Source organism: Notothenia rossii (assembly GCF_949606895.1).
Source record: "Notothenia rossii genome assembly, chromosome: 8".
Classification (NCBI taxonomy): domain Eukaryota; kingdom Metazoa; phylum Chordata; class Actinopteri; order Perciformes; family Nototheniidae; genus Notothenia; species Notothenia rossii.
The window spans coordinates 66,356,689-66,467,248 of NC_136906.1; the positions used below are offsets into that span (position 1 = coordinate 66,356,689).

General features: G+C 40.0%; 8 protein-coding genes across 12 annotated transcripts in view; 4 read left to right on the forward strand and 4 right to left on the reverse strand.

Moving 5' to 3' along the window:
- The window catches only part of LOC307016916 (steroid hormone receptor ERR2-like), an 83,219-nt gene extending 68,470 nt beyond the window's left edge, over positions 1-14,749 (forward strand). For all 3 annotated transcript variants that reach the window (XM_079646297.1, XM_079646296.1, XM_079646298.1), the window contains 4 exons: positions 834-944; positions 1,303-1,464; positions 7,641-7,910; positions 10,443-14,749. In XM_079646297.1, coding sequence (XP_079502423.1) covers positions 834-944; positions 1,303-1,464; positions 7,641-7,910; positions 10,443-10,684 — 785 coding nt within the window. In that variant the 3' untranslated portion in view covers positions 10,685-14,749. The remainder of the gene's footprint in view (positions 1-833; positions 945-1,302; positions 1,465-7,640; positions 7,911-10,442) is intronic.
- Positions 14,750-26,793: 12,044 nt separating this feature from the next.
- On the forward strand, positions 26,794-51,485 carry ylpm1 (YLP motif containing 1). Its single transcript, XM_079647036.1, has 21 exons — positions 26,794-27,724; positions 29,968-30,192; positions 32,873-33,061; positions 33,290-33,801; positions 34,022-36,826; positions 37,115-37,238; positions 37,431-37,572; positions 37,668-37,757; positions 37,842-38,022; positions 40,060-40,295; positions 40,388-40,542; positions 40,638-40,700; positions 40,830-40,949; positions 41,058-41,234; positions 41,321-41,404; positions 41,511-41,594; positions 41,683-41,766; positions 49,120-49,171; positions 49,756-49,877; positions 50,074-50,250; positions 51,179-51,485. Exons 1-20 carry the CDS (start codon positions 27,107-27,109, stop codon positions 50,218-50,220), a joined length of 6,210 nt encoding a protein of 2,069 aa, XP_079503162.1. The 5' UTR covers positions 26,794-27,106; the 3' UTR covers positions 50,221-50,250; positions 51,179-51,485.
- A 147-nt stretch (positions 51,486-51,632) lies between these two features.
- LOC307017438 (prospero homeobox protein 1-like) lies at positions 51,633-59,734 on the reverse strand. Its single transcript, XM_079647037.1, has 6 exons — positions 59,669-59,734; positions 59,304-59,330; positions 58,051-59,213; positions 57,587-57,688; positions 56,806-57,000; positions 51,633-53,924 (listed from the first exon to the last, which is right to left on the reverse strand). Exons 2-6 carry the CDS (start codon positions 59,326-59,328, stop codon positions 53,757-53,759), a joined length of 1,653 nt encoding a protein of 550 aa, XP_079503163.1. The 5' UTR covers positions 59,329-59,330; positions 59,669-59,734; the 3' UTR covers positions 51,633-53,756.
- Positions 59,735-60,356: 622 nt separating this feature from the next.
- LOC307017439 (dihydrolipoyllysine-residue succinyltransferase component of 2-oxoglutarate dehydrogenase complex, mitochondrial-like) lies at positions 60,357-68,095 on the forward strand. Its single transcript, XM_079647038.1, has 15 exons — positions 60,357-60,518; positions 63,055-63,088; positions 63,339-63,381; positions 63,660-63,724; positions 63,809-63,883; positions 63,978-64,033; positions 64,147-64,255; positions 64,822-64,947; positions 65,072-65,145; positions 65,229-65,326; positions 65,456-65,586; positions 65,677-65,750; positions 65,847-65,930; positions 66,052-66,219; positions 66,911-68,095. The coding sequence occupies exons 1-15, from the start codon at positions 60,456-60,458 to the stop codon at positions 67,043-67,045; spliced, it is 1,335 nt and encodes a 444-aa protein (XP_079503164.1). The 5' UTR covers positions 60,357-60,455; the 3' UTR covers positions 67,046-68,095.
- Positions 68,096-70,821: 2,726 nt separating this feature from the next.
- LOC307014694 (uncharacterized protein) lies at positions 70,822-75,106 on the reverse strand. The gene is made up of 13 exons (XM_079642785.1): positions 74,908-75,106; positions 74,635-74,810; positions 74,083-74,190; positions 73,837-73,930; positions 73,663-73,712; positions 73,462-73,543; positions 72,606-72,691; positions 72,325-72,519; positions 72,138-72,233; positions 71,910-72,038; positions 71,636-71,740; positions 71,434-71,519; positions 70,822-71,015 (listed from the first exon to the last, which is right to left on the reverse strand). The coding sequence occupies exons 1-13, from the start codon at positions 75,062-75,064 to the stop codon at positions 70,994-70,996; spliced, it is 1,386 nt and encodes a 461-aa protein (XP_079498911.1). The 5' UTR covers positions 75,065-75,106; the 3' UTR covers positions 70,822-70,993.
- Positions 75,107-76,579: 1,473 nt separating this feature from the next.
- LOC307014696 (jun dimerization protein 2-like) lies at positions 76,580-87,197 on the reverse strand. Of its 3 annotated transcripts, XM_079642788.1 has the most exons (6): positions 87,039-87,197; positions 85,919-85,971; positions 82,841-82,975; positions 79,154-79,371; positions 78,005-78,109; positions 76,580-77,483 (listed from the first exon to the last, which is right to left on the reverse strand). In XM_079642788.1, exons 4-6 carry the CDS (start codon positions 79,346-79,348, stop codon positions 77,292-77,294), a joined length of 492 nt encoding a protein of 163 aa, XP_079498914.1. In that variant the 5' UTR covers positions 79,349-79,371; positions 82,841-82,975; positions 85,919-85,971; positions 87,039-87,197; the 3' UTR covers positions 76,580-77,291. The 3 variants fall into 3 exon arrangements, with proteins under 3 accessions (XP_079498914.1, XP_079498913.1, XP_079498915.1); XM_079642787.1 differs by lacking the exon at positions 82,841-82,975 and having other exon boundaries at positions 87,039-87,196; XM_079642789.1 differs by lacking the exons at positions 82,841-82,975; positions 85,919-85,971 and having other exon boundaries at positions 87,039-87,186.
- A 10,183-nt stretch (positions 87,198-97,380) lies between these two features.
- LOC307014695 (protein c-Fos) lies at positions 97,381-101,526 on the reverse strand. Its single transcript, XM_079642786.1, has 4 exons — positions 100,321-101,526; positions 99,566-99,781; positions 98,897-99,004; positions 97,381-98,730 (listed from the first exon to the last, which is right to left on the reverse strand). The coding sequence occupies exons 1-4, from the start codon at positions 100,447-100,449 to the stop codon at positions 98,020-98,022; spliced, it is 1,164 nt and encodes a 387-aa protein (XP_079498912.1). The 5' UTR covers positions 100,450-101,526; the 3' UTR covers positions 97,381-98,019.
- Positions 101,527-104,611: 3,085 nt separating this feature from the next.
- Positions 104,612-107,051, forward strand: fosab (v-fos FBJ murine osteosarcoma viral oncogene homolog Ab). The gene is made up of 4 exons (XM_079646820.1): positions 104,612-104,906; positions 105,291-105,512; positions 105,623-105,730; positions 105,853-107,051. Exons 1-4 carry the CDS (start codon positions 104,772-104,774, stop codon positions 106,525-106,527), a joined length of 1,140 nt encoding a protein of 379 aa, XP_079502946.1. The 5' UTR covers positions 104,612-104,771; the 3' UTR covers positions 106,528-107,051.
- The last annotated feature ends 3,509 nt before the right edge of the window (positions 107,052-110,560 follow it).

The window sequence follows — 110,560 nt, forward strand, 5'->3', positions numbered from 1 at the left end:
AATCAAAGGAATTTATACGAGTCACTGGGAAATCTCACACGACTCAATTCCACTTGACCATGTAGAATCTGTTTGCTCTCCCTCAATGCTCAAACAACTTGTAATACAAGCGTGTAAATCCAGCACATAAATTGCATCCAATGTCCTCTGAGATGGCTTTCAAGATAATCCCTGATATGTCAGCTTGTATACTAACTAGATTCTTACACTGCTCCACCTGCAACACGGAGGTATTTGACTCTTTCAGTGAAAGGTCAAAAATTAAAGAAAGAAACTCAGCATCTATGGAATATGCATAAATAACTACTTATACAGGAATAACTTTCCAAAAAAAAGTCTTAAAGTTATTTTTATTATAGTACTGAATATGTATATATGACACTGAAGACATTCTAAGTCTCTCTCCAATTCTCTACGGCTGTAATGTCAATTAAAGACATGTTGTATTATTAGATCTCTGGGAGAAGAACAGGTTGTGTGAATTATCAAAATTCGTGACATTTTTTGTGTATCTTTTGAATTTCTGTTCAAAGTCTAGAAAGTTTTTGGTGTATTAACTATGACCAAAAGGATGAGTTATTTAAGTTGACTGTATCTGTCTAAATAAATGTGCCCTGTAAGCGTGTTTGTGCTGGGCATATTGTGTATGCATGACACAATAATGATCGATCAATCAATAATGAATATAAAAATAATAAAAACAAGGGAATCTGAGATTGAGATCTATGATTCTTTTATCACGCAAAGTAGTTATATATGTAGCTGTTATTGAATTCATTTAAACTCTTTTTTTTGGAAGCCATTTCTACATGTGTGATCTTTTTTTTTTAAAGGTGTACGTCTGGACCGGGTGAGAGGGGGGAGACAGAAGTACAAGCGGAGGTTGGACGCAGAGAACAGCGCCTACCTCGGCCTCAGCATGGCCCCTCCTGCCAAAAAGCCACGTGAGTCACACAGTTGTTGATGTTTCTATCTGACTCAGCTCAATTGTTTGGCACCTCAGTGTTACAGAGAGGCTTCATTTAGCTTTTAAATCAAATAAGCAATATCACAACTCGGGGTATTTATAGAATTTGTTTATAGAATTAATTTTTTTAATTGAGACTGCCACTTATTTTTAAACTTGTTATCATTCCTATGCTCCACTATAATCCAACATCCATGTATTTTTTCTTTATTGTCTTAATTTTGTTTTACTTTTTTTCTCTCAAACAAATACTGTTTTGTCACCTAAAATTGTCTCACCACGCCTCTCTCTTCTCTCTCTATTCATCTCTGCATCTGTCCTCCTCTCTCTCTCAGTGACGAAGATTGTTTCCCATCTGTTGGTGGTGGAGCCGGAGAAGATCTATGCCATGCCCGACCCCACCATGCCCGACGGAGACATCAAGGCCCTGACCACGCTGTGCGACCTGGCCGACCGCGAACTGGTGGTCATCATCGGCTGGGCCAAACATATCCCAGGTAGAGAGACATGGCTTCTAATGGATGACTGTGTCGTCTGGCATACTTCTAAAAAAACATATTAATTTCCATATTTAACACTTTCAAGTTAGATACTTATTTCTTTCTTTGGCAAACATTCTATGAACAAAACCAATTTAAGAAGGTCCAATTGAAAGACAAATTACATACATTATACAACTAGGATTATGTCAGCAGTTGTTTTGGTTCATCGAATTAAAAAAATCAATATCTAATTTGTAGGGTTTGATTACAGGATTCGTGACGACACTCGTATGATATACTTTAAAATGAAGCAAGCAAGAAAACCCACATTTGTACTTTTAATTTTTTGGAACGATACAGTATGCGATTACTGAAGTAGTTCACTGACGATTACTGAAGTAGTTCACTGACTGTTGCACACAAACACACACACACACACACACACACACACACACACACACACACACACACACACACACACACACACACACACACACACACACACACACACACAACACACACTGACAGACACAGGATAATTAACATCTGCTACTCATCTGCACCTAAGGGAGAAGCTAGTCCCATATTCTAAAATCTAATCAATAAAGAGCAGCTGAAACCTTTGATTTGACTGGGTGAAGTGGGAGAGTCTGTGTGGGGGGGGGGGGAGATACGCCCCTATGTCAATGTATTCCATTTCAATCCCAGACTTAAAGAAAGCAATCCTCTTACTTACTTAAGGAGACTACACAGTCAAATTGATTTATTTAGGGAAATACTGATGGATTTCCCCGGCCCTTGTTGACAAATTCTTAAATAAGACTTGTTATGCAAATAACCTGAGATCCTTTTTATCTCTATCAGTTGAAACAGACACTTTGTGTTTGGAGGGAGCACAGATTGGACTCAAAGTAGATCTCATTGATCCCATCGAGTATGTACAAATTGCACATGTAGCAAATTGAATATTTTAATAAAAAAATAAAATGTTCTTTATTTATCAATGAAATAAGAATCACAATTTCTCAGAGCAAAATATATCATCTTTAAAATATATATATATATCCCGCCAGCAATACAAAACACGAAGATATTTAATTTATATAAAACAAAGAAGCTCCTTACATTCGAGAATCTGGATCTAAAGAATGCTCCAAAGAAGAAAGTAATACATTTAGATTTAAAATGACATCATGTACTGTATATTTATCAGAGAGTAGTCACAAATTCTTAAAAGTATTCATTTAGCTCCAGGTGTTCAGAAATAATATAATATTTGTGATGTCTATCCCTGTTACATTTTCTATGTATAACTATTGATCTTGCATGCTATGTAGATCTAAATGCAGACCTGACAGAGTTATTAAAGGGGCACGCAACACTCTGGGGACACTTTACCCGGGGCCAGCGGGTCGGAGTGTCACCAAGTAACGATTAAGACAAAAGGGGTCCCTACAGTTTAACAGTCCACTCCCACCATTACACTCATAGCCCACTGCGCAAATGGCCTTAACGATGAGGTAATAAGAGTCATTACTGCGGATCGCTCCATTAATGCAAAAGTCCTTCAACATCCAGATGTAGAGACCTGGGAGAAAACATGCATGGGAAGGTTTTATGTAACATGTTGACATTTTGTTTAAATATGTGTGGTAAATGGCCGCCAAGCCCACTGCAACTTCCTTTACTTTAGTTTAGTTAATTATACAAAACCAACTATTCCTAAGCTTCAAAACAAACATATTTTTGCCTTCGAGAACAAAACTGTTCGGAGAAATGGTTTTCATAGTGTTTTAAATAAAGTTACTAAACGTGTGTGAAAGGAATGCTATAACTCATCATGAGGCATCCACTGATTGGATGTTACACACACTGTCATGAAAATGGAAGCAAAATCGCAGCTTGGTAGTCAGGGGGTCATGGGTGGCCACTAATTTGTGCAGCTGTTAACACACAGACACCATCTCCGACATGTAAGTGTGCACAACATGTGAAGATTTATATTCAGGCAACTGCATCCAGCGCCCTCTGGTATTTCTCTCGGTTCAGCATGGCTTTCTTCTTTCCCCTCTTTCTCTCCTTAACTCTCTAACACACCATCGTATCATTCACACACTCTCTCTGGCTTCCTTGTTCTCTCGTTCCCATGGCTCTCCCCCTCCTACTCCTACGGCTCATATAGGGCCCTCTAGTCTCATTATTACCTCTGTCTTTTTATTAGGCCCATTAGGGCTCTTAGGAGGCCTGTAATGATACTAAATGAATAGAGAGTGAACTGCTGTCTGTTTTAGACCCAGCTCTCAATGACAGCTTCAAGCTTCACTGCCAACCACTCACTCTCTTCAGTGTACTGAATAGGGATTCAATTACTTATCTGTTTTGTTCCTGTACTGTACTGTTGCATAGCCAGAGCACTCTGCTTTTCAGCAAACAATTATCCTAAACAATGCTCTTCAAACCCGAGGGTACAGTGGTTCAGTGTGACCTGTAGCACCATTGGGTGTGGAAGATATTCAGTCTACTAAACAGATTTTGAGTTGAGATTTGTTCCACCATTATTTATTCCAGTGTTACAAAGACTAAATGGACTTTGAAACCGGCAGAATTAGCATCTTGAATTCCTCAAGTGATTGGGTTTAGGCAACATAAACACTTTGGTTCGGGGGCGATGGTGATTTTGATCAAATGTTGAAAGAGTTGTCGCACCTCATGCTTCAATATTAATTTTGACTTCATCAATATTTAAACAAGACCATGATCTTTCCCTTACTCCCCATAGAGCCTAATCACTGTAATAGTTATAAGATGATTTGCCATACAAGTTCTGACTTATTTTAACACTGGGAGATAATGTACATTAACAACATTTATTCATTCAGATTGAATTCATGCTTTTATTCCAAATTGTAAGATGTCTCTTGCTTCATAATCTACGGGCGTTCATCTAGACAGCTAAAGCAACATACCGTTAGCCATAGCTAGACTAAATGCTAGTTTGTCACAGAGTTACAGCTATTAATAAAATGTACTTGCCCCGTCTTTTCTTTAACTATACATAATTGTATTTCAGTTTGTTATCCAAAATAAATAAACAAGGCGGTAGCTACATCTAACCCACTAGCATAATCTTAAAGTAATTTAATTTAATTTAAATCACAAAATAAATATACTGTATATTTAGTTTTAATAGGTTGAAATATCTGAATTTTGAGTACTCTCTATTTAAAACTGGTTTAATAGGGTATAATAATTAGCTTTAAAAGATATAAAATGAACACATTACAACCCTTTATATGCAGTGTGCCTGCTAAGCTGTAATCCTCCTGGCTGGTCTACCTGCATGTGCCATCCGACCTCTGCAGCTCATCCAGAATGCAGCGGCTCGTCTGGTCTTCAACCTTCCCAAATTCTCCCACACCACACCGCTCCTCCGCTCCCTTCACTGGCTTCCAGTAACTGCTAGAATCCACTTCAAGACACTGGTACTTGCGTACCATGCTGCGAATGGATCTGGCCCTTCCTACATCCAGGACATGGTTAAACCGTACACCCCAGCACGTGCACTCCGCTCTGCATCAGCCAAACAGCTCGCTGCACCCGCACTGCGAGGGGGACCCAAGTTCCCGTCAGCAAAAACACGTGGGTTTGCTATCCTGGCTCCAAAATGGTGGAATGAGCTCCCCATTGAAATCAGGACAGCAGATAGCTTACACATCTTCCGACGCAAACTGAAAACTCATCTCTTTAGACTCCACTTCGAGTGATTGAATTACTAACAAAGCACTTATATACTAATAAAGGGCTGGCTTTCTAAATGCCAGTTGAGTAGCACTTGAAATGTTTGGCTCTATGAAACCTGATGTACTTATATGATTCTGTTTTCTTAAAGGTTGTATCTTCCTGGTCGAATGCACTTATTGTAAGTCGCTTTGGATAAAAGCGTCAGCTAAATGCAATGTAATGTAATGTAATCCGTTAACACTTCCTTAATTCCTCCCTAACTGCACTCTTCCTTTGTAGTGCATATTCATATACAGTATAATAATAGATTTTTCTCTTAAAACGATGGAAACCTGTGGTGTCTCTTGTCTCAGTTCATGATTTTTGTCATCACAAGAGGATAAAACTGCAGAGAGGGAGGCATTCCCCAGCTGGCTCGATACTGTGTCATGTTTGGTCAAACGGCAGTAAATCCGTAGGGCAAAATATTGATATTTCATGGCGGGGAATCACCCTCCACAGCGACACTTAACTCAGCCACCTCCAGGCGGCACACCTGAAGCTCGAGGGCGACCTCCAGGGAGCCAGGAAGTCACTCCACCGCTTCAGTAAATTGAGTGGAAAGGGAATAAAAGCATAGACTGGGGGGGAAAAGATGGAGACAGCTGAAGATGGTGACTCTACTTTCTAGAAAAGGTTGAAAAAAATGTAGAGACAAAGCTTGAATATAACCAGTTTGGAGGTTTGATGTATTAAACACTCATAATAAGCATTTCAACATCAGTTTGAGTTTTTATGGACTCGCTTTGTGCACACGTTAGTCATTGATCCTCCATTATTATTCCAAATACACCTGATGGGATTGAAGCCATTCATTTGCTTGTGTTTTGGAGATGGAAAGTAAATTCATGAATTCCTGATGCAGCCTACAGTATCTCCAGTCAGGGATCCCGTTGTCCCCCCCCCCCCCCCCCCCACTAAACGTGTACCGGATGTCCTCCATCAACTGTCTGTTTGTCAGATCTGAGGCTTGGATCGATTCCCCTTTCGCATTTGGTGGACTGATTACAATCTACTAATCAATGACACCCCCAGCACTCTTTTCTCTCTCCCTCATTCTCTCTCCCCCTCGTCGTTTCTCTATTTGCTTGATAAGAACCATCGGGAGGAATTCCTTTTAAGTCAACCTGCCCCATTCCCATCCATACAACCGCAGATTTAAGTAAGCAGAGTGCTGGGTTCAAGGCCCTGGTCAATACCCCCCAATCACCTTCCTATTCACTATAGAGAAGTGAAAGGTATTGTGGCGCTTGAGGTCCTTTCAGATGTCTGTCTGTTTGATGTGGTGTGAATGTCGCAAAGAGAGTTGATGGGTCGACCTCGAGATCTTGGAGGGATTGTTACCTCGAGTGCAGAAGGTTGAACACGAGAGACAAAAGGATCAAGATGGTGTCTATCAGGGAATACATTTTGGTTTTGTTTCAGCAATTCATTTGAAAACCATTCCCATCAAAATACCATTATGTCACCAAGTGTTAATAACAATTCAAGTATATGGGAATTTCATTAGGTATGTTTTTGACTGATATGACTATCAGAGCTGACTTGATGCAGATCAGTGTGGATTTAAGACCAAAAACTCTTCTGAAATAATCTTCTGTACTTCCGCCATCTTGCCTTCATCAGAGTGGTAACTGAGGTTTATTTGTCTCCCATCAATTGTCGATGTTGTTGTAACTCTCCCTAGCTATTTGATTTTTTAGTACAGATATTATCGACTAAACTCTACAGAAAACAAACTTCCCTTTTGGTTCCTTGTTTAATCCTTTTGGGCTTAAGGAGCTTTGGCATTAATCCAAAACTCTTTGACAATGACATGACTAATTGATTCACATCATATAATTAAACAAATCTGATAAAGGCATAGTAGACACAAAATATCTGAGAAATTAAACCCGCTATATTGGTAGATATTTCTGCAACTTATTTGATGGATTGAGTTCATGTTATGACAGATGGTGACACCAACAAGAAACAATGATCAAGTCACTGAGAACACATTTATATTAGACCATTAATTCAATCGATTTTGAAATCAAGAGTGAGAGGTGACTAGATTTAAGGGTGGATTTGTCCTCACTAAGCGGTGTGTATGAGGTGGAGAGGGCTGACTGTGGACGGTTGATGGTGGAAGCAGCGCTAGCTCATGTTTCAAAGGCCTCCATACTTGACTGATTTATATTCTTCCTTTATGCCAACACATACGGCCATCGGCCTCTGTTTCATGTTGGACTTCTCCGGGGATTATACAGGGTTATATACACAGCCCATAAAACACATTGAGGACTTGAGTGGGCCGTTTACAGTGCAGTGAGGTTAATGGGTTGAACTCACGCTTGGTCATGTGAGTGCAGCAATACACGGAAAGGAAATCTCCCAAAAATAACAGTAGTTTATTTTTGTTGCTGCAGGTTTTTCCACTCTCTCGCTGGCAGACCAGATGAGTCTACTGCAGAGCGCCTGGATGGAGATCCTGGTGCTGAGCATCGTGTTTCGCTCGCTGCCCTGCGAGGACGAGATAGTGTACGCAGAGGACTACGTGGTGGACGAGGAGCAGGCGAGGGTCTCAGGCCTGCTGGACCTGCACGTCGCCATCCTGCCGTTGGTCCGACGCTACAAGAAGCTGCGCATGGAGAAGGAAGAGTTCGTCACGCTCAAAGCCATCGCACTCGCCAACTCAGGTACAGTTTACCTCCTCAATACCACTGTCTGTGACTATTAAGATTCAAGGCTTTTATTGTCATGTGTACATAGCTGCAGTAGTTATGTCAGTGAAAATATTAGGTCACAGGCTCCTCCAACAGTGCAACACAATAAAACAGATAAAATATTACAAGTAAATACAAATAAAATAGAATGAACTGATGCAGTGCAGCAAAAGCTTTATTCAGACCCACATCATTTTATTTGATATTCTAGTGGAGACACCAATCTTTCCAAAAATACCAATTAATGCTTTTGAGGAGTATTTTTGGGAGAATGCGGGAAGACACCAAGAATACCTTGTTGTTGTGGCAACACAAACTAAATATATATTTCAGGGCTTTTACTTTTTTTACTTTTGGTTTAAGCACTTGACTTACCACATTTACAAACAAGAATACGTCACAAGCTTGACAGGAAGGTACACCTCTATGTGAAATCTTAAATAAATCTAGATAGTCGGCATTCAATTAAAAAAAACAACGAAATAAAACAAAAAAAATGTCAGGTGATTGGTTATATCTGGTGAGCCAATCACTTCCCCGCTGAAGGGTACCTGATAAGAGGGGACAAAAAGGTCAGCAGCGTTCTTGCTTAATGCAACGCTCAATGTGCGTGAATGTGTGTGTGCATCTCTTTTTTAATTTGTGTGCACATATGCGGTTGTGTGCGTGAGAGACTGTCACATTGCGCTCTCATTCTCTCCATCTCCATAACAGTGGCTGCCAGCGCGCCACAGCCCAGGGAGATATATTTAGCATTTCATTAGGAAAACAGGGGCTGTCAATAAAATGTGTTAAGTGGAGTGGAATGAGCGGTGGGGAGCGACGGGCCTCGTTTGTTCCAATGTGAAGATGCTGCGCCCGTATCGACAGTTTGCTTTTCATGAGGCCGGGCCTGTCCCCCACTAATCAATGCCTGTTAGGAGTCTTTTCTCCTGCCTGACTGAAAAATGAAAAATGCTGAGCCCAGAGCTTTAGTCTTCTGATGACAAACTCTCCATGGGAGGGGAGGATAAATGGGTGGGGGTTTATGGAAAGACAGGGATGTAAAGGTAAGGGAGAAGTGTGAGAGAGGAAGGCAGGGGTTGAGAGGGAGGCTCAGGGAGGGCGAGAGGGCAGCTTCGGCTCGTTTGAACACAGTTCTCGCAGAGCTTCGGTGGCAGGGGTCCTGTGGGTGTGACAGCTGTTGAAATTCATGGCCATTGATTTTGTAATTAGCGGAGTATCGACGGGATTGACGCCAGGCTGCTGACGGATTACATGGAAATTGTTTCTTCAAAGTTAGTTTTGCATTGCGCCCGTAAACTCCTTCAATACATGTGAAACGCTGAGGATGTACACACACACGCTGACACACATTTGAAAAGCATATTCCCTCTTCCCCTCCTCTCTCTCACTGAGTCACACACACACATATGCTCGCAAAGCCAAACGAGGATCAGATCAGTATTAACATGAAGGTTTCAAATGAAGAGAGCTGGAACACATGTGCGGTCCACATAGCCTAGTTAATTTCCCAAGATAGAAACGCAATTTACACGGAAGGCGACTGGTAAAAGAGACTTAATCAGTCAGTTAGGAACATAATTAGCCTTGTACTTTCCTCTTGTATGCCTCATTTACATGTTTATACGCGGTCTTACTTCATTCCACAACTTTCACGACACATAGCTGAGGCGATCTAATTCACTCACACACTTCAATAAGGAGCCACGTTCGCTTTAAATTCAGGGATACAGTGTGTTTAGGAGGAGACGAGACACTCTTATTCTGTTAGATATACCAAGATGAGATGTTTTTCGAATGTTATAATACTGAATTAAATTCCCATTTTGTTGTGCACAATGGTGTCAGTTAATAAAATGTGGATATGATACATACACAGATTAGACCCGATATAAGTCTGTGCATTGGAATTGGCTGAAAGCAATCTGCTGCCTGTCCATTAAAACGCTCTCTGTCCGTTTGTCCTTTGGAGGACAAGCCTGTTTTTTTCCTTCCCCTGACTTGTAGACTTATACATGGAGAGCAGTTTTTAATAAGTCTCAACTGGTTTTATTTTAGAGCCTATACATAAGGGGGCCAACTGCTCTTTCTTATGGAAATGAAGGCCATCTGCCGCCATCATTCAGCTGAACGATATCCCAGTAATGCAGCCATCTGAATTCATTAGCAGGGGGGATGTATGTGGTCCATGATACCAAAAGAAATGAATCTTTTTCCTGTCCCCGCCGTATATTTATACGGACCTACAGTACCTCTCTCCCTAGAGTCCCGGCCACGCGTAGGCATTTATTTAAGGAGCGTCATTAACTACTACCAAGAGAAAACCTCTCTCCAAAATTACATGTTTGCAAAGACAAGCTGCAGAATGTAAAGCTGGGGGATGCTGCTGCAAAAGTTGTTTTCGTCATACTGCAGGTCGATAGAAAATGTTCATTTGTCTGTCATTTAATACAAAGCTTTGGAATAGGTTGATTAAATGTTCTCTCTTGTGTCCTTCTCCAGACTCCATGCACATAGAGAACATCGAAGCTGTTCAGAGGCTCCAAGACTCCCTCCACGAGGCTCTGCAGGACTTTGAGGGCCAGCATCCGGAGGACCCCAGGCGGGCGGGCAAGCTGCTGATGACCCTTCCTCTGCTCCGGCAGACCGCCACCAAGGCCGTGCAGCACTTCTATAGCATCAAAATGCAGGGCAAAGTCCCCATGCACAAACTATTCCTCGAGATGTTGGAGGCCAAGGCTTGACACCCGGGCCAGATGTTTGACAGACAGCTGCATCACCCAACGGGAGGCGAGGGACAGCCCATAAAAAATAATAAGGTGGTGTGCCAATTGACAAAGAGAGGATGAAGCGTGGACTACTGAGTCATTTTAACACTTTTAATGGTAATAAACATAACAGGAAAAGGGACTAGAACTGGTTTAAAAAAGGGTGAATATCAACTTGATTGACATGGGATCATGAGGATGTATATAAAGACGTTCTGTACAGAAATCAGGCAACTGAGGTCTTGTTATAACCAGAGGCCCTTTGCTCTATATCACCTGAAGCTTCTGTGAATTTGTTTCTTATCTTATTTTCATCTCAAAACAAAGCGTGTTAATATAAATGTCCTAAAGAACTGTACGACCATGTAGCCACATTAAGTGTTTTTGTTTCTCTCATATTTTCGAATCTCAGCTGTTAAAGCAATAGTCTCTAACTGGTCTACATATAATATGTGTACTGTATATTGTGTGAAATTGCACTGGGCAGCGGCGAGAAATGTTAGACATATTCTTATATTCGTCAGCAAAGAAAGCGGTACTGTGGGATTCTCGATTTCCTCGTAATATATTTACCTCGTAGTAGCTTCATCGACTCAGTTTTAGTCAACTTGGTGCTTTCAGAGGGACAATGGTTGGCCGGTGATCACAGTTCACAAAGAGTTTGCACTAAGCATCGGTGAATAAATGGCAATAATGGGTATTGGACTAGCCAGCTCCGAGCCTCAGTCAGTGTTTTTTTCTTATTAACACTAAACCCCCTCCTCAATTCTCTGTTCAGTGTTATACATTAATATTGGAAACTAAGCATACTGTGAAAAAAACACAAGATAAGCTATATTTGTGCGGAGAGCTTTTAAACCATGGCTTTTTAAAGAAAAGTTTATTTTATTTAAATCAACTACAGAAACATCTATGCAATTTAATGCAATCTAAAACGCTCTGTAATGAATCCTGATAGCCCTGCAATAAATACTACCTTTGTGAATTTATTTAATGTTCACTCTGTTTCACATAGGTGCTGATTCAACTCTAAATTTAGAGGCCGTAGTTTGTGACGGTGCGGTATTAGATTGCATTATGTTGTGTAGGTTTTGCTTAGGTTGTATGCTCAAACAACAAATGTCACTTTGTTGATGGTATTATTTTCACAGTTTATCTTTTGTTCATTTTAAGTCCTGTGTGATACCAAAGTCTACGTGTTAGCTTCATCTAAACTTAAAAACATATTCTGATCCTTTATTTTGTTCTCGGTGTGAACTACAGGTGAAATATCGTGGCCCCTGAGGGTGAACACTTTTAAATATGACTCAAATATTTTTCATTGTCATTTATAAATAACAAAACCGTAACTTCTTCATGAAGGCTGGGTAAATATTTGGCATAATCCTTCTCAAACGTACCCATACATAAGCTTCCATTAGAGATGTTTTGGTTTGCAACTACACACAATAGTCATAGCTTAAGCTTTACAGATCATTTATATCATCTCATAATTGTGAGCTATCTTTAGGGTGGCAAGATCAAAAGAAATAATGCAATTTTCTTTTTTTCACTTGAGAGTTTTGGGTCTCTTTGTCTCCGTGTTTGTTCAAATGTAATCTGGCAGCCTGTTAAACAATATAATGACACTTTCTGAGAATAACTTGAATTACTGTTACATTTGTATTTTATAAGCTCTCAAATTACAGCTTTCTGTCAGTCTGTATCTTCAAAAAATGATTTTGCTCATCATTCAAAAGGGCACTCTGTCCATTTCTACAAACACTGACACAGGTTAAACTGTATACATTGTAAACCAGTTGCCAAATTATTAAAATAAATCTATCAGAATTAAGTGATTGCAATAAACGTATTATCATAAGATCAAAATATAACAATAATCAGCTGCTGTAGGACTTAAGTGAGACAGATATTGTCCCTTACGAACACTTTGAAGCAGCCGTTAATCGAAAGTGTTTTAAAGTGCCATTAGCTTCTGCCCAAACAAGAAGAAAACATAAAGCCAAGTAAATAAGACGTTCGCCACTTTCTTCACTTGAAATGATCCCCACAGGAACAGACGCTATTGATTCACTGTAATGTGATGCATAGATAAATATAACCCAATACAGTAGAGGATACAATTCCCATGATGCACTTCCCTAATGAGTAACCAGCTAATTCATCCCCAAATAAATTGAGGGATGAGTCTCCGCTGTGCAGAAGCAAACCAAAGCATTAATATCTTAAAGTGACAACATTTATAAAACTGCATTTTGAGCCAGCCAGACCATTGTGGTTGTTAACAGTATAATAATGTTTTATACATTAAACCTTTTAAAACCTTTAAACCTTTTATTCTGCTTATCATCCAGCTGTGCGTCTGTTATTTCTTTGTACCATCCTTTAATCCTACGATGGTGGGGATGACCGCTAAACAAGCTGAAGACCTTTTTTCTTTTTCTGTTTAGTCTATATATGTTGATTAAACATCTGTCACTTTGTCGATATAAGACACCGTGTGAAGTAAGAGATGAAACTACCGATGTTTTTCATGTTACCATGGTTAAAGGAGACTGTTTCTGGCCAAAAGCTTGACCACAACATGCAAACTGACCTTCTCTCCTCTTCTTCACGTACCTCCTCTGTGCACTTTGAAGAAGGATAATTGTTTCCTAACTTTCTCTTCTTCTCAAATGAACATGAGAAAATAAAAGAAAAATGCCTAATTTATTTTCAGAGTTCTAAAACGGTTGTACTACATCCAATTAATTCTAATTGTCTCCTAAGCTGAAATTCTCAATAGAAATGGAGCAATTAAATGTCTGCTTTGGCTCTACCTTGGGGACGAGAGACATTTTATTTCGGTTGACGGCGGGGAGGGTTTGTCTAAACCTTTACAAAGGCGATTTCATGGGTGTCTGTAATAGTTTCATAACAGAGCGATCACTGGGCTATGCAAGGCAAATATGGCCACCTAAGTTCCCTTGTGTTGTGGAGCATCAGACGGACATTTAGCTGTGCTTTGTTTACAACGTGGGCATACTGTACAGAGCTGTACGCCGCAAATGTATTGTGCATATTTCACCATACTATACTGTAGCTGCTGTGCATTGATATTACGATGATTGTTTGTTTCATTTGCCCGTTAATGAATTTTTCATAATGTATCAGCAACTTCAACACACATTTAGAGCCCACCTGAATAGCTGTGTAATATAAATCACTGTATTGAGTCTGTTATATTTGGTCTAAGGTGGGATGTTTTTTTTCTTTACTGTGTCTTTGTGTCTCTCAAAGCTGAAACAAACACTCTGTGTTTCCGTCCGTTTTGTTTATGAGCACAGCAGGACGTATAGCGAGTGAAGTAGTAGTCTAGACCCTATACCTCAATTCATATTTTGAAAATTACACTGGGCTTGGAAGCGGGCCATGGGTTTCTCCTGGGAATCAGTGGCACAGAAATAAAGTGACATCACTGACTGGGTATTAAAAAAATGTAGATGAACCTGCTGCAATTGGGGAACACATTCCTCGGAGGAGAAAGCTGCTTATTCGCTGTTCCATTTGCGGACTTATCTTATCTCCATGCACTCTGAGATGACGAGATTTACATAAAACATGGAGGAACCTCCCTGGCCGTTCTGCTCCGCGGTGTATAAAAGGACCCTGCTTAGGTGTGTGTACCGTAGACATATGATTACCCAAGAGGTTTACTCCCCTCAAAAGCAATATGTTAGAAATTGTGATATATGAATCAAGTTAAAAGGGAGCTTTGGTTCATTGTAATTATAAACATACCCTATGTTTGGAAAAAGACAGGGTAACTATGCACACACGGTCCTGGAGAGACAAAAATAATGTGAAAATGTTGGGATGAAGAAGCAAAAAGCCAACCACAGCTGGGTTTCACTGGACAGTATTGTGTGGCATTCTCTTGTGTTTTGTTTGTTGTGTTCATGCCTAATGTACCCATGTGTAAATATATGCTTTTTTTGGAGTGAGTCAGATCTAACAATGCACTGAATGTACAGTGACAATAAAATCACATGGTTTATGTAATCACTGCAATTTATTTCTTACTGGGTAATGAACATGGGAAGAAAATAATCTTCTAAAAAATGTCTTTGTAACATATGTAAGGACAAGTTTCACATATTTTATGGAACAATAATGCTGGTTTAAGTTTTCAACAAATATATTCAATTGCAAGATACAATATTTTCCTCCTGCAATGATGATATTACCCACATTATACAATGTAACAAAAATGTTTGGGGGGGTATTTTACACAAAATATTCAAAATTTGCCAAGACACAACTTTTCATTTGCACTAATACACACATTTACACCTCAAGAAAAAAGAAAACTTCTAAAATAATAAAATATCTTCATACTGTCAAGGTTTTATAAACATACATGCCTTCGGAAATAAGCAAATTACTTCAAAGCAATACAGGCTGTAATATAAAGTAACTTTTACATGTTTGCTGTAATGTGTTGTTGCTTTTAGCTACTCCGGATCATCCAATTTTCCTGGTAAACATTTTTTATTTAATAGATATCAACAAAATAATAGTGAATACTGATACAATGCTTTTATCAGACATATTTGTATCGAGTGCTAGAGTGCAGAATTGCCCTGATATCGGCGTATGTAATGTACAGTCAAACGGTGCCCAGCCTGACCCATCATGTATATGCGCATCTGTCTGTGTACTTGTACATTTAGCGAGACGGTGCCTTGGGGTGTAACAGCATCCTCCTGCCCCGACTGTCAGTTGGTTAGCTGTCTACACACTGTCCCGTTTGACCTTGCGTTGGCTACAACACTGGCTGAATGCACATCTGACACACTCCCTTCCTTTGTGGTGCAATCCTGTGGAAGTCATTTCATTTACTGGGCTTTCAACTTCAGCCAATATGGGGGGTGGGGGAGTAAATCTGTGTTTAATCAGCCTGCCACAAACCATTCCCTTAAACAAAATCAGCTACGATGTCCAGCGAAAAGATCTCTCAACAGAAGATTGAATCAAACAAATAAATGGGCTTGTCACTTTTTCATATTTTAATTTTTTCTCTTGGCCCGGCTACGCCCGCCACTCCATGTTATTGCTGAAAATAACAACTGTGTATGAACTTGTGGTTTGTTCTGCAGCAACACCAGTATGCTAGTGTAGTGAGGTGTCACCCATTGACACTTAGGGACTGCTGAACAATAACTGAAATATAGAAAACACTTAAAGAAAACACTGGTCACTGAACTTCTCATATTCTCAGCCCTCTCTTTTGTGAGTATTTTTTCTCTGCTTTCAGTCTTGTTGGAGGGAATTAGGGCATGGCCCACTGTCCTCAGAGGGATTTTCCATCTTGCAAACCATGTTTTATTCTCCTTAAATCGTCACCAGTCGTAAGGCCTGCCTGTGCTTAAGAAAGGGCATTGACACTGTCACCCTGCGGTCTGTTAATCAGCCAACCTTGTTGCCTTCCTCTTTCAGAAAATCTATGATCACACTGTTAGTGCAACCTTGTACTGTCCCCGTCACCGTACACTCACACTCCTTCCTTTTGCCTCATGTGAGGATTATTCAGCAGCGGAGGTGAGAGTCCACTGAGAATAGCCTGTAAAGTGTCAGTCATGGTTACCCGGAGTGGTGTTGTCTTGGACAATGTAACTAGGTGAAAGTGAGTGAAGGAGATAGGAAACCATCAATATGCTCCCTGTGTAAATTGAAGAAGGTCATGATTTATGGCTGCCGGCTACAGCGTCCATACATGCTGAATCTACTCTTTTTTTTTCTCTCCCTCTGTCGCCTGGCTCAAGGACAGGTAAGGGTGCCTTTCTCCGCAGCTCATCCCCACCAGCGTGCAGTCTGTGGCACTTTGTGATGGACATCCCTGAGAAAAGGCTGTTGTTTTCAAAATGAGTTGAGCGCCATCTATAGGCAGCCCCAGTGACTGAGTGACAGTACCTCTGCTGTTCAGAGGGTGCAGGAGAGAAATATGCTTTCAAATGGTGCACTTTACTACCTGGGATACTCAAAATCCACCTGCCTCTTTGGGTTTTTCATCACCTCATCAGTCACGTATGTATTTTAGTCTCCTTTCACTTTGGGGACTCAGACAGAGAGGGGACAGCTGTGGGTTTTTCTAAGGCCTCACAACAGCTGCAAACCCCACATGGCATTGCATCTGTTCAAGTCTTGCAGCATTATGGCCTGTATCTCAACTAAAGCAAGTTACATTACAGTTCAGAGTGGGGTTCTCTCTGGTCTTACCCTATTAACCAGTGAGCAGATGGAAATTATATGGTAGGGTGTTGGGCCTTAAAATGGACTTGCAAGCATCTTGCTGTCTTGCATGTGGCCTAAAATGGGACAATTTAAATATGGCCACACGAGAAAAATCAGCACTTGGTTGTAAATTAATTCGAGGTGGCACTATGAATACCATGAAGTCTTCTATGAATCTTAAGGTTTATTATTTATTGGGATGATTTATTATGTCTGGGCGCCTCTGACGTTGTTACTTTGCCTTTGCAGGGAGCCAGACGTAACAAATGGAGCGCTCATTAGCATTTGACCTCCACATTATGCTTTGTTTACCTGCCTCTCCTCACCTCTATATCTCCTCAGACAAAATCAGGGCTTTCACAGAACACTGAGAGTGTGACACAGTTTTGTTACTGGGCGGTAAAGGTAAGTGCCACATTTGCATTGCAAGATTTCTCAAACAACTTGAGCATGCAGAAACAAGGGAGGCGGGGAAAAAGATGCTCTGCTCCTCGGGGACGTAGCCACTCCCAGACGCTGTCGTCTAGGCTCTGGAGTCCTGACAGCTGCTGAAATCCCCAGAGATGATCGAAAGAAGTATGAACAAAAGTTACAGTGAAGAGTCACCGGCAAATCCTGTTGTGTTTGGATAGGGCATTTCTTTCCATCAAATTGCTTATGGGAAGAAATGTCTTTAAATCACTATACAACATGGATTTTAAGTGTGGGATAGTACATTGCTTTTCTTTAAGTATGGCAGTTATCGCACATTTTGGTTAAAAAAAAAAACCACTTTCAGCAGTTACAGGTTTAGAAATGTGGTTCAAAAATAAGAGATACAAATTGTGTTATGGGCATATAGTCCATGTAAATGTTTGTCATGTCTTACTCTCCTTCATACATTTGTACAACCAGACCAGAAAAAGAGAAAACACTTGATATAAAATACATGCAATATGAAATCAAATCAAGAGAACTCTATAAACTTCTCTTTAAAAGATAAAGAAAAACATCATTACAATTGCAATTATATGCTCTGAGCAATATTAACATTTCAACGTTTCATGGGCAAGCAGGTCATGCGTACAGTGTGTGTAAAGAGAATCATAAGCAACAAGTAATGGCAAAACATCCTGAAAAATACACACACACACAAACACATTATATTAGCAGACCGTGGGGTGTGGCAGATAGCTGTGTGTGTGCTGTAGTTAATTGCGCACCGAGAAACTGTTCTCTAATTTATTTCTTGCCTGTCCATACAAGAGTGATCATGAAAACCCATTCATTTCACAGAACACAATTTTCATATTTAATGAGCATGACTCCAATACAATTACAGTAATTAGTCAAATCTCACTCACGGCCAATGGAGCTCGCCACCATTATTAGTGAATCTTATTAATGATGTTGCACATGTGGTGCTCATAGGGTAATTGGGGGCATGTGTGGGTATGGGAACAGGGGTACTGGGGATTGGAAAGCAGTGCTGGTGTCAGTCTGTTTTCTGTCCATACCGGGCCTTGTGTTAAATGGAGGTCTGCTTGATATTAACTCTGAGATGTTAAAACATGGTGGCAGGCAGTGTAATGTGAACATGGAAGAGAATATAGCTTTAGACTTAAGTAGGACAAGTTGAATTCTACATAAATTAAATGTATCACTGACACATCAATGTGTTGCTTCATCAGTCGACCTCAAACTTTGTATTTTACATGCTGCTTTAAATAATTGCATATCACTTCCCCGCCGTGCTCCGGACCCAGGAGGATCACGAAGAAAAAGACAAAAGGGAGATGCTGGAAAAAGGAGCCCATTTACTCTGTGAGTGATGATACTGCAGTGTCTGACATTTTGGAGTTTTGTAGAACTTCTCTTTCCAGACTGACCCTTATTAAACCTATAGAGCTGCGTTGTATCTGCAACCAGAGGATGCAGCAGCAAGTGACACATCTTCCCCTGATTTAGAAGAAGTCCTTGTGTGCACATTTCTTTGTGTTGTTATGTGCAGATGTGAAGAGATAATGTTCTTATGTAGGCTTAAAACTGTGATTTTACATTTAAAAATGTGATACATTTGCATTTTGTTTTAAGAAAGGAAGAAGCAACACAAAAGGTAACATATATATCATTTGTATACAGGCCGTGGTGAAAGCTATGTCTCGTGTTGTTACATGTGCTTTGAAGCAGTTAGTGTCAGGGTTGATGTTTATAAGGAAGCTATAATTTGTATCAAAGCAAATTGACTTAATGGCCTCTTATCCAATTAAGGGCAGCGAAGTTAATGAGTGTGACGCAGTAACAAAAAAACCTCTATTAACACAACATAATTAGCGGAACATGGTGGAATTAGACAGCAGCAATGACAGTGCTTTGGTCTTTTCATAATTAAACACAGGGAAAAAACAACAATTAACCAGATCTTAAAACCCTAGCCTAATTTAAGCCGGAGAGGACATGCATTGTTTTTGCTTAAGCTCTTGAGACGCTGTTGTGTGAAGTTTGAAATACAGTTCAAAGACAAGAGCTGAAAGTGAGGGAGGTCATGACAACAATGTGGCAGATTCAAGGAGGCTGCACAACTCAGACACAGCTGCTGGGTGTCATGTTTGCTATAGAGAACTGAATGACATATATTCTACATTTAACACCAGCAATGTTAGCATGCTAACAAATAAAGCTGATTTTGAAAATTGGTAAACAGAGTAAACCCCACGGCTCCTGCTCTCCTCAAAACTACAGACAAACAAAGAGCAGTTAGCTTGTGAAAACGTTCTCTTTATAGATCCCTGGGTGAAGATATAGGAGCATTTAGCAGGTAAAGAGACAGACATATCCCTCAGCGGTTGTTAGCAAACAAAAACAGTGCTTAAAGAGAGTTGAATGTTGTCATGTGATCAGAGTCAGACCCACAAGTGCAAATCATAGAATGTAAAAACGAAATCTATAACGATCTATATGTTACCCATTAATTTGTGGACAACTGTTTTGAAGCTCCTGGTTTGGCATTTTGGCCTTCAACATCTTTGGAGCCAAAGGTGAACATTTAGGGTGAAACCCTAGCCTAGAGCTAGCTTGTTCAGCAAAGTGCATCTGTAATTCTTGTTAATTGTGATATTCATTAGGAAGCTAATTTTGGCTATAGCAAACATCAGGCTTTAAATATGTCATTAGTTTAGTATGGTACATTTTTCATAGACTTCTATACAATCAAACTACTTTTTTCAACCGTTGGAGCCACCCCAGCTTTATGAAGTGAATATATGAAAGTGCTTTTTGCACAGCCCCAAAGAGGCCAAAAAAAGACTTCTTAGATCTTACATCTACTGTTGACATTGTTTCAATTGCGGGATCAGTTTACCTTAAAGTGTTTAATTTGTCCCTGGAATTACTTCTTCTATCATGGCCTTGCTCATGACTCCGTACCAGTGCTAACAATGACAGGTTTTTGGGATGCATCTCGTTCTGAACCAACCGATTATTCTCTCCACAGCATACTGTAGGGCAGGCCTTATTAGTGATGTGCTAATGTGACATTAATTGCTTTTACTTTTTCACTCCATTAAGAGGCTGCTATCTGTTTCAGGAGCCTGGCCAGATGGTTTATCGGCTCTCTCTGGCAGCGGTGTTGCTAATGGAGTGGAGCGCGGCGGAACAGTAAAATAACGACAGCAACAGGCGACCACGACAAATGCCCATAACTGAACGGTAAGTGTACAGAGCACCTGCCACATTGTAAAAAGCAGGATATCTTGTATCTGTCTCAAATATTTACCTGAAAACAATCCAGAATAGGAATTTGGAGGGAAAGGAAAGGAAACCTTTGACCTCAGATACATCAAGTCTATTTGTATAGAGTATTTTTAAGCTTTTGTAGAAGAGCACTGACAAGTCTTCATTCTAAATATTGGCAGCCATTGACTATATGCTGAAAATAAGGCCGCCGCATCGAGCAGTAAAGCCAAGAGCAGGGTCAAATGCTAAATAAGAAAAAACTGGCACAGGAGACACCCAGGGGAAACCTCTATCTCTGTGTCCTTATTTTCCTCCTGCTCCGTCCTTACTCTCCCATCCACCACCCCTCCACCTCTCCACTACCTTGATGCCAGACCTCCATGACCTAGGCCAAGATCAATAGCACAGTTTAAAGAGGATGGACTGTGTAAACAGAGACGATAGATCCTGCCGATGAGGATGCCTTGACCATTGATGGCCTCTGACTGGTGCGGTAGCATTTGATCAAGTCTAACATTGATGGCTGTCAATACATCTGGCAACAGAGAGGTTTGGACCCTGTCAGCGGGACGTCAGGATTGTGAAATGTATAGGGCTTGGGTCCAAAGATGAGTGGTCACTCGAGGGTGAATTGGGGCCATTAGGGATCTGGAGTTGCAGGCAGGTATTGGCAAATGGGCATCCAATAACAGCATCCTGATCCCGTGGGTGTCCAGAGTGCTGATTCACCTTGCCCTGTTCAAAGAGGCTGAAGCACACATGCATCCGGTTAATATATATTCATATGAGGGTACTGTTAATCACAACTGTTACAACAATTTATTTGATTAATGGATATTTGGATTAATGGATAACTTATTTTTCATTTATCTGATGCCCGATTACATTTTGTAAACAGATTGAATTTGTAAAATTAATTCAGTTCCCCTTTATTTCCCTGGTAAGAAAAAAAGACACTGAATGTAGTATAAGTAAGTTGTGAGAAATAAAAATACGGACCCCATACATTCATTGAAAGGGAGAAGCATGGTGTAATTCATTCCTGCAGCATATGAACAAGATTAATATGTTTTTGAATGTGGGAACCAACCTATTTTACACTTTTGTATACACCACATGAGCAGATAGCATCTCCCCATCTGAGTGAATATTTCTTCAGCGAAAAACAAAAACATTACTCATCTGCATTTACACAGCATGCATATCCAACCTTATACTTTGTAAATGCACCATGATGTTAGTCATATTTCTGCTTATCTCACGTGTGAGACAGCTCACATTTTAGTATATAAACCAGCACATTACTGCCTCTGTAAGTTAAATGCAACAACACTGTTGAACCTGGAGCCAGCCAGCTGCTCGTATTAATCAAACAGCCCACTTCCATTTATGACACAAAGCAAATAGTCATAAATGCTTTTATCTGCCTTTCTAATAGTTTGGACGTTACAATCAGATTCATGGTGGCACAAACTATTACATTTCACCTTTATCATATCCAACAATCACTTCTCTCTCATGAACGTCGTTTATAACCGCCGGACAGCTTGTTGCGTAATGAAATTCAAAGCAGTCTATCGGCTCTAGGGATCTCACGCTCTGTTTACTTATATTTACATATATTTATGTGGATTTTGTTGTTCCACAATAGGCAAACAGGCATGATGGATGTATGGCTGCGGTCCCACTGGGACACGTGGCTCCCTGCAGAACTGATCTGTGGTCAGCCAACATGCATCTTCACTGTGTCTGAAGAGCCTCAGTCTGTTTTTATTACAGTGAAGCCTCTTCTTCATGTCAGCATATTATACTGACAAATAAAAACACAATATTTCCTCCACAGTAATGTAAATTAGACAGTATTGCACAAATGGTTTTGTAGAAATATAGTATTATGTTGGAAAATGTATATCACAATATACTTAAATATATTAATTTGATTTTAATGTTCACATTGAACATTTTTCACAAATATTTCAGTCCACAAGCAAAAGTAGGATTTATGGGAAGATGTCAGTTAACAGTTCATTGTTTATTAATCAGGTATGTTTGCATCCTGGGAAAACGCTGCAGCATTCTTCACAATCAAATGTGAGAGAAATGTTCAGACCTCTGCTTTGTATACTCCCCCTTTAATTTGAAGCACTTTGATTAATCAATTAATATTCGTTTCTCAAGGTCTTTTTATGAACCTCGTCATTAATAAAAGCAGACATTCAATTAGCAGCCAAATCTTGATTGCCAATTTTGTCATAACAGTCTCCCTTTCTATGCTTTTTTGTGGTTCGTTATAGTTGAGAGTATGCTGTGGGTAGGAAGAATTAACTCATTTCATTAATCTAATTGTCATCGCTTTCAACCATCCCACTAATAAGTACAAATTAATATGATTAATCAATTTGACGACATAAACTCATTCAATTACAGGTTTTCAAAGGCGAGTGGGTGTGTTGGGTGATAGGGAGGTGGGCAGCCGAGCAGCTTGCTCTGTGAGGAGCCCAGCCCACAACATTGAAGTCAAGTCAGGCAATTAGTCATTGTGAATGATAAATAAATAGTGATGAATTGTGGCGGGCAGATACATAACTTGGTTTCTATTTGATTCAGTGAAATAGGGTCCTTTTTATTCAGGAAAAATTCAAACTATAGTATAGACTTCTTAGTTTTTTATACCAAAGTATGCCAATTTTCTTTCATGCATTTAATATTAAGACCATGGTGGTACAGTATGTTTTTTATAGATTTAATGCAGAAGCGTCTAACTCTATTTAAAATTACAGATAACAACTGAGAAACTAATACTAGATTATGGTTTTCATTTTCTTTCCTTATTTGCTGAATTTACACCATTTAAGTTAGGTGTCAACTTCTCACATAGACCCATGGGTGGCACAAAATACAGTAAAATGCAAGAATAAATATATGTAAACAATATTTTGTTGGTGTAATTGACACACTATTTTTCTTTCCTCTTATATAGGACTGGAGAATGCTGCTATTATGTGCTGCATGCAGTGTATTATAATGCATTGTTATTATAATACACTGCAGTAATAATAGTCCATCCAAGTGTTTTGATATTTTATTGATGAAACACAATGTGTATTACTTTGAATTAGAAGTGGGTGATATGGATAATATATTCTATCACAAAATGTAATTGTATAGGTGGGAAATTGATTTAAAAACATAAAACAACTAGACTATTATGTCTGTTTCTTTCTAATCCACTATTCAATAATTAAGAAATACATCTATTATATATTTATAGTCTTCAGATAATGGAAAATGTGAAAAAATCTCAGTTGTATAATTTTGTATTCTCTCACAAGTTAAAGATATTGTCGTTAAGCACAATCCTACTAATGCTTGTCGAAAAGATGATGTTTAAAACAATAACAATGGCTCTGTTCGATTAAAGTGTCCCAGTAAGCCATGACAGTCTGACAGTTAGCCAGCATCTACCAGGACCCTGATCCTGAAGCAGCTAAATTAAATTCAGCTTTGTAAATGTTATTATTTATACCTTTGCATTTTTATCTTTTTATGGGGCTCCAGTATTCAGAGGACTTTGATTATATTCTTGGCAACAATGTTACATAGAAAAATCTAACAACACATTTTAATACCAAGCCTGATAACTACATGTTAGACATAACCAGCATTACAAGGTCATTGATTTGATTTTTTCTCTTTGTGTTCCTCACTGTAATTGTCCTTATTTATATTAGACTCATAACTATTCAAATATAAGGAACCCCTGGAACTAGTTTAGATTTACTTGGAGCAGCTGCTTGAATTAGATTTGTATATTTCAGATCTACTGTGCAGAGAGGAAGATGTGCTGGCGCAGCGTTTTAGGGTGATGCCCTTTAATGCACTCTATCTTATCATCCCAGAATCACCCTCTATTCAAATCAGTGTCTGATTGAGCCATGTGATTTTGTTTGGGTCTTACATTGGTAATAGTTTATAGAGGCACCGTCTCTAATTTGTGAAGTGAGGTATTATAGAGGAGACAATTAGACCGAGATTCGATTGGCGTATGGAGGCTTGGATGCTGACAGTCAAGAGAAGGCTTTCAAATGTCATACCAATTAATCTATCCAGCCATCAAACAATATTCTGGAAACAAAGTCAGGGGGGGCGATCAATCCGCATCACTTTTCTCCTCACCGGGTTATGGGAAAATTGATTTGTCAAACAAAGCATTTTGGAAGCAGTGCATGGACTTGTTCGGGATCCATTAGCCTCCATTGAGCATTTTGTTTAACATAGGATTTTCATCACAGAGAAAATGCAGTGTCCTCAATACTGTGAGCTACAACTTTACGATTTCTGATTTCTTTGTTCTTGCTTAGAAAGCTTCAGAAAGTGCTGATGAGGATTTAAAAGGGCTGGCTTCAAAGGCATTCGAGAAATACTTCAAATTGTTACACTACACAAATGAACAGTATAACAATCAGCCCTCTTCTCTTCAATAAGCACCACACATTAGTCCCCAGTATCAGTGTTATTGTACATTGTGGGGCTATCCTGCCATCCTATACAGCGTGGCTGCCATAAGCTGTATCATGAATTCCCTGTGCAGTGTATTGTTCTAAGACAGAACTGTATCACATTGTGCCCGTCATGCTGTTTTAGAGGGGAGAGAGCTTCCTCTATGGGATTTCTCCCAGCCTCATCCCCTGATAATGTATCTCTCCCTAAAGGCTAGGCCTCCGTGACCTTGTCTTATTCATCGAGGGCATCTTAAACGAAAGAACTGAATCCTGAATGGGCCATTTCCCCTCTTTTAACACCCCTTTAATGTCATCAGTGAAATATGAAGTCATTAGGCGATATTAAAACACTGCTGACAAACTAATTAACGGGAGACATTAAACAGGACGGGCTTGATTAATCCGCTTTAACGATTCTTTTTAAGTGGTTCTGGTCAAAATTAATACAGATTTACTGGTGATCTTAAGAAAAAAATACTCTTATGTGTATCAGACCTCAAGGGCAACCTAAAGTCACTGGTCTTTTACCTCCCACTGCTCGCCCTCCCACCCTACTGTACCCTCCCTGTTGCTAAACACAGTCTGAACTCACACAGTTGGTCTCTGACAACAAACTACTGGAGATTGTAATATCGTATACATATGAATGCGGTAGGCCTACAATAATTGTAATGCTGTTTTCATTATTTTCTCATAATGAATGTATTCTCTTCAGAGTAGTTACATATTTTGTTGTTGTAAATTAAAATCACGTTATTTACTTTCATTATCAGTCTGACAATTATTTTCAACCGTAGTTAATCCCAATGAAAAATGTAAGTTATAATTATTCATAATATTATTTATTTTTAATTAGTTTAACATGAAGCATAGACCCTTACTGTTTTTGGTTTGTTTAACAGCCGAATGTTCCTTGCTGAGAAGAAATGTCTTTGAAAATGTCTCCCTCATGTGGTATAAGGACAAAAGGCTTGGGCAGCCGTGAACACCATAACTCTATGGTGTATAAGTGTATAAGGTGTATATAATAAAAAAATCAGTGATTAGAAAACACCTCGTAACCTGAACCCGTACACGAAAAAAAATATAACAAAAATAATAAAATGTAATGCATTCCATTCTGTATTAAGTCCTTAGTTTTGTGTGTGTGTGTGTGTGTGTGTGTGTGTGTGTGTGTGTGTGTGTGTGTGTGTGTGTGTGTGTGTGTGTGTGTGTGTGTGTGTGTGTGTGTGTGTGTGTGTGTGTGTGTGTGTGTGTGTGTGTGTGCTTAGAATACTACGTTTGTAAGTATAATGATAATAACTTCAGATTGTATTTTTATGCTGCTGCAAAGCAAACATTTCCCAAATTGGGATCAATAAAGTACTTCTTATATTATCTTATTATGAAAAAAGTTGTACGAAATGTATATTTAAACATAATTCATAATTGTTTTCTATTTGTTGATATAAAACAAATTAAGTCCCATTATGTTATTTTACTTAATAAACATGGTGATTAACGATATCAAAACGAAATTTGTTCATTTTACATTTTACATAATGGGATCCATTGAACATAACATTCGGCAACATATCCTACCGGAAGTGGTTGTCTTATGTGACGTGTTTCCTTCATCAGTGAGTGCGCTCTAGCATCATGTTTAGCATCGTCCGTGGCTCAACGGTTTTGTAAATTAAAACACAAATACGTGCGTATTACGATATAATATGATAGTGTTCCTTGCTACAGAGCTGGCGTGTGTGCATTGTGTGTAATGCAACCAAGGACCGTCGGGACAATAAAGTGAAACGTTAGCTATAGTTATTTTTACCAGGTAGGTTAACATTAGCTGTTAGCTTTTTTTCAGGCACTCCGGACCGGCTGTATGTGAGCACAAAGGCCGAGTCCATCGCCACGCCTCATAACCATGTATCCCTCCTGGGGAAATTATGGGGCACCCCAGTCGCAAAACTTTGGAGGGCAAGGGCCCCGTAAGCAGCCCGGTGGCGGAAATATCGGCCCTGTGGCACCGGGGTTCGGTGGCTTCGAGGCCCCATCAGCCGGATCCATGTTCTCCAGCCTCCAGGAGCAACACTTGCAGCAGATGCAGCAGCTGCAGATGCTACACCAGAAACAGCTCCAGTCAGTGCTTCACCACGGCAGTAATGCTAATGCTAATGCTAATGCCAATGCGTACAGTGGTGGTGGAGGTGGAGGTGGTGGTGGTGGTGGTGGTGGACACAACGTTGGTTATCCCGGGTCATCGTGGCATCCAGAAGGTGCAGGACATGCAGACGGCAATGGTGGAGCTCAATCGTACTATCAACAGGACGAGGCGACAAGAGGTCCCCCTGCACCTCAGACGGGTCAGCCACAGCCTCCTCCACTGCCACCGCAACCGCATCCCAACGACAGCAAACCGGTCCCACCCCCTCCAGAGCCCCAGTCATCTAAGCCACCGGAGAACATCGCTGCTCCCAAAGAAAAAGAGTCCAATAACAAAGACCCACCCACACCAGAGGACGACAACTCCCTACCATTGCAGGTAATGTCTTGTATTGTTTATTTGTTTTTGTTGCTTAATCTCACCACTTTGCTGCCAGATATCACGACCGAAAGACATCATACTGTTTCTGTTGATTTTTACTAAAAATGTTATTTAGCAGTTAGTCACATTTGTTGACACTGAAAATATCTCTCGTTCCTGTGACAGGATGTGTATTTTTGGTTGAAACCAATATACAGATATTGCATCCAAGCATCATCCTATATATGTCAAAGGTGGTAGATAAGTGAATAAACACATACATGGAAAATCAGACCACTTAGCATTAATTGTTTGTATTCCAGGGGTTCCCAAAGTGGGGGTGGCGACCCCCCAGGGGGTCGCGAGATGATTACAAAATAAAAATGGATTTTTTTATAAAAACATTTTTTTAAATTATTAATAATAACGTTTGCATAGACATTTTTTTCTTTGACAATCCACTAGCGCAGTGTTTCTCAAACTTTTTCCTTCCTAAACTAACAGCAGATAATTTCAATGTTAAATCTCAAAATATAATAACTGAAAGTACTGTTGTAGTGGCTGGATGAAAAGAATATGGATATTATTCGACTCAAAAACATTTTGTTTTCTGATATTTAAAATAACATAATAAATAAAAAACGAGCTGCTGTAAGGATTCAAAATCTTATCAGGCATATACAATTGATTCAGCAGTATAGCCAGGTATTTTATGTATTTAATGTGGTCAATATGAAGAGATTTACAATGTGCAGTATTTGAGCATACATATTGCCCCAACTGGTTTACTATAATTTGTGTTTTAATATAAGGGAACTATGGGCAATTAAAGAGTATTTAATTATTTGAATGTTTTATAGTAAATCCCAATGACTCAAAGCTTAACTAAAAATGAATCTGAAGGCACTGTTTGTTTCAGGGTTTGATCATAAAATATGAAAGTGTAATCCTATGTCACATTGAGGGACGAATAGACACCTACAATGAAATTATGATTCCACAAATATTTGCTGTGTTAAGGCGAGACACCCAGGTGAAAAGGGTACTTTTTTTTAACTTAAAGATATCAGCTAGACATTTACCCAGTTAATTACTTAAAATAAGGCAATTGTTTTTTGTATTACAAGTTTTCTGAAATAGCATGTTTAAATATACAAATGAGCCATTATCTCATTAAATATGCGCACATTTTAACACATTTCAGGAACTGAAATCTGAACTTTGGATAAAGCCAGGTTCAAAATTCTTGTTTCATTTTGTAGTCAAATTAGTATCTAAGGCTTTTACATAAGGGATTTTGGATATCTCTTTTTATCACTCCATAAATCAGAAAATACTGTCAACAGCCCTAAAATATCAGTTTTTGCCATGTTTTTAGGTATGCAATGTTGTATAATTCAGGCTATGAATGATATATGAACAAACCCTTCTGTAAAAGCCTTCATAATATTGATAGGAATATAACTGGAAGGCTTGGTGTATCTACGTGCTACTGAAGTGGACATTTCAAACTCAGAGTAGGAGAAAAACTCATTTTGAGAAAACGACCTTTAAAGATTGCTGTGAGGCGCTACCTAAACTCTCCTGTTATTTGGATGATAGCTTGCGCCTCGACGCACTCCGTGAAGGTATTTCATGATCGGGGTCGTTTGTTTTTTTTATAACCTTGCTTCGTGCAAGTGACAATTGTTTTCGTCTCATCTGTGAACGTTTTTTTCGCCGTTCTTTTGCCATTTTGAGATTAAAATTTCTAGCGGAAAGCTAACCAGGAAGTGTTTTAGCACACCACGTGACGCATCTGAACAAATCCCGTTGTCAGAAATTAACACCAGCCAATGAGATTTTGTTTCTTGGTTTAACACCCCTTTGTACTTTCACGATTTGTTGCCGATACAAAGGAAATTACCATATTTGGATCCGATTGTGCTGGAGAAACGGAGCTTTCCAACGATACCTCTGATGACATGGTGCAAACAGCGGTCTTGGTACTTTGTTGCGTTAGAATGCTAACTTTTGGTGAATTTAGGAGATATCTACAGACGCAAATAGACAAACTATAGTAAAATAAACACTTAAATGTGTATTTTGTACGTTTTCCTTCCAAAAGCCTGAAAGAAAACATGTTATATAATCAAAATAGCACAACATCTCAAAATTGACCAGTGCATGAAAAACGATGTTTTTGCCTGCCGTGTCTCGCCTTAAATTGACAACAATGATACTTGTGTGCTTTGTGTGACGAATGATTTTGTTTCTTACAGGAGCAACAGCAACGTTGGTACAAACAGCATCTTCAGAATTTACAAAAGTTAAAGCAAGAGAAGGCAAAACAGAATCAGAAAGAGGGTGGTGGTCATGGGCCACCACCCCCCTCTGGCCATGCAGTTCCTCCTCCTCCTCCATCAGAACCACCAAAAGGCGCACCTCCTCCACCCCCTCCAAAAGAGGAGCCTCCAGCACCCCCTCCACCACCTGATGAGGGAAAGGTAAGCATCTTTTTAATTTTACAGAGGTGTGATTGTAACAATTCAAACCTTTCTTGAGTAAAGGACACTCTACCTATTCTACTCAGGTTTGGACTACAACTGCAAATGCAAAATAAGTTGTCCCCTTTGCTCTTTCCTAACGAATGCAGAAAAGTAAATCTTTCAAATTGCAGTAGTATTGCACTCAAATAACTAAATGTAATGCAGCAAAGAAGATATAAAGATGGGGAAAATATAATTTTAAGATAAAGCTGAAAGGTTCTTCTGATGTGTGTGGTTAGCATGTCATACCCGGATTTCCTGCCAAACTTTTGGTGGATGAGTTGCCATAGCCGCTTTCACACCAAGTGGCGCGTTCACACCGGAGTACTTTTCCCACAATAGTTCATCAGAACTCAGATATATTTGCGTTCACACCAAAAAGCCCCCTGAACTAAATTAGTTTATCAGACCAATTTTTACCCCCTTTTCAGTCCCTGCTAGAGAGCAGGGACTTTCGTGGGAGAAATAGGTTCGTATTTCTGATTGGCTGGGCGGATTGCAAACCACGCCCCGTAAATCTCTGAAAAGGTTTTGGAAGCCGCCATTGTATTTGCTCGCATTAAAATCTCAGCGCAGCGCACCAACGAAGAGATTACTTTTGTGAAAGCAGTTATGGCAACACCAAATAAATCAGCGGAGTGATGATGATGTGTCGCCGCTTCTGGAGATTTACTCGGACGACGCGATCCAGAGACTTCTACTGAAGGCAGTTTCCAACGCGAAAATGTACAACTGTATTTCGGTAAAGTTAGCGGCTATGGGAATCGTCCACAGCGCTAAGTCATGCCGGGACAAAATAATCCCTACATCTGGGACAGTCAATTTTGTATTATTATTAAATATATATGCCACTGTTATTAATACTGACACATAACTTAGCACTAAGGTGGGTCTACTGCTGAGCCTTGCTATTATTGTTATTTTATATATATATATTGCCACTGTTATTATATTGTTTTGATACTACTGACACTTATTGATCTGCTGTTGATAAATAAAAGAGAACCTACATGGCGATTACACAGATCCTGTATCTTGCTTTTTTCTCCTCTGACACTTTATCTTTACAGTGACCTGTGTAGCATCCTATACATCACATGTAAGTGATGATTCTGATAACATCATGTTTCATCGGTTATAAACTGGCGAAGCTCTATTTATTGTGTCCCACCCCAAATATGTGGCTTTGAAAAAGATAATTTCATTGTATTTCAAAATGGCGTCCATCAACACAAGCACTATTTATAGAAAGAGAAATTGTTAAGTTTGTAATTACCAGTGTTGTGAGTTCAATATTTTTTATTAATTATATTAAGGGAACATCTTAAGAGTTAGTGCAGTGAGTTTCAGAGCAGTGTAATAATTATTTGACCTAAAACTAAATGTTTTTATGAATGTCCTCTGAGGAGTACATGGGGATTTGCTAACTTTTTATTTCCTCCATTTTACACAACACAAAATGGAGTCCACTATGGGCCAAAACTAACATGTAGGTTTTTGTAGGGTTCATTGCAGACGGATGCAGTTTCTCTCAGGAGGATATATGTGTTAACTGCTGAGCCTATTTACTGTGCATACGACACACCTGGCACAGTTAGTTATTATATTGCCACACTGTTGCCCTAAGGTGTGTCTGCACTATTGTAATTGTGTCTGACTGTGGTAAATAAAAGAAAAACAAAAGCACAGTACAAAAGATCAGTTTTATTGTCAATTTACATGCTGTTCAGATGCCTCATAAGGGCTGTGCGCGTGTCAACTCCATCATGTCTGAGGTCGGAAGGTAAACAGACACATCATATACAGCGGAAGCGGACGTTTTTCTTCTTCTTCTCTCGGTTTTTTGACGGATTGCAACTTTAAGGTGCATACCGCCACCTACTGTACTCGCCGTGAAGTTGTTTGCGGGCTGCCAGTAAACTCAAAGCAGAAGAAGTTACGTCAGCGTCTTAATTAGCCTAATCCACCCCCAGGAACTCATTGCGGTGTGAACTCGATCTGCTTTAGTTCATCAGAACTAAAAGAGTTCTCATGAACTATTGTGGGAAAAGAACTTGGTGTGAACGCCCCTAAGTACTTTGCCGTACTTAGTTCCTAGCAGTTAGTTCCCCCATGGAACTAAAGAGCAGATCGCGTTCTACCGGAATAAGTTCCCTGAGGGAAGATTACTCAAATGAAGCCGCTGACGTCACTTCTTCTTCTTCTGCTTTGGGTTTACTGGCAGGCCGCAAACAACTTCACGGCGTATACTGCCACCCGAAGTCCCCCGGCCGGAAGCCCCAGGAGTAAATCGCCAGAACACTGACGCCTCCTCATCACTCCACCGCTCCCATGTTTTCTTTTGTGTTGCCATAAGTTATTCTCTCTCCGTTGGTGCGCAGGGCTAATGCTAATAATGCTAATGCCAGCAAATACAATGGCGGCTTCACAAAACGTTTCATAGTTTTACGGGGCGTGGTTTGCAATTCGCCCAGTGAATCAGAAATTTGAATTTTTTCTCTCCAAAAGAACCGATAAGAGTACCGTTAAAAGACCGGACCGATAAGCGGTATTGATAAAAGTAGTAGTACCGTTAAAACCTTAACGATACCAATCCCTACATAAATATGCTCCAATCTTGTCTTATTTGTGTTTAAAGAGTGATACTCTGGAAGACCCAGAGGAGGCTGCCCGCCTCCAGGAGTTACAGGCTGCAGCAGCGCAGTGGCAAAAGGTGCAGCAAGAAAGAGTCGGCTTACAATACCAGGCTCTCATGCAACAACACGAAAAGCTTCAGCAGATCCTGGAAAAATATCAACAGCTGATTCAGCAACCTGCAAATCTAGCGGTAAGTGGTTGTTTATTTGAAAACTACTATTCATCTGAATATTTTACACAGAAAACAGATGGTGAAGGTAATATTATTTAGGAACTGCAACCACCCTGTACTGTAAAAACTCAAGCATCATCGTCGAGCCACATTAGTTTACATGTCATGCCCCAGTTGTTTCTTTATTCTACATGTACCAATAAGATCATTACCGAAAAACTCAAACCCAAATGTTCTTTGTTGCAGTCAATGTCTGCTGAAATGCAGCTCAGGCACTATGAAATGCAACGGCAGCAGTTCACCCCCTTATTCCAAGAGTGGGATCGCTCCTTTGTCCTGTGGTATGAACAGTTTAAGACCTATCCCCACAAAGATCAACTGCAGGACTATGAACGCCAATGGAAGCAGTGGCAGGAGCAGATGAACGCCACCAATGCACACCTTCAAGAAAGGGTGGCCACACTCACTGCCATGGTGCCATTCGCTTCAAACCAGTATAGTAGTGGGATGATGGGACAGTTTGGCCATTACCCTGGACAAGACATTCACATGCAGCAGCACACAGCAATACCAGGTTTGCAGCATTCCCCAGCTGGTGTTGGTCCAAACTCTCAAGGTCCACCTCCCACTGGCTTTGGACCACATTCAGAGTCACCTGCTGGACCCCCTGTGAGAGGCTCCGGCCCTGCTGGCTTAGGAGTTAGACCCCCAGGTCCCCCTGCTATTCAGCCAACAAGCAACAGTGTCAGCGGTCCACGGTTAGTATGGCTGTTTTGTAGTACTGTAATTGGCTTTTTTTGGTTAAAAATCCAGCTAAAATGTTTATTAAAATAATTTTATGGTAATTGCATTTAGTCGGACTTTTTAAGTATTCCCATATTTACCAAAATTATGTTTTCACTTATTTTGTGAGGGTATCAGTGAATGTCTCTAAGATAAATAATGATTAGTAATAATGTTTTCTTGCTATTTCTATAGTCCTGCTGTTCCCACTGGAAACAACCCTAGATATGACCAGCCACAGCAAGGGTTTGATGGTCCTCCAAGATTTGACCAGCCAAATCGCTTTGATGGTCCTCCAAGGTTCGAACAAACGCAGCACCGCTTTGATGGACCCCCAAGGTTCAACCAACCACAGCAGCGCTTTGATGGCCCCCCAAGGTTCAACCCACAACAGCAGCGGTTTGATGGCCCCCCAAGGTTCAACCAACAACAGCAGCGATTTGATGGTCCCCCTCGATTTGACCAACAAAGGCACCGCTTTGATGGTCCACCAAGATTTGACCAACCAGGGCAACGCTTTGATGGCCCCCCCAGATTTGGGCCGCCGTCTAGGTTTGACCAGCCCCAAAGGCCTCCTGGCCCCGCGCCTTTTGAACGCCCACCTGGGCCCCAGCAGCAACAGCAAGTAGTCCAACCTAAGGCACAGCCTGCCACCACAGACTTGAAGACTCCTGGAAAGACAGCTGGGCAGCTACAGTCTGAAAAAGAAAAAGGTAAATCAAAACCTGGTGATAAGGCCAATTCTGATGACTTGACAGATGACAACTTACTTGGAACTGAGGGCTTTTTTGTCCAGAAGGACCCCATTCCTCAGACATTAAATACCAGCACAAAGCCTGAGGAATCGGAGGACAATCATGCTTCTAACAAAAGTGAGAAACCCAAACCTGGTAACAACAAACCTTCTGTAACTGCTCCCTCTTCTGTAATTGCTCCCTCTTCCGTCACATCAAAAAATCCTGCTGCACAAAGTTTGCTCAAACCTGATGGGCCATTGACAAAAAACAAAACTCCACAGGTTCCAAAGCCCTCAGGAATCCAACAGGAGACTGGCCAGATGCAGTCAAGACCAGATCAACCAAGACCAGATCAACCAAGGCATCCTCCTGGAAGGGGACGAGGCCAGCCACCGGGACCTGTGCAAGGTCGAGGGCGTGGGCAAATGGGGCATGGAGATTTCAGGGGACCTAACTCTATACCACTTGGAGGGGAGATTGAGGAAATGCCGTATGACTACATGCCACCTGAAGAAAACTTGGGGATGCCAGAAGAACAGGAGGAGTATCATTGGCAAGATCCTTCATATGAGGAGTGTGGTGATGAGGAATCAGAGGAGCCCCCTGAAGAAATGTGGATGCAAGATGGATATCACTACGCAGCAGAGGAAGAGTATTATGAAGAGCCATTTTGTGGACCCTCTATGGGGAGAGGAGGCCCCCCGATGATGAGAGGAGGGCCCCATATGGGAAGAGGAGGACCACCTTTTGGGAGAGGTGGTCCTCCTATGGGGAGGGGAGGTCCATCTATGGGTAGAGGGGGGCCGCCAATGGGGAGAGGAGGGCCACCAATGGGGAGAGGAGGGCCACCTATGGGTAGAGGGGGACCGCCTTTTGGTAGAGGGGGACCGCCTTTTGGTAGAGGGGGACCGTCTTTTGGTAGAGGAGGTCCAAATATGGGTAGAGAAGGACCCCCAATGGGTAGAGGAGGATCCCCAATGGGTAGAGGAGGACCCCCAATGGGTAGAGGAGGACCCCCAATGGGTAGAGGTGGACCCCATATGGGAAGAGGAGGGCCACCCATGGGAAGAGGAGGACCAATGGACATGTACTGGGAAGACCCTGAGTCGGCAGAGTACCCGGAGGAAGGCGATCCTTACTGGGGCGAAAGGAGACCTCCTATGAGAGGCATGAGACCCCCATTTCCAACTGGCCGGGGCCGTCCTCCACCTGGTCATCCTGGTTTCATGCACCAAGGACGAGGGCGCCCCCCTCATCCAGCGCATGGCCCAATGGATCATGAGGCGTTAGGCCAAGGAATAAACATGGACGATACCGAAATGGATCCCACAATGCACCCCGGACATGAGCCTCATAGCCACCCGATGCATCCTGATGCAGGAAGAGAAAGGCATGGCGTGCCACCCCCACCTCACAAAGTGATTGATTCTATAGAGGACCCAATGTACAGTGAAGGCATGGAGAGAGATTTAGACTGGCAACCGCCTCATGGCAGAGAACCTCCTCATGGCAGAGAACCGCATCATGGCAGAGAACCTCCTCATGGAAGAGAACCGCCTCATGGCAGAGAACCTCCTCTGCCTCCACATGAGATCATTGATCCTGAAGGAATGAGGCGGAGACCTATGGGTAGAGGGATGGCCCGAGGCATGTCTCAGCCAGGTCCAACACATGAGGAATATGAAGATAGACATAAAGAGGGTTTCGTGGAGGATTATGGTCATGGAGAACACGGTCGCTGGAGGCCACCACAGGACCATCCTCCTGGTGACTATCGGCATGAGGCCAAGTATGGCTATGAGTCTGAATGGGACAGAGAGCGTGCTCCTCCTGAGAGGGATTATCCCCCCCGCATGCCACGCCCTGAGCCCTACAGAGAAGAGAGAGAAAGAGCTCACCCACATTCTTATGATGAGCATGACAGGGGAAGAGGAGAACTCAGAATTCGGGAGTATAGAGATGAGCCAGCATATCGCCAGGATGACCAACCATACCCGCCATCAGCTCCACCTTCAGAATGGGACAGGCCTTCAAGACTTTCTCCATCACCAGTGAGAGGGTATCCTGCTGAGTATGAGAATCGCAGGCCTCGCTATGAAGATCCCAGAGAAGAGACTCTCTTACCTGCTGCTGCTGCACCCGCCACAAACTTGCCAGAACATGACCCAGAATCACAAGGATCGAGTGGATCAAATGTACTTGCACTCTCCCAACGTCAACATGAGATCATCTTGAAAGCTGCTCAAGAGCTTAAACTTATAAGGTAGGCCTTATTTCTAGAACTTCATCATTAATTAATGAATTATGCTTGTTTTTATTTCCCTAATATTCTAAATATCCACTTCTGAGTTTTCTGCCACCACGCGTAAACAGTGAATGTGAACGGTATATATTTTTATAAAATCATTAAAAAAACATGTTATCAAGTTGGGCCAGCCTGCCTTTGCACACTGCAGTCCTCTGCAATTCAGTGTATTACCTCTTGTACTTTATGTTCAAATGGATTTAAGGGAGAGCTTTTTGGCGAACTTAACTTATTTTGGGTCTACAGGGAATTGCATGAAGGGAAGACACCTGGTACTGCACCCCAGTCTGCATCGGCCGACATCCCAGCCGAGCTTCCTGCTGGTCTTCTTGGTTTGGAGATCCCAGCAGACATCAGGAATGTTCTGAAGGTAATTTAATTAAAATAACACTTGGCTATTTTAGCTTAACAATTTAAGCCCCAATACTAGAAGTGCATTGTTGAAAGAATGTATCATCACTGATTATGCAAGTTTGTTTAAAACACTATGGTCACACACATCTTTTAAATAAAGGTTTATTTAACTGTTGGGTCTTTATCATATTTATTGTGTCATCCTTAGGGCATGAGTGCAGCAGCACTGACGGCTTCAACCGAACCTGGGTCTTGGGATAATAAACCTGCTGCCACACGTTACCAGACATCTCTCTCTGCGGCCACACCTTCAGTGATTCCAAAGACTGTGGATTACGGGCATGGCCACGGTATGAGCAGCAAAGATGTACATATTTGACCATTAACAGATGAAACGGGTTAAGTTTCAGAACTTTGTTGTTGACAAAAACACTCAATGTTTCAGAGCCTGGAGCCACTGTTGAGCGGATCTCTTATGGTGAGAGGATTGTGTTGAGGCCTGACCCAGTTCTATCAGACCGGGGCTATGAAAAAGGTATGTCTCTTCAGGTTATCTTTCTCAACTTGAACAGAGCTAGCTCTTACCCCTGTTCATTGATAAACTCTTCCATTCTCTTAGAACCCCTTGGTCCCAGGGATCCTTATGGCAGAGATCCATATTATGAAAGAAGATCAGACCCTTACATGGAGCGCCGGGAGTACAGCAGAGAGAGGGAGTTATACAGAGAGAAGCCCCCACCTGAATATGAAAGAGAACGATATGAGAGGGAGCGCTATCCACCACGAGAGAGAGACGACAGGTAACATATTTCCTTGTGGCTAAAACATTTATTTTTCCAAACTGTAGGGAAGTGAGCTGCTTCCGTACATATGTAATTGTGTTTTTCTATGTGTCTGCTTTGATTCAAGCACACAGTCGATGGTTGAAGAAAGGTACTTTATCACATTGTGATTAGTGTGCCTGTTTAACCTGTTGGACCCTGTTTGTTTTTTTTCACGACACTGTGTCTCATGGGATCTTAATATTTAAGAACCTATTAATGTAGTATACCAGATTAACGGAAATAATCTCAGCTAACTGACGATACAAACCATTTTTACCAAAACAATACACAAGTCTCATAAGAAGCATCTAAATGACCCCTTAGCAAAAAATGCTAACGGACATTGGCGCAGAACTCAAGATAAAAGTACCCTTAATACTTATCGTAGCTGCACATACAAGATATCCGATTAAAGCTGAGGTTCCACAGATTATTTAGGTATATAGTATCATCACTGAGTGATCCGAACTCGCGACAGGGGAAGCAAACACAGACATCACAACACGCACCTTTACGTAGCTTCTAGGGAGATTGTCTCACCGTAGCTGTCAATCTGATCAAAAGACGTGTTCAATGGCATTAAAACGAGAAAAAACGCGTCTGAATCGGTTAATCCTTAGGTTTTTAACTCCTCTGTATAAACAAATTATTTCATTTATAATCCATAATTCAATTTTTATGTAAAAATCGCAGAGCAAAAGTTAGCTGCTAATGGTAGCCACCAGAGTGGCTGCTGCTTCCGGTCTTGGCTATGCGGCAGTCTAACACACACATTACCAAATAAGGACTATGTGGGAGTTCCCCTCAATTCCATTGGCTCTGACGGTTAGAAAGATATGTCACATGTCAAAATCCAGCAAGGGGGGCCAGAGATATGGAAAATCCACCCAAATGGCCCCAGACGAGGTTTTTTTTTGCTAACTTTGTCTAAAAAGGTCAAATATCACTTGTTTTGCATCAATCTTGATACAGGGTACTTATTAAATGTTGTACTTTGGATATCTAAAGCTTTTAGTATACTAACCCATCATTCAAGGTTAGTTTTCACTATAAGTACAAAATATTTTTTGGACGGACACTATAATTTACAGTTTTTTACCATGTTCAATCTGAATTCTTTAAATAAAAAACATCTATATTTATTCTGACTTTTCTACATCCAACTCACAGGTTTATCATTACTTTGAGGATTTTTTTAATTAATTTAACCCTTTTTAGAAGGGAAGATATGGTCATTTGTTCTGAGAATGTCATTTTCGAGCCTGAAACCTGAAAAACAGGCTCGGAGTTTAACAGGTTAAAGGTCCCATGTCATGGCCATTTCTACTGTCATAATTCCATTGTTGAGGTATACTAAAAATAGATTTATATTGTGTAATTTTCCGAAATTGCATTGGTTTGTCATACAGCATCTCTGTATAGTATGTGTATTCACTCTCTGTCCTAAACGGCTTGTTGGAGCTCCTGCCCCCCCCCCCCCCTCCCTATGAGCCAAGCGGGACATAGTGAAACCCAGCCCGAACACACACACACACACACACACACACCCGCAGCCTGGCTGGGAGTTTGTGTGTGTGCTCACACTCTGACTCACAGCCTTGCCGCATCCCGCCGTCTCAGGGAGGAGAAATCGGCGGAGCTGCAGCTGAGAAAAGATTGAGTGTGTGTGTGTGAGGAAGTCCGTGGATTGATCCATTTGGACCAATCCACGGACTTAACCTAACGGCTCCACGGATTAATCCATTTTGGTATGGGCACGTCACAGTACCCAGGAAGAAAACAATGGAAAAAGAGAAATCTCCAACGAGGCGTTCTGGGGCAGCATAGACGGGTATTCTCTGTGTTAGAGTTTTACTCGCTACAGCGTGTACTTTGAGGGTTTGTAACTTTGCAGACCGTTTACATGCATAACAACTTTCATAACACACAAGGGGACGGATAATAACCGGAAAAGCATGACATGGGACCTTTAAAGAAATTCTGTTGACAAAACGATGCTCCTCCTCTGTGTAGATCTCCACTGGCACCTGTGCCCCGCTCAGGATACAGGGAGAGAGAGCGGGAACTTCGAGAGAGAGACCGAAGTGACAGTCGTGACCGAGAGGAGCATTATGGAAGGCCGGGCTATGACAGACCTCCATATGAGCGCAGCGGACCCGACCGTGGCATGCCTGACCGTGGCATGCCTGACCGTGGCATGCCTGACCGTGGCGTGCCTGAGCGGTACGGCCATAGCTCCTCACCGTACGGTATGGTCAACCCTGCATCTGGTAACAGTAGTCAATAAAGGTTAAACAAAATACCATTCAGAAATAACTTCAATTGCAATTATTTCTTACAGGAGAAAGAAGAAGTTATCCTGAGGAAAGGGGGCCTCCCACTGCATCACCCCTCGCACCTCCCCTACAGCCAGCCCCGCGCGTTGAGAAAAAGCCAGAAATCAAGAATATTGACGATATCCTCAAACCACCTGGAAGATCATCTCGGCCTGAGAGGGTACTTATCAATGTCGCAAAGCTTCCCAATGTACCATCACAGACTATTAGTTGTGTGATATCTAGTACTCATTTTTGTGAAATACATTTTCACAGATTGTCATCATAATGAGAGGGCTTCCAGGAAGCGGAAAAAGCCACGTGGCAAAGCTGATACGGGTGAGTAGTCATAACAGAAAATCATGTAATATAATGTTATCATGTAATGTAATGTTGATAAACAATATACAGTAATACCAAATGGAAACATACAAATATTGCTTTTTTTCTCTTGTTGATAATTTTAAGGATAAGGAAGTGGATTGTGGCGGTGCACCCCCAAGAGTTCTCGTTTTGGACGATTATTTTATGACGGAGGTTGAGAAAGTAGAGAAAGACCCAGACACAGGGAGACGAGTGAAACGCAAGGTGAGTCTGACCTGCAGTAAAACATCCGAGAACAGTATCAACCTGCAGATGTATTACAATTATTATTGTTATAATATAAACTCTAATTAAACGAAATCTGTCGTTCAGGTTCTTGAGTACGAATATGAGCTAGAGATGGAGGATACGTACCGGAACAGCATGCTGAAAACATTTAAGAAAACTCTGGATGACGGCTTTTTCCCCTTCATCATTTTAGACACTATTAATGACAAGGTTAAACATTTTGATCAGTTCTGGAGCGCAGCCAAAACAAAAGGCTTTGAGGTGAGTTCTGCTCATGAGTGAGTCATTTTATTATTCCTGTTTCAGTCTGCCCTGTGCTAAAGAGGTTTGGTTTTTCTTATTTGAAGGTATATCTTGCTGAGATAACTGCAGACACTCAGACTTGTGCAAAGAGAAACAACCATGGGCGCACGCTAAAGGATATTTTGAAGGTCTGTCACATAAAATTACTTTCTCAGATACATTTTTTACGAGAGTAATGTCCACAGAGCGTCATGTAAATAGGGTGCTGCTCTAAATAGACCATTTTGTTCACAGATGTCAAACAACTGGGAGGCTTCACCTCGGCATATGGTGCGATTGGATGTCCGGTCCCTGCTTCAGGATGCAGCTATAGAGGAGGTGAGGTCTTCACGAATGTGCGGTTCTCATGGTATAATCGTCCTTTTTTTAGTCACTGAGCTAAATTAACATTTGCTTCTGTTGTTAGGTCGAAATGGAAGACTTCAATCCCGATGACGAGCCCAAGGAGCCGAAGAGAGAGAAGAGAGAGGAGGAAGAAGAGGGTGATAAGGTAGGACATGAAATCTTGAAACTTTTAGACACATAGTTTTTAGAATCATTTTCACCTAATTGTATTCCCATCCACCACATAAGGCTAATCCAGTTATTTAATATATCATTTAGAAAATATCAGAGAAAAATATAATTCAGTGAGATAAAGATAAGTAGCTCAAATGAAATGATAGGGGCAACAGTCCAATCACTAAAGGAGCGGTTTCAGGGCTTCCTGTTCATTGATCAATATTTTGATTAGATTTCATTATGAGATTCATCCTTATAATTAGTTTGAAATAGTTTCCATCTTCATATCAAGGGTTCTTCAAAAAAGTTGGATAAAATCTTTGTTGTTGTTAAAGTACCAAATTCATTTCTTTAGTCTCTGTCAAAGTGGAGAGGCCACTCTGCTAAACTCAGATTTTCATAATTCACAAAAAAGAAAAACTTTTTTTTATCAAAAGACAAAATTGTATTTAAATTCAAAAATCTGTATTGAAAAAACATCTGCTTCAAACTTTTGAAAAAGTTCTTATATGTAATATATAATAAATACAATTCTAAGTTGTTATAATATAACAACTCAAACAACACAAATCAAATAATTGTTTTTTACATATAGGGGATTTTAAAATGCCTTAATATTGCCTTAAATGCTGATTCTTTTAAAAGCAGACAAAAAGTTGCTCCACAACCATTCTGGTGACGTTTGAACAAACTAAATCATGTTAAGGGTCCAGCCGTGCCCTGAGGGAGAGTCCTGCTCGGGGTCAGGTACGCGCGCGCGTGAAAAATACATCTTTACGAATGCACAGGGAAAAATGGGGTCTGCGTTTGACCTGAAAATAATTGCGGTAATGGGTCGTCCGGTTTGAAAAGTTGTGCCCGTGCAGGACTCTTCCATGAGGCATGATTTGTTAGCATGGTACATCACTAGCATGATATCCACTGGCATATGAAAATGCGGTAGTAACATACAAATGTCTTCATACACTATTAATTATCAATATCACAAACTGAAGATCTGCACTGAATGTGCATCTTCATGTTTATGGTATTTTTTATTTTTGTAAACCATTAACCACTTACTTTAAAAATGGCCAGATTCCATAAGTTGACTTGGATTTGACTGTAATGTATGTAAACAACTTTGTAAAGTGTGAGATATAAAAGGGCTTGAGGTTTTTCAGATGACAACATGCAAAAATGTAGTTGTGCATAATAGAAAATGAAGGCTTAATACAAAAAAAAATAGTATCAACAGGGATTTCAACAAATAGATCGTATGAATAAGCTCTGCTTAAAACCACTAACACTTCATCGACAGAAACAGTAATTATACTTTTCTGGTCCTCGTAAAACAAACTTGAGCTTGTGAATCTCACGACGTGAGACGTTGAGGTCTTCTAGGTTTGATTGATGAAACCATTATAGTTTATTATATTCAGATAAATAGATTTGAGTAATAATGGTAATAACAATAACGTCCACAAAGCCCTTATGAAGGCATGACGTGCAGTGTTCCTAATTATACCATGACACTAAGTCGAAGCAACTCAAAATGCAAAGGTCTTGTTGTCTTTTATCAAAGTCAAGAAAAAGTCAAAAATATAAAGTTTATTATATTCAAACACTTTCTTATAATAGCTTGTTTTATATTGCTTAACCAGTTTTGGCTTCTTCTTTTGTTGTAAATCTTTCCTGCTGTCACAGATAAACTACTGTGACTGAAATCAAGAAAATCTACAACAAAGGGACTCTCAGGAAAGACGGATAAAATAGTGATCTAACCTGCCTCTGTATCTGTACTGAAGCTTTTTTCAGGTTTTCCCAAACCCTGGGTTTGTGATTCCCAAAAGGATTTCTCCACAATTATTTTACAATACAAAATCAATGTTGATTGTTTTTCCGACAAGCAACATTTATATTGATGCTTTTGGTGAGCATCACATAATCATATTATGCTCACTTCAGCCAAAACAAGAAAGAATAGACAACAATTTAAAGCTTTTCTTAAATCTCCAGAACAGCTTGATCCAGGGACATGAAACGCTTTCTCTAAAGGTCCTTACACACCAAGCTGATTTTCGGTGTAGATAGATGTCAGGCCGCCGATGAGCGTCGTGTCGCCCTACTCAGATTGGTGTGTCTTGGTGTGTACTGCACCGTCCTGTCTTTTTTTTATGTTGAATGGGACAACATTTGTTGTTGACTAGATCGAATTGTTCTAGTTCAGATGTACCATATTATTTGAATGGTAAAGGGACATGAATGTATTTATACTTTTCAGTCATTATATATTCCAGGATAAAAATATATATTGACATGTTGTTGAATGGTATTGATTAATACTATGGATGTAACGATGCATCGTGAATCGTTTAAAAATCGCTACAGAGGCGTTAAGATTAAAATCGGTTGAGCTAAAAAATTATTCGCGATGTACTTTTCTAAACGGCACAGGGCATGAACACATTTTGATTTGATTCGCTGGAACAGCAGTCTGGACATGATTGAACGCTATCTAGAACAAGGTAGCCAACGCGGTGCCCGCGGGCACTAAGCCGCAGGGGGGAAATTGGTCGCCCGCGTGCATGTTCTAAAAATAGCACAAGTCACCATGGACCTCCGTCTAAAAAAATTATTGAATACATTTTTATTTTTAAAATGACAATATTGAATATAACATTTTAAAAGCACACATTTTGTATGTACATATGTAAGTGAAATGGAGATTTGGTGCGTGAAATTGAACTCTGACCCCAGATAGGTTCAGAGTTGAACTCCACGCACCAAATCTCCGTTCCACCTTTAGCTGAGACAAGCTAGCATGAGCAGCTACGATCATGGGCCTCATCACCACACCGCAAACAGACAGACACACACACACACACACACACACACACACACACACACACACACACACACACACACACACACACACACACACACACACACACACACACACACACACACACACACACAGCAGTGGTGAGGATCTCAGCCTGCCACTGACGTTCAACCAGAAAACATCGCAAACAGAGATCACAGCTCCTCATATCTTTTCAGAAACTGGACAAAAGTTAAACAAGTACAAACCACAGACTGTCTGTGTCATGGCGAATACAGTCGCTTGTTTATTTATGTCTGTAGGCCGTTGTTATGAGTGTGGAATGAGCATATACAACGTTAGCTTAGCCTGGTCGACCCAATCTCCATTCAGAAAACAAGCATTTTAAAAGGTTTTTCGCCTGCCGTCTTGTCTGCAGACTTGTCAAGCATTAATTCATGGTTTTTACTAACCGGTATCAGTATGTTGTTACTTCGGCATCATTTAGAAACGTGTATTACAATTTAATCACTGTAAAATATGTTCATTTAGTTGTAGTTGTAGCTCCCGAGCCAGTGCGTCTTGTTTGAATGATGCGAGTAAACACAGCTGGCAGCAGCGGTGAAACTCGAGCGATTATTTGTTTTACGAGGATCATTGTTAATAATTATTGTGAGGAATAATTAACATTAACATGTGATCAGACAGTCCTTCACATACAGTAAATTAATATGTATTCTGATTATTATTAATAATAATATTATCATTAAAGGTGAATCGTGCAATTATGTTATTCAGAAAGTTTGTATCAAACAAGTAGCCCTTGGTATTACGCCCTCGGTGACAAAAAGGTTGGTGACCCCTGATCTAGAACAACAACTTGCCGTGGCAGCTGCTCTCCTCAGTGCAGACGTCCAACAAAACGCCTGTGAAATCAACACACTGGACAACTCGGACATCCGTGATGCCGTGTAGCGCTGCCGGAACGCTGCTCCGGCACTTCAAACATTGCACTACCCATAAGGAGTTGTACACATGCCGAAATGTGTGGCTGTGTCTTTCGTTGAAAGCCCAGTGGCGATCTGTCATACTAATAATACAAGTACTACTGGGTCTGTGTTTCATTCAAGCTCTGTGTGTGTGTGCGAGACTCGCAGGGGCGGTTCTAGGGGGGGGCAACAGAGGCCAGTGCCCCCGTAACACTGACCAGGGACCCCCCTGTGTCCCCCCCTTCAAAAAAAAGGTTAGAATATTACAATTTATTGGAACTAAATCAAATCAGAGACCCGGATGTACAGTGGAGATGAAACTGTTAATTAGCTTGTAAAAGTAAATACTGTTTATGTATTTTTATTAAATTGTCACTTCAGAGTGTAGAGCGCTGTATCCATAGATCTAGTCTCTTGATCGAGCAGAGCATACATTTCAAGCTGAACTTTATTTTTATTTATTTGAAGGGATTTTTACAGAAATATTTTTCAGTCATTTGTCCGCAGCTCATTCCGTTAAAAAAAAGAGATCTTGAGAAAATCGTATTGGGAACTTAAAATCGCGATTCGTTAGTTGAGTGTATCGTTACATCCCTAATTAATACAATGATTTAATTAATACCATTCATTTATCAGAGGATCTTTTCTCTAACTCTTCCTTAACTTTTTTGTCTTGTTTTTATTCATTGAAGAAAGTGTCAACATGTATTATTTTTTATTCAATAATCTTCTCTTTTTGGGAATGAAACATTTTGTTGATAAAAACGATGAGGAACGTTTTTTGTCCTTTTTTATTTTTTGTAAAATGAACAATGTCTCCTTTAATCTTTCCTATAGTAAAGGCTACTACCTTGTTCAAGCCACTTAATGCTGGCATTAGGCACACTTAAAGGGGACCTATCATGCAAAATGCACTTTTTGATGTCTTTTATACATAAATATGTGTCCCCGGTGTGTCACAGCATCAGAAAATATGAGGGGATATGAGGCATGGCTAGAATGGGTGATCACTTCATAGACATGTTTTTTATATATTTGAGACCTATGCTATTGTCTAAAAATAGCATGATAGGTGCAGTTTAAGCTAAATACTTACATATTTGCCTCATATGGAAATGTTTAAATAATTATTAATAAGATTACTATTGTGTAGTAAAGTAAGCACAATTCAAAACATTTCTTTCTGTGATGCTGCACTATTTTACTGTTCTTAATTAGTGCTAGGCAACAGTAAAAAAATGTTTTTGTGATTAATCACATGATTTTCTGCAATTAATTCAATAATTAATTCAAAAGTAGTGTATAGCGCACTTTTGATTTTAAAAGTACTGCTATGAACAAATGTGCAATAAGATTTCGTTTGAAAAAACACTTTAAACAAATAAGGTGCTTTTTAACAGCAGTATTCCCTTCACACAGTAGCAGGTAAAATATTTATTGAAAATCTCAACTTCAAGAATCTTAGGCCTGCCCCAAATGCTCTCATTGGTTGAAACGCCTGAGGACGCCCATCCTAAGCCAATACTGATCAACATCCCAGCCCTCCTGTGACCCATGGTTTGTCTGTATGTGTGTTTTGTATGTGTATTCCGAGCCAATGAGCAACAGACTTTCAAAAATAATAATAATATTAATTAAAAAAACAGTTTATTATTTAATGGGTTAGCGCAGTAATAATGTGTTTACTTGCCCAGCCCTATTCTTAATACAATATATTTTTTTACAATTTTGATTTATCACACCAGCATCACAGTTGAATGTGGTCAGATATGGCTTGTTTTATCTGCGACCACATCCATCAGTGATGTAGTGTTGGACTCGACTGCACATTGTATGCAGAAGCTGCTTCTTGGCAGTAAAAGCTGGATATCCAGCCTGTATATAGTTAATTTAATTGTTTTAATATGCAGTGTGCCTTAATTTTGTATCATAAATAATTCAAACAGACTTATCCATCTGTTCTCTTAAAAGGTTGCCACCTTTCTCTATATTCAATGATCAAACTTCGAGTTGTATTTTAAACTCTGAAATCCAAAGCGCCTGACCTGAGCAGATGCTACTGGAAGATGAGTTTCCAGCTGCATATCTTTATCATTTGTGTGTTTTGTTGTGCCACATGTGCATACAAGCCGAGCAAAAACGGGTTTATTTATCATAATTTACACACTTTAAATATTGTTAGAAAAAACATACAAAATGCGCATTTTAATATACCAAATAACATGGACCTCTTTAAAGCTCCGCCCACACAGGTGTTCTCACGTGTCTGATGAGACTTCTGTCAGGGTTCCTGTACAGCCTGCGCTTGATTGACATCTCTGACTCTCGTATGTCCACACAAAGCTCCGCCCACCTTAAACCTGAGCAGAGGTCTAATCAGAACAAATCGTTGAAAACACCTGTGTTTCATTTAACACAAAAAATAAAGGGGTTACACAAATGTATACTTTGACTGATGTGAATGCATCTTAAGAAATACAAAACTAAACCAAATAATAAAATAAACACAGAGCAAAAACAAATAAATGTCAGAAAAAGTTGATATTTTGTTGAATACATATCAGATGCAAGCCTTTAACACAAAGCCTTACAAAAATATTAAAGAGTAAAAACAACAAATATGTATGAACCAAAACTGTTAGGAAAAAATATATATATTTTAAACAAAAGAGATTATTGAACTAAATGCATTGTTTTTCAACCAGAAAAAGTTTGGTTAGGCATGCACTTTGACAGAACGTGCCACAGATGCAACTCTTATCGGCCTTACTCATTTTAATTCATTACTTGTTGCAGACAATCTTTAATCTGTCCTAGGATTTGGTGAAACGGTCATGGTTTAGATTGTTAAAATAAAATAGTTTGTGATTTTAAGTGATTTACTGAACCAGAAACTTACATGATATCTAAATTGGAGCATGCAATACTCCGAGATACCGTCCTCAAAGAGCCATAAACCATAAACCTGGGACTGACTAGTGCTAGCTGACCAAATGGCCTCACTGTGACTCTGCAGCTGACGATTGGTTAGGGAAATGTGAAGCTTCGTAAGAAACCTCAGTTTGCTTTTGACCAGGAAACTTTATATGTTCAGTTTTCTTTTTAAGTAAAAGCTTGAGTAGGAGCATGTCAGACTCAGTCAGACTCAGACACAAGGGCATTGTTCTGTGTAATGTAAAATATGTCGATCACATTGTCATTAACTCACACAGGGTTATCTTGATGACCTTTTAGTTTTCAAAGCAAAAGCACAGAACCAATGCTCTTCAAAGCAGCACAGCTGTTGTCCATTCCTACTTTTTTTTTGCATGTGGCCGAGATAAATGCTGAGTCTAAAAACATGAGTCTCTTCTAACTTGCAAGATCAAAACTATTTGCATGTCCCTGTTACATTATGTGTCCTCCCGCAGTCTCATCCTTCAGTTATGTTTGTCTCTAAACTTCTGATAAACCAGTCTGCTCTCTTTTCAGCCGCCTCCCTGCTTTCTCTCTCCTTCTCCCCGTGTCACCCAGATGTTTAACCATTGAAGTGTTTCTTTATATAATATAGGGCTACATTCCAAAAAGCAAATGGGAGATGGACACGTCCGAGGCGAAACTTGGTAGGTATTCTTCTTTTGTTAGTCTTGTCAGTCTTTGTTTTATGACTGAATTCCCAGTATTTCACCTTTTTCGAGAGGCTTAAGAAATTAATGGTTTGATTTGTGATGTTTATGATGTTTTATAGCTGTGTGTCTGTGCACACAGAAGGACAACGACCTAAGCTATTCATGTTGTGTTGACAAAGGCTTCACATTTAGCACAATAACTTAATTAATTAATGTCTGCATCTTAAGAAAACATGTCTAAATATTTGGTTGAATGTCCCGAGAGAATGCAAAGATAAGGTTCTTCTACCAAAGGCCAAAAAGTGCAAAGTGGGCCTTCTTAGCTTTTTAACAAATTTTTACTACATACTCATGTAAACTATACTCTCTAAATAATCTCTACAAATCCAAAGCCAGGCACATTAGGGGGAAAGTAAATAAGAACCCCTCAGAGTAGTTTTAATTGTGTGAATGTGAAGCAGGATAACAGATAATGCTGATCTACTAGTTGTCTTTGCATAGACAAATAAATGTCAGGATGATACATTTTAAGTTCTTGTGTGGAGGGGGAACTGACCAGTTCAGTGATCTTTATACAGACAGGTTGGATGGTCTGGGGAGCGGTGGGAAAAGGAAACGTGAAGACATGTCCGGCCTGGAGGACTACCTTCAGCTGCCAGACGATTATGCTACGCGCATGTCACAACCAGGAAAGAAAAGGGTAAATTGCCACCGAGCAGCTGCTTTGTAGATTCGCCAATGACGTTAACTATTAAAGGAAAACAATTACAGGTCGTCCAGGGTGGCTTTCAGTGTGGAAAAACACAATTTTTTTAATAAAATTAATGTAAAATAATATAAATTATTATCTCAAACGATCCACTTCCTGGTCATAACACCATGGTTGTCTTGTCAAGGTTCGCTGGGCTGATCTCGAAGAGAAGAAGGAAGCAGATCGAAAGCGCGCTATCGGCTTTGTGGTGGGTCAAACGGACTGGGAAAGAATAACGGACGAGAGCGGCCAGATGGCACAAAGAGCTCTTAACCGTACGAAGTATTTCTAAGAAGATAATCTTTTCCCCCTTCATTGAAAGGTATGTGTCACTCTTTTTTATATTGTTGTACGTTTTAGGGAATAATTTGCCCTGCATGTCCTCCTTCTCCCTCCGACGCTGCTGACCAACCTTGAGCAGCCTTTATCTCCCATAAGGAGGGGCTGCCCTAGCATTTAGTTGATTTTGCCAGTTTATGACCAGGCAACTCTCTGTCAGAGATCGTTATTGTTGTGGGACACCTGGAACACATCCTTCTCGGGTGGTAGACTTTATATAATACAGTCTATGGGTGTAGATGACCCCGGGCCATAAGCGACAACAACTGTGATTCAGTGTCCTCAGCTGTTTAGTCTATCTATTGAAGAATGTTGATTGTTACACTCTGAACTAGTTAAAACCTCGAGCTACAGGAGGGTTCTTCAGAATTGATTGTGGCATCTCAACCGTGTGGTCAACTCGTGGCCCGTGACATGTCTTGTGAATTGAAATGTAATTCTCCGGCCGAAGCTCCAAATAAATGCTTGTATTGGATTTATGTAATTTAATGGCGACATGTTTTGCCTTTTCTTATTACATACCTTCAATTTTAAATGGACTTCAAAAATGAAATCGCATTTAAAAAAACATTTCATTTGTAATCAGGAAGCCAATTCTTCAAAAAGGCTTGTCTTACATCTCCGACCTTAAGCGCAGATAATAGGGAATCAAATGCTATGAATAACTGAAAAAACCCTCAATAGGTTTGATGGCGGGCATATATTTTCACTTGTAAAGAACCTGTGTAATGATACAAATACAGTTGTTACTTAATTCTGCATAAAGGGATTGTTCTTCAGTATTTCCGAATTTATAAAAGTTACATTTTATGGCAGGGAATTATCAAAGTTTTCACTTCTAAAAGTTTAACTTGATCAATAATAAGTTTGTCTTTAACCAAGTAATCAATCATTTATTTTTCTTTCTGAAGGTTTCAAGAATGTGAAAATACTGAAGCTCGCTTGTAGTGGAACAAGAGACTCATCCAGGTGGCAAGATCACCGATTGTTATCAGATTATTAGTTATTTGTTCGATAAGGATACAGGTCTTTTTCCATTATTTTTAAAGAGACACTGCTTATTTGCTGTTCAATTTGTAGTTTGTAACCGTGCATCTTCTGGTCATGGTCTGTATTCAGTTATGTAACTGTTTTATACTCTTCATGCTTTCTGTACTGTAGCCGTGTTTTTTGGTCCATGAGTTCTTGAAAAAACACAATAAACGTTCACAAAATTACCATCCTGGAGAGTCTTTCTTGCGTAAGGGTTCGATGAACAACTGTCCGAATGTCCTGGAGATTCATCATTGGGGCGGAAGAAGTATTGTTTGCATCACTCTGACTTCACCTCTTTCCCTCCTGTGACATTTTAAAGTGGCAATGTGTAAGATATGGCCAGATTTGTATTTATTTAGAACTTTGACTTGAACTTAACATGACACTTTTGATATTATGTCAAAATCTACGTGTGTTGTGTTGCAGAGATATATACTGAAGTGAGCATGCTAACCAGCTCGTCTCAGACAGTCTTTTACCGTAACACCTCTTGTACTTCAGCAGGCGATAGTGAGTCGATGTAGCGTCTGTCTGCCCTCGGTCCAACTTTAGATGATGAAGAACCAAGAGTCCAGAATGACTCGTCAATAACATTAAAGGTAAAGGATCCATGTGACTTTTTAACAGTTCGCGAATTGGATTAAATTGAAAGTAGCCAAAAATGGCACATTTCGTACCATCGGGTCGTTTTAATAACTGATGACTACATTTAGGTTATATGAACCAAGTATTAGAGATGAATTGCTGCCCCTATTTTTTTGTTTTTTGTATGTTGCCAGATATTACACATTGACCCTGTTTTGTTTTTTTAAAGAAGTACTGTTATGTTTCTCAGTGTACATGGTTAAGTGAGGAGAACAAAGGAAAGAGTAAAGGGCTACATTCATAACGCAAAGCTCAACATTCATAACGCAAAGCTCAACAGTTTTATACCTTTCTGGGTTGCCTCTCAGTCCCTTAATGGTACTGTGTGTATTTTGTAAATCAATACAGTTCTATGTACTTGCATTGTCTAGGCTAGTATTGTCTAGGCTAGAGTTAGCCTAACTTGAACTTCACTTGAGCTTGAACGGCAAGTATCACAAAATAAAGTGTAATGAAAATGCACGATTGCGGGATTTAAAAGGGTGTTTTCTAACCTGTGACCATAACAGTAAATGATATTGGAGAACCTCAATGTTGTCAACAAATCTCAATTTCCATAGAACCACAATTTGTCCTGATAAACTACGGGAAGTTGGGAATATTGTGAATCAAGTGTTTAAACCCTGGTTACTTCAATGACAAGTTGAGCCCACAGTGACTTTTCATGACTAGAATAGTATTTTATTTGTTTGTCTTAATTCAATTTTTTTAGACTTTAAACCCCGTTTTTACATCGAGAGTAAAGATACAACAATGTTACCTGTACCACATTCAGCTGATTATTAATGATAGCTAATGGTTGCACAACCCATACAAACATTGTGACATTACTAAGTGGCCAAAATCTGATCAGCACATTTTCAGACAGGTTTTTATATAAATGGATCAGGACAAAAAGAGAGAGAATATTTATTCCTGAATCTTTCCGAATCTCTTTCATAGAGGGGACACTTAATTTGTGCATAATAGGTGACCTGGGAAATAATTCAAAGACGTTATTTCGAATGCCTATGTTCAAACTGCTTGTTCGTATTTAGTGCCCAATTTCAGTCTCACTGAGTTTATTGAGATTATCATGGTTAATATGTAAGCAATTGAATTCCGCTTTTAATATACTTTTTATATTTACAAACGTTAAACTTGTGAAGCAAATGGCCTACAATTTTACCTGCTGAGAATTTTGTATTTGGACTGAAGACAAAAAATGGATCATCAAAAATTACCGAACACACAGCACCGCTGATGAAGACCATGTTTGATTTTCCTGCGGACATCCAGCCTCAGTGTATCATCTGCAAAGTGGATGGGTATTCATAGTGAGTATGGAAGAAAGACCGAAACACTGTTATTTTGAAAATTACCAATTTAAAAATGTTTGAAATGTAATCTTATTAATATACTCCGTACATACAAATATTTTGACAAAGCTCTGCTGTAAAATAAATGTATTTTTTCACTTGTGTTGTGTGGACCTTTTTTTGTCCTTATTAAAGAACAATGCCTCTAAAAATGTGTTCTTCTGTTGCTCACATTTCACAGATAAAATTGTTATTATGTGTTATTGCTATACAATAAGGTTGATATAGCAAAATACTAATAATATCAAATGACCTCATGAAAAAAAACAGCCATAGAAGCCTAAATCAGCCTGCTGTATGTGTGGAGACTGGATATGTGCAAGCATGTACATAACTCAATTGTAAAATACAGCAGGTTCTTTATTAAAAACTAAGTACTTTGCTAATCAAGGCGAGTAAGTACACATGGTGACAGTAGCCACTGCGGCACATGATGTCTTCTGATTGGTTGTCATGCAGAGTGATGACTTTTGAATTGAGCTGGTACGTCACTGTCCAGTTTACAGATCACCTTGTAGATCGCTTTCTTCCACGAGGGATCACGGTCTTTGCCCATTGAAATGGAAATGTAAAATTCTCTTAATGTAATCTCTGCAACCTCCAGGAAACTGTCAGGGACCTGTGGTGTCACAGTAGAAGATTGAAAATGTCAAAAACTTTTGCACACATACTGTTTATATTTTACAGAATCGTTATGATGCCTGGAAAAACATAAGGTAAGTAACCAGTCTGAACACCGCAAAGCAAGTACGGTTATTTATAACAATACTCAACCAGTTCAAATTATCAATAAACTCTACCACAGTAACCAAAGAATGGATTCAGTTGATCATATTGTTTTATGACGAATGCTAACTCTGAAAATATGAAATTGCCAATCAAGTAAAAAGGATGACATTTTTCAATTAAATAATTGTCTGTTGTCAAATGTTTAGCAAAATGAGGTAACACACTGGATCTTGAGGCTATGGCCCAAAGATGAGCCTTTGCAGTACTACAGGTTTGGTGTATGTGGCGAAATTGACAGGAAAAACACCAGTGGCCTTTTTGATATAGTTTGATCCAAAACACATGCAATTATCCCTCATTGGTGCTGCCAAGGAGAGCAACATGGAAATATTCAAGGTTTTAACTTAAAAAAACAAACAAATACTTTGGTGTACAGGTTATTTTCAGCTTTTTCCTCACCACCATTTGATCAAAATGCCTACTTGTGCATACATCAGAGCATAGAGTAAATCTACCATGACATCTTGTGAGCACATTTGTGCTCCCCAGAGGATGGACCCTATTATGTTTTGAAAATCCATTGTACACACAGACTGTTTGGCCAGGCCCTTAACAGTTAACCCTCAACTCAAAATGAGGCCTGAGAAAGGTTTGCGTCTATGGTCATGAGATGTCAGTGTTTACTGTTTATGTGTGCATGTTGATGCTTTTGCAGTACAGTGCCAGTGTGTGATTCATTAAAAAAAACATTGAGGTCCAACTTTAAAAAGAGCATTTACTCTTTAAATTGTGCGAAGTCAAGCTGATAAATAAAAAAAGACAATCTCTGCTTTCATTCCGTCTAACATGCACATTTGATTTCAGTGCCCACACCCAACATCACTGCTGGTTGTCCATGTGTGTAATCTGTTTGACCTGAGACCAAACAGTCAGACAATAAAAAGGATATCAAATCATTTTGATTATAATGATGAACAAATATTGGGAGATAAACTGAAGAACATTAACATCTTAATTGTGTTTCATGAGAAGACTCAAGGAGGGGAGGTTGAGAGTCTGTTACTCATCAGAAAACAAACCTAGAAACTATAAGGTGGTTGTTTAGCATGTTTTGTTGTCCTTTGTAGTATTTTCTCTAATCTTTGACACTTCAAGATGAATGTTTTCAGATTATTTCCATTACACTGGTCCTTTTTCACTCATTTTAAGTCGTGTAAAAAATACTTGGAAATGTCAACGTCAATTTTATCCAACAAAAATCTTACTTATAATTAACACATCTTAAATATTTAATATAATATATTTAACTTAAGATGTTCTGAGCGTTATGCACCTATAGCAGTACAGAGCAGGAAGCTGTTCGTCCTTCTGTGGAGCTTGGTGATTTAAGTCACTTGGAAGAAAATGTAAAACATTATAATAATAATAAATAATGTTAATTTATTAATGTATTTTTTTAACGACTTATCTGGCTCCAAAAACCTTATTTGAATTTGTATTTCATAGCCGTTTTAAAGTATATATTCCTAAATGTGCAGTAAGGTTCTTATAACACATTAATGCATGGGAAATTTCATATTTAATTCAACATCACAAATATTTTTATTTTATATAATAATGTGCATGGATTTATAATTCTTATACACCAAAAAAGTAATATAATGACAAGTCAACATTTTGATGGCACATCAACCACAGTGTGAAATAACTCTTTCAGTGGTAAATGTTATACTGAACACAAATGGAACAAACTAAATGACTTAAAATCTCCAAAACAACAAGGTGTTTATATTTCAACTTAAAGTAAAAAGTTACACAAACTATTTTGACATGTTCTTCACAGCATGCTACTCCAGGCAGCCATTATTATGTGTATTAATCAGCTGTGTTCATTATCATAGCATTCACTCTTGTGAAATAAATATAAGTAAATTACTTCTAAAACTAATTTCCTATCACTCTATCATTCTCACTGCTGCTGTAATATATTTGTATAATATTTGTACTACAATATTGAAGCTATGTTGCTTTATGTTAAATATGTGACCGTCTGTGAACATTAACTGCTATAATAGAAATTAGGACAATATACTAAATACGACAAAATATGCTTGGAGTCCCACAATTCTTTGCAGCATGTGATCTTGAATATTAAATAACTATTTCTGCCTAGTGTTTACTTTATCATAGTATAACTATCTATGTATTTGGTGTGTCTGTTAGTAGTTTTGCTGTTGTAATGTGATTACATTTGAATGTTGAGAGAGTGGCTTCGCTACCCACAAAATATATTTCTGTGGTTTATTCCTCATGTTGAAAATAATAATGCAGTAGCTCTGGCTAAAATAAAGTCACCTTTTTTCTATACTTTCAGTAAAAAGCAAGAATGAATGAAAATAATTAAATGTGTGTATTTTACATCATTACTATTTACTAAGTGTGTATATTATAACGTAAACAAATAAAAGAACACTTCTATTTAGTTAATCTTGAAGAGGAACTATACTTTATGCAAGTTATAAATATGGAGATGCATCGAGCAGACATAAGAAAATGATGCTTTGAAACAATACAACACACACACACACACACACATCTAATACAAGTAAATCATGTGTTGGAATGTACAGAAATAAGACAATGACATGATCCCCCTGGAAGCTCCCAAAGCAACACAAACACAAATAACTGAGTGACAAATCAATGAAGCAAATATGACCACTATGTAAAACTCTCAGAGCAGTAAGACATTCAGTGTAGCAGCAGTTTACCTGGAAGTCGTTGGCTTTGTTGTAGTGCACGTTGAGAGCTCTGAAAAGTTCTGATTGTCTCTCCACAGTCAGACCCCGCACGTCGGAGACTCCTTCGATGAGAGCGTGACGGGCGAACTTCTCCATCTGGATGTAGAAAAACTCCCTGAAGTTACTGAACCACTTGATGAGCTGAGAGGTGATGCAGCGCGAGAACTGAGGGAAAAACACAGGGACGGGTGAGTGAAATGAAGTGGGTAATTTAATATATTATAAATAATTTGTTTCTATGTGAGAGAGAAGGTGAGAATCATTATTTACTGTATTAAAAATATAAAGCAAATAAAACATGAATAAACGTTAATAAAAGTATTTTACCACATGGATACCATTTTTACAGTTTTTTCAGATTTACAGAATTGCAATAGTGATGTGTTTATAATCCTGATCTGATTGCTTGATGTTATTGATGTTGTTGACAAATAAAAAAAAAATTGTATTTTCTTGTCTGGGACTGATTATTTATTATGTGGTGACAGAGATGCACTATTGAGGAATCAAACTGGTTTGGGATCATCAAAACAAGTCGCAGGTTCAAAAACCGACATTTTCTGACTGTTTAAATGTTATATTTTTTCTCAGAATCAGCAAAAAATATGTCCAGTTAAAAGCAAAACACGGTGACTTTCCCAAAATGTTTAAGAATCTGTAATCCTTATAGTAAAATTAAGTCATGTTTTGTCAAAGTATCTATTAAAATCACACATGTGGAAGAATTGCACTTGTGATTTATATTTCTTACCTGCACATCATGGAAACACATCTTTAGCACCAGGGAACTCGGGTAGCGCGTGAAGAAGAACATGAGCTTTGCTTTCTTCAGATGATTTGTGGTCAGACCCTCCTGTATGCACCAGTGTTAAGGGTAAACACACACACCCTAAACATGACTGGGCTGGCCCTCCATTAAATAGTTACAACTTGGGGAAAATAGAAAGACAACTGGAAATGTTGTTTAAAATTTGAAAGATCAAAGTGATAACTTGTTGGATTCTAAAAGATGAAAAGTAATTTAAGCAAGAAGAAAGAATACCGTCACAGGTTGGGATTTGGAACTCTAATAAGCCAATGAAGAGATATTTCTGGTATGTAAAGACAGCTGATTAAGAAGTGTATACAGGAGAGAGTAAAACGTTCTGATTGAGTCTTAAACTCACAGGAAAACTGAATAAAATATCAAAAGTATGACTCCATTGTAAAGGATACATTCAGCATGTACAGGTTGGTCTTCACTAGGCAGTCGGACTCTATATTGACATGAGGGAGACCAGGGCTTTCCATCAGCGTGGGGTCCACAGACACAGTGTGAGTCTGTGGGCTTCTCACAGACCTGGAGTTGACCTTCGACCTCACTTTGATTGAATTCCGAAGGGTGTCAAACTTTGCCGGACCAACTCTGGAGCATGCATCCTGAGTGCACCTGAGAGCATGTTGACGGACGGCTTCGTGATTCCTCTCTGACGGCTGATCTTCAGAGTCATGATTCCTGAACAGGATTGGAGGTTGTGGACGATGGTGAAGGACAAACTTGTTTTCCAGTCGAGGCTTTTGTACGACCAGAGACAGAGCTTCGGTTTGAACATCTGGGACTTGCACCTCTGCATTTCCACAACAGGTTAGTCCTGATTCATCTCCACCAACTGATGACTGAAGACGCATATCTGTCTCTGCATTCCCCTCAATGTTTGTTTGTATAAGTGGCATGCTTTTGAAAATAGAGTCAACGCTCCTACTGACAGCTCTGGACAGCTCGTATTTTAAAACCTCTGCCATCAGCTTTATTCTCTCGGGTTGGGATTGGAAGTAGCTCATCACCGACTTCCGTCCTTGATATTCTCTACTTAAGCTGGTCTGAAACTCACTGTATGAATCTGTGAATGCGTCCCTTTGAGATGTTTCAGGAGATTCGTCCTCGTCTTTAGTGTCGATTACTTCGTCCACACGGTCCAACCTTGCTCTGAGATGCTGATTCTCTGGCTGCTTTCCTGCTCTCTGGCTGCCAAATCCACTCGTTTCCACGTAGTCCTGCTCATGTATCGTTTCCTTTTCCTGCATGCCGTCTGACTTCACGCATTGGTTTCTGGTCACATTGGTGCAGTGCATACCTGGAGAGCTGGTCATGCCTTTGATGATATTTTCTACTCTGGCACGCTTTGCTTGATGGCCACTGTTTAAGTTCCACTCATCATGACCACAGGAACTGGATGCAGGAAATGGGTGCCTTCTTATGGGTGAATGTTCAGTCGTGCTGTCTTTGGATGGATTCATCAAACTTGAACCAGCATCCCCACTTCTGTAATAGGCACTCTCCGATAGCATTTTTCTGTCCTCGCTGTTTTTGTGTAATGACACAGAAAAGGCTGACACATCTACATTTGATAGCACAGGGTCCAGTTTAAAAGATGAGAGATGCTCTGCGTGAAATCCGTCAAGGCAAATGCTGCTAGAAGAATACATACCTTCGCTCCAAACACTTGGATTCATGCCTTATAGGGTTTTAAAAAGACAGCACTGTTATGGAAAAACATAATTAATTACCGATGCAGGTGTGGTGAGAAATTCCTAATAAAATGTCATTCAAGTGAACTGAAATACTTTTCAACTTTAAGACGTAACACAACAATAATGGATCTTGTAAAAATTAAATCTGCTATATTGGCTACTTTTTGGCACATTTCAATTTAACTTAATTTATTTCAGACTTGATTCAAAAATCTAGAAAGTATATCACATTCTAGTTTTATATGACAGTAAAGAAATAGTAAAAACTAAAATGTGAACATTAGAAAAATAAAGAGCACATACACAGTATTATGAAACCCACCTGTTGCCTGTAGAAAAAGACCCCAGAAGGCTGCAGATCTGGAGCTTTCTGTTGCAGGAGTGACTATTTGTAGCGGTCCAGCTGAAAGACACTCCAAAAAACAGGAGGTGTGGCCAAATATGCCACCCTGCACATAATTAGATTGATGTGAACTGAAGACAACCCACTGTATATATTTCCTTGTCCTTTTTCTGTTGTTGTGCAGGTATTTGTACATGAATGTTTTACCATCTAAAAATACTTTTATTTTGTCCTTTTTATGATGTTTTTCAGATTTTAGTTGTTATTCAGTAGGTGTTTTGCATGATCTTAAGCTACACTGCTTCTGCAACATGTTTTACCATACTTATTTTTTTATAGCATCTTCCTAACAGTTTTCAGATAACATTAAACATTGACAACACTTTATATATTTGATTTGTGTATTGAGTAGCCCAATTCCACAAACCCTTTTCGTACAGCTATCAATATTTTTGGACTGTCTAAATTCTACAGAGCACCAGCTTTGGTAATAGCAATCATATTAAGGTATGTAACAATGCATGATAAAAAACGGATAAAACATAAAACCACTGTAATTGCTGTTTGAGTCGCAGAATCTGACGGGCCACAGGCTTTGGTTTAACCATAGGCTGTACATATAAAGGGTTTAACCTATGGGTTTAACACATCCCGGTCCCTACACACCCCTCCCCTTCTAACCGCAATGGTTCATCCCACTCGGAGCTTCCGCACCGCTTCTTCAACTGCTGTCAGATAACAAGGAACACAGCTGCAAGCTAGCGCTATGTTATCACGATCCAGATGTGCTTACAGGACGCTTGGTCGCTCCCTGTCAGCGGTCAGCCAGGTATGTTGGAAAGAAACACTAAACTGATTCTGTGGAATAACTCTGTAACGATTAAAACAAGGCACACCTAGCTGTTAGCTACCGTTAGCATTCAACAGACGTTAGCTTGTGAAGAGGCCTCACCTACCAAGGGCAGACACACACTGACAGCTTTAGAGGAGGCTAGGGAAGTTACCTTTGAAGAGAACAGTATCTATATCTGACTATTAAAACAATATATGTATTTCATGTCGCTGTCAACTATGTTATTTTGTTTCAATACCTGGCTTACTACTTTAGCCCTCTTGACAGGCTAATGTTAGCATGTTGTGGTGTCCTGTGTGTGTAAGACTGAGGTGTATGTCTCAGCTGACCTGACAGAAATAGCCCATGTCAAGTTAGACATATATATACGTGCTGCTTGGCTCTGCCCTCACAAGCTTCAGCTCTCTTTTCATTGCTTTGAGCAGGTATTGAACTGAAACATGACCACTAGGAGAACAGCTTGTGTGTCTTGTCAGGGTTAAGAAGTGTAGTTCTCCATAGTTCAAGGAGACTTGTGCTAGTGTTTACAGTGGACTAAGGCCGAGTCTTTGTTTTAAAATGACAAGATAGTAGTGTTTGTAGGGTTGCAAAGGGGCGGACAATGTCCATGGGAAGTTAAACTGGGGAATGCAAAATTAAACAAAAAACATGACATTTCAACAGATTTCTTCTTTTTTTTTAAGTAGGTGGAACAGAACAAGTTTTAATTATTTTATTGAACAATTTGTTTCATTGAAAAACGAAGACAGGAATGCTGAGTTAAATATTACTCATCCCCCCAACCCCACTCGTTAAAAAGTCCAAATATCCCCACAAAGTCCCATTCAAAATGTTAAATGAAAAGAGCCCTTCTCCCTCCAAAAAGTCGAATTAAACATGCAAATCTTCCTTCAAGCAATCCTCTGCATTTTTGCTAAACCCTTTCAGTCAATTGTCTCTTCCTGGGCCTCATCAACATCCAACTCTTCCTCTTCCTCTTCAGTGTGACTGTCCAGCCTTGTTGAGGATGGCTCTGTGTCAGGCTCAAAGAGCCTTAGGTTTGCCCGAATGCCAACCAGTGTTTCCACTCTCACATTTGTGAGCCTGTTGCGAACCTTTGTCTGGTCTCAATAGCCATGCAGTAAGCAGTGTGCTATGGCATGGATATTCAAGTGTACTTGAATGGCATCTGTTTGTTTTAGTCAAGATTATGCTAAAATATACTTTCCCCAACTATATTTAAGTTCCCTATGAAGAGCCAACCTTCAATTTAGAAAATTCCCAGTTTATTCCCATTAATTCCCGTGGTAAGTTTCCATCTTGGAAAATTCCCGGAATTTTAGCTTGTAAGTGTTTGAGTTTTATTGTCTCATACTGAGGTGTTGATATACATTTGTCCACCCGATTGATATCAGCTTACTTTCACTCACACTTACAGTAAAGAATCTGAACATAATAACCTTCATGGAGGCAGGATTTATTGCAGGGTATTCATTTAATAAAACATTTTAAAAAAGTCAAGGTTAAGGTTGCAACTAATTATTTGTTCATTATCGTTCAGTTTTGGTTTAGAATATTAAATCAATGAATGTCCTGCAGGACCTCAGGACCTTGTCTTTCAATTGATAGATCAGATCTTGAAATATTGAATCGAAAATAGTTTTTGCTCTTGATATACTGGGAAATAAAAATTAAAGTTCTATTTATTGCAGGGTGGTTCTGTTATACTGCCTTAATTAACTTCGCAAATGTGCGTCCGTAATAACGCAAACTTTTTGTTTGTTTGAAATCTATCCTTTTTTAAATAATCCTGGAGTTTTGGAGGAGAAAAACTCAAATAGAAGAGATTGACAATATGAATGATTTAACCTATATGTTTGTTGTATATCGGCCAGTGTAATGTTGTACATTAGGCGTTTTGATTGGTTACATTTTCAGCGCCAGTTGTTCTAGTGAGTCAGAGAAGTTAAAACTCTAAAAACAATGTGCATGCCGGCACAAGCTTTGACCTAGTGTAAATATGACATTTCTGACAACTCCACCCAGCTCCGGCACCCTACATCTGTAGGGTTAGCATTAAGTAACAAACAACTCCACCAGATAGACTTCAGTGAAGAAGCCAGAACTAGGCAGGCTTCTTTCACAAGAGGCTCTGCCCTCAAAAAACCCACAAACATGAGTCATACAGTAAGCAATGTGGCGCAGTCAACATCTCAGCCACCATTGAAAAGTCCAGATGTTTAACTCAAAGATCAATGACTTTGGAGTTTACCGGGAAATGTATGTAGGAAACTTCAAGTTTAGATAAGCTTGTAGTTGCAGCAGTTTAAGTAGGCTCAATAACTCTTTAACCTCTGTGTAAGATTTATGGGGAAAGTCATCTATTGTTTTTAAAGCTTACTTTAAGCTAAATACAGGTTCAGAATGGGGAGGGCCACTAATCATAATCACACTAATGGGATTTAAAAAGCTGCAGGTATAATATAATGCAGATGGAACAGATTTTTACTGTTTTCCTTTTCTTTTTTTTTAGGCCAATAATGTGCTGGTCCGACAAAGTGTATCAGGTAAGTGTGCCTCTGAGAGTATACTAGACCTTTAAGAACCTTATCAGTAACCACACTCCAAATTGTATTGCTCTTGAATAAACTACTCTGAGTGGATTACCCAAAGCAGAGTAAGTGATGCTTGTTGAGTGAGTAAGATGCCTTAAACCCACAAATGGTTCATTCGAGCGCTCGGAGAACTCCCATCTGTGTTGGAGCCTTAGGAGAAGCACTGGTTGATTTACTTTCTCTTTTCTTTTTCCCTCTGAAGGCCTACCTGTCTGCAGCCAGGTAGTTTACAGGAATTCACAGCCGTAAGTGCTCTCTCCCATTCTGTTGTCTGTCTTTGAATGCCTCTCCGTAACCACTACTGCATGTTTGAAAACTCTTCAGCATGGTCTCTGTTAGATCTGTCTATTTAGTAATGCATAACAGTATGTTAAAATGCATTTTAAATGTGGTGTAGACTAAATGTAGATTAATTAGGAAGGCTGTGTGTTGATCAGTATGCTGTGTGTGTGTGTGTCTGTTTTAACACAATCATATAGTTTGTCCAGAATTAAAAAGTAACCGTGATTTTCTCAACATTTAGATGTGAATTTCCATCATCAGGGAATGTCTTCCACATGAGATACTTCAGGACGTCTGCTGTCCACAGTACGTGTTGCAACAACATCATGTAATGAAGACAACCATGCTCTGTGTTTAATTTATAGCATCTGCTGTTTTGTTTCTGTACAGGGGATGAGGTGGTCACAGTCAACACTCCTGCGTTTGCAGAATCTGTTACAGAGGGGGACGTGAGGTGGGAGAAAGGTTAGTATTCCTCAACATATCAGAATTTCAAAGTGTCCCAAGTAGCCATATATTCGAACATGGAATAAATCATCTTTTATTGTTTGTGTTTTAGCTGTGGGCGACTCGGTGTCAGAAGATGAAGTGGTGTGCGAAATTGAGACAGACAAGGTATGAACAAGAAAGACTATCAACTGTTAATTCATTGCTATGACCTTTTAATGAATGTTTCCTTCGAACAGAGTATGACAAATATTTACTAAAAATGTCTTTCACACTTCCAGACCTCAGTACAAGTCCCCGCTCCAGCATCTGGTGTCATCGAGGAGCTGCTGGTGCCTGATGGAGAGAAAGTAGAATCAGGAATGCCGCTCTTCAAACTCCGGAAAGGAGGTACGCGTAGTTATCCATCACTAAGCAAACCTGTACAAAACACTTTTAATATGCTCGAGTTTCAGTAATGAAACACTAAGTTTTTGATACTTTACTGTGCAATTGAAACTTCACACTAATGCTTTACTTTCCCTTAATAATACACAGTTTACAATTATCCCAATCAGTTAACGTTTTTGAAACATCTAGCCGTTTTTCTATTCTTGGTACCATGTATTACTTCCAGCTGAGCAGACCTCTACATTTCCCACTGTGCTGTACTTTTATGTATTGACTGCTGTAGTATTCCAGTTGTTGCTTTGAATCTGCTGATTGTATTGAATTATGATGCATATTGAGCCAAAGTGTGTAATAAGATAAGATGGACCTATTATTAATCCCCGTGAGGTATTCAGTAGTTCAAACAGCAACAGGGTAAGGATGAAAAACAGGACAGCACAGATTCACACAGATTAATCAAATCAAAGATACAAATTTAAAATGAGAAATGAATACAAAATGATTATGATACTGAGTCATCATGAGGCCCATACTACATTTGTCCTTATTTACTTCTGTCTCCCCAGTCGTTGCTGCCAAAGCTGCCCCCGCCCCGGCTGCAGAGGCCCCAGCTGCAGCCCCTCCTCCCCCACCACCTCCAGCCCTCACTGCCATGCCTCCAGTGCCACTGCAGGCTGCCCAAGCCAAACCTAGTGAGTTTCCTTCTGTAGCATCTAAATCCACATACTGCAGAAAGCATTGTATTTTATAAACACTGGCTGATCACGCCACTAGCAAACTGTTAACATATCATTCTGTCTTTCCTTCTTTATCAAGTTTCTGCCATCAAGCCCACAGTTGCAGCTCCCGCCCCCCCTCTTCCAACATTAGGGGGCAGAGGAGAAAACAGGGTAACACACATGAAACTCTCCTGATGTTAGTTTGTTTTGATGTTTGGATAGGAATTAATTATGTATTTTCTCTTTCTCTACAGGTGAAGATGAACCGCATGAGGTTGAGGATCGCCCAGAGGTTAAAGGAGGCCCAGGAAACCTGCGCCATGTTGACCACCTTCAACGAGGTGGACATGAGGTGAGCTGCAGCTGGAAATATTGATTCTATCTGTCTTTATAGTTTATACAGTTCAATCGGCAAATGCCAATGGTTCAGGAGGTTTTCCTACTGAACACACTCCTTAATACTTCCTTAATTTTGCTTCAGCAACATCCAGGACATGAGGAAACTCCATAAGGATGCTTTCTTGAAGAAGCACAACATCAAGCTGGGTTTCATGTCGGCCTTTGTGAAGGCTGCTGCTCACGCTCTGACCGACCAGCCTGCCGTCAACGCCGGTGAGACCATGTTCTTCTTCCGCTTTAAATGTTTACTTTAAATGTGTCTATTTATTTTTTCTTACTTGCATCCTTATATGCTTTTACCAGTTATCGATGATTCAACCAAAGAGATCGTCTACAGGGAGTACGTAGACATCAGTGTCGCTGTGTCAACTCCAAAGGTACTTTTGGATAAAAAAAAATATATCATCTTTTTAAATTGCAGCTGTGAAAGCCTCTTAATGCTTCATACACCTGACTAACATGTGTTTGTTTAGGGGCTCGTTGTACCGGTGATCCGTAATGTTGAGACCATGAACTTTGCTGACATTGAGAAAACCATTAATGCATTGGGAGAAAAGGTACACATCTTTATGCAATAGAAATGTCATTTTAAAATGCTATGCTATTTTTGATTTAAACCAATATCTTTTTAAATGTATTAGAAAAAAAGTGAAATTGATTTGTTGTTGTGTGCTTTAGGCCCGTGGCAATCAGCTAGCTGTTGAAGATATGGACGGAGGCACCTTCACCATCAGCAACGGCGGCGTGTTTGGCTCCATGTTTGGCACGCCCATCATCAACCCCCCCCAGTCTGCCATCCTCGGCATGCATGGCATCTTCGACCGTCCTGTGGCCATCAACGGCAAGGTGGGAGCTGTGTGTCTGTAGACGCAGATTATTATGTAGAGCAGTACCAAATAGTTCAAAGCCTCTCGTACATAATGTTAACATTCTTATTTTGAATCAATATTTGATTTCTGAGCTGTTTTTGTTATTATCATTAGGATTAAACCCTGTATTATTGCGGAGTTCTAGAGAAAATGCAGTCTACACTAACATAACTAGTATTTTTCTGTTTGTAGAATTAGATTCCAGATTAGTCGGATTAATTCTGACTTGTGTGATTCAAATATTTCCAATAATTCCAGAGCGTCAGCATTTGCAAATTATTAAGAAAAAGATATATGTAATTATTCCTACATTTCACAATGTGTTTTTATCTGATAACCTGTTAAGCTTCAATCAATATGTTGTTATTTTGCCTCGGAGACAACAGTTTGCTAATCAAACAGCACCATGCATCTTATTAATATAACCACAACAAAGAAAAAATCATTAGTTTTAGGGTAATGACATCATAAAATATGGAGACCGGCATTTTAAGCTTTGTTTGAAAACCTCAATAGAAGCTTAAAATGTAAAAAAAATTACATTCTGCAAAGCCCTACAGTAACGTCTTGCTGTAAAAGTATCACTAAAAAAAGAGTGACCTACTTGGTTAGCAATAGTGTCACAGTAAACTCAACCATAAGTAATAAAGCTCTTTCTGCTCTGGCAGGTGGAGATCCGCCCCATGATGTACGTGGCTCTGACATACGACCACCGACTGGTCGACGGCAGAGAAGCGGTGACTTTCCTCCGCAAGATCAAAGCAGTGGTGGAAGACCCACGAGTGCTGCTTCTGGACATGTGATGTTTCTACATTCACATTACTCTCATTTAAAGCTGCATAAAATGAACTCCACCTCACAGAACACGCACAAATCGTACAAAATTGCCTAAACGACTTTGGTTGTCCCTTTATTTGTTCAGAATGCTGGAGGATATTAAAGTAGTGTTTAAACTCCGAATGGAGCTAAGATATATGGTTTTATCTTTAGAGAATACACTTAAAATGGGTTTTGGCTAGATCAACAGAGCATCTTGAATTGGTTACAGTTTTGCTAAATTTGAGAGACATGTCACACTACTGTTAAACGTCTCAGGACTAAGATTGTCAAATGCATGCTTAAGATGTTTAAGATACGGGTGTGTTATGATACCCATGTGCTCTTCAGATGGACATAATGAAGCAGTAGATGAACACATTTGTGAAATCATGAAACAAAATGGCTTCTCCTGGCAACAATAACCTTCATGGCTTTCTCCCCTTCTCGTTAGTTGGAGCTCCTGAGCCACTTTTCCCACAGCCGGGCAAAGTGGAGCTCATTCAAATGAGTTCAAGATGTCTTTTAATGTTAACAAAGGATTGAGAGAATTCCTTGGTTTCCGGCTCGTAACTGTAACTACCGACAGCCTTGATTAACAAATCCGCAACCAGGAAACCAGCTTTTTGGATAAATGGCGTGTATAGCCGCACCATGTCTGGAGGCGACTCCTGTTATATTCCTGCTTCACATATTCATCCATGTCTTGCATACTTTTTATTTACACCTGCATTGCAGATCCTTTGTCCATATAAGTCTAAACATGTTGATCAAACTGTTACAAGCTTTTAGTCAAACAGACACACATGATCTCACTGTTCAACCGTACAAACAAAAAACCAAACACTATGTTTTTTTACAGTATATTGTTTCTTTTTGGGCAATATGTTTGGAGAAAGGTTCAAAACGCACAATTTGACAGCAGGTTTTTATGTTGAGCTTCAATGTTGGACGAGGTTTTCATTATGCTATCCTATATATAAAATACTTGTATCTATTTAAAGAAACAGTTTTAAACATTAAACATCTCAAGAGTTTTATGTACTGAAATGTGTCTTTCTACATTTACTTTTAGGACTAATAACATTGTTCATAATGATTTTCAAGACGCTAAACGATCCCTCCATTAACTAAATTATCCATTAGTTTACAACAACTTTGACATTTGGTTTAATGTTTTCGAGTCACAGGCTCTAGAATCGGAATGTTTCCTACAGTAGTTTGTTTTATATGATTGTAAGTCTTTGGGCTTTAAAATAGTTTTTAGTACAAAACAATGGACACAAATATCATTGAGCTCTGGGTACTTGTGTTCGGCTTTTCTGAATTTGTATAGCAGCAGAGAATTTGTTGACGGCACAGTTTACCTTCAGTTTCATCTTCTAAGAATGGACTTTGTGTATTTTTAAAAAGGACTCACGATGGCAAAATAAAAGCCAGGGGCTGAGGCAGGAAACGTCTTCATGGCCGATCTTGGCTCGAAGCATTTTATCTCGTGCCAAATCCATTTTGCTCCTGCGCATGAATGCTGTGGCGAAGAGCGATCTTCAAAGCCTCATTAGCCCGCCAACCGCTCAGCTCTTGAGAAGCTCCAAATAATGGGATCATCTCTGACAAAGTCTTAAGGGTTGCTTGGCCCTTTCTCCCACTTCACAAACACAGGCTCGAGTGTGTGCAGCTGTGTATGATACCCCTTCAGTATTTCTGTTTACTTTAATAATCACAAGGGGACAATGGGTCCTAATGTACGTCTTTGTTTCTCTGCCAGCACCTACATAAATGTCTGAACAACACAGTTTGGAGGAAAAACACTGAATTCATTATGAGGACACAAAAAAGCCCAAACATTATATTACCATGAGAATACTGGAGGTCCTAATGGGCCTGAATACAGCAAACAATGACACAAGGGTTCCTCTAATTTAATTATTTACTTTTATTACCACTCAAGATTCCATTAGCGCTTTCGAGATCATGCTAATTGTCAGCGTGTGCCAGTGGGTGCATAGATATCTGAAGGGTTTGTTGGCAGGTTTTTGTTCCGTCTTCAAAATTTGGCCAAATCTGTGAATTTCCAATCGGACCGCTCAATAAGACGTGGGTTTTAAGTCTTTGTGTCCATTCACATGAAGGATGGCCCATTAGAAATTGGCAGCTAGCTGTTTGTTTTCATTAAGCCACATCAGAGAGATTATTTACCTAAATTATTCAGTTATTTTTTCTATCTTTTAAATAGCTAATTATATCAATGTCATTGTACAAATAATTGTATTTTAGTCTGATTGTAAAAGTGTGTTTTGAGATTAAGGTGAGACTTTTATTAACAAGAAAGATTGTCCATTTGCATGTTGATTCTCAAACACAAACTTTACAGGGGGTACTCGATCATTTAAGAGTCTTTAAAAGGCTTTGAAGTGCTCTTCGTTTATTGGAACATCTTCACACATTTTGTCAAATGAATAATCTTTGTATTCAAGGACAAAGTAATTCAGACTAACAACCTGTTGTTGTTTCACATGTAAGAGATCATTCTGTATGCGTTCCCTGTGAATGTAGTCACTGACAAATAATATAAATAATTGTAGCCTGTTCAAAACCTTATTTTTTTTAAATATAATTTGAATCTATTAGGAAGCTGAGATAAAAAGCTCCTTTAAACACTGAGCGATAAAAACCCATCTTCTTTGTAGCTTCTGTTATTTCTACATTACGACATCAATTTACTGAACACGTCAAAGTTGGGAGAACCAACCTCTGGAAGTACGACCATCGTGATGTACTTGAATGCACCATGGCATTGGTGAAGGATCATTCTAGTTACACTGGGAGAAGAGGCTCATCCAAATAAGGTAGGTTTATAGGCCTTAATAGTTGTATATTTTTATTGTATACAGAAGAGACACGGCAGAGGAAGTGGAGACAGAAACATGGAGGGAGTTGAGGTGCATTTGGTTTAGGATTTAAAGAAAACCATGTCTATACAATGTCAAAATGTTCCTATCGTCTTGTCAGGTCCAAAACTCAACAGCTATAGTTTACCATCATCAAGAGTGGAAAAAAAACAGAATTTTCACATTTAAAAAGCTAGAATCCGAAATCTTTGACTCCTTAAATAATTACTCAAACCAATTAATCGGGGTTTAAAATAGTTGGCGACTGATTTAATAGTTGAAATGTCATTTATTCATCTTAGGAGCTCTATCTGAAATAGGATATACATTTTAAAAGGGTGGTCCCGTATTCTCATGACCCATCATATGAGGTGTCAAGCCGTTTCCATATGAGTTAATAAAGAGGTGCTTCCTGTCAGCGTCTCCTCTGTGGTTACCTCTGAAGCCACCTGACAGATCTGATTGTCGGATATCACACCTTGAGACAATTCACCTTCAATAATCCTACCCTGCCGGCCCTGAATAAGTAATGCTGCACATCCATATTCATCGACGTGCTGTTTCCTTTACAGGCTGTTTCATTCAAAGCTTACCACTGTGGGCGAGACAACTAGCTTCCATCTGGCTCTATTCTTTCTCTCCTCTCGGTCCTTTGATATGGATGCCAGCTCTTTTTCTTCCTCCTATGTTCTGTTGTCATACCTGAAGATTATTTTTGGATGGAGAGAATGAGGTGGAGGACCCTGTGTCCCAACCGCAGACACAGCTGGCAGCGCTCAGGTGGGTGCAGCTGGTTGGTGTCAGCGGTTCAAGTATTCACACTGGGCAGAACTGGGTTGAGCTAAGGACTACAGCGGGTGGACAGAGGGGGGGGGGTTGTTATTAGGATACACCTGTCCTTGGTTGTGTGTCAGTTCCGCTTCCTTATCTCTATATTTTCGCAAAAATTTAGCATTGTGAGACTTGTATGGCAAAATGGAAGACCTACTAAATGACTGACTCCGTAACATTTTATTTTCAGATTTTCTTCCTCATCCTCTGTTTCTACGACAGCTCAGCAAACTCACTGCAACAAAAAGAGACCACTGACTTCACAAAGAGTTAAAAGTGAAGGATTACTTGCCAAAAATACACTCAAAGGGATATTTCAAACCAATTAAAATCTCATTCATGACAAACCTAGAAGAAGCTTGAGCTAAGATTATTCTGTTTGATTATTCAAACTGTTTTACACTAATAAATGAAACCTGTTTTCCCACTAATAAAGAGGGATGTCTAAAATGTATACGTTTAAATCACAGGCAAATAAATGTTCTAAACTTCAGCTGGTTTGGACCTAATGACAAAGATGAAAATTGTGTAAAATAGGACTACTTTTCTTAAAATAGTAACTTATTTCTTCTTGACTATAAAAGAATACCTTTTATGTCTGCATGGTAAATATTAGATACAAAATATTCCTACTGACACCATCAAAGACTGACCTGTACATAATGGAGGAGGTGCAGTCCTTGTCAAACTTCCTGAGCAACCACTCGAGCTGCTGCTGATCCAGAGGTATGTTCGCTTCCTGCATGCATGACAACATTATTTTCTCCAATTCTCCTCCATACAATAGTTCATATCTGAATACTAGTTAAATACTTTTCTTTGATAGATTGTTTGCTGTGAGAAAGTAAGCCTGACCTTCACAGCCTTTCTGAAGTCAGAGGTGGAGATGCTGGTTGTTCCTTCTTTATCCAAAGCTTCAAAGAAATCCATAATGCTCTCATTTCGTTCTGATAGGAATTTCTATTTAAGAATCCAAATTAAGTTTCAAGATTATACATTTAAAGAAAATATCTCTGGGACCTCTTTTAGGATGCTATTCGTGTAACATTATGAGCATAAACACTGGAATCCTAGTTATAACTATTAACCTATTTTTCCCCCGGATTTCTCTTCTTTCCTGACCACTGACCCGTAAGATCTGGAGGGCACATAGGTTCCTGGTGACGTAGCTCATGGCGCTGTGCCGCACATCCAGAGCAGGACGCTTCTGACGGACTTCTTCCAGCAGCTCCACAAACTCCTCATTCACAAACACCGTCTGCACAAACACGGTTAGAGCTTAGAAGAAGCTCTAAAGGCATTCAATACAAGATAAATATTATTATTCATGTTCTGAGAGGAAATGTACAGCACTTACAGAAATATCAATCTCCTCCAAGGCTGATTTCATGTTGTTTTTGACAGTTTTTAGCAGCGTGAGAGCTCCGATATTCGTCAGGGGGTTTTGTGAGAGCTTAACAAAATACAGACACAACAAACCTAACAGTTAGAGTGCAATGATGCTGCATAATAAATACCAGTGATCCACCTGTTTGCATGCTCACCTTGAGGACCCCGAGGGTGCCGTTGGTGATCAGACCCTGGCAGAGAAGTGTCACAGCCTGATCGTCCACATGGTTACCGGTGAGGTCCAGCAGCACAAGCGTCCTGTTGTTTTTCAGGGCCTGACCCAGTGACTCCGCCTCCATTTGGCCGAAAGCGTTCCACGACAGATCGAGCTGCTTCAGAGTCGAGTTTACCTGAGGAGAATGTGAATGAAATGTCTGTGATAGGAAACAGAGCGTTATATATACACTATGCATTATGAGTGTGTTGTTCTGGTCACCTTCAGCCCTGCACTAACAGCCATAGCACCACCCAGACGAAGGGGGTTCCAGCTCAGGTTTAGGACTTCAATACCTACATTTGCAGCTTTATGAAAGGGGAAACAAATGTCAAAGTACAAAATACGTATCACAAATAAAAAATATAAATATTTCATTTTTGCAATGACATCAATAAGCTGTAAAGTATATATCCTCAGTTTGTTTTGACTGCTAAATATATGTTAACATTTTTGAGGGTTTTTGGAATTGACTGTCACTGTACTGTAATGTAATTATTGCAATATAAGAATGGGCCGAAAAATTGTTTGTTATATTAGTTTAATTCCTATTTCTGCCAGGCAAATCACAAACTGAAGGGGGAATACGGTATTGAAATATAATTGGTACGAAAATGAGTGTTCACATTATATACAAGACAGATGATGTTTGAATAGAGAAAACATGCAACAACAAAAAAGGTTTGATGAGTTAAATCTATATTTATTGCAGGAAAAAGTTAAAATGATAAAAAAAATGTGATTTGGAATTGATTTGTGATAGCTGTATGAGTTTTGTAATTGAATGACGTGTTTATTTATACGACGGATTTGGCTTCTGCAGTGAAATTCTCCTAATACAGTCAGCCCTTGAGCAAGGCACCGGACATCCCCCTTCCCCCCCCCCCCCCCCCACTCCCACTTCTCCCCGGGTGCTGTACAATAGCTGCCCACTGCTCCTAGTTCTAGACTCCTGGTACTAGGATGGGTTAAAAGTAGAGAACAAATGTCACTGTGTGTGCGCCGTGCGCTCTGCATGTGTGACCATTAAAGAGGGTTTCATCCCTCCAATTCTATCTATCTAGAAATACTAGTGTACCTAACATATGGCCCAGGTGTTGTCCTCCTGTAAAACTGAACATGTTGTGGCTGAGGTCCAGCTCTTTGATCACATAGTCTCCCTAAAACGAAAGAGAATGTTGAAGATGAATGCAAATGTAGACCAGATACACTCTTGATTCATTCTATATATTCATAAAATAATTGCAAAAATGTTTCAGATTCAATACTTTGTACTAACCTTTAAAGCATCAGCAAAATATGTTGCTGCAGTATCATCAAAATCATTTCCTAGGGAAGAAGGGGACACTTATTTATTTATTATTATACAACGTATTTCCATTGTGTTACAGCGAGAGGTATGCAAAGGACTCAATAACAACATCCTAAATGGTTCAAATACTTAGTTGGTTACCTGAAAGTTTGAGGGATTTGACATAGTAATTTTCTGACAGCATTTTGGAGATGGTGTACGCTCCTTCTTGGCCCAGCTGGTTGTTGGAAAGATTCTGATACAAATAGATTTAAGAGATTAAACAAGCATTTGTGTATTATTAATATTTATTTTAAGAATGTGTCATTCCTCTTGCAGTTAAGAGCAGATGATTACCAGTACAGTTTTTCAGAACTAATTGTATTCAATACTTATAGAATATTTTACCAGACTTTGGATGGTGATGTTTGTTTGAAGCATCTCCGTCAGATAGCGTGTCCCCTCGGGCCCAAGTGAGTTTTCCTCCAGCTCAAGGTTGGTGATAGTAGTGTCAGTCTGGAAAAACAATACAATTACTGAAATAATGATATTAGAATAGATCAAAAAGAATCGGAGGGATGAAACCCTCTTTAACGGTCACACATGCAGAGCACACAGCGCACACACAGTGAAATTTGGCCTCTGCATTTAACCCATCCTAGTACCAGGAGTCTAGTACTAGGAGCAGTGGGCAGCTATTGTACAGCGCCCGGGGGAGCAATGGGGGGGGGGGGGGGGATGTCCGGTGCCTTGCTCAAGGGCACCACGGCAGGGCCCAGGAGGTGAACTGGGACCTCTCCAAGTAGCAGTCTCTCTGTCTAAATGTAAAGACTGCGTTGAAAAGGAAATAAGTCATTAACTCAACCTTACACAGACCCACCATCACCTTACTCTATAGAAAAACATAATTAAAATATTTCATAACAGTAAATATAGTTAAAGGTAACGAAGCCACCCTACTTGCAGAACTATAGCCAGAGCTTTGGTGCCCAGAGGTCCTACACCATAGTGGTTTAGGTTGAGATTGGTGTCACCGAAGTTACGGAGAAAGGAGGATACAGGAACTGAGCCCGTCCTCTGACAGGCCTGCAGGTACAGCTCTGCACGGGACTGACTCTGCTTCTGATCGGTGGCACCTGGAAGGAACAACACAGGAGAACACAGGAAGAGAGAAGAGGTGAGGGCGTTGAAGATTATCCATGTTTATAAGACTGTATGGTCACTTTAACCTACTGTCTGTTTCCAGATCAGTGTCCCACTCATCGCCACTGTTGCCCTCTTGACCCTGGCTTGGCTTCTCCTCATCTTCCATCTGATCCTGGCTTCCTGAAAGCAGGTCTGACTGATCAGATAGCTGCTGCTCTTCCTCTTCCTCAAACTGTTCCATCATCACACCACAAGTCCACCTAACCTGTACCTGTACCTGTACCTGCACAACCTCTGAGGAGAAGAGGTGAGCTTTTGTTAAAATATTTTCTGTAGCAGTAAACTGAACAAGTAAGGAAATATGGTATACAACAGATTAAACTCAATGTATACAGGAGTGCAAAGTTAATTTTTAGTTAACCTGTATTTGTTGAAGACCAAAAAAAGGTCGTATCTAGCTAGCGTTAGCATTGATTAGCTTTTAGCTCTCATGTGTTTATCAGCTGTTTTCATTCATAAAAAGCGACAGTTAGAGCAGAAAAATACCAAATTAAACGTAATTTTGCAAAGTATTTAAAACAAACATTTGCTCTCTGTTTGAAAGCCACATAAGATTGTAAAAAAACACTACTGCCTAGTGCCTACCTGAACCAGTTTTGACACTTTTGAAAGTGAAGCCTCACCAAAATAAAGATGGTTTAACCGTAGGAAACCAACGGCTGTTGCCATGGAATTCATTCTTTCAATGGAAATTCGATTGAAAATAAAGGTTTAAAGAAATGTGATTTTAATATTATATTTACGTTAAGCCTCTTTGACAATATATCAGCCAATATTGTTAGGTGAGTTGTCGGGTCTACTGCAAATATGCAGTTCATAAAACGTACCACTAGATGGAGCCGTTGACCGCATCTGAGCCGAGCCATGAACAGGCTATAGTTAATGCTGCAGCAGAAAAACGAAACACATTTCACAATTCACTCTATGTTTTAGGGTGTACTTTCTCCCAGCAAAAATTAGTATAAATGGTCCCAATTAAAAAAGAAATGTCTGCTGTTTTAAAATGTAGTGAAAGAGATTATGCTGTCCTCCATCAGCAACAAATGTACTAGTCTTGAAATAACATTACAATATTAGTATACAATTATACAAACAAATCAATGCTACCAAGTCTATCAAAAACACAATTAAGAAAAGAGGTCAAAGCATGTGAAGGTATTGAAGAAAAAGTGTCACAAATAATAATTCCAAAAATATTTACAATTAAAGGTGTTTCTTTATGCTTTAAAGAAAGTAATGTAAAGATGCATTCTAAAATATTGCATTAATGTGGTAATAATCATGCCTGGTAGAAATAAATTCATGATTGACCTTTACTGAGTTGCAAATGAAAGTAAAGCCCTGCGTTTGGCAATGTGCCTCAACCGAAGAAAACATGATTGCACAACCTTTGTCACTTGATAGTTTAAGTGTCATGATTGGGAGGAAGTAATAGCCTACAAGGATTTTAACTGAAATCTTGCATGTCTGATGGGGTAATTGCAAATAACAAGACATGCTCTTTCTTGTAGTTTAGAAAATAAAATGTAATCTATTCAGGGTAAAAGAGTCATACATAGCAGATACAGGTCCATAACAGACATTGAAATACTGCTCAGCTGAAAAGAGTGCTGCTTGTTTTCACAGCTGTTAGACAGCGCAACATGACAGACAAAGACTGGAAAAGATTGAAAAGACAAATCACATCAAGTGATCAACAAGCATTTCATATATGTTTATGTATACAAAGCAGTATAAAACAAGTACATAATGGACAGACAACAAGTCCTAAAAACAAGGGTGTAAACATTTTGTGTATACTGTATGTGCTTTTTATGACGCCAGCGTCACCACAAATCGGATCAACCGGTAACTGCCATCGTCGAGGCAGGGTAAAGAAATCAACATTACAAAAAAAAACTCTACTCTGTTTGGTGTACTTTTATTGAGTATTATGTCCTAAAAACTCTACACCTGTATATTTCCGCTAGCATACAAAGGGAAGCTGCAAAAGCCTTTTTAGGTATCAGCATTAAAAAAAATGCCACACAATCTACTCAGGGCTTTTGTAACAGAGCACCATTTTGATATTAGTGTGTTTCCTCGGCGTTGTTTCCAGTCGTACTCTTCTTTTTCCATTGGTCCCTTTTATGTAGAGATGGTTGAAGTAACATTAGGCACAGCGGGTGTCAACAACAACAACAGTTAATGTGGAGATGAAACTGGATATTTCCAGTCTTCCAATGGACAGAGCCAGCTCATGTAGCAGTACTAAGGAAGCCCTACAACCTCAGGTCTTTGGGCAGAGTCTCCAAAAGTCTTGGAGCTCAAGTGCTTGTTTAGATATTGCCAGTTATGTTTTTCATTTGAAATGGCTACCACGTGGTGCTAGTTTGGGCGTCAGGGACTCCTGCGTCCCTGGTTTCCCGGTTTCACTTGGCGTCGCTGGACAGCTGCTCCAGAAATGGGTTGGCCTCACTCTCAGGAGTTTTGACGCTGTCGGTCCTCACGATGCAGGTGGGCCGGTGGAGATTGAGCATCACCATTAGCTGCTGCCTCTCCATACGGAGCTCCTCGATCTGGGCCTTCAGGTCGGAGTTCACCACCTCCAAACGCTCCGACTCCTGGACAAAGATGTTGAATTATGAGATACTACCAGAAAAATACAATGTTCAGAGTACTTTCATCAGCTGTTCAGGTTAACTTAAAGGTTATGTTATAGGTATCTGATATATACAAAACATGTCTCTGAAGTGTTTGGCTCCAAATACCCAACTGATCATGCATTGTAGCATCCCATAATCCCCTCTGTTTCAGCCCTGTTTCAAAAGTGCTGATTCTCTGTCTGATACTTTAGATGAAAATAAGGAGCCACTCCCCACGCCCCTCTGAGAGATATTTGGTTAAAAATAACACAATGGTGCTCTAGGAGGAGATTCAGGTGATAAGGTGGGGGGTGTTACCTTGGTTGGTGATTGGCTAATGGTTAAACAAGCCCAAAAATTGTTATGACATTATAAAGTGGCCAAAATCTGATCAGCTCATTTTCAGACAGGTTTTTATATAAATGGATCAGGACAAAAAGTGAGCCTATCTTTTGTCACGTTATTGGCTTCCACTCTGCAATGCTTTGTCATGAACTCACCCTTTGAAGGAAGTCAGTCCGTTCCTTCTTTTTGTTTCGGCATCGCGCGGCTGCTACTTTGTTTTTGTCTCGTCTCCGCTTCCTCCTATCATCATCTTCATCCATCTGCAAACGAACATTTTATCAATAAACCTACAACCAATAGTGGTAATTGCCTCGCCAAAACAACATGCATGTTGTGCAACCTCTATAGTAAATATTGTTGAGCACTGGAGGGGGAAAAATTCAACATACAAAATTAACAAGCCAAAGTATACTGTATTTTCAGTTTACCATACTATGTTTACTGATCATCAACATTAATATAGTAATCTGCATAGAAATATTTGTATTGTCTTCACACTCTATCCTCAAACAAGCTCAGATCAATACACCTACAACTACTGACAATAACATTTTATGGATAGAATATATATTTTATACCAACATACTGTATATATTAAGCCTACTGTCAGGACATTTACTGGTACCCGAATATTAAAGGTGGGGTAGGTAAGTTTGAGCAACCGGCTCGAGATACACTTTTTGTTATATTCCATGGAATGCTCTTAACATCCCGATAGCAATGAATATCTGAAGAGCTTTGACAAAAAATCCATTAAAAAATGTCATCTGTGGAAGCCGTAGTACTGTAAAAAGCACGACCAATCATTTTAGCCGGGCCGGCTAAAGTAACTGGATGGCCTATCTGCCTGTCAGCCTTCCATCTGTGCACAAACTTATCTCGTGCCCTCATTGGTCATGTGCGCGTTCGTGTGTGTTGGAGGAGGGGCTCTGTAAGGAAGTGGCAGATTATTTCCTGTTGTGTATTTTCAAATTCTAGCGCACTCGAGCTGGTTTCTCCAAAATGACCTACCCCACCTTTAAGTATTTCCATAATTATAAACCTCTCTTTTATTTTTATATTCTTTCAATTATTTTTATTTTAATGAACAGAAATCTTGAATTGCTTGTGTTTGATTAATTTAAGAATGATTACAATTACAACTGTAAATGTAAGTATATTTTACAGATTATGATAACAACTGCCTTAATGGATGACTTTAAAATATCCTGAGTCTAAAACCCTCCTTCTTCTTTTCTACTGCCTGACTCGATGTACATCTTTCACCTCCTGCTGCACTAGCTCTCCTTTCTCCCCCTCCTCACCTCTGTCTTGATGGCCAGCGGCCTCTTCCCCAGCCGCCCCAGGAAGTGCAGCGGGGACAGCATGGTGCCCAGCTGGCGGAAGTCGGCTAGCTTGAGTTGATCAGTGAGTGTGGTGGCCGAGATGCCCGCCAGCGGGCCCAGGCAGGGCAGGGAGCCCGCCGCCATCGAAGGGTCAGGTATCTGTCCTGGCATCATGTCCGACCCGGCCACCACCGCCGCTACGGGAGAGAGAAGAGAGGGAGGGAACGATTAGGACGAGAGAAGTAAGCCTTAAAGGCAGTTGTTGATACAAATTACCCCTTTTTGTATACGCAGTGGAAAGCATGTAAAGACATGTTTTAAATGTTCTAATTCTTATTGCCTTAAGTTCATAGTACAGATCATTTTTGGGATTTTGAAGAGGAATATTGTATTACCCATTTGTGTTTCTGCTATGGTCGTGAGCGGTACGTTTATACCCAGTTCCTTTTATCAAATTGCCCTCTGTTATCTTTATTGTGATCTTGTAGTATTAGCATTCCATCCAAAACAAGTTTCATTTACTGTTGTCTCTCCTTGTCATCGAGCATTTTACACAGTAGATACGGGTTGCTGTTTCAAGGAATGCAGTCAAACGATGACAGCTTTGACAGCTGTGTTATCTTCTTAGTCAGCAGTCGATGAAAAAACAAACTCCAGACCATCGGCAGCTTCACACTCATCTCTGTAGTTTCACACGCAGAGGGAAGCCGTCTGTATGAACGCATAAATACAGGACCATCTACACTCATGCAACTAATAATTAACCGAGTGGCTTTCGTCTTGAATGTTTCGTTTCGCAAGAGGGGATTCAAAGGATATCAAAAGCACTGGGGTAACGCTCATGCATTCATAAACACTTTCAACAATTTTGGGTCGTTTTAAGGGGGTTGACCACAGCCCTTTTTAATGTAATCAGGGAGGAATGAGGGAAAGAGGGGAGAAAGAGGAGAATTGTGCAGGCTCAAAGGAAGGGGCTGGAGAATTAAGACGTCTCTCTAATTACTCTAAGACCAAGAGTTGGAAAACTTCTGATGGCCAAATAAAAAACAAATGTTACAGATGGGAGCAGTGAAACATGAGCCGACTGTACCCAGCCCATCCCTGCAATCTCTGAGGAGACCAGAGGATTTTAGAAAGGTCTGACAAGAAACACTTATTGTAAAGGAATAAAGTACAACATATCCAGTATGTGAAGATGAGGAATGGTGGCAAACATTAAGCTGCTATTTATCATATTCTGATGATGAAATGATACTTTTGTGGAACAATTTTGCAAATAAAAACAACTCCTACTTCAATTACTTTGGCATGCTGACAAAATGGCAACTGGGATTATCCGCCGAACCTAAAGCTACGAGGTGTTTTTTAAAGATGAATGTTATCAGTGTCACTTCTACTAACAGCTTGATTCACATTTGCCTGCAGAGTATGAATCTGAACCTCTACATGTTGGGCACAAACCGAACAAAGCTCCTCTCATATGGAACCAACAAAGACGAGTATTGTGGGGCGCTGCGGAAACAGCTGACTCTGCTGGTGGGTGACTAGCTGACAGGCCCACTGTATTGTAAGTCAAACCAAGTTTTTCTTTCTTTGCTACTTTTTTTTTGCAGGGCTGAAAGACTCGCTCTAATACAAAAGTCATAGAGAAGGGTAGTGAACAAAAAAAAACCAGGTTATGTAACTCTATTCTAATGTACTCCACCCTGGTTATGGGCTGGTCTCAAAGTGTTTTTACAGTTGGAGTTAACTGTCGCCGAGCATGGCTGAAACCAAATCAGCCCACTTTTAGAGAGAGGGAATCAATCCTGAAGCACAAAAGTGTTCTGTCACACAATACTTTAAATGTATTTTTCTTTCTCGTCAAAATCGTAACTAGTTAACAATCAGTAGGCACAAAGTGATGGGTATTGTTGGTGGGAGATTCCTGTAGCATCTAAAGCCTTCATTAGTACCTCAAACATTAAGTATTGCAGTACATGGACGGTCAAAAGTCACATGTCAACACTATTTTGACCCGTTCTCCACCACCTCCAGTCCGCATGATTTATTCGCTCCAAGGACAAGTTGGTGTGTGGAGCCAGTGTCCAATGAGCCATTTTATTATTTAAATCCTGACTGCCCCCACCCCCCCTCCCTCCCTCCTTCTCTCCCTCTGTATGTATACTCCCATTTACACTGCACTTGGCAGCAGCCTGTTGTTTTTGCTGGAGAGGAAAAGAACAAGACAGCCCTGGTAAAAAATCTCTCTCAGACAGAATTCCCTCTCTTTTAAACTCCCGGGAGAGGTGGAGGACTGGAAAGTGCCAAGGCCTTTCTGCAGAGAGGCTGTCTAAGAACAAGACAAACCATATGAGAGCTAATGCACGGGTGAATGAAAGAGAAAGAACTCTTCACGGGCTGAATTTACTTCATTTACTATGAATTGTTTGGTCCATCAGATTTGATGACTTGTGACAAAAGAGTAAGCCCGGCTTTTTCTTACATTGCTCATTGCTGACCAATAACTGTGGTGGAATTTAAAAGATGCAATGCAAAGTAACCCCTGGGCCGGGAGAACAGCCACAGGAACTGAAGCGCCCATTAGGAATGACAGCAAATCGCTTTCTGAGCCAAAATAGAGTCCAATATCCAAGTTGGCCAGACACTCACAGACAAAAGAAAGTGTCAATGGAATTCACACAAAAAAAATAAGGAATAATCATGTATTATGTCTATCAGACCAGCTCATATACAGTACATTGTAATGCAAGCCTTCTCAGTCAGACATATTGCAAGGAAAGCCCCTAGTCAATGCTGTGGCTTGTTGAAGCATGCAGCGGAGACCAGACCTCCACTCACACAAACACTCATACTTCAGTATTAAATACATAAACCTCATATTTGTCTGCATGACATCCGATCACACAGAAACCCTCAGGGGTGGTTTTTCCAGCGGCCTCCGAAACAAAGGTGATTTGATGTCTGATGCAAGAAACCTTTTAATTATGAGACATAAAAGTGACTAACACACCAATCCAGGCAATTCATGAAACTGTTGTAAACTCACACAGACTCTGTTATAACAGTTTGTTCATATGTTAAAGCTGCTCCGTCTCTTTCAACCTGCCTTCAAGTGTCTCAAAATCCCCCTTGCAAATTCAACAGCTCGCCAAGCCTCGAGACATGAAACCCTTAAGAAGTCTCATCGCTACACGGGGAACATTCGCTGATGCGTGTCTCGCACTGCGTAATTATGACAAAGAGCATGAGTCAAAGTGAATTTTACATTTTTCAAAAGATGGGTGTTTTCTCTCTTCTTTCTTTTTGCTGTCCGCTGCATGCAGCTGAGGATTAGTGGTCAGCGTTTGATGATGCAACGCCGTTACTATGCTTTTGCAGTCGAGCAGAAAAGCCAGTGCTACAGCTTTTAGGCCCACACTGGCCTCAAACAAAGACACCTACACAGCCCGGTACCGAGAGGAGACGAGCTGAAGCCAAGGGCGGGGAGCGGAAATGTCATGTATTAGTTATGAAATATAGGAACGTACACAACGAGAGTTCTGGCTTCGATCCAAAACTACTCTAACTGCATGTGAGCCGCAGATAGGTGGAGGTGTGTGTGAGGGTCCCTATATGTAAGCATGTCCTATACTGTGTCTACAATCTGCTGCGTTCTCTGCTCACCCACTCGATCTGTCTTCAACTCCAACAAATGTGTCCATTTCCGGAGTCTTTCCTGAGAGCAATTAGCAGTGCTGAGGAATTTAGTCCTTTACCAATAGCTAGCAGCACGACTGGAGGCCCCATTATCCTCGTCCCCTATAGAGACGGGGTGGGAGGGGGTTACAGAGGGGTTTCAAAGGTTACTCATTACCTTTTATATACTGCTGCTTTTTAAATAAGAAGCCCACTAACAGCTAACCTCTACCAGCACAGTCATTTTGGTGACTGAAAGCAGGGGTTGAAGGTATTTGCTCGCTAATTTATCTTTTCCTGAGACACAAAATGAAATCCTTCTGCTGCCAGACTACTTAACTTTAACTTGTTTTACGGGAAATACATGCAACCTTCCAAGATTCTATTTGAACAGTTTTTCTGTCAGCTCACTTTATTAAAGTCTAATTTTGGACTAATAACACATACCGCCAACATCTTGCAAAACTGTTGCAAACAACTTCCCCAGCGCTGGACGCCACACGAGCGCTGAAAGGGAACAATGAGAGCAAAGGCTCGGGCCAAGGCATGCTCTCTAAATCTGTGGCCAAGGTCTGAGCGATCATCATTATCGTCTGCACTCAGTCAGGCTGTGTGTTGAGTTACAGCCTTTCGCAATCCTCAGAGGAAACCAGGGAATTTGGCACCGACTTTCCTCGAGGACGGGACAAGTCCAAATATACAGTATCTACATTCCTCCATCCCCTCATTATATTTTCATTGGAGGGACAAGACACAGGCGCTCCGTAATAACGCCTGTTGTTCTCATTGTGCCGAGGTCATCTCTGGTCATTAAACTCCCGAGGTGACGGTGTGTGGGAGTGGAAGTGATTATCACAACAGAAAATAGGATCCCTTTTTTATTTGAGCTTGGATTTATGTTCAGTCTTCCAGGCTAAAGATTGAACCTTCCTATAGCAATTCAACACAATGATGAACATTTCACCTTGTGCAAAATTGTGAATGATGATGAGAAGATCAATGGTAATGAGGGTGCTTAATTTCCCCCCTCACATTTACAGTTTGCGAGCTGGAGTACAGTGCATGCAGAGGTTATAAATGAAAAAGCACAAGAACAGGTAGTTTAGCTTTTGCATTTAATTGTAGACTGCAGCCTTATAATGAAAACAATATTCCAGTCAAATGGAAACACAAAGCACCTGCAGATATGCACAAGGCATGAGGACTGTGGCTGCCTTCATTCGAACATTACTATGTGATCTTTGGCTGGATTCCTGCTCGGCCTGCTTCATGCCATGCAAACAGTCAAACATCTATATTCTGCATCTGGGTGGTCCTGGTTGAATTATTATATTGTTGCTATTTTTCTCCATGCTGTAAATCAGGATTAGACTTTGCATGTTACTGAGCTTTGGCTTGGCTCAGACATGGATTAAATGAATCCAAATACAAAAAAGCAGAAAAAAGCCAGTTCAAACGTATGGATTTTGCATCAATGACAAATCCAAGGCAAGTTATGTGTAATCCCTGAAAATAAGATATTGGCCAACAAAGTCAAGACTTAATACAGCCTGTTGAAGTAATCGCCGTCATTATGTAACATGTGGTTGTCACTTTAATGCCGCTTCATGTTTTTTCCTCCGAAATTTCCTCATCTGCCGCACGTCAAGTACACGCCTGCTCTGACAGAGCAAGCCCCAGTGTCTTCAATGAGATTTGCAAAGCTTTTGTTCATCCCTGAGGCTGCAAGCCAAAACGTCAATGTGTAGGTCGACATCTTGAGTCTGGACTGCAAAAGGAGATAGCTGACTTCAAGTCCAAAATAATTTCAAGAAAACGGAAACCCTAACTATTTAAATGGGCCTTTCCCTGTGCTCTTTTCTTTAAAACAACACTGGTTTTAATGTCTCTCGGCTACACCTTTGGACATTTGGGTGTTTGCTTCCATAGTGGACATCTAGCCTGACACTGTTTTTACAGACCATGTGGAAAGGCTTATGGAGAGTACAATGTGATACTGATAATGTGATACAGTGAATAGCTGCACCCCCCCAGCATTAGTATTAGTATCATTGAGCCTGGCTGTTGCATAGTTGGCTCTCTCGCCTGCAATGCGTCTGCTGTCTGTTCAGTGTACTGGGGTGCAGCTCGGCAATTCCAGCTCTCCAGAGACGCACTGGAAGGCATTTCTACTTAAAATAAACCCTGTGCGCCCACGTCCAGTCTCTCAGCCCTGTCGGCCCCGCGCTGCTTGTCGGCTCGCCAGCCCTTCCCCATTAATCCACTGTCTGCAGCGTTCCATTTATGCAGAGACCATCGTATGTATGTGCCCGGGCAGGCGCTGGGACATTTAAACCCTCTGCAACACACTCTCCTTCACTTCATAGATAAAGAGACAAAAGAACCACATAAATAAAGAACATACAAATAGTTTCCCCTGCATGGCATGTTGTTGTATGAGCGTGCACACCAGCTGGAGAGCATGCACTTGCTCCATAGGGAAACATTGAACCTATGAACTTGCAAGTCACAAACCCACACGCACGCACATGATCCGCCCCCACCATCATATTTCCCATTCCATGATTGGCCTATAACCCTCAGGCCAACAAGGGCAGATATCTAACGCTACCTCTGGTCTGGATAGAGTTACTGATACACAGTCAAGTGTAAATCTTTTAAAAGACCATCATGTAGACAAGAGGACAATATTTACCGGCTCATCACAACAACAACAGTGAGAAAAGGATTGATGTGGTGATATAGGAGAAGAGTAATACTGGAGTCTGTTTCTAGTATGCCTATTCACACGAGAGATCACTCACACACACAGTTTCTCTTATCCAGTGCAGTAAAACATAAAAAGCATGTGCACTACGATCGGCCAAAGCAAAGATTACAAATCAGAGCTCAGATTCTTTGCTTTACTCACATGCTGCCAAATAAACCTCACACTTCATTTACATTACTTATGTTCCAAGGAGAAACAGATTTGCCAAGAAGATTTGTTTCTGTTCAGAAGTAAAAACTCAAGAGAGCATCCCTGAATAATTGTATCTTAAACTATTCTGAAGGCTTGGTACTTACTCAGAGAAAAGTTGTCAGTCGTCTTCTGTCAATGATGCAACTGTGTTTGGACGCTGTAGAGAGGTAATAAGATATGAATAAGTGGGAGTACTGTTTTAAGAGCAGTACAAAAACTATTTTCACAACTGATTAATAGTATTAGTGAATTATCGAGCAACAGTGCTAAACATCCTCTTTCTCCTCTTTCTTAAATGTGAGGATTTTCTACCTTTTCCTATGTTATGTCATAGTAAATGTACTCCCTCTGTGTTGATCTGATCTAACCTTAGGCTCTGGAAAACTGAATAATCATTAGTTTAAAAAAATGATGCATATTACAATTGATAATTTCCTTGAAGCCCTTTTTATTATTTCCCGGTCCATACCAGCAGAGACTCACCGGTATACAGTTTGTTGCAAATCTGGTATTATTAGCTTATGCATCTTGCAGCTGCATGCAAAGTGTTGACTCTCCAGTGTGGTTAGAAAAAAGGTAGATGAACAGTACGTGCAAGCCGATTATAGTGTTACAGCATAATATGCACATGGCATGAAAAATACAGCATTAAAACAATTGAACATGCATATTTCTTCAATGTAAAGGTATAAACGCGTGCAGTTTGGTGCAGCAGACTAGCTTAGCTTGCAGTTACGTAGAAACCCCAGTGTGTGTAGCGTTACATAATCGTCTTCACAAGGCTAACCGACACTTCTCCTGTTTAGCAACACTGACATTAAAACTGCCCTGATGAAAATACCTCCAGTTCGTCCCAAGCTGGTGTTTAATTTAGAAAACATGTCTGCAAATAACGAGCTGCAAAGCGACTGTTGCTACAACAGTGATAACTACAACCTATTAGCAAAAAAAAAGACTTCTGCGGTAACACCACGGAAAACTTTAAAACTATTTAAACTGTTTTTTTTTATTGCAGAAATAAGTCAATATACATCCTCTTAAAAAATATTAATATTTCATATTAAAAAGCATACATGTCACAAACCATATCCAGCGTGTCTCTAACAACGTGGTGGGAAAAGTGTAGAAAATATGAAATAATGTCAAGCCTGGACCAATATTTAGCTAACTATTAGCACTAAAACAAGAAGGGAATAAAACAATAGCGATGGCACTCAGTCTTACCTGGTGTGCGTCCAAAAATCCGCAGTAATATTGGGACGGTGTTGGGAGTCGGATGCAGGTTTTGGGACTAAAGGGGGCCGTTGCATCAGCCCGTTTAAGTACTGTGTGATCTTGTCTGAGGGCTCAGGAATGCGGAACTGCTGTCCCAGACGTAAGCATGGATGAAAATAATGTAAGAGGAGGTTTGTTTGCTCCACCCCTAGCAACCAAATAACACACACAGACTGCAGGAGAGGAAACTTTCAGATAGAGAGGCAGACAGGGAGAGTGAATGCACGCCTCCAGCCATAAAACCAGTCACTAATAAAGCTATGCTGTAAACATAAATACACTCATGTTAGCTGCAGGTGTTTTATTATTTGGGTTAAACTCTAGAGCTAACATCACCATGCTTCATAAGTATGTAAGGAAACTTATTTACAGTGCTGGAAAGTAAATGTACTGAAGTATTCAACCACAGGTGTCCAAACTATGGCACGGGGGCCAAATGCGGCCTGTTGTCCATAAAAGTCTAATGGGATTGGACTACGGCCCACACCTGAAACTTGTGCTTGTACGTCTTAAATATATATGTAGTCATACATTACACAGTAATATTCATGTGTTAGTATGCCCTTTCCAAGCCATCTAAAATATATTCTGTCAATTAAAGTTGACATTTTTTTCTAACAATTCTTAGTTGATAAAAATGACAAGCTTGAAATATACCTTCATATTTCCCCTTATTATAATCAATCTGATGCTTCTGTTTCAAGGAATGAGCTGCCAATACTTTTGTTACAAAATAAATGAAACCCTAGAGAACTGGGATGTAGGCTGTATGCAAGTATATTCAAGTTTGAAGCATAATTTACCCACATTTGATTGATTTTGCTAACTTATGACTTAACTTAACACATAAAGCAATATACCTCTACTCGAGTGAGTGGCCCAGCACTTCGTATATTTTTCTGTATGTGGCCCTCAGTGAAAAAAAGTGTGGACTGCCCTTTATTAAACTATCTACTCCGCTACATTTTAGAGGCACATATTCTACTTTTTAAGTTTATTTGTAGATCCAGATAAATTAGAAAAATAGAATCAACAAAAGCAAATATGGCATATTACACAGTGGCACAGTTGCCCAATAACCCAAAACAGGTCTCAGTGGACTTTACAGAAACAAACAACAGCATTGTAAACAAAACAGGAAAATAATGACAAGACAAGATAGAGTAGGCTCTAACATGTACATAAAATGAATTAAGATACAAGAAAAGACAATAGAAATACAATCAAATGTAGGAACCAGGAAGACGTACATAGGGAATAATCTAAAACCAGCTCTAACTAAAGGCTTTGTTAAAAAGGAAGGTCTGCCTCTCTGATAAAAACAAGACGTTTCCTTTGTGGATCCATGGAGGTAATTTGCAAACTAGGAGTGTATGCTATAAATAAAAAACAGCTGCAACATTTAAGTGATGAATGGACTAATGCATCATTATAATTATATACTATATGGTATTCTTAAATGAGCCATTCTGCATAATGAGTACTTGTGTGTCACAGTATATTTTACAGTTTGATCAACAGGATTTTGAGCGACAAAAGTATTTATTTTCTTTCTAATACAGTATGTCTTTGAGATTATTTAAAAATGTGTAAGGATGTGGCGTTGTTCCCGATAACTTTCAGCTTTAAATTACTGCGTTACCCCAAAATAGGGAAATTAGCCATTAAGCTCTTACAGGGAAATGAGAGTTATGAACAACCCGAAATTACTCTTTTAAGTACTCAAAAAATGTTTCAGTCTACAAATGACAAACACAAACCAATTTAAGACCTACTGTAAAAGTTAATATGCATTTTTATGTGATGAATGTTTTTTGGAAGAGCATAGTCATCACTTCCTGTTATATCCCTGTTAACTATTAACATTCAATCTGGTAAACAGAGCTTAACTTTGATTGTTCATGCAAAGGCAAAAATGAAAGTATTTCACCTTGTTTGTCATCCTGTACCCGGAAGTTATTATGCTTTCCACATTGCATTTGGACTTTTGAGTAGATTTATTGTGCGTTATAAGACTGAAAAGGAAACACACTATTACTTTTCTCAGACAAATTCACAGAGAGCAGAACTCTTATTATTTCAGGTGCAGGAAGTTTAACGCCTAAGTAATGCAGTAAATCTTGAAGAGTCTTTGCACATGTAGTTTTAGCTGCTGAAATCCATTTTTATTTTCTCAACTTAATAAAGCGGTTACTTGATTCATAACACACACTAAACACACATGCACAAAATAATGGCTTCTAAAGGAGAAACTTCAGAAAGTTCCAGAAATCTGAAACTGAAAATCTCCCTCTGCTGCTTCCCTCTAGTGTGGCCTGTGTCTGTTTGTAGCACATTATGGGGAAGTTATAATCTTCAAGCACTAAAAGAAAAAACCTCTGAAAAACAATTCCTAATTGATTTTGGCTATTTCTCTTGCTAATTTTCTATTTGAATGTTGAAAGTTCTGCACACCTAGATGTATTTTTCAATATAGCCATCTTTATAGCCATATAGCTGTATAAATGGTGCCAAATTACATTACATTACATTACATTGCATTTAGCTGATGCTTTTATCCAAAGCGACTTACAATAAGTGCATTCGACCAGGAAGATACAAACTTGAAGAAAACAGAATCATATAAGTACATCAGGTTTCATAGAGCTAAATATTTCAAGTGCTACTCAACTGGCTTTAGATAAGCCAGTCCTTTATTAGTATATAAGTGCTTTGTTAGCAATTCTTTGTTAGTAATTCTATCGCTCGAAGTGGAGTCGAAAGAGATGAGTTTTCAGACTGCGCTGGAAGATGTGCAAGCTTTCTGCTGTCCTGATTTCAATGGGGAGCTCATTCCACCATTTTGGAGCCAGGATAGCAAACCGACGTGTTTTTGCAAATGGGAACTTGGGTCCCCCTCGCAGTGCGGGTGCAGCGAGCCGTTTGGCTGATGCAGAGCGGAGTGCACGTGCTGGGGTGTACGGTTTAACCATGTCCTGGATGTAGGAAGGGCCAGATCCATTCACAGCATGGTACACAAGTACCAGTGTCTTCAAGTGGATTATTCAGTTACTGGAAGCCAGTGAAGGGAGCGGAGGAGCGGCGTGGTGTGGGAAAATGTTGGAAGGTTGAAGACCAGACGAGCCGCTGCATTCTGGATGAGCTGCAGAGGTCGGATGGCACATGCAGGTAGACCAGCCCGGAAGGGTGTTGCAGTAGTCTAGGCCCGACGAGAGCCTGGGCCAGAACCTGCGTCGCTTTCTGGGTCAGGAGGGGAAGTATCCTCCTGATGTTGAAAAGAGTGTATCTGCAGCAGCGGGTTGTAGCAGCGATGTTTGCAGTAATGGACAGTTTGTTATCTAGGGTCACACCCAGATTCCTTGCAGTCTGAGTCGGGGAAACAACAGAGGGGCCGATGTTGATTGTTAGGTCAAGAGTGGGACAATTTTTTCCCGGAAGGAAAAGCAGTTCAGTCTTGTCAAGGTTGAGCTTGAGGTGGTGAGCAGACATCCACTGAGAAATGTCAGCTAGACAAGCAGAGATGCATGCGACGACCTGGGTCTCTGAGCGGGGAAAGGACAGAATTAATTGGGTGTCGTCAGCGTAGCACTGGTATGAAAAACCATGTGGGTTAATGACAGATCCGAGCGAGTTTGTGTACAAGGAGAAGAGGAGGGGACCGAGAACAGAGCCCTGAGGGACCCCTGTAGTTAGTTGACAAGGGTCGGACTCGGACCCTCTCCAAGTTACCCTGTAGGTGCGATCTTTGAGGTATGAGGTGAGGAGGGAAAGTGCAGAGCCTGAAACTCCATGTTCTTGGAGAGTGCGAAGGAGGATCTGATGGTTCACCGTGTCGAATGCAGCAGACAGGTCCAACAGGATGATGACAGAGGAGAGGGATGCCGCTTTAGCCGTGTGCAGTTCCTCAGAGACAGCAAGGAAGGCAGTTTCTGTTGAGTGACCTGCCTTGAAACCAGACTGGTGCGGATCCAGAAGGTTGTTCTGATGGAGATAACAGGAGAGTTGTTTAAAGACAGCGCGTTCAAGTGTTTTAGACAGGAATGGGAGGAGGGAGACAGGCCTGTAGTTTACAACATCAGACGGGTTGAGAGTGGGTTACTTTAGGAGAGGGTTTACTCTTGCCTCCTTGAGACTGTTTGGAAAGTGACCAGAAGTTAGAGAAGTGTTGATGAAATGGGTGAGAAACAGTAGAATATCAGGAGCGATAGTCTGAAGGAGGTTTGAGGGGATAGGGTCCAGAGGACAGGTGGTAGGACGGGCAGAGGTAATGAGGGTAAGAACCTCACTTGGAGAGAGAGGGGAGAAGGAGGTCAGTGTGTGGGTGAAAGGAGGGTCTGGTGACCCAGCGGTGAGTAAAGGTGAGTCAGAAGAAGAAGAGCGAATATCATCAACCTTTTTTTCAAAGTAGTTAACAAAGTCGCTTGACAGAAGGGAGGAGGGGGAAGGGGCTTTGGGGGGGTCCAAGAGGGTGGAGAAGATGGAATATAGTTTTTGGGGATTGGAATAGAAAGATTGGATCTTATCTTGAAAGAAAGTGCTTTTTGCCTGAGAGTTCAAATCTACCGGTGCATTACTTTACAAATATCAAAGTCACACCTGAACTGCATTTACATTTCAGAGAAAAATAAAAGTTGTATCCTCCAGCTGCCTGAGGAAAATTGTGTTTTAGTATTATTTAAATACAAAACAACCCATTCATCCTGTGCACCTTTTATTAAGTCTCAGGTTTGGATTGATTACTATTATCAAAGGAGAAATTTGTTTTTTGCACGCTGCCATCTCAACTGTTCGAGAACAAGCCTCTGAGTTATTAGAGGCTCGCCGAAATACCCCACTCTGTTCCTTTTTTTAGATTCTAATTTGGTTCTGCTGTGATTTATGTCTCGCATCTGAGGGGAGGTCGGGGGGGCCTGTGCGTCACCGTCACTTTACATGGATGACAAACTCTAAAGGGGGGGCATTTGGGGTTAATAAAGCAGAACTGAGCCGAAAAGCAGACATATTTCATAAAACAGGAGGGTCCCTTAAAATGTGCCTCTGTAGACAGTTTCAAGGTTTCCTGTCGCAGGTGTAGACTTTCAGCTGAATTCCTCGGGCCTGCAGGAGGGCAGCCAGAGATGTCACTCAGTACATGAACACACATGGTGCTGCCCTGTTTGGCACTTTAAGCCTTTAAGAGGGGAATGGTCCCTGCCAAGAACAATAAGCTTTGATAATGACACACTGAAAAAATATACCAGTCAGGATATGCAGACCAAGTATGCAGAGCACGTTAATTTGTCCTCCAAACGTTTTTAAAGAGCATCTATAGGAAAGTATTAGAAAGGCTTACTTGCTGCATGTCAATTTATATTGGTGGTTAAAAGTATATAACTTTATCTGTGCTTAAGTCAATGCAACCCAAATCTACTAATGGCAAGACACGTGAATAAAAGTGTACTTAATGGAAAAAAAATACAGCAAAAGTTCATATAAAGTCAGACATATTTTTTAAACTGATGGACCCTCTAAATACTTATCATAAATTTAACAAAGTGATGAAGTGCTAAACTGCTTTTATTCTAATAATGTCCAAAATTAACCCTTATTTTGAGCTATTTTTATTTATTGATTGACTTCATTGTATTTCTTGCTTCTTTTTGAGATTTTTTTGAGATTGCATTTATTTTTTAAGAGAACCTTTTTGAATACACATGATGCCATGATTAATTGTAATGTTTGTTTGGCAATATGTGATGAGTTATTTTTCATTTTTATGTGTAAAAACTTTGAATAAACATTTAGTTTTTGTCTATTCTGATCATCCAGAAAGCCTTTGCATTAAAACATTATCTTCTTTGTACTTTTCTTCAGCTGCCTGAATGATGAAAGGCGACGGAGAGCAGTTTGTGGTTTTGCAGCTTTGCCAAACTGTTGCAGAGTTCTTACTGCGTGGGCGTCTGAAGGCAAGGTAAAAACAATGAAACAGCTTTTTAACTTATTCCTTTTAACTAAGAAATGTGTGTTTCTGTCCTAATGTTTTATGACAGGTATTTACACACACACATTTTGTCATTTGTTATGCATAAACACCAGCATATCCTTAACATGTTATAGTCCTCTCTACTTGAAGATGTGAACAAGTCAGTCATATTTTTCATATTTTTTCTACTTGATATACATCTGCAGGGTAAGTTTAAATTGTTTTTGTCACAATACTATCCAGAACCACATCTTTGGGAAATACCCACAAAACCAGACACCTCCAGACACAGTCTTGACTCATCGTTCACCACAATGCAGATGGTACTATAGAAAAACGTTATTTTTACCACCACTCCATGAATCCACTTCCCTCCTTCCCTTTTTTTCTTTCAAAATAATCCCAGACACTCGTCAAAATATGTCTAACGATGTGTAATTATGCAGGTTATAAAAAAACTGTACATCTTGGAAACGGTGCATTATGATATTTCCCTTTTTCTGACAACAATGGTAAAGAGGGGCAAATAGGATTTTGTCATACTTAAGTCGGTGAATGTCAACATATTGCAAATAGTGTTATTTGCCTAAAATGACTATACATTATATATACAATCAGTGCCTTAATGATAAAGTAGTTTCAATATAAAAGCTCCTCTTTTCCAAAAATAAACAAATACTCTATGACACTCCTGTGTACTTATAGAAAAACATGACCTCCATAATGGATTGAATTGTGATGCTGAAGCAGACACACATCCACTCCCTTCAAAGATACTAAATCAATCACTAAGTGCACCAATTGTGTGCAAGCGTAGCCTTTAAACCCTCTTCATCTTCATCCCTCTCACATAAACAGGCTACATTTTTGGTAAAGATCCCAGTGTTTTTTATTGCTCCGGCCTAGATTCTCTGGTATCATGTAGACGAAAACAATGAATACAACCTTTGGAGTTTTTTTACTGTCAGTAACTAAATGAGATTACATGGAATAATTTAAAAATAATGTACCAAATCATCACAAGATCCTGTTTTTCCTATTGTTCCCTTGACGTATTGAGTGTACTGGAGTGTACTGGAAAACATTTTTATTGTTTGAGTTAATGTTCACATCAGCGACTATGGCTCTGTTACAAGTGCTCTCTCATAGCCTTCCTCATGTCAGGTGACCCAGTCTCACCAAACCCGTATGACATTGATTTATTCCTGTAAATATAGCACTTCCTTGGGAATATCACAGCAAGCAGGAACCCGAGTGGTCAGGAGGTGTATGAGGATGAGATAACAGAGGTGGAAACAGTGAGCACACAACAAATAATAGAGAGATAGAGATCTGTAACCAGGCACTGTGAGACATATTACAGAGTGCTGATGCTGCTGCGAGCCATCCCATCCTTAACATCACTGCAGTAAGACCACTTCTTCATGTTTGCTTCCTTATTTAATTGTCAGGGCAAGTCCAGGTTTAACAATGTACAATTCAAATTGAACATGGTGCGATATATAATCATACAAACATACCAATAAACACCAATATAGACTCTGGGTACACAGACTGCCAGTCAAAAAAACAAAAAGTACATGATATACCCGTGAACTGCAATAGAGTACCATTATGAGACTTGTACATTTGTTTGCATGCAATATATTTTCATCTTATTCCACTTTGTAGTTATATTACATTTATTCTTAGAGGAATGTACCCTGTTTCGATACTCCATTACATTTATTTGAAAGATATGCTGTTTACTTTGCAGATTCAGATTTTGCCAACAAAACAAAATGAGTTTACTAAAGATGTTGCATAGTTATACTTTTCAAGTTTTTTGTAATCTCCCTCTTGGCCCTCTACAACATTTAAAGGTGGGGTAGGTAATTTTGGAGAAACCAGCTCGAGTGCGCTTTTGAAAATACACAGCCGGAACAAATCTGCCACTTCCTTACAGAGCCCCTCCTCCAAAACACACGAACGCGCACATAACCAATGAGGGCACGAGATAAGTTTGTGCACAGATGGAAGGCTGACAGGCAGGTAGGCCATCCAGTTATTTTAGCCGGGCCGGCTAAAATGATTGGTCGTGCTTTTTACAGTACTACGGCTTCCACAGATGAAATTTTTTTATGGATTTTTTGTCAAAGCACTTAAGATATTCATTGCTATCGGGATGTTAAGAGCATTCCATGGAATATATAACAAAAAGTGTATCTCGAGCCGGTTTCTCAAACTTACCTACCCCACCTTTAAATTCTGCTTAAAAAATACATTGTGCATGTACATACTACATTAAAATAATTGCAATGACCTAAACAGTTGTGGAAGAAGTGCTCAGATCTTTAACTTCAGTAAACGTAAAATAGATACTAAGTAAAGTTATTTCACTAAGTGAATGTCCAAAATAAGCTTCAAGATATACTTAAAGCACTCAACTTGAATACACTTTAGGTGGTAAGGAACATTTCATAAAATGCTTTGAAACAGGCATTGGAGGACACTGCACTCTTTTACACACAGTTTGCTGGAACAAGTGAACAAAGAGTGAGTCAGTATCACAGATGTTAACAGGCTCATCCATCATTGCTTTAAAATAGTTGGTCACAACTATTGCGTACACAATTAAAACATTATCCATTTAATAGGCTCTATTAGCCAGACATATGACACCTTCTCCCAAAGCACAATTAGTTTTTATTGGTACAAATTCCATGTGACCTAACTGTGTATGTTATTATAATAACAAAGAGTTCAAGTATGGATAAAATGATATCCAATAATATGCACATAACAAATAAATTGAACAGACTACCAACACCTGTGACTAATAGATAAGCAATAAAAGTAATTTTGTAAAGTTACAACAGCATAAACACAATTAAAAAAATATATACAGTATACTCTAAAAGAAGTGTAACCCAAAAAAATGTCACTAGGATACATATATTACAATAACAAAGTAATGTGCCCACAATGGTTATTTAAAGTCATTTTAAACAAGAATGCACATGATATTGAAATGTGTATATATCATGATATTAAAGGACCTGTGCTTTACTGTCAATGTCTATTTGTAATGTGGTTTGGAAGTCTGTTCAGGGCCAATATGTTTCCAGTTTGTTGCATGTTGCTAAAATCAAGAGAAGCCCACAGTTGTAGCTCCCCCTACTGATGAAAAAGAAAGACTGCATTTGGCACAAACAACGACATGGAAACATGGCAGATTTTGCCATGCCTTCTGATATGCATTCATAAAATGAAGGCTTACTGGTTTGTTCTGACTGTGGTTACATTAAGCATCCACTGCGGTGTTATTGCTTTGCTACCGTGAGGACGAATCAACACAGGCTGTGGTCTTTAAATGCCCTGTTTGCTATTCCCAGAAAGCTTTGGCAGCGTTACATTACTAATTAGACCACTGACTTATCACCATGCACGTGATGCCCGCTCTGTAATTGATGAGAAAGTCTCCTCTTCTGCTCGCTCCTGCTTCGAGCTTTTCCGGTAACCCTCTCCGAGCGGCCCCGAAATATGACACCACTTCACCATGGAAACAAAACAACTGCAATTACCCAAACATGGTCAACGGAAGTGAAACGTGAATGACAAGTGCGTGCTGACGTCAGGCGTGGCACGCACTGCACCGCTGTAGATGATTCGGATTCCCTTGACCGTGACAATAGTGTAGCTGAGAACGAGCTATGAATAAATAATGAACCTGCCGCTTCGGCTGCTCCCACTCATTTTAAACACGATTCAATCCCCGGTGGTTGTACTTTATGTAACACTGAATCCAAAAATAAATTTACTGACATCTTTATGGACACAGCTGAATGTATTAATATTCCTCAGTTCTATTTTGACCCTCGTTTTGACGCAATGAAGTAGCCTAAATTATATCATTGAATTGAAATCTGTTTTATGAGCAGATGGAAATTAAACAGTGATCATATAAATGTATGCTCAGGATCAATTGTTTTGCTCTTGGCTTATAAACTGAGGCTGAGCTCATTCTCGACCTTGGAAATGTCACAAAGCAGCCACAAGGTCCATTAAGTAGCTGTTCTGGAGCTATTGAGAATATTTCTCAATGTAGTTTGCTTAATAAATTCAATGTATGTTCCTATTTCCCTTTTTTTCTCTAGTACTTTTTTTTTTAGATGTTCTTGTCTAAGCTTAAAAAATTGAGGTTCAAAATAATAAATTGAGTCAAGAAAGCATTTCACTAAGGTCCATAAAGAACCAGTTTCTTTGAACATTTAATCATAGACTATTATCATCAGATTATGAGACAAGTTGATCACCATTTTAGACATTTTAAAGACAAGAAACCCTTTAAATGCTCTGGAAAAACCCTTTAAACAATTGAATGACTGCTACCTTAAACTGCATGAATGATAACAAAAGCAGGATATTGGTATTGGTATATTTTAATTCCAGCGTTATACAATTTTTGCATCTGATCATATTTGATAAGTAAAAAAATAAACTATGTCATAAAATACATCTCGATAAAATACATGAAGTGGTCTTTTTTTGATGGAAAAACTTGAAAGGAAATATCATGTTAGGGGACACCTTACAGCAAGATGTGACACCTTCACACTACACATTAGTAACCCTGCTATTTCACTTGTTACAACACAACTTTTTCAACAGCATTACACATACATTAGTCTATTAAACATGATCTAACTTCACATCACATTTAGAAACACAAGATACCACCTCTTCTTGGATTACAGATGACTTGTATTTGCATGCATTTTTGTTGCCAGCGCAAAGTCTCACCACAGAGAATTGCACCAGCAGTATGGAGGAAGTCAACCCTGTTACAGTCACATTAAACATGTCATGTACACAACCTCTGATGTTCAGTTTTACACAACATCAAAACTCACACTACAAAACATTGTTTTTCGAGGGAGATATCATAGCTTGCTGGCTGGTTAGAACTTTGCATAATTAGTTTTGCATTCACAAGGCCAGAAGTGTCGGAGAGTTAAGACTATCTTTCATCGACTCAGGCGCACCCAGGCTGCCTTTGAGGCTCTCGAAGCCCTCGGCGAAGGAATCAATCTCAGAGTAATTAAACGAGAACACTGAGCGGTAATTGCTACAAGTGGGACTGGAAGACATGACTGGAGAGCTCAAAGTTTCAAGGTCATTGGCCACAGACTTGTACAGCGTTTCCCAGTCTGAGAGGCCGAAGGGCCCGCTCAGGTCAATGTCAGGGACGGATGCAGCCATCTCTGTAGTCTCTGCCATCTCCAGACTGGGCACCAAGTCATCCAAGTCATCTCCTCTTAAATCCTCCAGATCCTCCTCCTCTGCACTCGAACACAGCAGGATGTTGGAGTTCCCCAAAATGGCTGCAGCAGGGATGCAAGGGACACTGTCCATGTCTTGGCCAATAGATGCTTCTTCTACGGCTGCAGTGCTCTCTGGGCTTTTTTCATCCTCTAAGATGGACAGGAGCTGTGGGGAAGCCGGAGGATCCTGCAGCATTGTGTCAACATCATCTTCATTATCTTTCTCCTCATCATCTTCATCGTCATTGTCATTTGCAGGGAGCTTGCAGGATGGTTGGTGGGAGATCAAGACTTGCTCCAGTCTCTCCTTCTCCTTCATCAGCTCTGCTATCTCCGTCTGGAGGGCAGACTTCTCGTCTTCGAGATTGTCCGTTTCCTGAGGTGAGGGGAGGAGGAACAAATCAGAAGAATTAGTTGTCATGGCTTCTGCCTTTGGTTGCTCTGCTTTCATCCCTGCCTAATGACTACTGACATGCAGTGCTGTATGTCCTCAGCTGGTGTGCAGATCTGCTCTATATGATGGCATAAAACAGCATACTTACAGCTTGCAGAGTGTCTATCAGCTCCCTCCGTCTGTTACGACACTTTGCTGCAGCAATTTTGTTCCTCTCCCTCCTGATCCTCCTCCTTTCCTCCTCCTCTTTGGACGCCTGGAATCAATGAGAAATAGCCTATTAATCGACATCCTGCTGCTGAGGTTTGCCATATCAGCAGTTGGCTCTCTAGCACCATTTCACTTGCCAAAAAGAGGAAGAAAAAAGATGTTCGCTGCAGTGTATGCTGGGAATACTGATCTGCTCGGTGCAGACGCTGCTCCAGTTCAGGCGTTAAAATGCTGCACCACTGGCACGGTCTAGTCGAAGACGTGAACGCGCAGTTTTATGCAATTTCCCATCCCATTCATAAACAGCGCTGTGTGCTCGTTACTCCGAGTGATTACTCGCTGCACCAATTAGACTTTATCCAATCACCTGCTATTCCCGCAGTAATGCATTTGCACTCTCACTACGTTTTAACAGTGAAACAAATTAAAACATGTTTTTTCCTATTTTACGTTATTTAAAAAATATCGCGATAACTACATGTTTCATATTAAATGCTGTCAGGGGAGAGGAGGGATATGATACGGATTATTTGACTGACCGTTTGGTTGATTTATTGGCTAACCTGTAACCTCACATTTCAGTAGCCCCTCCCCCTGCTTTCTATACCTTGTCTTTCAGCCCTTTCCTGTTGGAGGGCTTTGTCTTTTTTGCAGCCGCCGGGGAAGACGACTTGGACGAGCCGTGAGTTTTGGTCTTTGCTCGGCCGGCCGATGGGGAGACAGATGTGATGACTGTCGGCTGCACCATCCACATGAGACCCGGCGAGGTTGAGATTGCAGTCACAGTCGGAACAAAGGAGTCTGCTCCGCTGGTCTCAGTATCCTGGAAAAACCCACATCAGAAAGGCATATGCATGCAGTCAAACACTAATTTAGCTTATCTGATGAGTGAGGAACCACGCTCGTGGATGACCTATAGATGTGTCTAAATGGTACATCAATCATTTGGCAAAGAGATGCCAAAACATAAAATCAATCTATCTATCAAAATCAGATGCATGACTTGTCGTCACGTCCTAATCACTCGCTTTCTTCATCACCATCATCATCACTCAAATGAAAGGTCACGAACAAAACGTGTCTTTTCAAAGTAAACATATTACAAACAATTCCCTTCAAATAAGAATACATATTCGTGTGGTGTCTTTGCATATATCCTAGGCCTATAGAAAATATAGATTGACTGTCTACAGAATCGTTTTCAGCACGGGACAGAAAAAGGCTGTCTATGAAATGTTCTTGAATATGTGTGAACATCCTGTACCTTAACGACTTTTGCAACCTAAATTAGCCGTATATGCATGAATGATCCTGCAAGATGAGTGAGGATAAAAAATGTTGAATGATCAGATCCGCGTCTACCTTTGCGCTGTCCACTGATGATGAAAGCGAGTCAGGAGGATGCTGGCTGCACCCAGGGGTGTCCCCGCCAGGCGATGCTGTGCTACAGCTGGACGATGAGTCGAACTCAATGTTGGAGTCTGGATGCATGTTCTCGTCTAAAAATCACTGCATACAAAGATAGATTAGTCTATCTGATCTAAGTAGAAAACAGTCGTCTTAAGCCCTAACTGTATCCCATTTGCCACGTTCATAAATGGTAACTGTGCAGATAGTGGAGAGGCCCTGCCTTTTATAGTGAGCTGGAATTTTATGAATGAAATCTGTGGTGAGACCGAACCATCGCACATAGAGAGAGGTAGGAGAATATGAAAAAAAGCGAGCAGATGTTTTTACAATTGAACAATTAAATCCGTGGAATGTCTGAACAACAACTTCAGCAGCCCTTTTATTTTTACTTATTTTATGAAGTCGTGTATCAAAAAATATCGAGCCTATATTAAGTGACACCCCCGCCTGCATGAGGTGCCTATCGCCATGAATGAATAGGCCTACGTCATTTTATGTATGCAGCATCTGCATCATATACATTATGTTCCCTCTATATATCCACATATGTACACCGTATAATAATCCTATATTGAAACACAACTGTTCTTGCAGGATAAGGGATTGCAATAAATCACAGTTTAAAATATTTGCCTTTATGTTAGATAAGAACACTTGATACAAAATACAGTGCATTATCAAAGGTGTCCTAACACATTATTTTTAACAATATTACAAAACCCAGCATGATTAAATTAACACACACATCTTTCAGCACACCAGCTCATTATTTATGAACTGCTAAATGAAGTGGATCCATATATCACACTGCCTGTTTTTTTCTCAACCTGTCTCTGCATATGAATAGAGCTCCAGCAACAGAATTGTCGCTTTAGTGAAGCAGCCAATCGCCGATTGGAACGACCGAGCCATATATGGTGTTTCCGGTAGGCAAGGGGCGCGCTGTTGCGCACGGAGAACGCGCAGACGGACGTACGGCTGTGTGTGGCCCACTCACTCACACTCACAAAGAAAGTGAAACAGCGCTAAAAGTCTTGTCATGCATTGTACCTGATACAAGCGTCATTGTGCTATTTAGGACATGGAGGCGAGGGAAGCCCACTGCACTTGACCCACCGGTTTAATATCAAAATAAATATAGCCCACACTGCATTTACGCAAAAAAAAATCTATAATGCATTTATAAATACACACCATTAGGTTGTTATTGCAGAGAATGACAACATATTAAACCTCTGTTTTTGTAAATGTAACTAATTGAGTTGTGGCTGATTTCCTCGCGATGTGCACTGTTTCTTTTCCTAATGCAATTTATCGAAACCAATTATGTAAACCGTATTCCCGCTCAGCCTAAACAATCTCCTATAACAACAGGGATTGTATAGTGCTATATTTAGATTTCACATGACCTCACAGATCCTCTGAAAGGGATAGTTGGTGAATAGAGGGGGCCTCTCAAAGTTCAGAGACGGGCTGCGCTCCCGGCTGCTTCCCGGCAGTCACAGCCTCCTTTGGGTTCGTTTACCGGCACATCATTAGGTGGTCGGCTTGAGCCCATTCATTCGCCGGCGGCTGAAGACTGGAAAGGGTTCAAAGGTCGGACATCACGCCAGACACCTCTCGGAGCTCAAAGTCTTGTTTTCATCATAGCAACTTGAGCGTGAATGCGTGAGGGTATTTATAGACTCCGTGACATCAGCGTTCAAAGGTCATGTTAATTAGGCAAATAGATCATTAACTGTGCTAGCTACTGGATGATGCCTTTTCTGCCATGTGAGGGAATTTGTCCTCAAATGAAAAGGCACGGGGTATATTTATAATAAATAAAAATACAGTTGGAAAATGTATTGGAGTAACTGCAACTCTTTCCCCAAACTTTTTAAATAGCCTACAACTTCATACATTATTTCCAGATGTGCTTCTGCAATCTTATTCTTTTAATTTGAACACGTTTGGGGATTATTTGTAGCTATGTCACCAATAGGCTACAGACATGCTTAGGCTATATGATAACCAATCTTTTATTTCTAAAGGCAATACTTCTTATTTCTGAATAACTTAAACATTGTTCTTAAGGTAACACAAAGTCTAGGTCAGCATTGCTAATCGGAAGCTGCTGCTCTTGCCAACCAGTAAAACAAACTACTCCAGCAGTCCTGGAGGTAAACGGGTTGGTCGGAGTCCTCTGTCATTCCGCCGCTGTCTGTCTGAGAGCCTCAACACAGACAGAGCTCTCACTCTGACGCTGATATCAGGAACCAGGAGCGCTACTACGTGTGTTATGAGACACTGCTTAAGAGCCGGTTTCTGTTTTACTCTGTTGAGTGAGCCGTCATGACAACACAAACGATCGTTGTTGCTATGCAAAATTAGCACGTCACTGACGCGAATGGGTGGAGCGTTGCTAGGACAACCAGGAATGTTCAACATAACATGAGCGCGGGAAACAAAACTGCTTTAGCCTACATTGATGCACTTTGACACAATTAAACCAAAACACATTATCAACACTTTGTACCTTTATTATGTTAACAGTAATTCAAACTTTCTCTTACAACTCAGCCAGCCTTTACACTGTTTTAGAGGGACATTGTAAGTCTCTTTTATTTATAATGCATCTTTCACTGACACAAAGTGCTTCACATTCAATACCATTCAATTCAATGAATCAAACAAAGATACAACCCCAATAGGAAAAATAAAAATACAAAGAAAGAGGAAAATAATGCAAATGGGGTATATTAATATTGTGGCCAGAGCTATGCTGTCTGCTCATTCTTTACTTTCTATAAATGCTTAATCAACAGTAATGTTAACTGCAGAATATTGCTCACTAAGAAAACTGAACTCAATGCCCTACATATTTATTAAGAGCTACAGGAAAATCAGTTGTGAAGAGTAATTAAGTTAAACACTTAATTTGAAGAGCAATAAAATCAAAATGTTGGCTCCATGCCTATAGCGGCATTTAGTGAATCATGTAGCTCATTATGTAAATCATGAGGATTCCCTTTACCAGTTGTAGGGAAGACCTTTATGATCAAGCCTGTAACGAAATCGTTGAGAAAGGTAAACTGCTGTTGTGGAAAAGTACACACACCAAACCAGTTATCAATTTGCTCTGCTGCCAAACACACCCTTGAGAGGATTGCACGCACAATGTACAAGCCATGCCTGCGGGGAGAGCACACGCAATCACCTCTGCTCTGACATGTTCGTATGATGTTCCTGTCATTTCGTTTAGATAGCCTAGTTGTTTTGAATTTGATTGAAATTACGCATTTGCCTTTATCACATTCAAATAAACACATTTACTTAAACTCGGATAAGTATCATGAGTCTTACCCTAAAAAATTACAGGAAGGAGAGTTACATAGACATAGCCCACTTAATTAGTGTTGTGTTTTTGGCAAAGTGGTCTAAGCATTCCATCTAAGAATTTACATCCTTTCACATCTTAGTTTTAATTGTTTGTTTTGTGACGGTGATGTAGAGTATAAGTTCTTGACCTACAGCTTTTAGTTTTGGTATCTCTTTGCAGAGATCCAAATCTGCTGTTTCACCATTGCATTCAGGGATTTCTGCGTAATTTGGTTTGCATGGAGTCATGCCTTTGAGTTATACAAATGCATTTAAGGCTATTTGAAGAGACGTTAAAAAAAAAAACTGCTGCTCTGCTATAGAGGTTATTTTAATAATTATAATAACAAAATGTTCATATTGAATGTTAAAAAACACCAGCCGTTTTTTTAATGCGTTTGTTTGACAAATATAAATGTTCAAATTAATATTTGATGAACTTTGCTGTGTAGGATGTCTACATTTGTTCTTTGGTTTTCACAACAGCCGCTGTGTTTGTTGTCTTACATAACGTCATGTCGCTGTCCGCCAATCTCACATGGTGTAGCCCACTTCCCATCATGACCCGCCCCTTTTTTACAGGATGCACCATATATGGGAAATGACGTAGCGGGGATCCCTGGAATATTCCATTTCTCGAGGCTGAGTTTAACAAATATTTCTAAATGTTACGTTTAAACTTCAAACAAATCACTGATATACGTTGTATAATCACGCGTTAGTGTTTTAAAAACAATGTTTAAGAAATATATGGCTTTATTTTAGCGTTGTTATGTGTGTGTTCGTGTGTTTTTTTTCCTCCCGGTGTCAAGTAAATAGCGCGCCCCTTTGCCTACGTCATCGGCCCTTCCTTCTGCCTTCTCATGCTATAAAATGCTCCGAGCTCTCTCAGTTGGCATTCAAACTTTCAGTAGCAGAACAACGAGAGGAGCAATACATATCAGGAGCAGCAAGTGAAGAGTTTTTCTCAAACCTACACAGGGATTTCCTCAACTCAAGTTCACATTTGTTTGGATCTTCCTACTTGTTTTTTTTTGGGAAAGATGATGTTTACCACTTTCAACACGGAGTGCGATTCCTCCTCCCGCTGCAGCACCGCTTCCCCATCCGGGGACACCGTGGGATATTATCCCTCCCCGGCAGGATCTTACTCCAGCATGGGATCTCCTCAGTCTCAGGTATGTCCAGTTCATGTTTATTCAACTTTTATTACAATGTAGCCTATTTGTTTGCATGCAAGTTAGACAAATAAAACTCATCATAGCTCACTACATTATTCTCATAAAGCTGTAAGTTTAACCTAATGAACACAAGCCTATTTAAAAATGAAGATAGCCAATGACGTTGTGCTTGAAATAGCCCATTGACCTGCACTGCACACAGTGCAAGATGGGTTTCATTCATCCACCTGGAAACCCCATAGGGAGAGTGTAACGTCATGGTTGACATCATATGGATATTTTTAAACCACACAGCTTTTTATAGACAATCCTGCAACGCTGTATCCCTCCTCCTGACATTATATCAGATGTACTCATGATCTTCTTTCTCATTGCCTACAGGATTTCACTGACTTGACAGCATCAAGTGCCTCCTTCATCCCCACCGTCACAGCTATTTCGACAAGCCAGGATCTGCAGTGGATGGTCCAGCCTTTGATCTCCTCAGTGGCCCCTTCTCACAGACCCCCCCTCTACAGCAGCAGACCCAGCCCTGCATACACCAGACCAGGCATGAGGTCTGCTTCCAGGACTCATACCTCTAACAAGAGAAGAATGGAACAGGTAATTACCATCTGACCATCACGTTTTACATAACATGTGGCAACTTCTATGTGACACTGTATTGATTATCACGAGCTGGAGACTTAACTTTTTTCTTGTGTTCTGTGCAGGTGAACCCTGAGGAGGATGAGAAGAAGAGAGTTCGCAGAGAGAGAAATAAGCAGGCAGCAGCTAAATGCCGCAACAGGAGGAGAGAGCTTACAGACACACTGCAAACTGTAAGTTTGCCATAGATTTACCATCGGTTTACCATCATTCTTCAAAATGTATTTCTTGTCTATGCTTATAGCAGTGTAAACCAGCAGTGAAGCTAATTCCTCTATTTCTCTCTCCTTTGCAGGAAACTGATGAGCTTGAGGATGAGAAATCCCTCCTGCAGAATGATATTGCTAATCTTATGAAGGAGAAGGAAAGGCTTGAGTTCATTCTGGCTGCCCATCAACCCATCTGCAAAATCCCCTCAGACCTGGACTCAGACTTCAACATGGTCTCCATTACTCCTGCTCATCCCTTCCTGTCCACCACAGTGTCCTCCCAGCCAATCACCATCCCAAAAGCAAACACTATCACTTCCAGCCAGCCCACCTTCACCTCCACCTCCACCTGTAACTCCATCTTCTCCAGCAGCTCCATCCTCTCCACTTCCACCATCTCCAGCAGTGCGGTCAAGATGACAGACCTGGACTCCTCGGTCCTGGAGGAGTCTCTGGATCTGCTGGCGAAGACAGAGATGGAGACGGCGCGGTCAGTGCCAGAGGTCGACCTGTCCAACTCCCTTTACACAACTCAGGACTGGGAGCCCCTTCATGCCTCAGCCAACAGCAGTGACTTTGAGTCTCTTTGCACGCCTGTGGTGACCTGCACTCCGGCCTGCAACACCTACACGTCTTCTTTTGTCTTCACTTTCCCAGAGGCGGAGACCTACCCCACTTGTGGCGTTGCCCACAGGAGAGGAAGCAACAGCAACGACCAGTCCTCCGATTCCCTCAGCTCCCCAACACTGCTGGCCCTTTAAAGACTCTTCCACTAAAGACAATCGTACTTCCTATCGAGCACATCTTCTTGAATTATGAGATGTACAGATCCCAGGGCTATGGAACAGACTTAACCAGGAAGCAAATTATTTATGAATTTATTTGCCTTTATCTATACTTGCCTATAACAACAATGTAGCAAGTTAAAAAGCATGTTTCAACTTATATCACCTAGTCGTTTTATGAGTTCATATATGATTTTATGGTGCTATAGATAACAAAACTTGTTGTAGTGTTGATGTATTTTCAGAGCAATAGTTATTATTGATCCAGTTTATTTCTGGTTGATGGAATGTGAGAGTAATGTGAACTGTCTGTGAAAAACTTAAAAACTGACGTGCTTGTTGTCCATCCATGATAGTCTGAGTGGTCTATCTTGAAGTTTTCTGTGAAAACATTAGTGGTTATAATTTATGAAATTTCGAATTTATTTTTTTACAGAGAGAGTAAAGATGAATGTTGTTTTTAAAGTATGTAAATAAAAAATAGTGATATTTAAATTCAACTATCTGCTTGTCACACTTCTTATTATATGCACACACATACATTAACATTTCCCTTGGATTGAGATACATTAACACTGGAATTCAGCACATAATTAAAATAATTTCTAATTTTAGCCTCCATAAGGGATAGCAGTATTTTTCCTGCAGCTCCACTGGCTCTATTTATTGTTCCGTCTGTTGCCAAGGTTAACTATACGTCAGGGCGCCTACGTCACTGCGTTTTTTTCCATTTTTTTTATTTGCAAGCGCGATGACGTTTTACTTCCGTGCCCAAATATAGCACAACACGAAGACTCGCTGTTGCTGTCTGCAAGGAGACTGCAGACGGGCTTTTTCCACCAAAACACTTAGTTACCCGTCTCTGGGTTTCTCTCTAAAGATAAATTGCATTTGATTTTCGGAATAGGGGAACGAGCAAAAAACCGATGAGGCGATGCTTCCCTAATCTAAATATATTCAGTCGTGTTCGATGACAACTGGTTATACAACACACTTCGCAAGAGATCGAAAGCAACGTCTCAACCACGATCTGCGTCGGTAGATCCCTGTATGTTGTGATCTCCGATTATTGCAAAAATATCAAATCCCACAGTGAAAGACGCACATTGTGAGTTATAGCACAATGCAAGAAAAGAGTCCCCAGGAATAATTGTGTGAATTTATTTCAGTTGTGTTTTGCAAATGGACTGGGGCATGCAGACAGCTGGACATTAGGTTCAAGTGTCTGTCTGCTCAAAGTGGTGCTTTATTCAGCCTGTCTTAACTCTTCATTCCCACCAGACTCTAAATGGAGCCATGGAAGCACATCTTGGCCAAAATGAATACTGAGGTGCCATGAATGATGATATTTTCTGCCCATGTGTTGTTAATGCACTGATGTTCTGCATAATGATAATGAAGCATTGTATTCCCAGAAACTCAAGATGGACTCAAGAAATGCAATAGGTATGCAAAGAAACTTTTTACAGAAGTAGTTCAACTTAAAACATTTGGTTAAGTAAAATTAATCAGTTTGGTATCTTTTCTCTATCATTTCTAAATATAAAATGGTGGTTAAAAGAACAATTAAGAAACTGGAAGACACTAAATTACCCCAAACAAAACAGTCTGTAAAGAATTTAATTTCCAATTAAACCAGAGGTTAGTTGTAGTGACGCAATCGGTAACTTCAGGTGATCTTTTAATTCCATGATAACTGTTATGCAGTTGGGTCATCAAACCATTCCCTCCACTCCCTTGTAATTGTCATTCTGCCACCCAACTTGTTCATTTCAACTTTAATCAATATTTCACCATGTGTAAACTCATCAGAACGCAGATTGCCTAATGTCTTTTCACAGGAAGTGCGTGGTGTGTGAACGTAAGGCACATGTCGGGGAGAGAGACTATCAGCACAATAACTTACGCACTCTGACGTTTGTGGCCTTCAAGTGCAGACACACCTTTTTTATGCAATACATGCCTGCTCCACAAAAGTACAACATCACCAAATGAAAATACATATCATTTAATGTTGAAAAAGGACAATGATACTTCCTTAATTCTTGCTTGCACAACAAATTTGGATTGAAACTGTGCTTTCTACAAAGCTTCTTGTTTTGTTAGCATTGTGCTGTTGTGTAACAGCTCATTCTGAGAACTTTTCTGTTTTCCTTAGCACAAAAGCAAAGCCCCTTTTCCTCAATAAAGCCTCTATGTGCGACGATGCAGCCCCTAATAACTCTGTCTATTAATACCTCTTTGCCAACCCCAGGGAGAAGGGTAGCAGCAGAAATAGCAGGTGCCTATTGCTTCTTTTAACATCAGCATCAACAGCAGTAAAATTAGACCACTATGACGCCAACCTGCGTCGGTGCTGCAACCCAGGGGAGGAACCAGGCAGCGTAAGCATGATAGAAAGAGAGGAGGGGAAGTAAGAGTGAGGAGAGGGGATGAGGAGGAGAGATGAATATGATGAGTACACGAGGATAGCAGGGAGGGAGACAGACACAGATCCCTGCCTGGGTGTGAATGTGAGCAAAGCAGCGTACAGCCGAGCTCGCCTGCAACAACGACAAGAGCTGGCTCAGCTCCATATTCACAGAAACCCATCCTCTGATGCATTTCTTTTATCCAGAGAGGATATGAAAGCTTACAAAACCACAAATACATAAGCGTCTTCCCGCTGTGGCTAAAAGTCTGTCTAGATGATATTCAAATGACACCAAACTACACATACACTTAGGAACATGACCCCTGCCCCTGACCTAACTGTATTTGTTTTACTTTCAACAGAGTGAGACTAACCCATCTGACACCCTGCTGATAGTCCTTAATATAAAATGTAAACAGCACAATCTGTGTGTTCATGCATGACCAGTCAGGTTTAGGTTTGAATTTAGTTTGGATTCTTTGTTCTTATCAGTGTATGGCCTGATTTGTGTTTGCATAGGGAGTAATTGATTAAATGGTGTGACACTTGCGTCAGCATGCATGCAGATTTAAGGAAGTGTTTCTCAGTGAAGAAGGACTTTCATTATGACATGCAATTCTGAACCAGTGCCCAGAGGTGATAAGCGGTTAGTCAATAGATAGTAAAAGCATTGACGTATCCTTCCATAAAACTAAACCTCACCCCTAGACATTTTTAGTCCATGATAAATGTTTCTCAGAACATACTTTAGGATTGAAAATCACTGAAAGTGCTAGGAGATGTTAAAGTGTAAAAGTAGTCACATATGAAACTTTAATTTGTAGCCTAAAAGCACCGTTGCATGGAGGAGTGTGTGACGTGCTATTCTTAGCAGTTATTTGATGCACTAAGCTACAATACTGGAGAGATTTCTCTATCCAACAATTTCTGTTCACTTGGTGCCAGACTCCACACACACAGCAGCTTGTCCGCGTCTCGTCTCGTGGAATCAGTAACAAGGATGTTTCCCTGGAAACTGGACAGCTCTATTATGTAATTGGGTCATCCCTGACTTTCTGACAGAAAAATAATAGCTTTTGGGATTTTTTTAACTACCCCAGCCAACAACGAGCATGATATGTCTGTTTCTTTCTAACTTAAGATTCACCATAATACATGTAGTATGTATTATTCTGCAATTACTTTAATGTTAAAGACATTTATGAGCAGTGAAAGTCTGTCAATAACAATAGGCATATGGTGAATATTTAGAGGACAAAGCCAACAAAATGAATATACGATTTCTAATCTTAATACTCCAGTATGTATATCTCTCTATGGGAGCAGGTTTAAAATGTGTACAATGACAGAAGTATATCACTTATTGCTCATTCAGCATCAGCATGGTCGTTTAGACATTATTGAAAAACAGGTTCACAGTTAATTTTGACTAAATCTCATGTTGATTGGAGTAAAACATGAACAGGCTTTTTTAAGATTATTATTTTCTTCAAATAAGTAAAAGCCCCGAAACATACAGTGGTTTTCATTACTTTAACTATCAACTTAACATGTCCGCACATGTCTTCCCACATTTAATTATTCTAAGGAATATGG

Coding starts and splice junctions, on each gene's coding strand:
- ylpm1 (XM_079647036.1), top strand. CDS start 27,107: ATGTATCCCTCCTGGGGAAATTATGGGGCACCCCAGTCGCAAAACTTT. Junction 36,827..37,114: donor CAAGAGCTTAAACTTATAAG/GTAGGCCTTATT, acceptor TTGGGTCTACAG/GGAATTGCATGAAGGGAAGA. Junction 40,701..40,829: donor ACGTGGCAAAGCTGATACGG/GTGAGTAGTCAT, acceptor GATAATTTTAAG/GATAAGGAAGTGGATTGTGG.
- LOC307017438 (XM_079647037.1), bottom strand. CDS start 59,328: ATGAATCCAAGTGTTTGGAGCGAAG. Junction 59,214..59,303: donor TCCAAGTGTTTGGAGCGAAG/GTATGTATTCTT, acceptor TATCAAATGTAG/ATGTGTCAGCCTTTTCTGTG. Junction 53,925..56,805: donor ACAAAGCCAACGACTTCCAG/GTAAACTGCTGC, acceptor GTGACACCACAG/GTCCCTGACAGTTTCCTGGA.
- LOC307017439 (XM_079647038.1), top strand. CDS start 60,456: ATGTTATCACGATCCAGATGTGCTTACAGGACGCTTGGTCGCTCCCTG. Junction 63,089..63,338: donor GGTCCGACAAAGTGTATCAG/GTAAGTGTGCCT, acceptor TTCCCTCTGAAG/GCCTACCTGTCTGCAGCCAG. Junction 64,034..64,146: donor GCGAAATTGAGACAGACAAG/GTATGAACAAGA, acceptor TCACACTTCCAG/ACCTCAGTACAAGTCCCCGC.
- LOC307014694 (XM_079642785.1), bottom strand. CDS start 75,064: ATGATGGAACAGTTTGAGGAAGAGGAAGAGCAGCAGCTATCTGATCAG. Junction 73,713..73,836: donor CAAATCCCTCAAACTTTCAG/GTAACCAACTAA, acceptor CTTCTTCCCTAG/GAAATGATTTTGATGATACT. Junction 72,692..73,461: donor ACACCTGGGCCATATGTTAG/GTACACTAGTAT, acceptor CCTTTCATAAAG/CTGCAAATGTAGGTATTGAA.
- LOC307014696 (XM_079642788.1), bottom strand. CDS start 79,348: ATGATGCCAGGACAGATACCTGACCCTTCGATGGCGGCGGGCTCCCTG. Junction 78,110..79,153: donor CGCTGGCCATCAAGACAGAG/GTGAGGAGGGGG, acceptor GTTCGTTTGCAG/ATGGATGAAGATGATGATAG. Junction 77,484..78,004: donor GGACTGACTTCCTTCAAAGG/GTGAGTTCATGA, acceptor ATCTTTGTCCAG/GAGTCGGAGCGTTTGGAGGT.
- LOC307014695 (XM_079642786.1), bottom strand. CDS start 100,449: ATGCATCCAGACTCCAACATTGAGTTCGACTCATCGTCCAGCTGTAGC. Junction 99,005..99,565: donor GGAAAGGGCTGAAAGACAAG/GTATAGAAAGCA, acceptor CATTGATTCCAG/GCGTCCAAAGAGGAGGAGGA. Junction 98,731..98,896: donor TGATAGACACTCTGCAAGCT/GTAAGTATGCTG, acceptor CCCTCACCTCAG/GAAACGGACAATCTCGAAGA.
- fosab (XM_079646820.1), top strand. CDS start 104,772: ATGATGTTTACCACTTTCAACACGGAGTGCGATTCCTCCTCCCGCTGC. Junction 105,513..105,622: donor ACAAGAGAAGAATGGAACAG/GTAATTACCATC, acceptor TGTTCTGTGCAG/GTGAACCCTGAGGAGGATGA. Junction 105,731..105,852: donor TTACAGACACACTGCAAACT/GTAAGTTTGCCA, acceptor TCTCCTTTGCAG/GAAACTGATGAGCTTGAGGA.